Genomic DNA, 144,179 nt, shown 5'->3' with positions numbered 1-144,179 from the left:
TAAAGAAGGATAGAGGGGAGCAGGAGTTATGAGAGTCTTATTGTCTTTTGTTTTAGACAGTCTTGTATCCTCTTGTGTCTTTAATCTTTCATTAGCCTTCTATAATTAATCTTTCAATGTAGCTATTTTGTCATTTTCAGGCTTTGGAACTTTCTGCATGCCAATTAAAAGAGCTAGCCCATTCTGTTTGATTTGGGAAAACTTGTTTCAGATGCACTTCTTAAATGAATGATCTTGTCTAATTAAAATGTTCCTCATAATGGCCATTATAATTCTGGTATTTTTTTCAGTAAAAACCTTTTTTTTACCATTTTTGTAGGTATTTATAACTTCTGGACCATAGTTCTTAGATATAAAATAGGCAAGTGTGCCAAAGGTGCTGTGCTCAGCTCTCTGGAATTTAAAGGTCCCATTTACTTACTTGTTTGTTTGTTTGTCTGTTTAGCTAAGACTTTGAGTCTTGCAGAGCCAAACTAATACCTAAAAGGGATGTGCTGCTGGGTTGGGAATAGTGTGATGTTTTACAGTGCATCTCATTGCATGGAAATTTTCTTGAGGTTGTTGAGTGACCTAGTGTCAATCTAACTCATTTTCCATGAACAACTTATCCTAATGTGAGAGTCTTTGGGTTAGGTGGCAAGCACTCTAACAGCTTTTCAATGCTCGACCCATGCTCACCAATTTTTGCAGCTTTTTGGCTTCCAAGATTCCCACTAGAAATAGCCTTTACCTACCAAAACCCATTGGACCCAGTACAGCTGAACTCAGTAGAATTTTTAAGTCAGAACCACTATGACACTTACATTTTTTTTAAGTCAGACTCAGTTCAACTGGCCAGTAACCACCAACAGTTCCCAATGTGAAATCTGGGGACTGGGGAAACCAGCAGACCCCAACGAATAGAGAATCCATCATGAAATATAGAGAATCCAAACAAATGGGGAACTGTGATTGCCACCAGTTCCCACTGTGGAATCTGGGGAAGCATTCCAAACCAATGGGGAGCTTCAGACTAAACTGCCAGCAGCTCCCAACATGGAATCTGGGGACAGAACCAAGAGCTTGGTTTTCCAATTAAATGCGGAACATTGGAAAGACAGATCAGGAGCTTGACTCAAAAAAGAGCATAGCTCAGAACCAAGAGGAACTTACCCATGGTCCTCAGAAACAGTGAAAAAGACAGAGTACTCAAAGGGTTCATGGGTACCACACATGCATTTCTCATTGTCCCCAAAGCAATCAGAAATCTCCTTCAATCCCACTGCTGCCACCAAAACTGTTAAAAAAACAAAATTCAACAGAGTAAATTTAAAGATCTAATTGGCTTTATTTAATGATTTACCAATTGGACAGCATCCTATCTAGCAAATAGAATGGTACTCTAAGGAGCTGTAGAAGATGGAAGGTTTTTATAGGAAGAAGAGGACAGAAAAAGGAAGTTTCTAGCAAAGAGTAGATTGTTTTAGTCAAGGTTACCTTCCTATGGAGGATAGCAAGGGGCTATCAGGCGGATTACCTCATTAATACTGACAAGATAATTCCAGACTGACTGGTTAAAGCTTACATTCCTGGGAGAAGCTGAAACTGCAATTAGGTTAGATATTAAGTCTTGGTTTGCTGACCTGGGACTTAGCACAAGTGACTCCACTTTAGGCCTGTTGTTTTTTCTTTTTCTTTTTCTTTTTTTTTAACAATGTTAATAAATTTCTGTTTGTTTTTCTCTTATTAATCTGTCTTTTGTTATAGGGGCCCCAGCTGGAATTTAGGAGACTAGAATAGAATTATTTTCCTCCCCTACAAAATAAATGAATAAGTTTAAGCTCTCTTCCCTAACACTGGATACTTTGATGGTGTCTTATGGAGGGTAGGGACTGAGTTTTATTTCTCTCTGCAGCAGAAGCACTGGCATGATGCCAACAGGCAATAAATGTTGTCAAAACATCCATTTGATGTTGCTGATTCATGGACCCTGTCTGATCTTCACAGTTCCTCAGGCTTTCTGTGGATCATTGTGTTGTGCACATGCATTCAGGATCTGGGGGCTTAAGCCTTTCACTAGGAGGCAACTGACATTCTCTGTGCTGCTGTTCACCTGCTTATTGCCACCACAATCTGATGCTTCCATTGCTTCTACTTCTTCCCATATAGCATCTTTTCCTACAGCTCCCAATGTCTAAACTCTTTCCTTTAGATGCTTTCTCTGGGCGGCTCCTCACTCTCTTACTCCCAGAACTGACTCCTCTCCACCACCCCAGTTTATCTAAATCCTTTATTAACCACTAGGGCCAAACTGACAGTGGAGGTTCCACTTTTAAACTCATTGCTTTTACAGTCTGAGCCCCACGGTTTAGCCCTTTAGTCAGTGGTGTGTTCTCTTTTGTTACTTATGTTCCATAAAAACTAGATGAACTTCCTTGTCCTCTATCCCTCCCTCCAGCAGGGAGAACAGAAACTGTGCTCAATTAATAGTAACATTCATTTATTTTCATGCATTGGGCCTACAAATGAGAAGGAAGTGTATACTGTCATGAACTATTTCTCAAAGATGGGTCTCAAATCACCTAAGTCATATTCTCTTCTGCAGGGAGTAGATGGGATCTTGGTAAAAATTCTTATTCCTGGGTCTTGGCTCAAGCCCATCAGGACCTTTGAGGCTGAGTCCAGGATCTGAGTTTTAACAAACTACTCCAGGTGATTCGTATGTTTACCAATCTGAGAGCTACAGGAATGCTGGTTCAAGGCTGGGACTTGGGACTGACTGGGTCTGATTCTTGACCTATTTCTTTATTTCTCTGTGCTTCATTATATTATGCATAAACTGAAGGCAGAAATAGTCCCTCCCCACCAAAGGATTGTTGTGAGGATAACTTAAAAAAAGTACTTAGCATGGGGTTTGACATAGAGTAAGTGCTCAGTGAACAAGAGCTTTTGAAGAGGGAAGTGGCTCTTTACAACATTTGAAGTTTCCTTCTGTGTGAGGGAGCTCCATTAACATTCCCAGCACATCTCCACCCCATCAATCAGGGTGGAGAGGAATGATACCACAGTGATCAATGTGGCAAGAGCAAAATGGCCATGCCTGACTCAGTTGCTTCTTTTTCCTCTTAGGAATGAACTAGCCCAAAAGAGCACAAACCCTCCTTGTTCCTCCAGAGACAGACTGTCCTTGAAGGAGAATGGGAGTGGGGTGTCAGGGGAGGAGGTGAGGGTGGAGAGGAAGAAGTAGCCTGTGCAACCATGATCCATCCTGATTCACTTTTCCCAGCTATAGCTCTGCTAAATCTGGGGTTCAATAGTAGGAAGCTATAGTGGCATGTCTCCAGTTACTGTCACTGCCAGTGACCCATTGGAGACTGTGTGTTTCCCATCTCCTTGACTCTGAGCTTTTCAGGTTTAGAAGTCCAGGTTCAGGGGCAGGGGGTTCCATTCCCACCAGAGAATGGCTACTGCCCTGGCACTTGGGGCTTGTTATGCCGAGGGACTTGGCAAGAAATAGAGTTACCATCTTGGCAGGAAAAATTGACCCTGACCAGTAGGAAGAGGAAGGGCTGCTGTACACAGTGGGAGTACAAAGAATCTGGTACCGAGGTCATTCCTTTTGCATCTCTTGGCAACCCCTTGATGAATTTTAATGGTAAATGGACAAGTTTAGTAACCATAGCCTGAGGAAGGCATGCTGTCCAGAGACTAATGTCAACAGGGATGAAAGTCTGAGTCACACCACCTGGCCACCCACTTAGACCAGCAGTGGTATTTTCTGAGGATGAGGGAGACAGTGAATACCAGTTGTGGCCTCAAGACCAGCTTCTATGATGGGGGCTGCAGTTTGTCCCATTAATATTTTTCTTATATGCCTCTGCCAGGAAAAGAGGCCTGCAAGCATCCTGGAGGAGCTGCTTCCAGAAACTGAATAAAGAAGTAGATTCATGTAGTGGATACTCTCATGAGCTGCCAGGATCTAAATACTTTGAGGACCAAATGACTCCTGCCCCTCTGCTGTGGGTGCTGTTGGCTGACAGCCCACAACCAATAGCCCTCTCTGGGGATTGTCCTTGACTGAATATCACTGTCTTCCAAGGTCATGCCCCTTGACAGAGGCAGCCTGAACACTGTGACTGGCCTCTATAAAAGTATAAAGACCCAGCATGCTCCAAGGAGTTGGCTGAGACCTCTGATGAGACCGCATCATTGCTGCTTTCCTCTCTGCCAATCCCTCTTTCTTTCCATTTTCTTCTATGGTTGTAGATCCCAAAAGAACTTCCTAATAGACCTCCAGCAATCTAATCTCCAGCTCAGATGTTGCTTCCCACCATCTTGCAACAGAAACCCATTTTGCTTTCACTAAACAATGTTCTCCAATCTAGCCCTTATACACAACTAAGATGATATTTGGCCTACACCTACCTTATTCTCTGCCTTATTTCTGATTCAGAATCTGGACAGGATTGGGGGCACTATTTATTGGACTGCTTCAAAATCCCAAAAATCATTATTATCAGAAATTCCAGGAAAGGCCAATGAACAGAGGCAAGCAGAGCACCAATGATGTCACTGTCATGTGGACCATCATTTATGAAACAAGAACCAGGCCATGAGCCCAAGGTTCAGGGAAGCCAGGAATGGACTCAATCACAGTGAGGAGGAATTTAATTTTAGGCTTTATCCTTCATAAGCAGCCTCACTGTAGAGCACCTTTCAGCCAAGGATCAGGCCAAGAACTTTCTGACAATAATGAAGGACAAGGTCTTCAAATGCACCTGATACTCTCATCCTCTGGCCAGTCACTAGCAGTGGAGTCTAGTGAAAATAACACGGGCTTGGGACGAGAGTGACCAATGTATGACTCCCGGTTTTCCTATCATGACCTGCATGACCCTAAACAAGCTGCTTAAATTTGCCGAGCCTCCTTTCCTCATCTGTTAGATAAAATAAGAAGAACCTCGCAGAGTTGGTGGGAGGATTAAATAAGATAATGTATGTAAAGCCCCTAGCACAGAGCCTGGCTTTCAGCAACTGATCAGCATTAGAATTTTTCCATAAAGAGTTTTTAAGCTTTTCAATGTGATGAGTTATGACTGGTTTCTCCTAGCCAATTCATTTACCTCCCACTGTGCCATTTCTAAATAGGGAGACTATTTACACTTGGGCAGAACAAGACATGAGTTTTTGGGCAGCTATGTAGGGCAGGGAGTCATCTAATGAGCATGGCTTATTTTTATCCACCACTTCTACATTTTGGACGTCACTATTTTGATACAGGTCAACCCTTCCGGTAAAATATTTCCTGCTCACCTGCAAAGGATGAGTTATATAATGCCACTTGGTCTCAAAGGACAGAAAGCAATCAGCTCCTAACAGAGCAAGGTGTTGAAGCACAACTTAAGGATGTATGAGATCGGGAGACCAGAAGGCCAGGGCTGGAATGGACAAGATGGTGACATGGCTAGGATCAGCATCTCTACTGGGACAAGGCCACCCTAGAAATGAAGCATCCTTGGTTCAGCTGCAATTCTTGAGTCATTTACTCAGAATCCATCGCAAGAAAGCAATGCCAGTAATTCAGGGAAATGCTTTACCACAGGAAGAGGAAATGCAGGAAGAAAATATCAAAGGGATTAGACAAATCGAAGTTCAAGGCTGCCACCAGGGAAGACTCACCCCTCTGCCCAGCCCGTTGGCACCATATCCTTCAGGATTCCATTGGCAACTGAATCTTTGGTTGGATAGCATATTGGCAGACCCAGTGTGTCCCTACATCGCTGGGCTCCAGCTTTGGAAAAACAAGAAAATGGGCCTGACCAAGGGAGGGAGCAAGACAAACAAGGAAGCCTCCTAGGGAATCCCAGACCCCTAGCCCCACCTGAGCTGGCTCCTTGGTGAGTCTGTGGGGCCTTCAGACCAGATCTGATTGGTACCTGGAAGGACAAACCCATCCAATCACCCAGGGAGTGGCCTTGCCAGCTGCTGTGGTCTGGTTTTCTCTCGAGCACTCTGCACACCAAGCTTTCACCTGAACAAATCCAAGATGCCCCTGAGTTTTGATTCTGTCCCCAACTTCCTTTCCCCTCACCCCTTCACCGTCTCTCCACCTTCTACCACAGAAATTGCTCTGAGGAAAGAAGCTTGAAGCGAATTTTCTTCTCTGAAATCTCCTCCTCTGGAATGGTCTACTGGTTAACACTCATCTGATTGCCCAATGGAAGGTTTTGCCCTGTGTTGAAGGTATTCCCATGCCCCGGGAGTGGAGAGGGGCTCGGCATGCTCCAGGGGGCTCTGGTGACCCTAACGCTCTTGCAATCACAGCCCTGGCCACCCACACCTGGGACTGACTCCTCCGCTGCCCTCGCAGCCCTTTCCCTCCTGATTACATCAGTGGATGCATCAGATGGGGCCCTTGGGCAAAACTACTTATGACAATAATAATAATAATGCCATCAACTGAACACCATGACGCAAAGGACTTCTCATCCATTATTTTACTTAATCATCACAACAACCCTGGGAAAGTAGGTATTATTGTTTTTCCACTTTACAGAGAATGAAACCAAGATTTGGAAAGGATAAATAACTTGCCCAATTTGTGTAGTTAGTGAGTAGCAGGGCCAAGATTCACGCTCAGTTCCAGCCGACTGCAGACCCTAAGCTCTTAACCACACTTAACTGTGTGGAGCTCCAGATGCTTCTGAATAAGAGGAGCCAGGTGGGTAGTTCAGCTCCAGTGCCCCTTCCTCCAGAGAGCTCTCCTTAATCCCACCCCTCCCACCCTCCAGCTCCCCAGTTCCCAGGCCTCATCTTGCTCACAGCTGCACTGCTTCAGTGCAGAGAGTGAGGCTCTTGAGAGCAAGGACTATGTCTTACTCCTTCTTGTACCCTTATGCCCTGTGTAGAACCTGGCCCATAGTGGTGCTGAACCTAAAGTCTTCGAGGCTTTCCCAGAGACCGGAGCCTCCACATAGGCCCTTGAGGGGTGCAGGGTTGAGGAGGCAAGTGGGAGATGAAATGGGCCTGAAACTCAGCCTACCTGGAGCTTCATCCACCCAGAGGGGGTGACTTTTTTTAATGCTCACCAAAGGCCCCATGGGATAACTCAGCCACTCTGAACTGGGAATTAAGTTTGACAGCTTGAGTTCACATCATACAGCCCAGATGCTTCCAATCTAGTTTGCTTTAGGAAATCCAGTTGTTAAGTTTCATCAATGGGGATGCTATAGACTGAATGTGTGTCCCCCCAAATTCATATGTTGAAACCCTCTCCCTCAATGTGACAGTATTAGGAGGCAGAGTCTTTGGGAGGTAATTAGGGTTAGATGAGGTCATGAAGGTGGAGCCCCCACAAATGGGATTAGTGTCCTTTTAAGAGTCGCAAGAGAATTTATGGTTCTCTGCTCACCACCCTATGAAGATACCACAAATCAGCAGTCTGAAACCCAGAAATGGGCCCTCTCCAGGACTCAGCCTTGCTGGCAACCTAATATCAGACTTCCACCACCCCAGAATGGTAAGAAATAAGTGTGTTTGTTTATAAGTCACTCAGTCTATGGTACTTTGTTATAACAGCCCAAACAGACTAAGACAGGGTGTGATCTGAGGTGTTTGATTTGGCTCAAACCACTTAAAATTTTCAAGAATAGGTCCCGAATAGGTCAAGTTTATTCTCCCCTATCCTATCTGTGAACTTGAAGTCCCAACAAGGAACATGTAGCTGTGAGTTTCCTGAAGCAAGACTCTCTGGCCCGAGTTGCTCTCTCATCTCCCCTGACAGTCCAAGCTTAGTTCCTTTCAATTATATGCATAAAAAATATCATTTAAACTAGTAAACCCTCATTCCAGCATAGTCTTACATTATTCAAAACCAGAGTAATGATCCTTTAAATAGAATTCTCGATTTGCCTCCCTGCCACCATGTCCTTACCTTTAAAAATGAAAACCAACATCACCAATGACGGAGACTATTTTTAGGTATTCCAGTAGTTTCTGATGAAATCAGCTAAATATAAAAGGTGTTGGTTATTCACCTGATTACTTGTGCCAAGTAGGAGTGGCAGGTGTCTCCTGGACACCAAGATAAAATTCAGTCTCTAAAGCTCATTTCAGCTGCAGGTTAGCCAGGCACCTGGCACAGCAGAACACAGGCTCTAGGGCCAAACTCATCAACCGGGCACCCAGTTTACCACTGTGTGACCTCACTTCCCTGACCTCAGTTTCCTCACCTCGCCTGTAGGATTATGGTGAGGGTTTAGCAAAATAATCCCAGTGAAATACTTAGCATGGTGCCAAGCATGTAGAAATGCTTACGTGTAATTAAAACCACTCCATTTTTGAAAAACGATTTCTGTCTGAAATACAACTAAAATTATTCCAGAGAGATTCGGCCTTTTAAAAACACTGTCAGTAGAGAGTTGGTCTTGTGAACTGTCAGAAATTGTGCCTGACACATCTTGCAGGAGCTGAGAGACTGTAAATAAATTCACTGCGTGAGCCTGAGAAAAACAGAGGGAAGTTGTGGCCCCACCCATTTTGTTACCCATTTGTTTTCCCAACTGGGACAACTGCACAGAAGAATCGATCCATTTATCGTCATCTTTTCCTTCCCAACACTTGCTCACTCTCCTGTTTTTGTTCCCCACGGTGACCTCCAGGCCTGCTAAGTGGAACTGCTTCCAGCTGTGCCTGGGATGCTCTGAGCAACCAGACCACGAGATCTTGGGTAAACTCCCTCTCAGCTCAACTCACCCCTGGGACTGAGGGTCATGGGGGTCATCGTGGGGGTCCTGGCCCCCCATGAGCAGTGTGGAGGGGAGCACACCTGAGCCTGGACCAGGTGAGCTGCTGAGTCAAAACGTAAGTACCAAGAGGAGGTACTCTTGGCCCTGGTTTGCCCAGGAAAGTCCCAGTTTTAGGACTGAAAGTCCTGGACAAACTGGGGTGGCTGGCCACCCGAGGAGAACCCTGGAGGTCCCCTCATAGGTGGTGTCTGTCCAAAGGTGTCGGTCATGTCAGGGTAGACAGTAGTTCAATGGCACTGACCCCAAACTTTTCGATGGTGTTGTCAACAGCCCTTCAGAGAAATCGGCTCTTGTCACCAGCCTCTGGCTGTGTAAGACCTTTGGTGTACTTAAGGATCATTTTTTATTTATTTATTGGCTGCACTGAGTCTTCCTTACTGCGGGGGTGCTTTCTCTAGTTGCGGAGAGCAGGCGCTACCCTTCCTTGAGGTGCATGGGTTTCTCATTGCAGTGGCTTCTCTTGTTTCACAGCATAGCTCTAGGTGCGTGGGCTTCAGTAGTTGTGGTGCATGGGCTTAGTTGCTCTGCGGCATGTGGGATCTTCCCAGACCAGGGATCAAACCCATATCCCCTGCGTTGGAAGGCAGATTCTTAAGCACTGCACCACCAGGGAAGTCCCAAGGATCATTTTTTATTTCATCCTTCTGTTTTCTCCTGATTGAATAATACCTGTCCCTTCAGGCTGTGCACTTCTGTCATAGTCCCCTTGTCACTCTCCTCTGAGGTCTCTCCACGATGGCCCCTAACCTTTCTGTTTGGAACCAGAGAAGGTCCAAAGGCTCCGGGAGTAGGGTCCCTCCTCTAGGTTGAATTTTTCATCTTTAGAATCCAGAGGGTGGCATGGGTTGCAGGTTCAGAACCCATGAAATTCTAACCTGGCCTCTTCCAAACCTGAGTGTTCAGCATGGCATCCAGTTTAGCTCTGGATGTTCTCAGGGGTGTTAGAGGGTGAGATGTGAGGCATAAAATTGTCTGACCCAGGGTGAAACCAAGTCAGAGTGGTGGGACTTTCTCCAGAGCACCCCCTTCTTCTCTTCCTTACCATCCCTCCCCCACCCCACTCTCCAGGGCTCTTAGCAGCCCTCTGTGAGGGCATCTGCCCCCATGACACCTCCTCTGAGAAGCCTCCCCAACCCTTCCCTCCAGCTCTTCAGCCGCTTCTATAAACTCCTGGTGATCTCAGAGATTGCACCACAAAAATTCGCACTTAATGACTATCTTAAGACTATAGCTTCAGGGATCATTCCTATAGTTTGTTACCAGAGAAGTTTCTTTGAACATGTAGAGCACAGAAGAATCCATAAAGTCCCATAATTTAGGAGGGGAAAGAGACTTTCTTGTTTTGTTTTTTGATCATTTCATGTTAATTTTGTTTTCTCGATGCTATTTCAAGGTCTTTTAGTAATAAGAAACTTATTTATCTTACTCCCTTTTCCTCTTTTTCAAAAAATTTTCACAGCATCTATCAAGGTGTCAGGAAGCCAAAAACACTCCGTAAATACAATCAGAGGATGATGAATGAATCCTGAATACACCATCACCAAGCATGACACCTCACACACCAAAGCTCAATAAGTGTTTGTTGAATGAATGAATGAACACTCCCCTGTCTCAGAAATAGATTCTACCTATCCACACTCCTCTATTCACTGGCTTGGTGAATAAGAATTCACCAGAAACAATACAAATATAAAAAGATGGAATGAGACAAAAATATAATACAGTGGGATGTAGTGCTTGGTAAGTGATTACTTTCTATGGGGAAATCTGGCTCCTTATCCTCTCATTTATTGGCAGAGGGAGCTGAATGTATATTTGAAATACACATCCACTCCTCCCTCTGGGAGTTTTACTTGTATTGCCTTTCAAAAAAACCCCTGCTTCTTCAGTAGCTGTAAGGCAAGCCACAAAATGGCAAAATTTAATATGAAAAAAGTCGCATACATTTAAACTGCTGATATTCTGAGAAAATATCTTTTATAGTAGTTTTAATGCTTTTAGCTGCTGTCTGCACATTGCACAAGTAGATTTCTATTTACTAATAGTGGCAATTAAGGCAAAGTCTTAAGTTTAACAAAACGATTGCTTACTCCAGCAGATATGCAAATCAATTTTCCTGCCATGCTTAATTTCTCCATCTAGTTTGGTATGTGGTTCCCACAGCCTCGAAAGGAACATGTTCTGTACTATACTTTCCATCTTCCTGGTCACATATGATAACTTAACTGGCAGTGACCAGAGAGATTTTGCTTTAAAAAAAAAGTGAAATGAATGACACAGAAATTCTAGCCAGGTAACCTTCAGTATCACTGTTTTCAGTCTCTTCATTTATAAAATAGGCATATGACTTTGCAAATAAATGTAATCTTTTGCAATGCACTTAACCTTGAACAAAGACTATAACTGCTCAAGAAATGTTAGCCATTGCAATAATGATAACTGTAAAATATATTAAGAAAGTATACTTTGCTGTTATTATTGTTGTTGCTAATGCTAAATTGAAGAGTATGTGGGGTCGGAGCCTGAGGTGACAATATTAGGCCACAAACACTTATTGAGGGAAAGGGACTAAAAAGAAACAGAGATGAAAGTGACCACAGCTTCCTACTTCCCCATTTCTGCTTCCACTGGTTTCTTGCTCTCAGATGTGCATGGAATTGAATCTGGTGCCCCATGGAAGCCAGCCTCCAAGATGGCCCTTGAAGATCCTCACCCCTACTAGCCACACCGACACGTAGTCCCCTCCACCTCTGAGGCGTGGTCATAAAATGCTTTGTGATTTCCCCTTGTCCTCTAGATCACTCTGGTGGAAACCATGTACCATGTTGTGAGAAGGGGCCCACATTATAAGGAACTGAGGCCTTCTGCTAACAGCCACGTGAGGAGCATCTCAGAAGCAGATCTTCTATCCCAGTCAAGTCTTCCCATGACCATGGCCCTGGACAGCATCTGGACTACAACCTCAAGAGACACCCTAAGCCAGAATGACCCAACTAAGCTGCTCCCAGATTCCTGGCCCTCAGAAACTGAGAGCTAGTGAATGTTTATTATCTCATGCAACTAAGTTTTAGGGTAATTTGTTACCTAGCAATAGATTAATATATGCCTTCTTGTTTAAAGTTGATTAGATGCTTTTTCATATCTTGCAGGACGTGATCTCAGGCCAACACACTTACTTTAAAAACATTAGCTTAAGAAATAGAAGTGCAAACAGAACTGTAATTATTGAAGTTTTTCATTTTCTTTTTCTGAGGTATTTAAAAGCTGACCCTAGTTTTAAGTTATACTACTTGCTTACCTATCTGTCAACCATTTCCCATCACACATTCAGCTATCCATGCCATTCTTAAGACTGGGGTTTTAAGATAGAATGTACATAAGTAAACAATACATAGTAGAGGGGGAAGGCATCCTTCTTCTTTCTAGAACTCCTTTTGGGAAGGTTTCTTTGGAAAACTGTTCTTTGACCAACTGACTTAGGGTAAAAGTTGAGCCCCCAGGGAATGATTTGTTCAGTGTGAGACTGTAGGGTGTGTGTGTGTGTGTGTGTGTGTGTGTGTGTGTGTGTGTGCTGGGGCAGGGAGGGTTGGAAGTCTCATATATTTTTATATTTTTAGATGAAACAAAAGAAGGGTGAGAGAAAGGGAGAAGAAATGTGTGAAAGTCAAAGTCTCCATGATATGACTCCTCCCTTTGCTTTCTCCCCATCTTATGTAAAATTACTAAACTCGTAAAATAACTGAGACACATGAGTTAGAGAGACAGAAACTAGTGATGGGGCAAGGCTTTGTGTTCACACTAAAGTATTACCATAAGGACTGTCCAGGCAGCCCAAAGGCAGAGAGAAGGAGGAAGAGCAAACATCTGGTACACAAACTATGGGAAGGGCTTTTAGAGTTTCAAAGAGCTACAGTAGTGGGGGTTTGAGGCACAGTTGAATTTCTGAGAGCCAGTAAGGACTCATTAGGCATCTCAGATGGATGGATGGATGGATGGGTGGGTGGATGGATGGATATATGGCTGCATGGGTGGAGACAGAGGTAGAGAAATAGACAGGTGTGAGCTCCTTGAATGCTGAGAGCAGCCATTTCATCTTATTCATCTCTATATAGTTAGTGCTGTACATGGCAGATATTTTATAAACTGCTATGGAATAAATGAATGAGTGATATACAAATAAATAAATAGATATATTAACTTGCAAGTACTGGTCTTCTAATATATGCACTCCATCTATCCATTCACTGTTATGGTTATCCTGAAACTTAGGAGTTTATTTCATAAACTTACATGTGTTTCAAGGTTAAAGAAGATACTCCATCAGCCTAAGTATACTTATCATAAAGCAATGATTTAGAGCTTACAGAAGACATAATCTTTCTGTCTAGTCCACCAGACAAACACTTAAGTTCCATCTTCATTTTCTGCCCTCCATCTGGAGGCAGGGGAGTAGGAGTGGAGACTGTAATGGCTGTAATCAGCTAATGCAGCAATACATCGCCAGCCTGAGCAAGGCAGGAGTTACTAGAAAGGAGCTGGCTTGGGCTAATAAATGTATTCTGATTCCTTTTCTCAAGTTTCTCCAGGATCCAGGAACTGAACATACCATTCAGCGCTGCATATCTGAACAGCTCTTGTCATTGGCTAGATGTGAATGTCCTCTGCCTGTGAAGTTCTAAATCAGGCACAGACTCTGCCTTCTCTACACACAGCTCTGTTGGTCTGCACTGGAGCAATAAGGGTCTGCCAGCTGCTGCAGATTAATTTGATTTAGGCATCTTTTTCCTAATCACACAGAGAATTTCAATAGAAAGGAGATCATTGCAATACCAGCTGTCAGTTCCTGTGCAGTCCTGGTAATTATCACCTTGTCAGACCTTGAAATCCTCCTACATGCTATGTCATGGTTCTGAGTTCATCTGAATTTATGAATTATTTGTGGAGATAATGAAACCTATCAGATTACCTTTCGACTTCATTTGAAATGAAATTAACTGGCAAGGAGACCATGATGACTTATGGGAAGACATTCTAAGCCTTAAAATAGACTGATTTCCTCTCTCCTTTACTAACTCTGCCATTCCTTCCTCTTCTCTCCAATTAGCCTGCTCGTTCCTTTTTCTTCTCATTGGAGGCTTAGAAGGGCAGGAGACTGGAGGGGCAGATCATTAAAAAAAAAAAAAAGTGTGTGTGTGCGTATGTGCACGTACGTGTGTGTGTGAGTGTGTGTGTGTGGACAAGCTGCTGATTCTAATTTCAAGGGATAGCATTTCACATCTCGCTGCTTAATTTCTCCCCCTGACAACACCCTACTACTGCCTGCAATATTCCAGGAGGCAATCCTCAAAGATGAAAATCAAACAAAAAGGAAATTATGAATAGAATTACCCACTTTTCCCTTGCTCTGCCTTTTCCCTTTCAATGCCTAGAAATTAGACTCTGGCCCAGAACTTTTTCCTCAGTCCCCTGTATCCTACTACCTTTAAATATCTCACCTCAATGACCAACTGATATTCAAAGTCAATATATCTGTGGTGGGGACTGCTACACATTCACCAAAACCCACCCGGACTACATTTCCCAACGTTCCACGTGGGTAGGTGTGGCTGTATGACCGAGTTCTAAGCAAAGGAAAGTTGGGAAGTGATGTGTACCAGTTTTAAGCCTGATCCCTACTGAAACCTATCACCTGACTCTCCCTGTTCTTTTCCCATCTGTTGACCGAATGGAGAGAATTCTAAAGACCTTAAATAGGTGGAGGAGCCACAGGATGGAAGGAGCCTGGGTCTCTGAATGAGCTCAGGGAAGGCTATCTGACCAGGAACCCCTGCAATGGACTAGGACATGAACCTGAAATAAAATTCTATCATATTCAGAGTTTATCTGTTACCATATGTTTTGGTTGCCCTGGGGTGGGGGCCAGACCAACCCCCAACCCAAAATTTGGTTTGGATGTTGAGACTGATGATGCCACACGTGCCCAAGAGGGCATGAAGAGCTCTATTACTCACAGAATGTGTCTTTCAGGGGAAAGCAGGGCAGGCTCTGAAGCAGATCTAAAGATGGCTTGAGAGAGCAAGGAGGGGTGACTGGCTGGGGCTTATACGGTGGTTAGCGGATGGGACTAGAGAGGGCTCCCAAACAAGCCAGGTTTTGTGTGGCTAGAACTTCCCTTTGGTGTCGAAGGAGGGAGCATGCAGACTTTTTTATCGGCTTGCCCAGATGTGGGAAGAAGAGGAAGGAAACGTGATGAGGCTCGAAAACTGTCAGCAATCAAACACAGGAAACAGAGCCAGACTCTATTGCATCATAGCTGGAATCACCTTGACTTATACAACATCAGAACTGAACACATTACCATCCATGACCCAGCTCAGTCCTGCCCTCTCCCCTGCTTCCCTTGGGACCAGACTGACCAACCACCCAAAAGTTGGACATGAACAAAGGGCAACCACGTAGAAGTGATTGGCACTAAAGCCACTCTCCCTAGCACTTACTCTGCTCCCACCTTCTCCCTTCCCCCCATGGCCCCAGTTGGGAGAATTTCCCAGGGATTGAGGGTAGAGCCGGAGCCATGAAGGCCCTGTTTCTGCCAGAAGCACCGCCCAAGGGCTGAGCCACTGATGGACTTCAGACACCTGCACGGTACCCAGGGGACTGCGTGTGGCTTCCTGTATGTTCCTCCCCACAGCTGCTTCCATGAGCCAGACTCTCCCAAGACAATAAACAACAATCAAAGGAAGATCTGGCTTTTTCTTTTCCCTCCAGGTTTTCTCAACTGTTACGGGTACACAAGGTGATGGAGTTCAGTGCTAGTCACTCTGTGACTCTGGAGACCCAACTGTCTTTGCTCTTTTGAGTCTATGTTTCAGTGATTCAGAGGAGAATAAGCCCAGGGAGGTTTGTAGTGGTAAACAACCTGCAGACACTCTGTCTGAGCCTTTGCCTGTTTTCCTGCTACTGAACCCAGAACGACGTCTCCAGGACGCAGGCTGCATGAGGCCTCCCCGTTGTTTTAACACTCTCCCCTCCTACATTCCTCACAGGACACGGACTCCTACTGACTGTAGGACCTATCTCTGCCTCCTGCTGATTCCAAAAGCAACCCAAAATTCAATTTGCTTCAGCATATATTTACTGTGGTCTATTAAGGACCAAACCCAGCTTTGGAGCTCTTGAAATAAATATCCTTAAAGAGCTCATAGCCGATGGGATCCTGAATTCAACCTACCTTCAAATTATGTGGATTGATTACCATTAGCAGTGTTGTGCAATTTGGAGCAAGCCCAACTTTTTCACATTATTTGCAATGCTTAGTTCTATATCTGGAACCCGCTCCATCCCATGATGCATATTCATCGCTCAGTCAACATCATGCCTCTCCTTGAGTCTCTGTGGCTGCATTTCACCGAGACCATCATCCCTCGTGATGCTCATGACTGCAGAGTCCTGCCCAGGTAGGTTTGGGGAGGTCTGCTGAGGTGCTCAGCCCAGTTCCCATGGGTACGTGACCACAGAACACCCCTTCCACCTGACACCTCTCCAGAACCCTCACCAGGCAGCTACTGTTGCAGCCCCATATGAAGGGGTAGGGGAAGTCTGCTCCCACCCAATTCCTGGCCTCCGCCCTCTCGGAGGCTCTGGTTTTTTTGTCTGATTTTTTGTTTGTTTTGTTTTGGTTTTGGCCGTGACATGTGGCATGTAGGGTCTTAGTTTCCAGGCCAGGGATCGAACCCGTGCCCCCTGCAGTGGACACGCAGAGTCTTAACCACTGGACTCCAGAGACGTCCCTCTTGAGCCTTTGGTTCTTTGAAGAGAGTCTTTGTGAAGCTTCTCTGCCCAGTCCTATGGAATGGATTCTAGATGCCCTGCTCTGGACACACTCATCCCAGAATTGACCCGTTCCTTCATGTGAAGGTCACTGATAACAAATGTCGAACAGGACAGGGTCAAGTGCATAGCCCCACAGCACCCCTTTCAGGACAACCTTCCACCTTCCTGGCTGATGCCGATCTATTTACCAGCACTCTTGGGTTCCCTCTGTTTAGCTCCCTGAAAAGCATCATCATCCAATTGGTACTGAACATCTGTGTCTGGAGGGGACTGGGCTTCCCCAAACTGTAAAACTGAAACCTGCGATGGGGGTTCCCCAGTAACCCAGACCTAGGTGGCATGTATCTCAGATGAGTCATGTGATCAGGCCTCATTTCTCTCATTTTAGCTAGAGCTGCTGTCGGGTCTTTACTGCTAAGTTTTCCACTGCACTTATAACCATGTTAGGTAAGGGCTAGATCTTGTGGCACAGTTATTTCAAACTAATCATGAAATATTAATACAAAGAACTGCTAATTTTAAAGCCTGGTTGTCCAGGGTGCAGGGTTCTGAACCATCCCTCGGGGATGCGGCCCATCTCCTGGGCGCTAGATTATGCTGTGGTCTCCAGCCCACTGAGAGGGATCTCTGTGCCTTGTAGAGTCTAGAAAGTCTCCTTCACATCAAGCTCACTCTCAGTGTGGCTCTGGGAAAATAAGAACATCATCAAAAGGCCTGTCCTCTGATGCTACTAAGTAGCAAAACTTCCCCCATAGCTTTTAGGGCTGCCCTGCTGCTTTCCTTGTTGTAATCAAAACAGACTGTCCCAGCCATGGGGGCCTGATGGGTGTACTCCCATTATAATTTATTGTGGGGACTGGTATTTAACTGGCTTCTCCTTTTCCATACTTCTCCTGCTCTAAAACATCAGAAGTTATTCTTGCCAGAAAGATGATGTTGTTTTCCTCATGTGGCAAGCATTTCTGAAAAGGATGGGGTTTACGACTCAGACTCGTGTTACGATATTTGAACAGAAACACTGCCGTGGCATTTTAGTCTCTCTCTTTGGCCATCAGGTAATCACTCCAAGAAATAAAACAACCTCTTTCAACTGCTGGGTCTCTAAACCAAAAGCTGTGTATGTGTCCAACCTGTCCAACCAGGAGACTGGCTCCTGGAGGAGAGACTGCATGCAGAAGAATGGTTCCTACAGGCTGGCTGGGCGGGGACACCCGTACTGTGAACAGCCTGCAAAGCCAAGCAGAGAAAGGATGAGCAGAGCAAAGGTTACTGAGTTTATATTGTGTTCAAAGCACAGCACCAGGCACTTTACAGGCTTATCTTACTCATCATTAAACCACATTAGGAGGTGGTAACACGGCAGACTGCAATCTGTATTCCCCCAGCATCCAGACTTGAGGCATGGGCCCAGCTGCATGGGGACCTTGGAAGCCTCCTGGGAAGGGAACCATCCTACAGGAAGAATGAGGGTCCCCAGGTTAATTCAAGGCCAGTGGGTCTAGGGTCAAAGTACGAAAGTAGGCTCATGGCCAGCAGTGTGTTGCACTTATATCCTCTCCAAGCCCAAGCCCTCCTGGCCTAGAGTGCACAAAACTCAGTCTCTTTTCCTATCACCTCTAGGGAACAAAAAGAGCTTAAGTGGCAGCACTGCTGGTGTCACTGCTGTGGGTGGGCAGCAGGTCTGGCCATGATGCCAGCAACACCTTCAGGGTCATGATCATTGGGTTCTGGTGCCCAAGCCTCTGGGGGTACTTGTCCCAGCTGCCACTCTGGTCACTGGCTCCCAGTGTAGCCTGACAGTGTGCTAGAGCTGGGAATAGTGTTTACTGGTAAACGGGAACAAAGAGTACTAGTAAATGTTTAACAACTAGCACCAGGAGGGGACGGGGAGGGAGAGGGAGGGACCTCATCGGTAGCATTTGCCAATTTCTGTGGTGTAAATACTCCCAGCATGGCCAATTTCAAGCCATTAATGGGACACCACTGAATACAAAGATGAGAGGAGATGCAGAGTAGTGCACTGTTACACACTGTTTCCACCCTAGATACAATAGACGTAACCACAAGAGCATAGATCACAGCAAAATGTAATAAAATAATTGGAAGGTGATGAGTTTTGACTATACATTATCTTTGCTTTCCTTTAATCGTAAGCTTACATAACTGGTTTTGATAAGAGCTGTGTTTAACAACCATTTAGCAAAATCCCTACAAATTTAACGATTGGTTCTCATAAGCCTGTATGAGCCAGCTCATGTGTACTACCAGCTGGGAAGGAAGAAAATGTGGGTATCACGAAGCGTCCAAGAGGTCAAGTTCACAGCACAGGAAGACACTCCTGGGGTATCCAGAGCTGTCTGGACAGAACATAACAGGAGCAGAGATGATCACAGGGAAGGTGGGGGCAAAGCCGGGAAGATACCATTCTGTGGCTGTATTGACCCTGTATCTATTTCTGAATCATGAGCGGCAACTGAAACCCAACCCGAGGTGTCAGTAATTAAGGTTTTCTCCCTCTGCAAATGCAGCTGTGCAAAATACCTGCATCACACGCAGAGCTCCTGGCAACAAGACTGCTCCCTGCATCTAACCAGGATGAAGCTAAAACCTGTCCCATCTTTCCCTAGAAGCACCTGGCTGTGTCCTGAAGGAGAACTTCTCTGCTCAGCTCATGCTCCCCTCTGCCTGGATGAGGCAAGTCACGGGACACATTCCAGGATGCCTCCTCAAACACCTACAGTGATGACAGCCTTCTGCCTGAGCCTCGGCAGCAGAGGCAGCCCTGAGATCCAAACTTCATTTACAGGAGCACAGTTTGGAATAGAGCAGCCCAAGTCCAAGAAAAGAAAAGGTTATGAAACGGATCTGTGCAATGACACAGCGTGAGCGCAATTAATTGTTGTCAAAGCATTTTGCTGGCTGCACTCGTCTCTTACGTAGGAGAACAAAACTGTCACAACCGTGGCAACTTTATTCAACATTGGTGCAATTACCAAGCCTAAAAATAGGAAGCAGAGGGGAGATTTGCTTGAGAGGGCTGAATTCTGTTACCCACGTCACATGCCTGGGGACAGTCCTCCCCCAGGATGGAGGAAGGAGAGGAAGGAAGCTAAGATTCATTGAATGTTACCATGTGCTACTATGAGAAGCATTTTACCATTTTATGCAACATAATCCTCCCTTCAACTCTGTGAAGGGAGGGGGAGTGCAGCAGAGCTCTGCGGACCAAGATCTGTTGAGCACCCAGTACCAGACAGGCTCTCTGTACAGGCTCTATGTACATAATCACTTTAATGATCACAACCACATTCAAACAGAGGACTTATTACCCCCACTTTACAGATGGGAAAGCTGAGTCTCAGAAAGGTTAAGAAGCTTGCACAAGATCCTGTAGCTCAAATTCTTCTGATTACAAAGTCATTGACAGGGACTTGCTTGGTGAGGTGAGCCACACCCTGGGACAGCACCTCTCATGTTCTCCCTTCTTCATCCCCTTTTCTATTCTTTCTCACATCCCATTGCCCTCCCTTACAGGAATGCAAAAATGGTCAAGGCTAGACTTGGGCTGGAGTCTAGGCTCTATGAATTCCTAGTAATGGTGACATTTGCTCATTTGTTTAACCTCTATAAGCTTTAGTGTTTCAACCATACATTGGGGCCAGGAAGAGTTCCTCTCTCATAGCATTGTTGTGGGGATTAAACGAGACCTTGCACATCAAATGCTTTGCACAGCACCTGGCATAGGGCAAGTACAGCAGTTGTTATCATGATTGCCAGAGAACACGGCACTGAAAAGAGGTGCCAGGTCCCAGCCTGACCTCCACTCAGGACACTATGGATAAAAACATCAGTAGAGTAGCAGGGTCCAGGGCCTTCACTCTCTTCCCACATGGCCAGGTGACTTCCCTCCCATCAGAGGACCTTGCCCTGGGTGGGCACCAGGCAGAATAAGGATGGCAAGGAAGATTCACCTCCTACAAAGAGTTAGTAGTGCTTTCCATGTGTGGGGTGCTCTTCTAAGTTCTCTGCAAATGTGAACTCATTTAATCTTTATAACAAGTCAAAGAAGTGGGTGCCATTGTTCACTTCATTAATGAAGTGAAGAGTAAATTTAGTGACCCACTCTCCAGGTTCTGCTGTGACCCTCTAGGCACAGCCATGCCAAGCCTACAGCTCTGCCTCCCTAAGGCAGTGGGGACCTGGTCACCAATGCCACCCTCACATGATGCGTGCCCCTCTCTCCTTGATGCCCAGACACACGCTTGATAGGAAGAGCTCTCTATCACCCAAGGGTAATATTCACTTTGTGATTTATCCAGGGTGCCGTTTCTCCCACTTCACTCTCCTTCCTCCCTTTGGTGACTTCTGTGGGATAAACAATGAGCAACAAAGATATTCAAGAAGGAAAAATGATGTGAGAAGAGGCAGACCTGGGGTTAAATTCCAACTGCAGCAAACTGAAAACAGAACTACCATATGACCCAGCAATCCCACTACGGGGCATATACCCAGAGAACACCATCATTCAAAAAGACACATGCACACCAATGTTCATTGCAGCACTATCTACAATAGCCAGGACATGGAAGCAACCTAAATGTCCATCAAGAGATGAATGGATAAAGAAGATGTGGTACATACATACAATGGAATATTACTCAGCTGTAAAAAGCAATGAAACTGGGACATTTTTAGAGACATGGATGGACCCAGAGACTGTCATACAGAGTGCAGTGAGAAAGAGAAAAACAAATATTGTATATTAACAGAAAAATGGTACAGATCAACCAGTTTGCAAGGCAGAAATAGAGACACAGATGTAGAGAACAAACATATGGACACCAAGTGGGGAAAGCGGGGAGGGTTTGGGGGTTGAACGAATTGGGAGACTGGGATACCAAATTGTACACTCTAAATATATGCAGCTTACTGTAAAAAATAAAAAAATAAAAAGTTTAAAAAAATAAAAATAAATCATCATTACCTTCATTTTGTAAACAAACAAACAAAAAAATTCCAGCTGCAGCTATATACACACCCCTTACTAGCTCTGGGTCTCTGCAAGTAATCCATCTTCTGGGACCTTCCTCATCTATAAAGCAGAGATAATATCGACTTCCTGGTATTCTTATGAGGATCAGATGAGAGCACACAAAACATATAGAATAATGCCCAACATCTCAATTTATAGCTATTGTTATTCTTTTGGCCATTTATTTATAGCCTTGAGCTCTTGTCTGGCTGGTTCACCCAGGGAAGACTCATCTGCCGGAGCCTCCCTGTTTCCCTGACCTGTAAACTGGGGGTGAGAATATGCAATCTGCCTGGCAGGACCATTGAGAGATTTGGGAGAGGTCCTGGCATAAAGCCTGCTACACCACACGGCTCCACCAACTGTGCCCATCACTCTGACTCTTATGATCATAATTAGCTTCTCCCAGGAACTTGAAAATTGGCTCAAACAACCACCGGAATTATTTCCCAGTCACAACTCATGGGAGAGAAATATTTGGGCGTTCCTTTTATAAACATAAGAACTGCCCAAGGGACACTTGAAGCTTTTAAAGCTTTCAGAGGACCGCTTTAGAGAAAAACCTCCCCCAGTAAAGCAAGTCTGAGACTAGCACATGAAGGAAAAGAAAACCAGGAACTTCCTCTATAGCTCTTTCTAAAATCTTCTCCTTCTCTCAAAAAGTTTATGTTAATCAAACCTTAACAGGACCCTAAGCTACTTTGCGAGCTCTCAAGTATGATGGGAAGTACATGGGGTTTTTAAGGTCAGACAATCTGGGTTCAAAGGCAGGTCTGGGACTGCTGTGTGTCTGTAGGTGAGTCACTTGCCCTCTCTGAACCCCAGCTTCCTCAGAGTATGGGAAAAAGAATAGTATCAAGGTCACGGGATTGAGAGGAAAGTCAAATGAGATGTGAAAGCAATCTGTAAAAGTCCAAGCACTATGTAAATATGAATTGCTATTATTTACTGCTAAGAGATGATATCAAATTTAATGCTCAATCCCAGTAAATAGAGGACCTCTGGAAGTCAATATCTCTGTGTCCTACTCCTTTTTAAGTTTGAATTTCCTATTTCCATTTTAACAGTTTTGCATATTTATGTCTGCTATTATAAGCTACTTCAAGTCTTTTCGGAAGGAGGCAAAGTATAAAAACAAACAACAGCTCCATGGTGAGAAGCAACATGGACCATTTATCCTGGCTTTCAGTTGCATTTGCAAGGTGGCAGTGGGGTTAGATTTACTGTCTGCAGCCTGGAACCCAGGGCTGATTTCTCTGGATGAAGGTAGCTGGTTGTCTCAGGAATGGAGTCAGAGATGGTGCCAACCAACCCTAAAGGAGACTCTCCACCCCAACCACAGTTACTCAGCAGGGACAATGGATGCTGGCCAAGGGGAAGCCTGCTCCCAGAAATAATGCCTTGAATCCTCTGGTTCCATACCGTCAACCTCAAAGCAGAAGTCTGCATTTTGTTTCCTGTAGAATTTTTAGAAGAAAAATGCCTTTTTGAAACTTTGCTTTCTCTACCTACCAGGTTACCATCCATATGGAGATGAAACCAGCCTGTATTGGGTTTAAATGAGACAGCCAGGTAGGTGAGACACTCAAGCAGTCACAGTGTTTTAAACACAGCACATGTGTTACACAAACACCATTCGTTCATAAACCTGAGTCACAGATTTCAGATGGAAGTTGGTACATGTATAAATAGCTTGTGTATGTCGAACAGAAGAAAAGCAGGGAAGTTGGGGAATAAGGTCAAAATCATGGTGCCCAATTTACACATAATAAAAATCTCAGCCTTGTCATTATTTACAACCCCCGAGTACAACTCCTACCCAAGAAGGAGAGAATGTCGAGTGGAAAATTCTAAATGAGCTAATGCCCTCGTGTTGAACCAAACAGCATGAATGATGCAGCATCATAAATGAAGCTGTAATTATGTTGTCTCACTTCTCAGCAGCCAGATGCCCACAGTACAGAGCTGCCACTCCAGCTTTTTCTGGCCTCAGAACTATTTGGGGAGCCTTAAAAGTCGACAGTGTTGACTAGCATTGACCAAGTGATTTGCATTCAACGACCCTGTGATCCTTTGGGATGACAACAGAAGAATACAGTTTGTGTTGGTGAAGAATTAACACTTTGAACATGTCATCAATGCTTAAAAGAAAATCATATTTTGCTATGATTCCCCCTTTCCCACCTCACTGCCCCCCACCCCTGACTTTGGCCATAACTCTTTACCAACACACCGCCCCAAACTTTGCTCAATGTCAAGCACGTCTCTAAGCTGAGCTCTTACAAAGAAGAGCAGGAAAATAGACACCCCGCCGGCTCAGGGCTGGTTACAGCCCAAGGCAAATCTGCACACCTTCCAGGCCCCTCCCATTGAAGTGAAAGGTGTGGCCAGGGCTCGGAAGAAACACGAGAGTCTCAGGTAGCCCATGACATCCTTGAGGCCTTCGATCAGTCCCACAGATGCATCCTTGACTCTGGGTCACGCGGTTCCTTAGCAGGCACCTGCCAGCCATCCAGCCTCCATGCCCGCAGTCCAGGAATGTAGTGTGAACTTCAGGGAGCCATTCAATAAAGTGGATTCAGGAAGCAGCAATTTTCGTTCAGAAGAGGTTTCGTGTTTCATCACCCCTCGTGCCCCCGCTGCTCAGAAGGGATCTACAGCCCGAGTGTGGGGTGTGAACGCCAAAGACTGATACACAGGGCGACAACAAGTGCGCACAGCAGCTGACTCGGCCACGGGCTGCTGCTGCTTCCGGCTCCCAATTCAGAGTGTCTGTCCGTCTCTGTCTGTCATGTCCCCACACTGGTCCCTTCTCCCATCACCAGCAGAAGTGGACTGCGCAGCCTTGGGCCTCTCCCATCCCAGTCTCTGAGGATGTGCGTGGTCTTTGAGTTAAGAGCTCACTAAAGTGTAGATCATGCTGGATGCAGAAAGAAGGGGAAGAGAAGGCATTAGTGGGAGCCCACAAAAGACCTCAGACAGCCCTCAAAAGAGGGACCTTCCAAAAGCCAGGCCCCTTGCTTCTTTCTCATTCCTGTCACGAGAGCATCTTATCCACTCCCCGGACTCTTCCCCCTACTACTTCCCACAACGTTGGACTAAGCATTGTTACGAGAGAGAGCCATGTTCCTTGGATGAGAGATGTGACTGCTGAGTGCCTGTCATTATTCTCATCAGCATGATTATTATGGCTGTTATTCCTCTTTCCTGCAATCGCAGGGCAGGTCCCCAGGGGTGGAGGGTGCAGTGGACTCTTTACGCCACCAGCTGCCACATGCATATGTGATGGCTGTGTCCAGGGGCTCCCCGATTATGCAGCATAATAATCTGTCGGTGCCGGGGAAATGCTCACCATCACTACTGCAAGGACCTATGTGTGCACACAGGCCCTCTGGGCACACAAACTAAACGGATTCTTAATTGGGTAGCTCCCTGGCCCTGCTTTTTTATTTTTAACAGAATCCAGGCATTAAACATGCATTAAGAGCCCGTGTCCTAAGATGGTGCCCGACACTACCAAGGAAGGGGTCATGCATCCCTGTGCTCTTAGGAAGGGCTGCAGGCTAATTCTGCAACCATGAAGAATGTTGCACACCAAAATATATACTCTGTCTATTTGGAAGAAAGAAAAACAATAACCTTTTCACAGTATAGAGAGAAGAGAGCGTAATCTAAGACACAAAACCAAAGGCAAGAAACTGAAAATGTTTTACTTCTAACCCCCTCCAGCTGCGAAGCCCTGACAAGCCCCTCTCAGTAGCTGAAGTTCTGCCTTTGAGAACTTGATACACCTTGTGTGCACAGAGCCTCACTGGTCAGGCCTGGAGCTAGAGGGGTCTTATTCAACATGGGGAAGTACGGGGGTCAGCTGAAAAGTGGATCACTCAAGGTCACACAGCAAGAAGAGGAGCCCCATTCCAACACCAAAGCCAGTGCTCTTTCCATTATAACACGAGCTTCACAGTATTAGCTGTTTTGCTTTCCTTTCCCGCATTCATCCAATAGGTACTGAGCACCTCCTGCATGCCAGGCCCCCTTCTCGGTGCTGAAGAGCAATGGTGAGTGTACAGCCCCAACCCCTGCCTTGAGGGAGGGAGTGTACAGCCAAGCTGAAGCAAAAACTGGGATTTCGTGAGCACCTACTATGTGCTGGGCACTGGCCAGGGCGCTGCAGATACAGAGGAGAAAGAAACAGATGAGGTCTCTGCCATCAAGTAAACCATAAATAACATAATTAGAGTGAGAGAAATAAGCATGAGGAGAGGTAGACGTGATCCAGAGTAACTGGGTTGGGGGGGGTACTCCCCAGGCAGGTAACATCATCCTGGTTTGCACCCTTGATTTGAAAAGATCTTTATATTGAGCAGGCAGAATCCACACTGGACTAAGCAGCTTCTATTAGTTTTAGTTTTAATGTTAGCATTAGTATTCGTATTAAGTAATCCCCACCCCCACGTAGCCTGCAAACGTCTCCTGGTCCACAAGGCAACCTGGGAAGGGGGTGGCGCTGCCTGCTCGGATGGTCCGCACAGCACAGTGGGAAGACAGCCCAGGCTCCGGGGTCAGATATTTTGCTAACTATCAGCTAGGACCTTGGACACACTTCTTAATCTCCATGAGGTCCTTAGGAACCCCTCAAGAACCTCAAACTGTAAAGCGCAAACCCGACCTTTACCGGATTCCCAGCTGCTGTCACTTGAGTCTCTATCGTTGTGTTCGGCTCAAAGGCAGCTTTCCATATACGTGGGTCCCCTTCTGTGCTTGTAAGAGTGGCCTGGGCTGACAGCCCTGGCTCTCCACAAGCCCTGGATCTAAGGGGCTGGAAGCGCCTGAGGTGGGAGAAACAGGGTTTTGGGGACCCCTGAAGAGCTCCAGAGGTGTGGTTCAACAAAGAAGGCAGAACCCTGGTTGCCACCCAGGGTTGCAGAGAGGCAGGAGGAGCAGTTGATTCCCATTTTGTTTTGGAAACAGAGTAATTAACAAATGTAACATAAAGGCAGTGCTACACTGAACTAAAGAACAGTCAAACAGAATGTCTGGAACATAATCAGTTACAGGATGATCACAGCCACCCAACAGGCAGGAGCCCCAGTACCGCGCCCCCAGCCCAGCAGACAGAGAGCAAAGTAGTTCTGTCTGTAAATTCCTATGACTCCTATGTTTTCTTCCCTCCAGTGCCTTGGGCTCCAGCAGTTACTGGAACAAAACCAAAATAAGGGAGCTTGATCTGCTTCAGTCTCCATCCAGACTGAAGAGGATCCCAGGCTAATGGGGCAGGAGCCAGGGAAAGCACTGCCCTTGTTTTGCTGGCTTTGAGAAGGGGCAACGCTGCCTCAGGACAGATCCCTCAGCCTATGACTCAGGAGCAGGGGCTGTCTGCAGCCCCACAAAGAGTCTGCGCACACTCCAGCAAAGATATCTAACCTCCTTGTCAGCCCAAGTTACCAAAATGGCTACGCCTGTGAAGGCTTGAGCCACCCTCTACAGGTTCCTCAAGACAAAAAGGACCCTGAGCCAGCTTTAATTGCTAGAGAGTTCAGAGTTAGATCAGAGAGACTTGGGACAGTCTGCTGGGCACCTCGGAAAGCTCCAGAGAGGCTCCAGAGATCCTCAGGCTCCCTGCAAGTTGAAGTGGGTGATGCCTCAGGACACTTCATTGAGGAAGAGGAGGGAAAGGGTCACCCTAGCCTGAACCAACCCTTGACTCCAACAAGAATGTGGTAGAATATTCTGAATCCCCTCCAGAGCTGAGTTAGTCCAGAGGAAATTATAGCCCTGGGGCTTCTGAGTCTTCTAGGCCCTGGGGATGCGCGGCGGCGGGGGGCAGAAGAGGACCCAAGCAGCATCTTGGTGATGCTGAGCCCTGCAATTCTGAATCGGCAGATCTCAGCTCAGGAATCTGCATTGTTAAGAAGTACACCCTCTCACCCTCGATTCTGATGCAGGAGGTCCAAAGACCACCCTTCGATAAAGACTCTTCTAGAGGATTCCTAAGACAGCCAGCAGTTAAGAGCTCAATCTTTGGGATGGGACTTGAGAGGGACTTCCCGCTGTGTCACGATGAGCTGTGACCATGGGAAAATTATCTAATGTCTCAGATGCGGTTTCCTCATTGTTAATATGCGGATAATGACAGCCTTTAGTTCATACACTGAGCAATACATACGGAGCTCTTTGCTCAAAGCACAGCTCGTTTTTAAATGCTGGATAAATGCAGCTGCTTCCCATCCTGCCCCAGCCTAGCCTGAACCCTGAGGCGGCCTTGGAGTCTAACACCCATCCCTCGTTTTCCTCATCTGGCTACTGGCCACCAGGCCACTTTGGAGACAGTGCCGGGGTACCTGGAGATATGATGGCCTGCTGCAGGTAGTGAAAGGAGAGCAAGGTGACAGGTGAGACACCCCAGAGATGAACCCAAAGAGGAACAGGAAGGAAGAGGAACCGCTTTCAGAAAAGACACTGTCTGGGGTATCAAACCACAAGACAGTCTGTTTATAGCTATCTGCTTAGTTAGGATGTTCTGAGTAAAGAGGTGAAAACAGGGGAGATTCATGAAACAGAATTATAAAGTCAGCATGTTTTATTTCATTAGAAAGGTGTTACATAATATTGGGAGAACTGTAAGTACGAGCAATTAATGACCCAACATGCCCATCTGTGACGCACAACTGCCGCCGGGGGTCTCTGCTGTGGTCCCCAAGAATGGTTTCACACAGACTAGGGGGCAAGGGGTGTTGAGGCTATGCGTCTGGGCCAAAGGTGACCTGACAGGCTGAGCTGCAGAATTGCTGGGGGCAGGGCACCCTGTGGAGAAGGAGTAACCAACTGCACTTCACCAATAACCTCGTAAGAGGGGTTGGTAGAATATGTTTTCACCATGTAGTCCAAAGGATGCACCTGTCAGCCAGAAAGGCCTCCTGCAGGACCTTCTGCCCCTCTCACTCCTTTACACAAAAGCCCTTGCTCTTGAACCAGTTAGATGGCTGGCATCATCCCTGACAGGCTGGAACTTCCACCCTCAAAAGCCTGAAACTCCCTCCGTTTGCTGCAGGAGGCAATCCTATGAGGAGGGGCAGAAACTCACCAGTAAAGGTAGTAGAAGAAGGAGAGGAGATAGAAGGCCAGCTTACACCAGGCCTCCTTCTGACAGTAACTCAAGGTGTCTGCGTTCATGACCACCGGCGGGTCGTAGGCTAGTTCGGAGCTATCTGCCGGACAGTGGAAATACCTGAAGGGAAAGAGCACATGGCATCGTTGGCTCTGAGGCTTGGAAGGGACATCTGAAGTTATCTGGGCCAAGTCTTCCCGTTGCTGGGCTTCCCTCTGAGGAATCTCTGCTAAGCAGCTGTCTGCCTTCTGCCAGAATCACTCCCCAGATCACAGCCCAGGCACTGCTAAAAAGTGGCTCAGCCACTATCTTCTAGCAGGTAGTGATGCCCAAATACTCAGACAGACCAGCATCAGATCCACCCCCCACACAGCTGCTCTGACAGAAGGAAAACGTGTCCCTTGGTGTCCCCTGGGAGGTACCAGGAAGAGCCTCCTTTCTCCAAGGATGTGGGCCTGTGGGGGTGGGGGTGGGGTGTCTGCAACGTGCACGGATCCGGGCATCAGTAGGGGCACAGGTGTGGGCTGACGTCAACTGCATTTCTGCTGCCTAGTGTTGCTGCACCACAAACATTAATCACTTTCAACTAAACATTAATTACTTTTGGATTATCCTCCTCCCAGACCCTCTTTTAAAATCCTGAATACTCTGGGAGGGAGATCATATTCCCACTTGAGTGTGAAGTAGTTTACAGGTAATTTTCTTCTTGATAGAAGGACCCAGAACAGCAAAAAGAACCTTGGCCATCTCGGGGAGAGAGCAGCCCCCGAGGGAAAGTGGGTAAACCAAAGAGCAGTGCGAAGAGAGAGGCAAATGCAGACTTTGCCTCCTTCGAATCATCACCTCTGCTCAATGTTAACTGGCCTTGCTCCCGGAAGAAGAGAAACTCTCCAGCTGGGCTGGGTGAGACCCTGGGAAGTGGTCAGGCAGGAGGCAAGTCCTGCCCCTGAAGCTGTCCCTCTGGTCCTCACCAGGTCTCTGCCCCCAGGGCCTCAGCCAGGGCCTCAGTCAAAGCCGGAGAACAAAGTGCGGCTGAAATCACTCAGCTGGCTGCTTTTTTTGTCAGTCTGGTAAAGGAATCAGAAGGCTGGGTGCAAATTAATGGCTCCTGTGAGGCTCTGGGACAGGCTGTGGTCCTTGAGCAAGAGAGCGAGTACCAGCCGAGTGGTCTGATGGGCGTAATCACACCGGCTTTGAACAGCATCCCTGTAACGTAGCAACTCGAGGAGCTGGTATTTCAGTTCCCTCTTCATCCCCTTCAGAGGATGCACTGACATTATCTGCCATCCACGCTGTGCCAAGAGGAAATCACAAGCCAGGTTCAATGACATCTGCCAGCTCTCAGCCCTCCAGACCACTCACCTCTCCTCTTCCCAAGAGCAGATTTCAAAACCTATTTGCTTTTGCTGTGGCCTTGTTCCCAGGTGGCCTCATTAAGTGGAGGCAGGGGTGGCAGGGTGGTCGAGCTGCTCAGTGGGCAGAGCCAGGGCCTCGTGGCTCACCTATCACCAGACTGAGCTTCCTCAGGTCAATCGTTAACCTTTCTGAGCCTCAACTTTCTCACCTGTAATATGGGGCTGAAATTGCCTACTCCTAAGGGCTGTTGTGATAATTGTGTGAGGTGATGGGTCCAGATAATCTCAAAGAACAGGTACTAAACAAAAGTTCTGCAGTTCTACTTGTATTTAAGCAAACTGAGAGCTAGGGCAGAGGGGGCTTTATCTGCACTAGAATTATCTAAACTAGAAACATCACTGGGCTGGACCTGTGGAAACGAGGCGGGAGCAGAAATGAAAGAGAGGGGGTTCGAGGACTCTAATTTTTTAATTTTTTTTTCTTTCTTTTTTCTTTTTTCCTTTTTTTTTTTTTTTTTTTGTGGCCACACCGCATGGCATGCAGACCAGGGATCGAACACGCACCCCCTGCAATAGAAGCACTGAGTCTTAACCACTGGACCACCAGGGAAGTCAGAAATCTGATTTTTTTAAAGGACACTTCCCCTCCTCACTCCTTTTTCTTTCATTTTCTGAGTACTTAACAAATTGCCAGAAGTAGGCTAGACCCTGTCAGGAATTCAAAAACGTAAGAGAAGCTCCCTACTGGCAAGGAGACTGCAGTCACTCCCTTCTTATACACGGAAACGTTTCAAGTGCAAGGACACGGCTGGCTCTCCTGCCTTCCCTTTTGGAGAAGTGATAGCCCCAAGAAGCAGTGCACCAATCAAAGTTTTGTAAATTAACCACATTTTTGATACCCTGGATTGACAACACACTACTTGAAGGACCTTGGGATAAATTCCTTTTAGAAGAAGAAGAGCCAGCCCCTAGGTGACAAGGACACGGCCTGTGATCCATACAGAGGTGGCCCTGCATGTCCCAGCTGAGTGATTCTGGGCCATGATGTAACTTTTGTGAGTCTTTGTGACCTGTGTGTAAAACAGGGAAAGGCAACCCCAACGCACCCATTTGTTGTGGATACTGGAGGAGGTAGGCATGGATAATGCCATAATATTTCAATTTGACTTCTCTCTAAATGCAGATTTTAGTAGGTTACCTATACATAAAAGGACTTTGTTATGTAATTGAATCATCTTCTTTCCTCCCTAAACCTGCATCCTGCTCTTAGTCACCTCCCAGCCACCCAGCCTAGAGACTCCCTCTCCCTCACCTCCTGCATCCAATTATTGGCCAAGGCATGTCCAGTTTACCCCTCCAGACCCTCTCCTTCTCTCTCCTTTCCAACTCCCACTACCTGGGTCAAGCCTCCATTCTCTCCACCTGGAATTTCACCAGAACCTCCTAATTGGATTTTGTCCTCAAAATGTCACCCTCCTCCCCAGCCTTCCCACTGCTGTCAGGGTCGCCTTCCTAAAAACTGGCACAGGCAATGCCGTTTGCCTCCTTGAAAGCTTCTGAGAGCTATCCATTCCCTACAGAAGAGATTAACTCCAATTTCCTATCAAATCATTTCAGACCCTCCATACCTGATCCGCAGCTGTCACCGCATCTCTGCTCACTTCCGTCTAAGAACTCCACATCCAACCACACTGAACAACCGCTGTTCCCCAAACACACGCCAGGTGCTCTCTCACATCTGAGACTTTGCACAGGCTAATCCCAATGTGCTTTTCCAGGTTTCTCAGTGTCACCCCTCCATTTCTCTACACTCCTACCTATGTTCTTCATAAACCTGTTAAGAATATATTTCCCTCTACCACTAGGGTATATATTCCTTGAGGGCAAAGATTATATTTTACATTCATCTTGGAATCTCCCGCAATGTCTGGCATGTAGTATGTTTGCTAATGAAGGAGTGAATGTTCTAGATGTGACTAAACACAGGCTATATTGTATGGTATCGTGGCAATGATTAAATATTTGGGGGGACCACAGCTCTGGGAGTGAGGGGTAAAGTGTGGTTACGCATCTGCACAATTGTATCCTTTACTACTTTTGCATCCCCCTCCCTGCCTCCTATATCCATATGGTGTCTATTTTACAAAATGCCCAAACCACATGATCTGACGCATGGTCTTAGCACGGAATAGAATATTTAAAACAGAACTGTCTCAGAAAATCCGGTCCATCTGGTAGGAGGTTATTTTTATTAAGATATCATTCATATGCCAAAAAATTCACCTTTAAAAGTATACAATATAAGCAAAGGGAGTCCAACTCAAGGATGGAAGATGCCTTGGAGGACTGGGGCGGGGAGGGTGGGGGGGACTCGAGGGGGGGGAGTCAAGGAAGGGAGGGAATGTGGGGATGTGTGTATAAAAACAGTTGATTGAACTTGGTGTACCCCCAAAAAAAATTAAAAAAAAAAATTAAAAAAAAAAAAAGTACACAATATAGTGGTTTTTAGTATATGCATAGAGTTGTACAACCATCACCGGTATCTAATTTCAGAACATTTTCATCAACTTCAAAAGAAAACCATGTATCCATCAGCAGTCACTCCTCACTCCCCCTCCCTTCCAGCCCCCGGCAATCACCAATCTACTTTCTGTCTTTATAGATTTGCCTATTCTGGACATTTCCTATAAACAGCCTTTGGTGACTGGCTTCTGTCACTTGTAATTTTTTCAAGCTTCATCCATGTTGTAGCATATATCAGTACTTTATTGCTTTTTCTTGCCCAGTAACACTCCACTGAAAGGATATACCACACTGTGTTCATCCATTCATTTTCTGATGAACATTTGGGTTCTTTCTGCTTGGTAGCTATTGTGAATAATTCCATGGCTGCCTTTAACACTGATCTGTGAGGGTTGAGGCTGTGGTTAGTGGAAGCTATAGGAACGGCCTGGACGGTTGTCTGAGAGCAGCTTGGAAAGAAGGCTTTGGGGAAAGGGCCACCAAGGGAAGGAACGAGAGGAAGGCACTAAGTGGCTGGTCCACCTGGGGGACATCGTCTCTGGAAGGCAGGCTGCCCAAGCAGAAGAGGGGAAGGACAGAGCAGTCCCAAGCAGACTTACCTCCAGAAGTGATAGAAAAGTAGAGGGACATTCAGCCCCAGGGTGAGCCACTCCTGAGCACATAGGAACATGATGCAGAAGAGGCTGTGGATGGAGTATTCTGGCAGCACCAGCTGAAGAGGGAGCAGAGACACAGGCCTGAGTTAGAGGGAAGAAAAGTCACTCCTGCATCTATAGCAGCTGACGTCTGCCTGGACACTGCCTCCAACATGCTGGTGGCCCGGAGGCCCTCCCCACAGCATCACAAAGTAACTGCCCCTGGATGATGACCTGTTTCTGGTAAGTTCTCCTCTTTATGGTACCAGAGCCATGCTTTATACTCAACCCCAAGTGGACACAGGCCCTCAGCACCCTGCTTACCAGAATAGGGCACTTGCTTCAGGCAGGTCACCTGTGGATGACCATTGGGAAGACCAGAAGAGGCCGGCTAGCCCCTGTGCTGTCTGACCCAAGGTAGGACCCACTGGAAGAAACACTGGTCCTTCTAGTGATTCTATAACTGCCCTGCTTCTGTTTTCCTAGCCCCTATGTATCCACATATAAAGACTCACAAATCTAAAGCAAATATGTATATTTATTTCAAATACAGGAGGGTTGAGAAAAAAGTGATAAATGGCATTTTTCTTGATGGTGGATGGATCAAGAGGAACCCAAGAGAAAGAACATGTAGTGATAATAAAAGAGGGAAAGTGTGGCCTCTGGAGGGAGGGGAAAGAAACCAGCCCAGACCAAGAAGGCAACCAGCAGGAAGACTAAGCTCCCTGACCCCAATCCACCTGCATAGGTGTAAAAAGAGCTTAACATGATTGTGAATGCCTCCCCGCCCCCACAAGGGTGTCTACATCTTCATAGAAATCAAAGTTATAACAGAAATCAAAACGACTGTAAAGGAGAAATTTCGTCCCCAGACCAGTAACAAGGAAGCCCCCAAATAGAGATATAAATGTACCATCTTTCCCAATCGTTAAACACTTATGAATATATATACTATATATATATATATATATATATATATAAATATATATGGGGGGGTAGCCTCTGTGTGTTGTTTAGACCATGATGAATGCTTTGGTCCATCTAGCGAATTCTAACCATCCTTCAAGGCCCATCTCAAACACCACTTTCTAATGGAAGCTCTGCCCATCCCACCCCACCCCACCTTGCAGCCCTCAGCCCCACAGCATGTTTTCCGACCCTCACCCAGGGGGACTTTCCATAACCTGCTCATGACGGAGTCATTACCCTCCTCCCAGCTCTCAATACACTCAAATCTATTCCAGGACCTACCCCACTAGTCTATAAGCCATCTTGGCCAACCTCTATTCTTTTCTCATCTCCATCTGCAAAGTGTTTTTTGGCACTTAGTAAAGACTTAACAAGTATTTGATAAAATGAATTGAACTGACCAAATGCATCTATTTAGAGCATCGCTGGCTGGCATTAGGGATGCAGCCTGTGGTCACAAACCAAGATTTCTCTGGGTAGGAAACAAATGGCCTCCAACTGTCCCATTTGGGGAAAGAATATGACTTCAGTCTCATTCACCTCTCACTTTAGTCAGATGAGGTAACGGTCCCAGATGGGAAATACAGAAATGCATTTTGTACTAAGCGGCATCTTCTTTCTTCTCAAGTCCAGTGAAGAATGAATTGGAGCTTCCCTGGTGGTGCAGTGGTTAAGAATCTGCCTGCCAGTGCAGGGGACATGGGTTCGAGCCCTGGTCCGGGAAGATCCCACATGCCACGGAGCAACTAAGCCCGTGTGCCACAACTACTGAGCCTGTGCTCTAGAGCCTGTGAGCCACAACTATTGAGCCCACGTGCCACAACTACTGAAGCCCACGAGCCTAGATCCAGTGCTCCGCAACAAGAGAAGCCACTACAGTGAGAAGCCCATGCACTGCAACAAAGAGTAGCCCCTGCTCACTGTAACTAGAGAAAGCCTGAGTGCAGCTATGAAGACCCAAAGCAGCCAATTAAAAAAAAAAAAAAAAAGAATGAATTGCATTGACCCACATCTTAGAAATCTCAGGCAAGAGCCAACGTGCAAGAAATCAACGTGCAAGAGCCAGCAGTCCAGAGGCAGTGACCTCAGTGGGTGAACCGGGCACAGCCAGCCCCTGTGAGCTTCAACCACCCAGTGGGAGAGTAAGTCCTATAATTTCTCCTCACAGCCATCCTTACCAACCCCATCAGCACCCAGCCAAGACACCACCTTATGTCCTCCTATTCAAATAAAAAGCCCTTGTTCTCAGCCCCAGGGGGTGGTGGCTGTGACCTCTACTGTGCACATCTCTACATTTTTTAATCATCAATTTCAGCCACTTATGCCGAGGTAATTAACATGTTAAGAGACAGCCACTCTGGGCCTGGGTCATCCCCAGCTCCAACTCCGGTGACAAATCTCTGACTGATTACAGTTTGGATCTCAGGACCCCCTGTTCATCACCACCGCTTCTTCTCTCTTCAGGGCTTGATTTATAGTGCAAGCCACAACCTTCTGGGCAGGGAGGATTTGTCACTGTCACCACACTGAGGAAAACTGCTTAAGGGAGGCCAGCTGGGTCCAGAGGTGCCCCGCTACTGGGGATGAGATAAAAGCTGCAGAATCCACGCTGCTCTTCAGGATGGGTTCTCCCTAACTGCCTCTTCCTATCACTGAGCAGCATCCCTGCAGGTGGAAGGGCGAGGATGCCCTTCGCAGCCACACACTGTTTCTCTCCCACTTCCCCAGGCTGTCCCTGTTGCGATGGCAGGGGAGACATAGGGAACCTGTTCCTCCTGGACCCAGTGAACCTCAGCCAGGTCATGAGCACCAGGCCTGCCCAGTGGGCATTACTGCTGCCCTCCATGCACTTCCCACATCCACCGTTCGGAACAGTCACTGGGCAAAGGGCTGTGAGCAGAAACAGCTGGAGCATTTACCAGCCAATGCAAAGCACTCCAGGGTCTCTTTCTATCCCCTCTGACACAGCAAAATGCACTTAGCGTGGAGGGTCCTCCAGCATCCTGAAGCCATAAGTGAGGGGACAGGAGCTGGGGCGGCCCGTGACAGACACTGAAAGCATGAATGAGAAAGAAACTCGGGGGAGAAGGGGTTGTTTTATTTGTGTGTTTTGGCTGTACCACGTGGCATGTGGGATTTTAATCCCTGACCAGGGATTGACCCACGCCCCCTGCACACAACACAGAGTGCTAACCACTGGACTGCGTTCCAAGCGACTGAGATTGGGAGTTGTTTCTTACCACAGCGTCATTTAACCCATCTTGTCTGGTACAGAATGAGTAATCAGTGGGAGAAGCGAAGTGGTGATCATCCCTCTTTATCCTCCCCCTGATCAGCTACCCGCCCTTCCTTTCACAAGGGCTGGGCACCTGAGGCAGGGGCTGAATGACCACCAGGCAGGCATAATGCTTACTCATTCATGTGGGCGGTGGATACCAGCTGTCCCTGCCCAACCCTGCTTATCTCACTGCTGCATAAAGACCGTCCCTGAATCTCCCTGGCCAACTACAGAAGGGAGCACTGACTGTCCCCCACCATCCTGAGTCATCCCCGAGCACTGGAGAACACTGTTTTCTTCATAAGACAAGCTGTTGAATGGTGCCAATCTCATTCTTTCATACAAGAAACAGAGGAATTGTTTCACACAGGCCACAGTCTATTGAATTCCTGTGTCTTATTATGCCTTGCTTTACAGAGTTATAAATACTAAATAAGTGGTCTCAATACAGGTATTGTGGGATTGCTGAAAAGACTGCAATTCATTGCAACCAGGAGGCTCACAGAAGGTTTTGCGATCAAGCGAACTTGAGAGGGTGAGTAAAACCTAATCATGCGAGGAAGCCAGAGGTCAGCATTCCAGGAAATGGAACCATGAGAACAAAAGCAGAGAGGTGACAGTCCCCACCTGGGTGGGTTCTGCACAAGCCCGCCTAAAACGGCCACATACTCACCATTTAATGGATTAAGGCCCAGCCTGATGTGAGTCAAGTTCTGGGTAAATGTTCATTTCATTCCCCTCCTGCTGGAACCCAGCCTTCTCATCCCCTGGTGCTGGAGGCTTTGTGTGTCACCATCATAAACTGAGGGGTGGGGGCCTGTCATGAGAGTATGACGACGACACAGCCTCCTCCCACTACCCCCTGCCCTGATGCACGCGGAGGTCAAATGTCAGGTGACGCTCTCAGCGCACACTAGCAAAGCTCAGACCCTTGTCCGTGAGGGCCTCAGAGATTTCACCTCCTCCCCAGCTCCTTCCAACACTTCTAAGAGGATGGATGTGGTGTCTGGGAAGGATGGTCTGCCCTGACTTCCTGCCCAGATTCTCATCCTCACTTTTCATTTCCTGGCAGACATTTCCACCTGGAGAGTCCACAACCACCGTGTGCCAAAAACTCACTCTCCTCCCAACACCTATAACCTTCATCTCCTAAATTTCCAATTTCTGCTGACACCAGCCATCTCTGATTTCTCTGTCTCATCCATTTCCCCACCCATCTCTTTCCAAATCTCACCATTTCTTCTTCACAGCCACTTGGATTTGTTTTTCCTTTTTTATTTCTACTGCCCCTTACTGGTTTGGGCCCCTGCACATCCGCCCAAGGCTGGGAAAGAACCTTCTAGCAGGTTTCTGTCCCTCCGTCCAACAGAGCAGCCACCTCCTCTCCTCTGTATGTGCCACACTCAGCTCAGCTCTAAGCTTTCATCCACAACCTTGTTTTCCCTGAAATTTTATTTTATTTGTGTTCAAAGTTAATGCATCATCTCATTCATTCATGTATCCATTTATTCACTGCTTTAGCCCCCAAGGGATTTGCAGCTGACTATAATGGGAGAATACTGTAGTAATGTATCAGTGTCTTACTTCATTGCTGTGGAGGAGAGGGGCATCAGGGGGCAGGAGGAGAAGCTCTTCTAAACCCCAAAGGGGAAAGGAAAGAGAGAGGGGGTGCTTGGAGTTGAAGCAAAGAAATGAAGTTCCCTGGGGGAGAAAGGGGATTCCCTAAGACTGGGGAGGGGGAGATGGCAAAGGCGGAGAGGCGGTGGTCAGTACCCTAGTGCTGGAGATGTGCTCCTGGCTCCCAACATGCATCCCAGGGTGGGGCAGGATTTCTCAGGGGTTGGTATAAACGTGGCTGGGACCAAACACCCTAAAAGCCAAGTCACAGAAGCCACGGGGAAGGTCCTAGGGCTGAGTGTAGGGAGTGGCAGCTGTGAGACCCAGACTCCACCCATCTCTCAATGAACCCTGTTGACTCAGACAACAAGCCTTTCTGCTGTGATCATATTGGGCTAAACATATGAGCCCACTATCTCAAAATGTTATATAAATCCTTACCAGTTACATAATGACCAACTGTGTGATATTGAGAAAAGCAGCTAACCACGCTGAGCCTTATTTCCCTCATCTGTAAATGCCAACATTTACAACCTACCGACAAGGCTGCTAAAAGGGACACAGGGTGTCCTATGACAGTGCTCTTAAAGGGGAAGAAGCATCAAAGAAAGGAAGATGCCGCCATCGCGATGAATGTGATCATTATTATTGTTAACAATCACATACTAGCTGTTTACCATTCTCAGGACTTGTCCCTCTCACCCTGAGAGTTAGTGAAACGGCCCAGAACCAAATCTGGTTTCCTGATTCTCCACCCGGTCTCCTCTGACCCCACTCTGATTAAACCAAGCTCCCAGCCTCGCCAAGTGAAAAGAAAAGCCAAGGGCTGTTTAACAACCTGCCTCTCCAACTATGAAAACCCCAGTCCTCGCCTGTTTTCAACAACAATAACCCAGTTCCCTGTGTATCTGGCCTAAGATTTATCTGCCCAGGATCCAGTGAATATGAAAAAGATGAAAAGGATAATGTCCCTCTCATTTGATTCCCCAGCCCACATCAAACTGGCCCTGAAACAGAGAAGCCCTTCTGGGATGAGCAGGGTGGAGGCAATCTTCTCACAAATGTCCAGCATGGAGATCCCTTCTCTACTTGTCCCCAGATGAACAATCGTGCACAGGATTCACATCGGGAGGAGGAAACAGCGGGAAGCAGGGACAGGATGGCAGCTTGGGAACCTGGGATTTTGCTAAACTGGAAGGCTATGAGAAAAGCATCCGAGCACCGTCAGGAAACTTTATTCTGTCTGAGTCTCTTTGCTCGAAGGAGGCCACTTTACCTTTAATTGCTCTGGGTAAAGCTCCTAGAGAGGGTGCTGCCCCACAGCAGTCAGGCAAGAGCCAGCACCAGCCTGGGGGTGGGAAGGGCAGCCCAGCCTTGCAGACCTTCTCCCCAGGGGCAAGGCTTCCCTGCAGCCTCTGATCCCTGGGCTGAGGGCTGGCACCCCAACCTCGGATGGCACAATTGAGCAAGAACACCCCAACAGCTAGGACTTGGGTTGGGTCAACTTGAGTGTTGCCTATTTGATGATGCTGGCATGTTAAACTGTTTGACCTCCTGGATTTTGCACCAGTGTTTATCCAGTATTTTTAAGGGGAGAGCGGATGACTCTGGTACATAACACAACTTAGCACAGAATCACCTAGTCTAGAAATACAATGTTAAAAGTCACCATAAAACTGGAGGGGGGAAGGATAAATGAGGAGTTTGAGATTAGCAGATACACACTACTATATACAAAATAAACAACAAGGACCTACTATATATACAGCACAGGGAACTATATTCAATACCTTGTAATAACCTATATGGAAAAGAATCTGAAAAAGAATATATATATATATATCTGAATCACTTTGCTGTACACCTGAAACTAACACAACAGGATAAAAAAAGTCACCATAAAATTAGTCTGACTTATGCTGACTGTATCCACACTGGGAACTGTGGACATGGCTCTGTGCCCTTCACTGCCAGCACTTCTAAATGCCTGGGCCAAGTACTGCTTTGACCTTGTGGCAGTCAGGATCAGACCCTCACATCTGATCCCAGGAGACGGAGCCAGGCCTCAAGGGAAACCAGTCACCGATCATTTTCCCCATGGGTCTGTTCCCCAGGAACACAGGGGAAATTGGGGCAGATGGTAAAAGAAGGAGATTCTCCCTGAGTGACTTAAGACCTGGAGACTGAAGCATTTTCCTTCTGGCCTGCGAAGGGCAGGAGGTCAGCGAGGGCACAGAGGTGGGGCAGGGAGCCACGCAGTGCTGCCTTTAGCCCCAGAGGGGCTTCCTCTGCAGGCCTCCCACTTTCCAACCCCATGGGGCCCTCTGGTTTCTTCCCACCCTCTCCTTCGCCCATCCTCCCTGAGCATGTTTAATCCACGCTGAGGAAGTTTCTGCTGCTTCCTTGGCACCCACTGGGACTCACTCTGCATGGGGAGAAGGCAACAGAAAGAGGAAGAGGCCCAGAGAGAGAAGGCGGGGGGCAAGCCCCTACCCCCGCCGCCCACTGCTCCTGGCCACCCAGAGTGGGAAAGGCCCAGAGGCCCCTGTTGGGACTTGGCTGTGCACTGATGGGCTGCAGACACCAGCCCTGCCACCGTGGACTGCTCTGGCTCCCCCATTGCCTGCCCAGACTCCCAGGAGCTGCCTGATCCTCCCTGTCGTAACTGCTCCTCGGGGACCAGCTTCCACACTGACCGACTCCCACGGGCTCCGGCACCCCTCGTCCCCCTGCCATCTCCCGTGGGCCCCACCACCAGCTGTGCCGTGTGCTGGGCACACGGAGGACAAGTGCATGCACAGCACCATGAGGAAGAGGCTCCCTCCATTCGAATTCACAGGGCACTCAACTTTGCATCTGGAGGAGAAGTAACCTGGGGAAAGAAGTAACACAAGGGGCTTTGTTCAAGGCTCTACCACCCTGACACTCCCACTGGCCCCCTCCTCCAGCCCATGTCTTTAAACTTCACCATTATCCAGCAGTGATTCCCAAAAGTTATGGTACTTCTGAACCACCCGGGGGTTTTGCTAAAACACAGATGGCTGGGCCCCACACCCAGAGTTTCAGATTCAGTGGGTCTGGGTGGGGCCTAAGAATATCTGCCTTTCTAGCCAGTTCCCAGGTGAACCACTGAGAACCTTGGGCCTCACAGTGTGGTCCCAGAAGGGTATCACCAGCATCACCCAGGAGCTTGTTAGAAATACAGAATTTAGGCTCCATCGCAGACCACTGAATCAGAACCTGGTGGGTTTTAACAAGATCCCCAGGTGATGTATATGCACATTAAAGTCTGAGAAGTGGCTGCTCAGCACTAACTCCCCAAATGGGATCCTCCAGCACCTGTAGCAGAATCACCTGGGACAGATTTAAAATGCAGATTTCTGGGCTCTACATCAATCTACTAAGATAGACTCTAGCCAGGACTCTCTAGCCAGGAATCTGCATTTTTCAGAAACATCCCAGGTGACTTTGTTAAATATTTGAGCTGAGATTCATAGATCAAGCACATCGGGGAAAGACTTGCATTCTGAAGACCCAGGGTCCCAGTCCCCTAGCAGGGCTGATGATAGTCCCACACTCACAGAGCAATGCTCACTAACTACTGCTCACAGGCTCGAGTCTGGGCAGGTAACATATGCAGATAAGGGCAGTAGTGTCTGGCTCCCGGCCCTCCAAGCCACCACCGTGTGGAGAACACCCATGAAGCTCCCTTACAACCCATGGCCATGGTCTCTAATCTTGAAGGGTTGGCCTTGGCATCTTCCAGGGATGGAGGTCATCTCTCCAGCATCCTTCCACCTCCAGAACCTCGCAGCCTGTAGCTCCCACCATCGTCCGCCAGTCCCCGGCAGGTGACCTCTGCCCTTCACTGTTACAAGCTCCTTCTGCCCGTCTCTGGCCTTCCTTGTGTCTCAGTGGACTTTCTAGACCTGGGAGGTGACTGGTTTGTTTTAGGACCAAACCTTTGGGGTTCCAGCTCTGCCCTGCCCACACCTCCCAGTCTGCCTTTGTCACCATTTTCATGCAGCTTCAAGACACACTTGAATTTCAAAAGCCTCTCTGCCAGTTTCCTCACATACCTGTAAAATTCCTGAGCTACCTAAGAGCCCACTCAGGGAGGAGGTGAGAATAAAAGCACTCTCTCAAACAATGCCAGATTTTTTAAGGGAGAAAATTCTCCTACAACTAGCTGGCAATTCAAAGACATCTTACGTTAACACTTGTAGCTACCCACTCCTTTCTTCCTTTCTCTAAGCCAGGGATGACAGGAGTAGGAATTGTCGTGTTCAGAATACAGGGAGTGATTAGGCAAAAGTTCAGATTGAGAGGAGAGAGACTCACAGAAGGGAAAGTTCTAGAATAAGAAGGGCAGAGGGATAAGTGATTAACAAGCCTTCCAGTGCTGAAGAGCCCCACTTATGCATTCAGTCAGCAAATATTTGTTATAAACCCTTATTAGGCAGTGAATGCAAAGCAGTCTAGCTGGGGGATACTGCCATGTAAAGAAGCATGGAAACCATGGATTCTACAGCACAGCAAAATGGGAGCTGAGGTACAAACACAGGCAGCACACAAGCAACACAAGGCAGAGAGAAAGGAGAGAAGAAATCATCCACTCTGAATGAGGAAATGACGGAGGGCTCCTTGGAGGAGAATGGCGTCTGAGTTGAGATTTAGAGGATGAGCTGTATGGGGGAAAGCAGAATACCCAGGCTGGGGGCCTCCCCCAGGACACTCGGCAGCATCCCTCATGCAGGTGTTTGAGATAGTCACTTTTTTTGTGTGTCCTAGAAAAACACTGCTTCCAAATCTTCCACAGAAATGACCTTGAGACTGAAAATCCTTTCTACCAGCCTCTTCTTAAGCCTGTAAGATTTCCAGGGAACAGTCATGATGATGTCACCTGACCAGGGAAGGCCCAGTGACAGGAAGCGGGCCAAGGCCAGAAACAAGTCATCTCCTGCCCAAGTGCAAAGCTCTATGCACAGTGGATGATAATTAGTCTCGACATGGAACTCACATTCATAGAGTTCACCAGTGAATTCAGGCACAGCTGCTAGCCCTGCCCCCCCCTCTCCGGCCCATCCCACCTACACCACCCTCCCAGCCCAGCATGAAGGGAAGGAGCCCAACTCTTCTAGGGAACAGAGGGTCCCAAAACCCCACAGCCGCAGCTTCCTAACTCCGTGCCCCGCTAGAGTGGTGTTTTCCACGCAAGCCTTACGTTGCCACATCGTTTATGTAACACGCACCTGCTGTTTTCAGCAAAAGGAGTTTCTCTCATTGCGCCACAGATCGTCCCTTATTAGAGCAAACCTAGCAGCAGCCTGGGTCTTGAGCATCACCATTCCAGGATAAAAACAGCTATTAAGTGGTGTTAATTACCCATTACTTTCAGCAAGTTAGAGAAAATTTACTCGAAACAAGCAAAAAAGGGCGAATTGAGTGAGAGAACCGGTATTGGCATCTGGGGAAAGAGAGCAAACTGTCATCATCACCATCAATTACTCTTTATCGAGGGAGTGGCATCAGATGGTGGAATAGGAAGACCCTGAGCTCACCTCCACGCATGGGCATTCCAAAATTACAACCATTTACAGAGCAGCTATCTGTGAGAACAACCTGATGACTAGCAGGAAACGTTTTCCACAACTAAAGACATAAAGAATGAGCCCCAACAAGACTGGTAGAAGGGCCAGAAACATGGTACGGTCAGGATCCACACCCTCAGGTTGGCAACCAACAAACAGGAAGAATATCACAATGTGAGAGGTCCAAGCCCCACATCAGGCTTCCCAGCCCAGGGGTCTGCACTGGGAAGACAAGCCCCCAGAACATCTGGCTTTGAAAATAAGCCAGGCTTACGTTCAGGAGACCCAGAAGGCTATAGGAAACAGAAACGCCGCTCTTAAAGCTGTGTGCAAAACCTCACAAGCTTCAAATTCCAGAAGAGAGGCAGTAATTTGAAAGCCCCTGGGTCAGGCCCACTTGCTGATCTTAGAGAGCCTCGCAGAGAGGCAGGAGACAACTGGGACTCTCCCTGGGGATAGAGACACTGGCAGCTGCTATTTTGAGGATCTTGTTCTATTGCACTGGTGCCAGCACTGGCAAGTACCATTTTGGGATCCTCCCTCTAGCCTAGTAGCTCTGCAGGCTTGCCCCACGTACCAGCATGCCCACAGCAGTCAGCCTGCCACAACAGAAGGGTGCACACAGCCTACACAGAGCAACACCCTCGAGCATCTAGCTCTGGTGGCCAGAGGGGAGCATGTGATAGGCCCCACAAGACATATCCTACATAAGGCAATGTCTCCAAGACTGGGAGACATAATGACCCTACCTAAAACATGGAAATACAGAGAATCAGGCAAAATGAGGAGACAGAGGAGTATGTTCCAAATGAAGGAATAAAACAAAAGCTCAGAAAAAGAATTAAATGAAATGGAGACAAGCAATCTACCCAGTAAAGAGTTCAAGGTAATGATTATAAAGATGCTCACTGAGCTTGGGAGAAGAATGGATGAGCACAGAGAAAATTTCAACAAAGACTTAGAAAATAATTTAAGAAAAATAACCAATCATGGCTGAAGAATACAATGACTGAAATGAAAAATATACTAGAAGGAACCAACAGTAGATTAGATAATTAAAAGAACAGATCATTGATCTGGAAGACAGTAGTTGAAATCACACAAGCTGAACAGAAAAAAGAAAAAAGAATTTTAAAACATGAGGATAGTTTAAGAGACCTCTGGGACAACATCAAGCATACTACCATTCGCATTATAGGGGGTCCTAGGAGAAGAAGAGAGAGAAAGGCACAGAAAACCTATTCGAAGAAATAATAGCAGAAAACTTTCTGAACCTGGGAAAGAAAACAGACATTCATGTCCAGCAAGCACAGAGAATCCCAAACAAGAAAAACCCAAAGAGGTCTGCACCAATAAACATTATAATTAAAATGGCAAAAATTAAAGATAAAGATAGAATCTTATAAAAGCAACAAGAGAAAAGCAACTAGTTATATAAAAAGAAACTCTCATAAGACTCTCAGCTGACTTTTCAGCAGAAACTTTGCAGGCCAGTAGTACAATATGTTCAAAGTAATGATAGAGAAAAATCCAAAAACAAGAATAATCTACCAGGCAAGGTTTTCACTCCTATTTGAAGGAAAGGTAAGTTGTTTTATAGACAAGCAAAGCTAAAAGAATTCATCACACCAAACCAGCCTTGCAAGCCATGTTAAAGAGACTTCTCTAAGTGGAAAAAAAAAAAGGTCACAACCAGAAATAAGAAAATTTTTAGAAAATAATCTCACTGGTAAAGGCAAACATACAATAAAGGTAGTGAATCATCACTTACAAAGCTAGTAGGAAGGTTAAAAGACAAAAGTAGTAAAATCATGTATATCTATAATAAGTAGTAAAGGGATGCACAAAACAAAAAGATGCAAAATATGATGTCAAAAACATTAAATGTGGGGCACAAGAGTAAAATGCAGGGTAGTTAGAATGCACTTAAACTTAAGTGACCATCAACTTAAAATGAAGTGCTATGAGTTGTTATATATGAATGTCACAGTAGCCACAAACCAAAAACCTAAAAGAGACACACAAAAAATTTAAAAAAAGGAATCCAAACATAACACTGAAGAGACTCATCAAATTATAAGGGAAGAAAGAAAGAGAGGAAAAAAGGAACAGAGAAATGCCAGAAAAAAAAAAAAATTCCAGAAAACAATTAACAAAATGGTGATAAATACATACCTATCAATAATTACTTTAAATGTAAATGGACTAAGTGCTCCAATCAAAAGACAAAGGGTGGCTGAATGGATTAAAAAAGCAAAACCCATACACATGCTGCCTACAAGAGACTCACTTCAGATCTAAAGAGACACACACACACTGAAAGTGAGGTGATGGAAAAGATATTTCACGCAAATGAAAAAAAAAAGAGCTGGGGTAGCAATACTTCCATCAGACAAAATAGACTTTAAAACAAAGACTGTAACAAGAAAAAAATAAGGCATTTTACATAATAATAAAGGGATCAACCCAACAAGAAGATATAACACATAAACATTTATGCACCCAGCATAGGAGCACCTAAATACATAAATTGAATATTAACAAACATAAAGGTAGAAACTGACACTTACACAATAACAGCAGGGGACATTAACACCCCACTTACCTCAATGGACAGATCATCCAGAAAGAAAATCAATAAAGTTATACGAGCCTTAAATGACCCATTAGATTAGATGGCCTTAATAAATACATATAAACACTCCATCCAAAAACAGCAAAATACACACTCTTTTCAAGTGCACATGGAACATTCTCCAATATAGAGCACATGCTAAGCCACAAAAAAAGTCTCAATAAATTTAAGAGGCATCTTTTTCAATCACAAAGACATGAAGATAGAAATTAACTACATAAAACAACTGGAAAAAACACAAACACATGGAGTCTAAATAACATGCTACTAAACAACCAATGGGTCAGCAGAGAAAACAAAGAGGGAATAAAAAAAATACCTTGAGACAATGAAAATGGAAATACAATGTTCCAAAATTTATGAAATGCCACAAAAACAGTTCTAAGAGGGAAGTTTACAGCAGTACAGGCTTACCTCAGGAAACAAAAAAAAAATCTCAAATACACAACCTAGCCATACATTTAAGGAACTAGAAAAAGAAAAAAACAAACTCGAAGTTAGTAGAAGAAAGGAAATAATAAGATCAGTGTGGAAAGAAAGTAGATACTGAAAAAAAAAATAGAAAAGATCAATGAAACTAAAAGCTGGTTCTTTGAAACAATACACAAAATTGATAAACCTTTAGCCAGACTCATCAAGAAAAAAAAGAGAGAGGACCCAAAATAAATAAAATCAGAAATGAAACAGAATTTACAACTGACACCACAGACGTGCAAAAGATCATAAGAGATTGCTGCAAACAACTATACATCAACAAACTGGACAACCCAGAAGAAATGGATAAATTCCAAGAAATATACACTCTTCCAAGACTGAATCAGGGAGAAATAAAAAAATATTAATAGACCATTTAACAGTAATGAAACTGAATCAATAATCAAAAACTCCCAACAAACAGAAGTCCAGGATCAGATGGACTCACAGATAAATTCTACCAAACATTTAGAGAAGAGTTAATGCTTGTCTTTCTCAAACTACTTCCAAAAAATTGCAGAGGAAGGGATGCTTCCAAACTCATTCTATTAGGCCAGCATCACCTTAATACTAAAACCAGACAAAGACCACATAAAAAAAAATTATAAGCCAATATCACTGATAAACATAGATGCAAAAATCCTCAACAACATATTAATAAACCAAATTTAACAATATATTAAAATGATCAGGAGGACTTCCTAGGTGGCACAGTGGTTAAGAATCTGCCTGCCAGTGCAGGGGACATGGGTTCAAGCCCTGCTCTGGGAAGATTCCACATGCCACAGAGCAACTAAGCCCATGCGCCACAACTATTGAGCCTGTGCTCTAGAACCCGTGAGCCACAACTATTGAGCCCATGTGCCACAACTATTGAAGCCCATGTACCTAGAGCCCGTGCTCCACAACAAGAGCAGCCACTACAATGAGGAGCCTGTGCACCACAATGAAGAGTTGCCCCCGCTCACCACAACTAGAGAAAGCCCGTGTGCAGCAAAGAAGACCCAATGCAGCCAATAAATAAATAAAATAAATAAATTTGTAAAACATAAAAAAAATAAAATGATCACACACCATGATCAAGTGGGATTCATCCCAGGAATGCAAGAATAGTTCAGTCTCCACAAATCAATCCATGTGATACACCATATTATCAAATTAAAAGATAAAAATTATATGATTATCTCAATTGATACAGAAAAAAGCTTTTGATAAAATTCAACATCCATTTATGATCAACACTCAACAAAATGGGTATAGAGGGAACATACCTCAGAATAATAAAGGCCATATATGACAAAACTACAGCCAACATCATACTCAATGGTGAAAAACTGAAAGCATTTCCTCTAAGATCAGGAACATGACATGGATGCCCACTCTCATCACTTTTATTCAACATAGTATTGGATGTCCTAACCACAGCAATCAGATAAGGAAAAGAAATAAAAGAAATCCAAATTGGAAAGGAAGAAATAAAACTGTCTCTGTCTGCTGAAGACATGACACTATTTACAGAAGACCCTAAAGACTCCACCAAAAAACTATTAGAACTAATAAATAAATTCAGTAAATTTACAGGACACAAAATTAACATACAGAAATCTTTTGTGTTTCTATACACTAATAATGAGCTATCAGAAAAAGAGGTTAAGAAAACAATCCCATTTACAATTGCATTAAAAAGAATAAAATATCTTGGAATAAATCTAACCAAGGGACTTAAAAGACTTGTACTCTGAAAACTATGACACTGATGAAAAATATTGAAGATGACACAAACAAATGGAAAAATATACCATGCTCATGGATTGGAAGAATTAATACTGTTAAAATGTCCATACTACTAAAGGCAATCTACAGATTAAATGCAATCTCTCTTGAAATACCAGTGGCATTTTTCACAGACCTGGAACAAATAATCCTAAAATTTGTATAGAACCATAAAAGACTCCAATTGGCCAACACAATTTGGTGAAAGAAGAACAAAGCTGGAGGTATCAGGCTCCCTGATTTCAAACTATACTACAAAGCTATAGTAATCGAAACAGTATGGTACTGGCATAAAAACAGACACATAGATCAACAGAACAGAATAAAGAGCCCAGAAATAAACCTATACTCATATGGTCAATTAATTCACAACAAAGAAGCCAAGAATAAATACACACTGGGGAAAGGACAGCCTCTTCAATAAATGGTGTTCGGAAAACTGGACAGCTAAATGCAAAAGAATAAAACTGGACTGCTTTCTCACACCATGTAAAAAATAAATTCAAAACAGATTAAATTCTTAAATGTAAGACCTGAAACCATCAAACTCCTAAAAGAAAATGTAGACAGTTTGCTCCTTGACATCAGTCTTAGCAATATTTTTTTTGGATCTATCTCCTCAGTCAAAGGCAACAAAGACAAAAATAAACAAATGGGACTACATCAAACTAAAAAGCTTTTGTACAGTGAAGGAAATCATCAACAAAACAACAAACTAGCCTACTGAATGGCAGAAGATATTTGCAAATGATATATCTGATAAGGGGTTAATATTTGAAATATATAAAGAACTGATACAACTCAATATCAAGAAAAAACAATCCAGTTAAAATGGGCAGAGGATCTAAATAGACATTTTCCAAAGAATACATACAGACAACCAAGAGACAAATGAAAAGATGCTCAACATGGGAAATGAAAATCAAAACCACAATGAGATATCACCTCACACTTGTCAGAATGACTATTATCAAAAAGACAACAAATAACAAGTCTTAGTGAGGAAGTGAAGAAAATGAAACCCTCCTACACTGTTGGTAGAAATGTAAATTAGTGCAGTCAAAATGGAAAACAGCATGGAGGTTCCTCAAAAAAATTAAAGATAGAACTACCATATAGTTGAGCAATTTCACTTTAGAGTATTTATCAGAACAAACCAAAAACACTAATTGGAAAAGATACATGCACCCTTACGTTCACTGCAGCATTATTTACAATAGCCAAGATATGGAAGCAATCTAAGTGTCCATTAATAGGTGAATGAATAAAGATGATGTGTTTTTTATATATATGTATATATTCACGCATATATGAATATTAGCCATAAAGAATAAAATCTCACTATTTACAACATGGGTGGATCTGGAGGGTATTATGCTAAATGAAATAAATCAAAGACAAATGTTGTAGGATCTCACATGTGGAGTTTAAAAAAACAAAACAAATGAACAAATAAAACAAAATGAAAACAAATTCATGGAAGCAGGGGAAAAAAATGGGTGGTTGCCAGAGGGGAAGAGGGGAGGGGGTTGCACGAAATAGGTGAAGGGTATTAAGAGGTACAAACTTCCCGTTACAAAATAAATGTCAGGGATATAATATACAGCATTCAAGGAATATGGTCAATATATTGTAATAAATTTGTACAGGGACAAATGGTTTCTAGGCTTATCATGGTGATCACTTTCATAATGTATTTACATATCAAATCACTATTTTATACATCCGAAACTAACATAATCTTGTATGTCAACCATATTTCAATATAGCCCTCCAGACTGCCCGGGTAGGTGGTAGTCTGAATAGAAGTATGCACCGATGTGTTTGTTCAAAGTCTGGCTAAGATTAATATTAGCTGGACTGTGCCAAGGTTTATCAGAAGTTAAGCAAATTAACATTTTAAATAAAAGACAAAATAATACAGTGACTTTTGCCTCCAGTAAGGGCTTGAGTGGCAATTTCTTAGTGAAAACAGTATTAGATTAAGGAATAAGAGACTTGGACTCTAGACCTGTCTATTAAGCTACAGAACTTTGGGTGAGGTATTTAATCTCAATGGGCTTAGTTTCCTCAGTTATAAAATGGAAATAAGAATAGTATCTACTTCATAGGACTGTAATGAGTACTAAATGAGTTAATATGTGTGAAGCCCTTAACATAGCATCTGGCACATAGTAACATGCCATAAATAATAACTATGATTTGTAAGAAGGGGTGTTTGACCTGCACAGCCCCTACAGTTCTTTTCAGCTCAAATATTCCATATACTTTGTAAAAAGCAGCAATTAAACTTTCTTGAAAACTTAATCAACATATCTTCCTTCTCCGTCTCAAATCTATTTCTAAGTGTTTGCAAATTTTTAAAATCCTCTTCCTCCGCTAATTCCCAACCCAAGAAACATGTGTTCTGGGGAATCTGATCATTTTGTGTGTCAACAATAATGACTCCTTGGGCTTCCCTGGTGGCACAGTGGTTAAGAATCCACCTGCGAATGCAGGGGACACAGGTTCGAGCCCTGGTCTGGGAAGATCCCACCTGCCATGGAACAACTAAGCCCATGTGCCACAATTACTGAGCCTGTGCTCTAGAGCCCATAATCACAACTATTGAGCCCACATGCCACAACTACTGAAGCCCATGCACCTAGATACAGTGCTCCACAACAAAAGAAGCCACCACAATGAGAAGCCTGTGCACTGCAATGAAGAACAGCCCCTGCTCTCCACAACTAGAGAAAGCCTGCGTGCAGCAATGAAGACCCAACACAGCCAATAAATTAATTAATTAATTAATTAATAAAATAATAATGATAATAATGACTCCTAAGCAATATAGTTATCCTTGCTCCTGAAGAATGATCTCATCTTTCCTGAGTCACCACTGTGCATGTGGATGTCTGTGTCATCGGTTTGTCTGTATGCGTCTTTGTGATCTCTCTCCGTACAATTGTTCTATCAGTACACTGCACAATAAGTGCTCAGCAAACTCACCATTTATTCATTCAACAAACATGCACTGAGAGCCTACTATGAGCTCTTTGACTATGTTTCAGGCATCCCCAGGCTGGTGGGAGAGACTGACAGCTGAACAACAGAATGTGCGGCAGGCTGTACTCAGACAATGGAAAGCAAAGGGGTCCAAAGAAACAGCCTGAACCAGAGGCAGTGGAAGACCAGAGGCAGGCACACAGCCTGGCGGGCAGCCAGAGGGAAGGGGCATCTGCTGCAGGAACATGGAAAACCTAGGGCCAGTCCCAACCTTCACCAGCTCTCACAGGGACAATGGCAGTTTCCTCCTAACCTGTCTCCCCTCTTCCACCCCACCCCTGTTTCCCATCTTATGGAAAGAACCCAAATCGACTTTTTGCCACCCCAATATTTTCACCTAGTAGTCAACAAAATGTTTTTGGGATATAAATGATGTCACTTTTCTGGTCAACCCTCCCATTGCTCCTAGAATAAAACCCAAACTCCTTACAATGACCTCTAAGGCCCTACATGATCTGGCCTCCGTGCCCTTCTGACCCCACACCCCACCACCGTTCCCTTGTTCACTCCACTCCAGCCAGATCTGTCTCTTTGTTGTTCCTGAAACCCAGCCTGCCTGTTCCCACCTCAGGGCCTTAGCATGTGCTGCTGCCTCTGAGTGGAGAGGCCCTCCCCAGGCATTCTCACATCTGTCTCCTCCTCACCATGTAGGAATCTACTCAAGGTCACCTCCTCAAATGAGCCCTCCCTCTCCACCCAACATGGTTCTCCCCTTTCTTGCTTTAGTTTCTTCATGGTGCTTATCATCTTTTCCTTAAAAAAAATCAATTATGCACTTGTTTACTTGTTTATTGTCTGTTTCCCATACTAGAATGTTCCATGAGGGCAGCCTGTCCTATTCACAACTTTATCCACAGTGCCGAGAACAATGGCTGGCACACAGGGCAATTTTTTGTTGAGTTTATAAATAAACTGGTCTTTTCCCCACACAAACATAGCTATCACCAGCATCAAGTTAATTTTTGAGTATGAAAAACCATAAAAGCCACCTCAGTAGACTAAAAAATAGTGTTGGTTCAACACTAATTTAGCAAGTCTCAGGTTCAGTGGGTCTAGCTACAGTTTAGTATCTGTTTGTCCCACATCCACAGACTATAGCCCCAGCCCTGGCTGGTCCCTTAAGATGTGTACAACTGGTCATGAGGGCTCGAGCAAAGAAGAATCAGTGCAAATTCAAACTCAGCTCAACTCTCTGAGCTCTGAGCACCCAAGGTGCTGGATTAAATATGGCAGGAGGCCCAGCAATGAGTAAGACCCAAAGAGCTTACAATAGAGCAAGGAGAGATAAGCTGAACACTAAAATGACTATAAACTCAAAGCAGAATATAGGGACAAGCAAAATGGAAGTATAAATATAGTAGCTTCAAAGGAAGAAGGAAGTAGATTTGCTAACCCCAGCCCTTGCTCAGATAAGCAGTGCTATGGAATGAATGTGCCCCCCAAAATTCACATGTTGAAGCCTAGTCTCCAATGTGATGATATTTGGAGGTGTGGCCTATGGGAAGTAATTAGATCATGAGGGTGGAGCCCTCATGAATTGGATTAGTGCCTTTATAAGAGGAGACATGAGAGAGATGATCTCTCACTCTGCCATGGGAGGATACAGCAAGAAGATGGCCCGAAAACCAGAAAGAGAGCCCTCACTAGAATCCCACAACACTGCCATCCTGATCTCACACTTCCCAGCTGAGAAATAAATCACTGTTGTTTCAGCCACAGTCTATGGAAGTTTTGTTATAGCACCCCACACACACCAAGACACACACGCACACACATATGCACACCTGCACACAGACACACAGACAGTGCCTCAGCAGAGCCTCCCCCTACTTCTCCCCACTGTCAGGGCACAGGTGTGAAGCAGGAGAATGTGCTGGCCAGTGTCATGAGAAAGCAACTAAAAGCCACCCATCCCCAGCTATTGCCCAGAACCCTCCACTGTTCCTGAGGTCCCCACTCCAGGCTCCCAGCAGGGGCTCCCATCAGTACTTTTGACAGAAGTGGGAGCTCCAATGGGGCCCAACAAGAAGCTGCACTGGATTGTTGCAAGAACACAACACTTCCCCACCTTTCTCATCTCCATTTCTCATCACTCCCACCCCTGCACAACCAAGAATAGCAGAGAAGGGCAGGAGAGGATGGGAAGATAGATCCCACTTGGCACCTCACTCCTCACCTCACAGCTCCCTCTGCTCCATGGAGTGCCTCCCAGTTCCCTTCTAGACTCCTCAAAACCTCCTTTTAATGCTCTCAGTCTACTTTATAACCCCCCAAGTCTTCATACTGTACTCCATTCTTTCTCCAAATCTCCATCCCTGCTGCTAGTCCCAAGAATCTTGTCCTCCATGCATCTGCCCCCAACAACCCCACTCCTGGAGCTAACTTGTCCCTGGAGAAGTCAAGGGCTACAGTAGGGACAGTTGGCTTCTGTGATTCCCAAGCGAAACTCAGACACACGTTCAGTGTATTTACTCACTCACTCATTCACTCAACATTCACTATACACCAGGTCCTATGTGCTGCGAGGGTTATACAAAAAGGGATAAGACATCACCCCTGTCTGTATGAAGCTTGTGTCCTAGTATGGAAAACACATACTGTTATGAAGGAAAAGAACATGATACTATAGGAGGCAAAAGAAATGGTCGGAGGTCTGGGGGTCTGGGATCCTGGGATGGCTGCCCGGAAGAGGAAGAGTCACCCTCTGGCCTCATCCTTTCTTTGCAGTGGTCCAGGCAAGAGAGAGTGGTGGTTAGGACAGGATGGATGCAGAGGGAATGGAGTCACATCAACAGATTTAAAAAATACTTAAGATTTAAAAATACTACTATCTGTAAAACTTAGTAATTGATTAGATGAGAGGTGAATGTGAGGGAGAGGAGGAATCAAGGATCACCCTCAGAAATCTTCAAAAGCTAGATGAAAGAGTTGTTGAGATGAGTAGAGTTGGAAGAGGAAGTGTTTTGTGAGGGGTGGGGAGATAAGGGCTCAGTGCTGGCCAGTGTTTGAGGTGTCTGTAGGAGAGTTGTGTGCAGAGGATTGATCCTCAGAAGAGGGATCTGGAGGTTACTGATGGTAAATAAAATTCAGATTGCCTGGTAGGAGAGTGCAGAGTGAGATGAGATCAAGAACAACGTCCAGGATTAAGTCTTTGGGTTCACCAACATTCAAGGGATGAGCAGAGGAAGAAGAGCAGACCAAGAAGGCTAAGAAAGGGCAACCAGACAGGCAGGAGAAGGACCAAGGCGCCCAGGGTCAGGAAAGCCAGGGGATCTCGGTGGTTAAAGATGCAAGGAGAAATGGGCAGCCAAACACTGCTTGGGGAGATGAACATCACAAGAGGGAAAGATGCCCACTGGATTAGGGGACAGGGAAGTGATCACCACATCATTCACTGTTTGGAGAAAAGCAGCTGTGAAAATGAGGCTGGTGAAGGGCAGCTGCTAGACAGACACATGGGATTAAGGGCTTTTTTTGTTTTTTGTTTGTTTTCAGGAAGGCACAATAGATAAAAACAACTTTATGTGGAGACAGTCAAGTTCTGCAGTAACAGTGATCCCATCCCTCACCACACAGGTGACATGAATCTCTAGATTGGCCTAAAGACTGAACAGCAGGTGGGAAAAGGATTTTAAAATCAAACAAGCAACTTTCAGGTGAATCTCTGGAATGCAAACAATCTACTTATAAGGTGGGGGGAGCCTGTGCTTCTCCTGCAGCCCCCGCAGCTCTCGAGGACAGTGTTGTCAGGTGTCCTAGAGCAGGTATTCAATAACAACTCATCAATGAGTGGATGAATGGAATGACCCTGAGGTCACATTAATCACTTCTCCCTGAATTTCAATCGTGGCCAGCTCATTCACTCCATCCACTCATTCAACAGACTTCATTCAGGGCCTAGCATGTACCAGGGCCTGGGCTAGCCAAAACTTACACCACCTCACACAGTAAAGGTGTGGGAGGCACAAGCAAGTCCTTCAAAACACATCCTCCTCCCACCTGGGAAGTGCAAAGCAAGCAGCTCTCCACTCTCCTTTCAAAGGGAGGGTTCACGGTGTGTGTTTACCTCCGTGCAAAGAGCAAAGGAAACGGGCCAGTACACATCTCCTCTTGACTCTTTCACATTTTCCCTGCTGCCATGTAAGAAATCTGTCTCAATAAGATGATTCTCAGTGAGTTTAAGGAGTGAGGGGGTCTTATGAAAGTGTATTTCTGGGGAAGCTGTTCTGATAGGGAACTCTGGAAATGTCTGACTAAAATATAAGGGCTACTGGTGTCATTCTGTCTGTGACTCTCAAGCTGGTTTCTAGAGGCTGCTTTAATTTCAGGGAGCCCAGACCTTGTAGAGGGTGCTTAGAATATCCATAACATTAATGCTATGTGTTTCAGACCAATTAAAAATTACACTGAAACAGGAGGATCAAAGGTCAGATCAAAGTACTAAAATAGACAGATTTCATACTGGGTAGAAAATAGCACATGCTTTTCTCCTTTCTTCCAATAAAGCCAGCTATATGCATATTTATGTTGGTTGATAATAATAATAGCTAATGTTTATTCAGCCCTAACCACTGTTAAGTGTTTACTGCCTTACCTCATTTATCCCTTGCAACAACCTCTAAAGTAGGTGCTTTCATAATCCTTATTTTACAGAGCAGGAAACTGAAGCTCAGAGAAATCAAAGTAACTTGCCCAAGGTCATGTAGCCCTGACTCAATCAGGACTACTGAGTGTGGATTCACAGAAGTAAACCCCTGGACACACACATTCATCACATACATGTGGATGAGGTACTGGAGGAGGTCCTCAAGAGGACATACCTACCAGTTGACCCTCAAGCTGGATTGGGGCAATCAGAGGCTCCTCACCCGTTCCTCTGTCCTTGGAAGATAACAGTCAGCCCACTGTTTCCACACTGGCAGCTGTTCCAAGGACGTAGCCTTGAGAGAGTAAGGTGTTGTTGAGACCATCTGGACTGAATATGTGACTGAACTCCATTAAAGCCTCTATATAAACTCAGATTCTGGTGGTGGGTGCAGAGATCTACTCATTTTATGGCCACCTAAGGCAAGCCTTATAAATAAGTTATTTTGCTTAGTAAACCTGCCACCTACCAATCTGGAGTGATAGACCTCTTTCTTTGGCCTCTCCTTGCCCCTCTGTATACAAAGACTAATTTACAAACCAACAGTTGGTGAGCTAGCCAGGAGACTAAAGAAGTGGGCTTTAGGAAAGAGGCATCTGAGAGGGAAATCCCACATTGGCAATAAACTTCTGTGTGGGGAGAGGTGGCCTATATATTAGATGACTGTGGACCACTGCACGAGTATGGGGACACCCTGAAAATGCCACTGCTTTAATGCATTTTTTTTTTTTGGAAAACTATGCATAGCACACTGTGGCAAAGAAGAGAAATGAATGGTTGCCCCAGTAAATGGCCTTTACCATGGGGAGGTCAGTGGCCACCAATGCCAAACTACAGGCTAAAGCTCAGGTTGGAGAGTTGGAAGAAGAGCAGAAATTAGAGAAAAAAAAAAAAAAAAAACTTGCAGTTGTCCACTACTGTGCTAGCTTTGGGGCTGGCAGATAAGGTAGGAGGAAGAAATAGCAAATTGGAGATGAGACCTTAGTATGCCATTTTGCAAAGCTAGGAGGGCACAAGCTGTGGCAGACTGAGAGCCCAGCACCTGTGACAAAGCTTGGTTGGGACATTAGAGGTAGAATCCCTGGGAAAGTGAGGATAATGAAGGGGAGGATATTATGGTAATTAACAATGTAACAGACAGTGCTCCATGTCATCCAATCCCTAATACAAAGGAAAATTTTAAATAGGATTACCCTAGACTTCTGGTAATAGATAAGTATACCCCAAAACTCATAGGAGAAAAGTTGCATTCTTTCTCTGGCCCTTGAAATTGTAAATCTTATCATGTCTTTGAAATGTAAACACCGAAAGAGATAACTAAGTCACTGCCCACAAAGACTGAAGGAAAAATGGGGGAGAAAGAGGCTTTTTAAAATACAGACTACTACAGAAGCTCCCTTGCCCAAAATCTAGTCCAAAGTCTCCTTCACAGTATACATTAAGGGCAAATATAAATCTTAAAACTCTTCCTCACAAATACTGATAAACAGCTTTAGCCATGTGAATGAGAACCTAATTCATGTTTTGGAAATGAAAGCCATGGGGTCTCTGCTTGTGTCCATCTGTATGTTCAGGTATGTGTGTGTATATATGTTATGTATATGTGATGCTTGTCTACTTCTGGAAAGTATTACCAAAGTTATTTCATAAAAGAGCTCTAGTCAATTGGCTTAAAGAAAAAAATAACCTTTAGCATCAGTAATGTACTTATATAAAGCTGAAACAGTTTTCTTCCATCTGCTAAAAGGAAAAAGTTTTCTTAGACATTGGTCTGTTCTTGATAAGATTATAAAAGGTTTTTCTTTACCTTTTAAGTAATTTGCCTAGAAAACAAAGATTCTTTGTTTTAGGAAAACAATTTTGTGTGCTTAATGTTGTTTTCATCAGTAAGGTCTTGAGAAAACTGAATCTTCTCTATTAAAAGAGCTAAGTTTTGTTTCGTTTTCTTGGCCACGCCACAGGGCAGGTAGGATCTTAGTTCCCCAACCAGGGATCGAACCTGTGCCCCTTGCTTTGGAAGCATGGAGTCAACCACTGGGCCACCAGGGAAGTCCCTAAGATTTTTTTAATAACTATGTAATTCTGCATTTGCCTTTGAAGTCTTTAGCTGTCACTTTGGTTAAATGGATAAGTGATCTATGACTCTATTTAATTAAGTGTTTTAAATATTTTGACATTTTTGACAAACTTAAATTTTGGACAAAATTTTTTAAATCCCCAAAATCAAGTTCTAAATGAAGTCTTGTTGGTTTTGAACTAACTTTGGGGTTTTCCAGAGGGTCCCTGGAACATCTCAAAAGATGTGTTTTCTCTCCTTATAGAAGAGAGATATTAAACGAATTACGCTTATTCGATATGTTAAGTTACATGGGAAATGTTATCAAGTAAGAAATGATGCTAAACTTTCTTTAGGTTATTTTAAATAAATATATGTCATTATATAAATGCTCCTGATTTAAAAGTACTTCATCTTCAAGGATATTCACAGAAAAGACTCTGATAAGTGCAGGTTTCTGATGACTAAGATCAATTTCCCTTCACTTAGGAGGGACAGCAATGAACCTTTCAAGTACTCCTGCAAGTCTACCTGCACAGATTCATAATATATCATGGGACAGTAGCCTGAGATCTGTCCCTGTTTTTCTTCCCCACATCAGGAAAGGGGGCCTGTTACACTGATGATATAATATTAACACATGAAGACTTGCCTCTGCTGCAGGACACTGCAGGCTTTGCTGGCATATCTGTGAGGGAGAGATAAGTGGTAAATATGCAGAAAATTGAAGGTCCAGGCACCACCATAAAGTTTGGGGGAATCATTTGGTCAGGTAAGATGTATGGTGTCCCAGAAGCTATGATTGACAAGATACAAGCCTATCCAGACCCCTAAGAACATGAAAACGATGCAAGCCTTTGCAGGAATTTGGAGTTTGGAGGACTTTTACTCCCTATCTGGCACAGTGCCTCCATCCTTGATCTGCCTGGGAAAGAGAAGGCACACGTGGGACTGTGGAATCACAGCAACAAGCTGCCTTTGAGAAGGCAAATACACTAGTGAAGCAGATTAAAGCTCTGTGCATCTCCCCAGCAGGGCTACCATTTGAGTTAGATATATCTATGACTCTGGAAGGTCATAGTGCCCAATTCATACTGGGCAGAGACAAGAAAAGGAGAGAGTACCCCAAGGATTTTGGTCCCAGCTCTAAAAGGGGGCACAAACTTGATATCTGAAACTATGCCCAAGGCAACTGCCAAAGGAGTCGGGGGCCATCCACAGAGTTCCCAACCCATGAGGGATTGGCGCATTGATAATACTGGCCACCTCCCTCTGAGCGAGCATTCTAAATATGCTTTGGTTTGTGTGGACACTGTGTCTGGCTTAACGCAAGCTTCTCCCTGTTGCCATGCAAACCAGGCTACCACCGATAAGGAATTAAAGAAACTGAGTAGCATGCATAGATACCCTCATCGATCAGACAATGATCGGGGTCACATTTCAAAGGACATGATATGCAAGACTGCACAAAAGAATATGACATTGAATGGAGGTTCCATCTCCCCTATAACCCACAAGCAGCAGGATTAATAGAAAGAAAATAAGAAATATTAAAGCAGCAGATAAAATTCCTAATAAGCAAAAGGATCTTGGCCCAGCAGACTAAAGTACTGTTCCAGAATTTAACAGATTTGAATGATCAACCAGTAGAGCCTGTTACCCCGTATGCCAGATTGGGAACACCTACAGATGCACCCAATACTGTAAAGGTGTGGAAACTGTAAGAAACAACCACTGCCCCGACTCTCACAGGCTGTGCTGCTGAGAACACCAAGCCCCATCACATCTGAGAAAGAAGTTACCTACTGGAATTTGCAATGGGATATACCACCAGGATGGGTGAGTTACCTGGCACCCCGCGGTAAGGGGTAACGACTCAGTCTCTAGTGGGATCCCATTGTCTTGCTGCAAGCTGGATCTGCTAAAACACACTATAAGCTGGAATGGAACATGCACCATTGAGAGGGGAGAAGGTGGGGGTCCTACCCTGGCATATCCTGGCCTGCAATCCCTCTTCTCACACCTAACAGTGTTGCCTCCTCTAGCCAGCGTGTATGATACAGACAACCCAGTCAAGTCCTAAAACTGCCAGCCTCCCTCGCCTTAAGGCCAGATGGACACACTCTGTTTTCCACTGTTACAATCATTTGGCCACCATCTTTGTCCCCTCCATTGGTCTAGAGGACATTTTAACGTACACAGAAGCCCTTACAAAATTCACCCCACAAACTTCAAATGATTTACGCCAACAAAGCCTGCCCTTACTGAACACTGAAATGTCTCTAATGAGAAAAGCTGCCCTCCAAAACAGAAGGGCCTTGGACATTCTATCATAAGGAGGCACCTGTGCCATTATCCTGAATGTAGTATATTCATACCTGATGAGCCTGCCAATGTATCGTCTTTATTAAATCACATAAAGGCACAAATGAATGCCCCAAGTGACCCAACCCCCAGCCTAGGGGACTTCATAAATCAATGATTCAGATCATAGGGCTGTCGGGAAGGGGGTCAAATTTCCCCCTCTACCTTTCTTGAGTTCTTGTGGCTGGACTAATAACAAAATTGACACAAAACAGATTAACAGGAGAAAAAGAAACAAATTTTAATTCATCTGCATGCTGCATGGAGGTCTTATAGGAATGGGACCTAAGACATGGCCAGAGCAGGCAGTTTTTATACTTTTTACACAAAGAAACAATAAATTTGTGAGGAACTTACAGGACAAAGAAATTAAGCTTTGGGTACTCAATCAGTGTAGAATCTAAACAGTTTGGGCTTGAGGTAGTAAATAAAAGCAATAACAAGGTATGTTTACCAGGCTTCTCAGCCCTGAATTTCTATCTCTGATGAGAACGGTGTCCTTCTACTTCCTGATGCAGGGAGCACATCTCTCACATGAGAGGCTATTTCCTGCTTTTCAGGGAAACAGAGAGGAGGGTGAAATTGTCCCCTTTGCATCAACTGTTTCTTAAGTAACTTCAATTCAAAATAATTAATATGCCATAGAGGCATAGTCTGGGGTAGCCTGCCCTAAGCTCCAACAGGGCTTTTGATGAAAAAAAAATTGTTACTTATTTTAGGAATCATTACCTTAATCTGTGCTTTCTCTTGCATGTCTCTAGACTGTGGCATCTGTTTTCAATGCAGCCAGACAGTCTCCAAACAAGCCGCTTCCATGCTGAGGAAACCCCTTGTTGATCATTCAGGGCACATCACAGAAGGGGGACACATAACACTGTAAGAGCCAGTCACGAACGATGAAGTGTTGGAGGAGATGATCTGGAGGATATAAACACCAGCTGCCCCTCAAGCGAGGCCCAAGGAATCAAAAGCTCCTAATGCCCCCTCCCCTGTCCTTGGAATATACGCTCTGCCTACTGTTCTCACAGTAGGGGTACCTGTTCCAAGGACAAAGCCTTGAGAGACTGGGATGTTATTGAGACCATGTGGCCTGAATACATGACAAACTCACTTAAGGCCTCTATATAAACTTTTACAATTCCGGGGGACGGGTATGGAGATTTGTTCATCTTGCGGCCATACAAGACAAGCCTCGTAAGTAAGCTCCCTTGCTACTGAACCTGCCACCTACCAACCTGGAGTGGGCTGCCTTTTTCTTTGGTCTCTCCGTGCCCTCCATATACAGGGGCCAGTGTTTGAACCAACACACACTGTACAAACAAAACAAGACGAGAGCTGTAATGTCCACACTACTGCTTGGAACTATGCAAAGACTTTGTCATGACAATTAAAACCACGCGTGCTTCTCAGCAGTGACCTGTTTTTTCCCTCCATTTCACTTTTCAGTAAAACCAGAGACACGTCTGGAAGCCATAGGTGCAGTGATTATGTTTTAAATAAACTACCAGGCTGCAGAGGGAGGTCTCCAGGGCAATGCGCGTTTGATGCCTGGTTAACAAACTGCTGAAGATCATATTTCCCTGAAGATCCAGGGTTTAACACCAGTACAGTCAAGAACATATGACAACGAAGCTACTCAGGATGCTGGAGGGGTGGGTAGGACATGAGCGGAAGGAGGGTAGGTTGCAGGAGTTTTAAGAGATTTACTTTAAGATTATTTAATGTTAATCTTTCAGTCAAGGCAACTACTAAAATACGATGTGGCAGCTGGAAAGTCTGAGAAGTTTGGAAACTTAGGATAAAGCTTTCTGGAGTTTTCAAGGTGGTTGCCAGAGCAACCTCAGGGACCAGATCAGAAGAGCTGAAACATTCTATTTTAAAAACACCCAGTTGATCATCAGAAAGCCAGAAATGAAACAACCAAATAATAGGATACACACTGGAAATTCTTATAAAGATAAGCATTTTCTCAAAACTGGAAATAATTCCATTTATAAGCAATATTTTGACCCTGGAAGCAAACAGATTTCAAAGTGACTCTCCAGAGTTCTGATTATCACCTGCCTTTTGCACAAAATATTGAAATTTAAAGCTCTTCTCTCCACTTGAATTCCTTCTCAATTTCAGGCTGCATTACAGGTTCCTTCTACCCATCAAGTCTCATCTCTTTGAAAAAGCCTCTCATACATGCATGCAATCATTCATTCATTCAACAAACACTTGTTGAATAATTTATTATATTACTGTGAGCAAAATATCCTGCCAGGTGACCCAAAGGTGTGATAACTCAATGACACGGTCCCAACTTTCGGAAGTGTCCTTTAGGAAGGAGAGATTATAAATACTCACCACACAAGGCAATGTGAGATCCTATCATGAAAGTGTAAAGTCCTGAAAGTCACTGGTTCCCAAAACTGTTGCACATCAGAATCCTTTGGTAAAGCTTTACAGAAATGCAAAGTTCCAAACCTGACTACAGAATTTGGATCTGGATTTGAAATGCTGTGCATCTGACTGATGAGCAACCAGGTTTGGAAACAGCTGCTAACAGTGAGAAGAAAAAAAACACTTACCCTTAGCTGAAATGATAAAGATTTCATGGAAGTGGGTGGGCTTTAGGTGAACCTTTAGAGTCTAGGGAAAATAAGGGCATGCAAGTGGAGGGGTGCCATTACCTGGCTGGTCTGGGTTCAAGCTGGGGAGAGAAGCAGGACAACAGCCTGAGAAAGGCCCTTGGGAGGGCTAGGAAGGTCAAGGGAAGTTGGGACTGGACACAACAGACAATGAGAAACAATCAAAGGCCTCTAAGCAAAGGAGGGACACACAGCAGTTTTAGCAGAAATAATTTGGCAGAGTTACAATGGATGGGTAAGCAAAAGTTGGCACTTTGTTTTAGAGAAGTTTATAAGGAAACCTCTGGTTCTTTAGAGTAGAGAGATAAAAACCTAAGTTGGTTGCAGTAGGAATGAAAAGGAAGAGATGAGGAAACATTATTTAACGTCTTAACACACTGCTTTATTTCAAAACTGATTGTAAGTGGCTCACAAATGTGTTGTTAATTTGTCATGACATATTTGCCTCTGTACAGCTATATTTAGTAATACCTAGGATCATGCTTAATTTATTTGTGTTTTTAAACACTTTTCTCTGGGTTTGTTCTATTTCCTGCTCTGGAGAAAATGCAATTTTATAAACTCCTCAATAGAGTGCCTCCTATGTGCTAGGACAACACAGGCATCACAGAGAACCCAAGGTTGAAGAAGAAGTAGCATTAGTCCTCAGAAAGATTACAGCCAAGTAAGCAATCAAACATGTAAATAAGACATCACTATGTAGGAAGACCAGTTAAAAAGCCAGTTAGACAGAGAAGACAGATAGTATTTCTCCTTTAGTGGATTATAAAAGATTTCATGAAAGAGGTTACATTTGAGTTGAAACTAAAAGATAATATTTTAGCCCACAGAGAAGAACATTCTGAGTGATGAAACAGTGTAAAAAAGGCACAAAGAAAGGAAATCACAGTCTCATATCTCTACCCACAGTACTTGGCACAATCCCTGGCACATAGTAGGTGCTCCATAAATGTTGGGCAAGCAAATGAGTGTTTGAAAGGAAGTAGATTTCAGCAAGGTTAAAAGAGAGGTTAGGAAATCAAAGAGGGCCTCAGAAGCAATGCTAATTATTGGTCATTTATCCTCCAAATGTGGGATCCCGAGGAGGCTTTCCAATAAGCAAGTCATATATAATAAGGCTTTGCTTAGATCACTCCAACAATGATGTGCAGGGTGAACGGAGGAGGAGGACCAGGGAGCAGACCAAAGGCCAGAGGGAAAAACCTACCTAGGAAGCTACTGCAATAATCCAGGCAAAAGAAATGAGAGTCGGAGCGCTGGAGGAAGTGGCTTGGGGGAGGAGAGTTGCAATTCATGAAGCACGTCACAGCCCAACAACAGACGTGGTGTTAAACCTGAGTGGCATGAAGGACAGTGTCTCAATTAACCAACAAGAGTTAACTAAAAGAGCAGGCTGTAAAGCTATAATAAGTTTAGGACAGGTAAATGAAGGGAGAACTCTGAGCCCTTCAATTCCTTTCTCTGCATTCCTGCCCTAGCACATTCCATAAAATAGAAATTCCAACCAACAGTTTCCATATCTTGGGGAAGTATTAGGGAGGAAGCTTGTGGCCTGGCTTCTGTTGCTTTGGGGCCTGCTTGTCCCTAAACTGCATGCATTCTTCTGCAAGCATGTGGGCAGTTTAGGTGGTCAGGGTTCAAAGCCTGTCTCCGTGGAAACACAAGCCTGGAGCCCACCTCTCTTTGGCACTCACTCTTGAAGGTGCTGGAGTCCTACCGTGACCATTCATGGGGCTGGGTGGATTTTAACTGTATTTCGCTGTATTTCAACCCTCTTCTAGATTCATGTCTGTACTCAACTGATGCAACTCAAAGAGGTAAAGAAGTGTGATTCATCAGCACTCCTAACCCCAAAACTGAGTTTGAGATACAAGGAGTAGAACCAGGTAAAGGTGCTCAATAGAAGGCTTCAAATGCTTGCCTGGATTTAGAGAGAGAGAGAGAGAGCAGGAGGGAAGGTGTAGATTTGGGGGCCACTCCAAGATGAATGATGATGGAAGCTCCAGCATTGGAGGGGATGAGCTCAGAGAGAGCAGAATCTTACACTCAACTGCAGACAGTGCTAGGCAGGTGAAGGAGTGGTCAGAGTGGAGGTGATCTGAAGAACGCACCTCCCATCTGGAGGGGTTGTCCACTACCGAACTCCAGCTGATGGCTGCCTTGACAGATAGGATTCCAATATTGCCAGATCCCTTGCAATTTTTTCCCAAAAGAAGCTGAAAGTCTAGATTTCTGTATGAAATTTTCAGATTCTTAAAATATTAAACGCGTCAAGCAAAGCAAACTTGCAGGCCGTTTATGACCACGGACTGCCGATTGCAACTCCCAGAACAAAATAAGAAGATAGCAAGGTCAAGGGCAGAACATGAATGAATGCCTGCATTTTGGGTGTGAAATAAGAGGAGTCAAAAAGGAGACAGAAATGAGTGGGTACAGAACAGAAGGAAAACTAAGATGGTCTTACGCCAGGAAGTCAAAAAAGAAGGAGGTGACGAGTAATGTCACACTACAGAAAAGTCAAGGAGGCAGGAATGAAGACGTTGATCTATTGGACTCAGGAACTGGGACATTTGGTGACCTTCAAGATATCAGTTTCAATAGAATGAAAGAAGCATTTGGCACATTGCAAGGGATTCTGCGATGAGTAGGAGTAAGGAAATGCAGGCAAGGCGTGTTGATGACTCTTCCCAGAATTCGGCAAAATAAGAAAGAAGAAATGTGTGGGTTGGTAGTTTCATGGGTTACCAAGATTAATGAAATTTTTTAGAACAAGCAAGACTAGATGTGTTTAAAGATGGGGGGAAAAAAGAGCTGGATAGCAGTGGGAGAGAGAAAGTACTCCGGAAAGAGGGAGCTAGTTTGGATATGTTCCAGACTGAGTCAGAAGGAGACTGAATCAAGGGAACCCATGGAAGGGACAGAGAGGGGCCCAGAGGTAGGAGGGAAGGCTCTGAGAGATGAGGATGTAAAGCAGAGTAGGAAAGAGACAGGGAACCCAGCACCGGTGGCCTCCACTTACTCACTGTTGAGAAATAGCAGAGTAGTTTGGACACTTAAGGAAAGTAAAGAACGTCTCCAGCAACCAATGAGGCAGCGTGACAGGCGTGGGGTAGGGATGAGTCAGAGGCCAGCTGCAAGCAGTGAGGGTCCCACTGCAGGGAGAGGGCAGGAATCGGGGGGACAGTGCCTTATACTGACTCAGAGTGGAAGTGACGAGGTGGGAAATGCAGGTCAACCGGACAAGGTGTTCACTCCTGCTGTTCCTTCCTACAAGGCTACATGGTGGGCACTCGGTAAATACTGAAGAACAGTGTAGCCAGTCAGCTCTGTATTTGACAGTCAGGGGCCTCAGCCATGCTGCTCAAAACAATGTGCACGTGGATCTCCTGGAGATCTTGTTAAAATGCAGACCAGGATCCCATAGGTCTGGGTGGCGCCTGAGAGTCTGCATTTATCACGAGCTCCCAGGTGATGCCAGTGCTGCTGGACTCCCATTGCTAGTGGGCCAATTCCACACGGAGGAGAGAGAATAGAAAAACTGCTTCTGTGACTTTGATGGTAAACTCTCAGCTGTCCACACCAACAGAGGGGGTCTTGTGATGTTCCAAAGCAGTACAGAAGCCTTTATTCAAGACTGGGGGGTGGTTTTGCAATTGTTGGTTTTCATTCAACAAACTTGCTCTCCTGATGACATCGTGTTTACACTCTCATTAAAATGGATTTCTTTCTCCCGGGGTCAGAAAGGAGAGATGGCCAACCAGAGGTTGGATATTGCAGTAGACAATATGAAAGATTATCCACCTGTGAATGATGGAAAGTCAACAGGATTTAGAAACATGAAATAAATAAATAGCCCAAGGCAGGAAAGATGAATCGGAGGGAAAGGGCTCAGGGTAAAGAGGAGACAGTTAGATTTCACTCTGCCATTTTGGGGGCATTAAATCTCTGTCTTTCTGCACTTTCATTTATCTTCAATGAAGGAGCTGGATCAGAATTCACAAAGGCCCTTCCCAGCTCTAATATTCTAGGATTCTCACCTTGAAGACTCTGACTATAGGAATCTCAGACTCGGACGAAACTCCCCTTCCACTGCCTTCCATTCACTCACTGAACGCTGACTCAGCTCCCACAGGGTACAGGCACCAGGCTAAGGTCTGGGGAATTCGACTTACAACAGACTCAGTCCCTGTCCTTCAGCAGCTCATGGTCTAGTTGGGAAGAAGAAAATGCAATGTTGCCTGGTAAGTGCTAGGGTGGACATCAGCCCAAGGGCTAGGGGAGCTCACAGGAGGCCCCAGACCCCAACCCGAGGAAGGAGGCAAAAGGCTTCCCAGAAGTGATGACATGAGCTGGGTTTTAAAGAATGGGTAGATTTTGGGGGGGGGGGGGGGGAGTCAAGGAAGAATGAGAGAGAAGGGGGAGAGTGAATAGAGCTTAATGGGGTGTGGCTAGAGCAGGGGGAGGAGGGGCAGAGCCTTCTCTACCACCCGCCACAGCGGCACAGTCCTCTGATGCAGGGCTTCTCAACCCTGCTGCTGCCCACTGGAAATACCCAGGGAACTTTAGAAAACTACCCACATTCAGAGACTCTTCCAAAACCTCAGTGTCATGAAAAAAAAAAAAGTGGAGAGACTGTTCTAGATGAAAGGAGAAAGTGGGAACCATGGGAACCATGGCAGCTAAATGCAATGTGTGATACTTGACTGGGTCCTGGATGTTTTTTTAAAAACCATAAAGAACATTATTGGGGAAACAGGGGAAACTATGCAGGACAGTTAGATAACATTATTATGACAATGTCCTTGGGTGTGATCATGGTAGTGCGGTGATGTTGGAGAGTATATTTAGGGCTGAAGAATCACAACATGTGCAACTAAATGTTCCAGCAAAAAAAGAGAGTGTGCTCTATGCACCTGGGGGGATGGGGAGAAGAGATAGAGCAGACGTGGCAAGGGATCACTGTTGGTGAAGGTATAGAGATATTCATTATACTCCTCTTAAAACATTCCCTTACATCTGACATTTCTCCCTCTCCCCCCGCAAAAAAGATTTTTTTTAAGTTCCCATGTGCAAACCTCACCACTGCACTGGAAACTCAGAGGGTGGGGCCAGGGCCTCAGCATTTTACAAACACTGCCAAGAGGGTGCTTGTTCAGGCAGGAATGAAAACTGCTGCCCTGTTTCTTGTCAGAGCTGGAAACACTTTAGACCCCTAAAAGCCTACCATCCCAGCTACTCAAAGGCTTTTCCAGCTGTTGGAGATGCCATGAGATTTGGGGGGAGCTAATGACCAGCTGTCTGTGCATCCCACCCGGCCCTGCCCTAGGGAGGGGAGGGGCAGGGCCAAGGCAGAAGCCCCCCCCAGCCCCCCCACCCCCCAGCCCCGCTGAGCCACAGCAGTCAGGCCACACAGGGCACCTACACGCAGTAATCAACCCGAATGCTGAACCCTGGCTGGCAAAGGGTCTCAAACTTGGCTGCACATTACAGTCACCCAGGGGAAGCTTTAAAAATCCTGACGCCCAGGATTTATTCCAAACCAATTAAAGTCAGAATCTCTTGAGATGGGACCCAGGCATCAAAATTTCTTAAAACTCCCCAAGTGATTCCAGCGTGCAGCCAAGTTTAAAAAACAGCGCCTTAAAGAGCACTTTGCAAATGTTAGATATCACGGTTAATAATTATGTGGGCCTGACAATGGGGATGGCGGGCTACGTACTTCCTATCACCACGGGTGTCTCTACCTGCCTACCTGCCTCTTTCAAGTATCCTAACCAGTTCTTGAGCTAAGAATTGAGTTTCTGAAGGAATCTGTTTCCTGAAAGATAGAAGCTCATCCTTTTTCACGAAGCAAAACCATTCCTAGTATTTTCATACATGTGAGCTATCTCCTGGCTCTGTAGGACTCTGCTGGCCCCATCTCCAGCCATGGGCTGGGTCAGCACCCAGTAGGTATTTCGGCAGAACAAGGTAAGCACCAGCACACACACACACCCACCACCAAACACACACACACACACACACACACACACACACATCCCTCGTGTATAAAACACCTGAGTCGCTGCTAGTCTGCAGACTGCCCACAGCAGCCCGTGGGGCATTCAAACTGTTCTGTCTCAGGACGAGCATTGGATGGCAGTGAAGAGCTGTGTACCAATCATGCCACGAAAAAGACTGAAGTTACAGTGCATTGGACTGTGCAGGTGGTCCGTCTACCTCCAGTGGAGTGAGGGCTTCGGCTGCTATTCTGGAGGCAGCCGTGTGGGTCACACCAGTGCATACATTGCAGAGAACAAGAGGTGAGGTGCCAGGTGGAAGAACGGAAGGTCCGTAGACTGCGGGATGAAAATGACATCACTAGTGCAGCAGAAGGACAGCACTTCCATGCTTCTCTGGTCCTGAAGGAAGAGTGAGGCATGCCCCCTTCTCTCCCGGAGACAGTGCTCCAAATCGGCAGGAGTGAGAAGGCTCACTCAAGGGCATGAATGCTCTCCAGCAGGGGACGTGCTGCCAGGACTAAAAGTCAGCCCTTCCGCACAGTGTGTTTCCATGACCAGGACAGTGAGTGTGGCTGCTGGAGGAAGGATAGTACCTGCCGCTTCCAGGAATGACTCCACTGACCTGCAAGGAGAGGGCCCGAGGAGGGAGGAAGGGATGAGGGGAAGAGAGAGGGAAGTGAGGAAGGACCCTGCTGTCTGCAGGATCGCTCTCAAAAGCTCTCCACCCTGACGGACCATTAGAATCCCCTGGGCAGCTCTGGCAAACACCACCGCCCATGCCCCCGTGGCCAATTAAGAGAGGCTCTCTGAGACCTAAATAGACATTTCTCCAAAGAAGACATGCAGATGGCCAACAAACACATGAAAAGATGCTCAACATCACTCATCATCAGAGAAATGCAAGTCAAAGCCACAATGAGGTATCACCTCACACCAATCAGAATGGCCATCATCACAAAGTCTGGAAACAACAAATGTTGGAGAGGGTGTGGAGAAAAGGGAACTCTCCTGCACTGTTGGTGGGACTGTAAGTTGGTACAGCCACTATGGAAAACAATTTGGAAGTTCCTTAAAAAACTACACATAGAACTACCATATGATCCAGTAATCCCACTCCTGGGCATATACCCAAAGAAAACCATAATCCCAAAAGAAACTTGTACCATAATGTTTATTGCAGCACTCTTTACAATAGCCAGGACATGGAAGCAACCGAAATGCCCATCAACAAATGAATGGATACAGAAGATGTGGCATATATATACAATGGAATATTACTCAGCTATAAAAAGGGATGAGATGGAGCTATATGTAATGAGGTGGATAGAACTACAATCTGTCATACAGAGTGAAGTAAGTCAGAAAGAGAAAGACAAATATTGTATGCTAACTCACATATACGGAATCTAAAAATGGTACTGATGAACTCAGTGACAAGAACAGGGAAGCAGATACAGGGAATGGACTGGAGAACTCGAGGTATGGGAGGGGGCGGGGGGTGAAGGGGAAACTGAGAAGAAGCGGGAGAGTAGTACAGACATATATATACTACCAACTGTAAAATAGTCAGTGGGAAGTTGTTGTATAACAAAGGGAGTCCAACTCGAGGATGGAAGATGCCTTAGAGGACTGGGGCAGGGAGGGTGGGGGGGAATCGAGGGGGGGGCGTCAAGGAAGGGAGGGAATATGGGGATATGTGTATAAAAACAGTTGATTGAACCTGGTGTACCCCCCAAAAAAATAAAATAAAATAAAAAAAAAAAAACAAAAAAAAAACAAAAAAAAAAAAAACAGATGATTGAACCTGGTGTACCCCCCAAAAAAAAAAAATATATATATATATATAAGACCAGTTGAAAAAAAAAAAAAAAGAGAGGCTCTCTGTAGGTGGGGCCCCTGCATCGGATTTTAAAAGCCCCCCAGGAGATTCAAATGTGCTGCCAAGACTGAGAAAATTGGGTGTGAGAAGAACTTTCTGATCTGTGAGTTCTGCATTTGCCCTGGGGCTGTACCTGGGCTGCACACAGCGAGCGGGGAGGGCTCCCCAGTAACACTCCGCCATGATGAGGACAATGTCAGAAACAGACATCCTCTTACACCACCGGTGGGAATACAAATTGCTGCAACCTTTTTGGGAAAGTAGTCCAGCAAATTTTTAAGAAGTACAAATTCATATATTCTTTCACCCAATAATCCCACTCCTGTGATATAAAAACACAAAGGTGTTTATTGCAGAGTTACTGATAGGGGCCAAATAAACAAAACTGAAAACAGACAGAATGTCCATAAATATGGATATGACTGAATAAGCTGTGTGTCCTATGGAATATTATGAGAGTTTGTGCAATTATTTTTTAAAAAGTTAGATCTCTAGTACTGTATTGATCTGGAGGGGTGTCCATAACGAAGTGGTATATGGGGGGGGCGAGGGGGAGGGGGTTGTAGGAAAGTTTTTTTTTCAATCATTGGGAAAAAAAAAAGGCCAGTTCTGAGTGTATGTACATCTACGTGTGTGTACATTTGTCTCTGCCTGTGCATGGAGAGAGGAGCAGGGCAGAGACCCAAGGTTTTCACAGTAGTTACGTCAGACAGTCAGGAATAGGGAGGGGATGGGAGCTTATTAATATCTTCTTCATATTAACTGAGCATCATTTTCTAGTTAAAACAAGGACATACTACTTCTACAATTAAAATAATTAATGAAGAAAGCCCAAAGAGCAAGCTCTGGGGTAAGACGACCTAGATTCAAATCCTGGCCTTCCATGTACTAGCTTCAGTTCCTTAACCCCTCTGCCTCCAACCTGCTCATTTGTGAAAGGGGACCACAGTGAAGCCCACATCATAGTGGCAGCCACATCAGAGATGAGCATTAAGTGAGATGACCCCTTCAAGCTCTTTGCCCAGCATCTGGCATATTCTAGGCCACTCACAGTAACAATAAACGTTACTGTTGTGGAAAAAACTTTCCCTAAGCCACAAAAGACTACTCCTCTAAGTCTTGGTGAGCTTACTCCTCCAGCAAAGAAAAAGAACCCGAGCCCCCTTGTCACTGTCTGCACTGCAGAGGGAGCCTCGTGTTGACCTTCCCCGGAGCCATGCATGTGATGACGTTTTGTGCAGCCTGCAGGGCGCTATGGGCGGGCAGTGTTCTTTATTACGTCCTCCAGCCCCGGAATGGGTCATGCTGTCCCGCTACCGAGTGACAACTTCTGGGCAGGTAAGTGGCTAAGACCTCCTGGGAAGGGACGTCCTATAAACAAAAATAGTTATGATAATTATATAACTTCAGCCCACCTCAGCAATTGGTCCTTCTGCAAAAGCTCACAATGCATACATGGATTTGGTTCTGACCCTGGGCCTGCTGGGGAGACAGGAGCCAGAGCTAATTAGAATGATGAATGACCCAGGCTCATCCAACATGCGCTGAGTCAACTGTCTGTGCTTGGGTGGCTGGCCTGGCGCCCTACTCCCTGCAAGGGGTGTGACCGCATGAAAAGGCCGGGCCCTGTCCCTTTTGTTTAGATCATCTCTCCTGGAGAATGATGGGAGCAATTCTTCACAGGCTTTGCTCAGAATAAGTTTGCTTTTTATTCTAATAAACAGGGAATAAAATCCATCAGAAAGGATCAGAGTCTTGCCTTCTCTTTCACTGGATTACACCTGTGGATGACAAGAAAATGCTAGTAAAATCAAAACCCAGGGGCTCCCTTTTCACTCTGTGTGGTATTCACCAAGGAGCAGAATTCAAGGTAAGACGAGTTGCTTACCTTGCTCCTAACCAAGGAGATATTGTTTCCACAAAAACTCTTCTCTGGGGACTTCCTAGGTGGTGCAGTGGTTAAGAATCTGCCTGCCAATGCAGGGGACATGGGTTCGATCCCTGCCCCAGGTAGATCCCACATGCCTCGGAGCAACTAAGCCCGTGTGTCACAACTATTGAGCCCGTGTGCTGCAACTATCGAAGCCCACGCACCTAGAGCCCAAGCTCTGCAACAAGAGAAGCCACCACAACGAGAAGTCTGCACACTGCAATGAAGAGTAGCCCCCGCTTACCACAACTAGAGAAAGCCCGTGTGCAGCAACGAAGACCCAAAGCAGCCAATAAATAAATAAATAAATTTATAAAAAAGGGGAAAAAAACTCTTCTCTTGTGCATGGATCCTGTGATGGGTTGAATTGTCCCCCTCCCCTCCCCCCCAATTCATATGCTGAAGTCCTAACTGCCAGTAAATCAGATGTGACTGTATTTGGACAGAGGGTCTTTAAAGCAGTAATTAAAGTTTTATCAGGTCATTAGAATGGGCCCTGATCCAATATGACTGGATCCTTATAAGAGGAGGACATTAGGACACAGACACACAGAAGGATGACCATGTGAGGACACAAAAAGAAGGTGCCATCTGCCAGCCAAGGAGAGAGGCCTCAGAAGAAGCCCACCCTGCCAACGCCTTAATCTTGGACTTCCAGCCTCCAGACTGTGGGAAAATACATCTCTGTTGTCTAAGCCACCCAACCTGTGACTCCTATGTTACAGCAGCCCTAGCAGACTAACACAGATCCCAAGGGGACCGGCACTAGAGGGTACAGTGTCTTCAACAGGTTCTTTCTCCCAAGCCATCCGTTCCCCAACAGTCTCTTAAGATTGGGAAGATGCCGTTAGCCAAAACTCTCAGCCTCTTTCTGGTAGTCAGACTGGAGAAGGGCAAGGCACACATATGCATGTGGCGGACAGGGGATCATCTGAATGGATAAATGCCGGTGTGTCAGACGGTGATGTCCAAGTGTGCACTGCAAGACTCAAAGTATGGAACTTCCCTGGGAAATGCAGAGAAACAGGCTTTTAACCCCTAGTGCACAGAGACATAAGGACTGCTAGAAAGGGCAGGAGTTTGGGAGTCAGAGCTCACTACCTGAGTGACGTGGGCAAGTGATGTAAGCCCTCAGGTCTCAGTTCCCCATCTTCATCTCACAGAGTTGGTGTAAGAATAAATCAAAGACTGTGGGTAAAGTGCAGAGCACATTCAGCCACTCTGCCAGCGAGAAATTACTGAATAGGTGCTATTTTCTAGGTAAAGTGGTAAGCAGTGAAGAAGATACACAGCCCCTGCCCTCACTGACTTTACAGTCGACTAAGGAAAACAAACATTTTACCAAGAATCATACCTCTGACTTTCCCCTCCCACACTGCCTTCCTTTTAATGTCCAGAATATTTGGGCTTGAGGTACTTGATCAATAACTTGAATAACTCAAATGTCAAGTGTTCACAAACAACCCAATATCCATCCCTTTTGGTCTCTATTAACAGCTGGCATCACCTCTATCAAAAAGCATTTGAAGTGCCACAGTCATGTGTGTATTAAAGTCTGGTTTATACCAAGGGGGTTATACAGACCCTTGCAGAAAATGCACTGTTGGTCACTTCATCAGTCCGTCCTGCTGACGGCATCTGAACAGTGTAGATGTTCCCGAAGGCAGGACCCTTGCCTAAGTGGCTCCCCTATTTAGTTCCTACCAAGACACTGGTACCACTTTATAAAGCTGATGCATTGAGTGCTAACAGCAGTGATGTCACCACTAAAAAGGCCACAATAGCAGAGCTGTTCTTGCTGTGTGTTGCCCGCCCACCTCCCTGTGCTATAATCGGGGATCATTGTCTTCCAGAATTTCATCACTGCTTTGACCATTTGGCAGACACAGAAAGGGAACAGTATGGCTTTTCTGTCCCTTTATAATAATGGCACTTTGCATTTGTATAGCACATTTAACGTATTCAGTGCATTTTCTTGTCTATTGCCTGGTCTTATCCTAATGAAACAAAACCCCATGTGTTTTGTAATTGTCTGTGCCATACAGACAGCTTAGGAATCAGAGCCAGTGAAACTCTGTGCTGGAGGAGGCCCGGTGTCCCAAATTGCTTAAAGAATAACAAATCCCATGTAAGTTGCGAGTGGAGCCAGCATGATAACGCAGCAATACAGCTATTCCATGGGGAGAAGATACATCTGGAGCATCGGAATCAATTCAGCACAAGCCGGGGGCCCATAGGAGTTCTCATCTGAGTCGCAGGGTTCTCCCTGTTGGCCCTGCCTTGGTAGAGGCTGGTACCTGGTTCTAACTGTAGGGAGAGACAGAGACTGGGCAGTGTTACAGGGAATAAGAGGCCATTAGGATTTGGTAATATTGGCACATTCTGTGGCCTAGAAACGTGACCCAGAAATGTTTCTTGCTTTTTAGCAATTTGGAAAGGGCAAGAATGAGTACCTGAAAGGGTGAGCATTTGGGGGGTTGAAAAACAGAATTTTTACTTCTTATCACATTTTGGAAAGGGAAACATCTAGAAGCAAAGCTCCCACCTAGAAAAGCACGCTGTCTGCAAATTACTTGCAATGAGTCGCCCGCTGGGTTGACCATCTCCTGGGAAGCATGAAGTGAGGCACTCACGCCTTCAGTCCACTTGGGCACCCGTTGGTAAATTATTGCTTTTACTCTGGTACCATTTAGAAAATTACGGCTCTCTAAATCATACTCTGGGGGACCGAGAAAAGGAAAAAGCCTCCCCACCTACAATGCTGAAGCCTGGCCTACCCTCAAACTCAGCGATTTGCAGCCTCACTACACATTAAAATCACCCAGGGAGCTTTTCAAACCCCCCTCTCCACCACTCCGCCAATGCCCAGGCTGCATTCCAGACCAGCCAAACAGAAACTCTGGGGGTGGGATCCAGGAACAATGCTTTTTAAGCTCCCCAGGTGATTCCAATGTGCAGCCCTCTAACTACATCCATTCCCATGCTCACCCCCTGGGCAGTGAAGGATGCTCCGATAAGACAAAGCACATCACACCTGCCACGCCCTTTCTTTGGTCTCCTTCACTTGCCTTAATCCCATGCTCAGCAGTGATCATTCTGCCACATACATTATGAAAATAATAACGCAAGCCATTGTGTGGTTGCCAGGTTCACTAATCCACTTAGCTAATTAACATGAATCAGACACCACGTTAGGCAAAGCAGCAGATACAAAAATTAAGAGGACGTGATCCCTGCCTTCAAGAATACAACTGTGGAAGATAATGTATACAAATGAGTGTCATACAAGGTATTGTGTGATCAGAGTTTTGAGAATCTCCGGCAGGAAATCAGAGGGAAAAAAAATGAGATCTCTTTTAGCTGGACCGATATCTTCACAGCTGACACATCTCACACATACGCACACACACACACACGCCCATCAGCACATAATACAGGACTATGTACATAGCAGGTCTAAATGAATTCCAGTTGAACGAAGAAATTCAGATTGGCTCCCACTGGAACCCACCAAGACCAACACCCAGGCCTCCCCAGCTCCTTTCTCTGCCCGCTCCATGCCCAGGCTCCTCCAGGTACCATCAGACATGACCTCAACCGCTAACGCCTAGTCTCTCTGGCCCCCCACCGCGACCCCTCACCTCATACTACCCTCGGAGTTCCAGGGTGCCCATCAGTGGCTAAGTGCCCTGCGCTGGCTGCTCTGCTGACCGAATTCCTCCCAAGACCAAGGCCTGCAGCTGTCCTCCAGCATCCACTCCCCCTTCTCTCTGGAACCAAATCCCTGATTTGGAGCTGAGCGCAGAGACCCCCCAGAAGACCAGATGTGAGACTTCCCTGGTGGCACAGTGGTAAAGAATCCGCCTGCCAGTGTAGGAGACATGGGTTCGATCCCTGGTCCGGGAAGATCCCACAGGCTGCAGAGCCACTAAGCCCATGGGCCACAACTACTAAGGCCCTTGTGCCTACAGCCCATGCTCCGCAACAGGAGAAGCCACCGCAATGAGAAGCTTGCGCACCTCTACAGAGTAGCCCCCAGTTGCTGAAACTCGAGAAAAGCCTGCGTGTAGCAACGAAGACCCAACACAGCCAAAAATAAATAAGTCAGTAAGTAAATAAATAAATAAATAAATACCAGACCATATGTGGCCATTTGCCTATGACCTGGCCACGATTTAAGTGGAAGTGATGTGCGCAGCTTCTGGGCCACATCTTTCACAGAAGCGGCCCTTTTCCTCTTCCCCCTCCATCCTGCTGCTTGAAAGGACATCATGGTGTGACGCCCTCATGGACCACGTGCACAAGCAAATGCCCTAATGACAGCAGAGCTCTGAAGGCAGGAGGAGCCTGGGATGCCAGATGACCCTGGGAGGCAGGGTCCCCCTCCCACCCCACCCTCAGCCTGGACAGGCTTCCCCAGACACAGCAGGCTTCCTCACAGCGTGAACCCCTATCCCAATACGTTTCCTGCCTCCATCACATTCTACGATACCTGGAGTTCCTTTGTATATTAAGGAGAGGAGAAAGGTGTGACAGAAATCCAAATGATTTCCGTCAGAACAGTCTATGATTTGGTGACCTGTCATAGCAAAACTACTGAGAGTCCATAAATCTGCTTAGGTCAGGCTGCTTTGCTGATGAATGTGGTTAATCAGCCTTTCTCTGGTCCACACAGTCTGTGGAGACTACAGGGAAACTGGGTGTTTGTCACTCTCTTGGTTAGTGGCCTGTAGAGGTTGACCCTAGGGTCAACAGAAGCTCTATAAAAGGTGTGCAAAGTTACCAGCTCCTACGGATGGAGGCAGCAAGAGAGAGAGGGAGCAAGCATGGGCTCTGGAACTAGACCCATCAGCTGGGCGACCTTAACCAAACACTCACCATTTGGTGAAGGCAGATCATTTTAGCCAACTCACAGGAGATTCAGCTACATAGCAGGCCCAGGGCCCCTCCACAAACCTACTGAACCTGAACTTCCCAGGATTAGAGGAGTGGGCTATGTTAGTCAGGGTTCTCCAGAGAAACAGAACCAACAGGATACATGTATGTGTGTGTTTATAGATAGAAAGAGACATAGACATACATAGAGAGGTAGATATATATGGAGAGAAAGAGGTTTAAAGGAATTAGCTCATGCAATTGTGGTGGTTTGGTAAATCCAAATTCTGCAGGGGGCTAACAGGCTGAGACCAGGAAGAGCCAACTTTGCAGCTGAAGCCTGAAGGCCATCTGCCTTTCTTCTTGCTTGGGGAAATCAGTTTTTGTTCCACTGAGGCCTCCAACTGATTGGATGAGGCCCACCCACATTATGGAGGGCAGTCTGCTTTATTCAAAGTCCACCAATTTAAATGTCAATCTCATCCAAAAAACACCCTCAAACAAACATCTAGAATAATGTCCAGCCACATACCTGGGCACCGTGGCCCAGCCAATTTGATACATAAAATTAAGTATCACAGGGGGTGGGCATTTATGAATCTGTACTTTTTTTAAGCTCTTTATTGGAATATAATTGCTTTACACTCTTGTACCAGCTTATGAGGTACATCAAAGTGAATCAGCTGTATTTATACAAATATCCCCATATCCCCTCCCTCCCACAACTCCCCCCCCCCACTCTCCCCATCCCAGCCCTCCAAGGCATCACCCATCATCGAGTTGATCTCCCTTTGTTATACAGCAACTTCCCACTAGCTATCTATTTTACAGTTGGTAGTATATATATGTCTATGCTACTCTCTCACTTCATCCAAGCTTCCCCTTCACCCCACGCCCCCCCAGCCCCTTGTCCTCTAGTCCATTCTCTGCATCTGCATCCTTATTCTTGCCCTGTCACTGGGTTCGTCAGTACCATTTTTTTATTTTTTAATTCCATATATATGAGTTAGCATACAATATTTGTTTTTCTGGCTTACTTCACTCTGTATGACAGACTCTAGGTCTATCCACCTCATTACATATAGCTCCATTACATTCCTTTTTATGGCTGAGTGATATTCCATTGTATATATATGCCACATCTTCTGTATCCATTCATTGATGGGCATTTCAGTTGCTTCCATGTCCTGGCTGTTGTAAATAGTGCTGCAATGAACATTATGGTACATGTTTCTTTTTGGATTATGGTTTTCTCTGGGTATATGCCCAGTAGTGGGATTACTGGATCATATGGTAGTTCTATTTTTAGTTTTTTAAGGAACCTCCAAACTGTTTTCCATTGTGGCTGTATCAACTTACATTCCCACCAATAGTGTAGGAGAGTTCCCTTTTCTCCACACCCTCTCCAACATTTATTGTCTCTAGATTTTTAACACTTCCTAACACCATACACAAAAATAAACTCAAAATGGATTAAAGACCTAAATGTAAGGCCAGACACTATAAAACTCCTTGAGGAAAACATAAGCACAACACTCTATGCCATACAACAAAGCAAGATCCTTTTTGACCCACCTCCTAGAATCATGGAAATAAAATCAAGAATAAACAAATGGGACCTCATGAAACGTAAAAGCTTTTGCACAGTAAAAGAAACCATAAACAAGACAAGAAGGTAACTCTCAGAATGGGAGAAAATACTTGACAATGAAGCAACAGACAAAGGATTAATCTCCAAAATATACAAGCAGCTCATGCAGCTTAATACCAAAAAAGCAAATAATCCAATCCACAAATGGGCGGAAGACCTAAATAGACATTTCTCCAAAGAAGACATCCAGATGGCCAACAAACACATGAAAAGATGCTCAACATCACTCATCATCAGAGAAATGCAAGTCAAAGCCACAATGAGGTATCACCTCACACCAGTCTGAATCTGTATTTTTAATAACCTGTCCAGATGTGATGTGAGGCAAAGCCAAGTTTGGGGACCACTCTCAACGATGCACCCCAAGGTCACTGATGGTTTTGGGGTTTCTCTGTTTACCACCACAAGGGCCTCTGGACCTCCTCTGTGAAGCTGGTTGTGCCAGCCCCACATTTAACTCAGATCCAACCTTCTGTCATGCCATGAGACACAAAGATGCTCCCGCCACACACTGCGAGGATGGAGCAGGCTGGGGAGATGCTCCTCGAGCCCAGGGCTCAGTACATCCTGGGCAATCTACAAAGGAGTCGGATCTTATTTATCGTTCATTTCTTTCCCTGGATCGTTGAGTCTTTCAGTTGTTACAAAGGAGTCGGCAGCTGGCCGTATTTGCCTGCCTACTGCCAGCCTCTCTGGGTTGAAGTTCTGCTCCTTTCCCCCTCTCCCTCAGCAGATTCAATTCTCCAGATCCTGGGGAGTCTTTTAGGGAGCTGCTTATGAATAACTAGCACATCCACCAACCACCCAACTCACCAAATATTTCCCACAGTGTTCCCCCACCTTGGCCACTCATGAGAAGCACATATGGGGTATTTTCAAAACACAGATGACTGGACCTTCCCAAAGCCTACTAGAGCAGAATGTCTGGACGTGGTTCTTAAGCAGATGTACGCTGGAAAATCTCCATGGTATATTTTGAAATGCACAATGATCAGAAACCACCAGTGCCACTAACGACAAACACAACAGAACAGTGAACTCTACCATTTGCCGCTTCCTGATACTATCCTAGCGTATGATTTTTCACAATAAAGGCAGCAAAGTTTCATGGAAATTTCTAAGTGCTCTCTCTGGGCAATTGGTGAGAATACCTGGGTGTAGAATAATGGGTGAAGAACAACTGAAGCATGTTAAGATGAGGGTTCTGGGCAGCTGACTAGGCTCATTCATTAGCTAAGTAACAGGTTCATCCCACTAGCCTCAAGGCACGCAGGGTTCAAATTTAGGGTGCCGATTTTCTGCAGATTAGTACATGTGGTTGACCTTCAGAGCTGCTCACAGATAGTCAGAATTATGAAAATAAAGTCCTTGAATACTTACACCACTAATAAGACCATCTCTGACGAGGGGAAGGAACTAAAATTTCTGTATGGTTGTCATGACAGGAGGATATGTAGAGTATTCACTGGAGGACTGTTTACAGAACTATCCCCCCACTTGGAATTCTGCTGCAAGTGGTAATATTGCCCAAGCAGGGCCTGCCCCACCCCCACCATGAATCTACCTAGAAGAGACCATTTTGCACTAGAGAACTGCTTATTCACTTGTATCGTTTTTAAAATTTTTTATTTTATATTGGAGTATAGTTGAGGAACAATGCTGTGTTTCAGATGTACAGCAAAGTGATTCAGTTATACATATACATGAATCTATTCTTTTTCGAATTCTTTTCCCATTTAGGTTATTATAGCATATTAAGCAGAGTTCCCTGTGCTATACAGTAGGTCCTTCTTGGTTATCTATTTTAAATATAGCAGTGTGTACATGTCAGTCCCAACTCCCAATCTATCCCTTTCCCCTGGTAACCATAAGTTTGTTCTCTAAGTCTGTGAGTCTGTTTCTGTTTTGTAAACAAGTTCACTTGTATCTTTTTTTCTAGATTCCGCATTTAAGCAATATCGTATGATATTTGTCTTTATCTGTCCATCTTTTCCACAACTTTTGCCTGGAACTCCAGAATATAAAGCTGTGCAGCCTTATTCCCAGGCCTATCAGATGCCAAATGGATGTGGGGTTGTATCCAGGGAGGAAAGACAGAATTCACGCATAGTAAATGCTATTCATGTGAAATGGCCACTGATATGGGGTAGGGATCAGGGAAATGTTATTTATTTATTAAAGACACTGCACTTGGCCCTATAGACACAATAGTGAACAACGAAGGGATGGTCCTTGCCCCCAGAGAGCTTGCAGTTGAGTCAAGCCTCTGTCCAGCTTCGGTGACCCCAGTCTCTGAGAAGGGCACTGTGGTCCAGCCCAGGACACACTGGTTCTGATGTCATCTCACCATTACCTCTCTGGTCTCAATTTCTCATCTGAAAAGGAGAGGTCTTGCCAGATGACCTGCAAGTTCTGTTCCAGTTCTAGCATTTCATCTCCTGATCATATACTGAACATCAACTTTGTGTCCCACTATGTGCTGAACTCTGGGAATTCAAAGATGAATAAGACATCGGGTTCCTTCTTCGCAGAACCCACAAACTAATGGGAGAGGCAGGCGTCCAAAGAGATAATGATACAGTGTTGCAAGTACCATGATAGAGGTGTAGACCCCTATCTATATCTAAGAGGCTATGTAACCATCCTAGAGAAAATCTGCAAAATTTCCAACCCCTACACCTTTTGTTTTCCCAGTTTCATTGAGATATAGTTGACATACAGCACTGTGTAAGTTTAAGGCATATAGCACAATGATTTGACTTACATATACTGTGACATGATTACCATAATAAGTTTAGTTAACATCCATCATTTCATATAGATACAAAAAAAGAAAAAATGGTTTTTTTTCCTTGTGAGGAGAACTCCTAGGATTTGCTCAACTTTCAAATATAGCATATACAGTATTAATTATAATCATCATGTTGTGCATTACATCCCTAGTACCTAATTATCACATAAACAAAGTTTGTACCTTCTGATCACCTTCCTCAAATTCCCTCTCCCCCTTCGGATAACCAAAAACCTGATCTCTTTTTTGTGAGTTTTGTTTTGTTGTTCTTATTGTTTTTAGATTCCACGTGAAAGTGAGATCATACAGCATTTGTCTTTCTCTATCTGACTTATTTCACTTAGCACAATGCCCTCAAGGTCCATCCATGTTGTCACAAATGGCAGGATTTCCTTCTTTTTTATGGCTGAATAATATTCCACTGTAAATGTATACACCACAACTGCTTTACCCCTTCATCTGCCAGTGGATACTCAGGTTGTTTCCCTGTCTTGGCTATTGTAAAGAATACTGCTATGAGCATGGAGGTGCAGATATCTCTTCAACACAGTGTTTCTATTTCCTTTGGATAAATACCAAGAAGTGGAATTGCTGGATCGTGTGGTAGTTCTATGTTTAACTTTTTGAGGAACCTCCAAACTATTTTTCATAGTGGGCTGTACCAGGTTATGGTCCACCAACAGTGTACAAGGGCTCCCTTTTCTCCACATCCTCACTAGCATCTGCTATCTCATCTTTTTGCCATTCTAACAGGAGTAAGGTGATATCTCATCCCTTTCCTACAGATATATGGTAAACTGATGGCATTTATCACACCAATTAATGGCCTCCTTGTATCCACACCCTTTGCCCTGTAACTCTGTAGTCCCTCCCACCGTGATGCTGGGCTTGGCCATGTGACTCGCTTCAGCCAATAATAGGACACTAGTAGATTTGATGCGAACCAAAGCTTGAAAAGGTGCTTATGTATTTCCACTTCTTCTCTTGCTTCTCTACGACACCATGAGAACAAGCCTGGATTAGTCTCTGGAGGATGAGATGTAGAGCAGAACCAGCCATCCCAGTGGAGGCCATCATAGATTAGCTTACGGTCTACTGCCTGCAAGACATATGAATAGACCCCAGCCAAGACCAGAGGAACACCCCCTTCTCTGCACAAGCCCAGCCAAGACCAGTGGAACCACAGGTGACCCACAGACTCATAGAAATATAAGTCTTGGTTGTCATGAGTTGCTATTGTCATGGCAATGGAGATCTAATACGGATAAGGCCAACCAGCTCCCCAGATCTGAGTGAGAAGCCAGAGCCCATACATAAAGCAGCTGCCGTGAAGTCCTCTGCCTCTCCTGCTGTGGCCTTGGGAGTGGAGTGAGGTGAGGACAGGGCTCTTCCTCCAGCTTCTGGTTCAGCAACCCCGTGACAGCACCACTATTTACACAGTGAGTAAAATGTCCCATCTTTCCCTTTGACTGACAAGAAGTTTGCCACAGAAAGCATCTGAAAATAAATTATACATGAGACACAGTTTCTGAACCAGTTGCAAGTTTTGTTCCAGGATATTTTTACTTTCCTTCAAACATTCCCTCTAGGGGTGAATGATCCCACCAAGAAATTAAACAGAATTAGAAAAGAGCCTTAAAGGAATCCACTTGGCCCCATCATGGTGAGCCAAGTATATTAAAGTATATCCCTGAGGCCCTCTGTAGCTTTGGTATTTATATCTTCCCTTTAATATAGCTGAGCAATATTGCTGTAGTGGTGGTCCTTAAGGAGCGTGTTTCAAAGAGAACCAATAATTTCCTCTTTAAAGTGGCGATTGAAAATATGGACTCTGTTCAAACAGACTTGCCTTCAAATCCCAGCTCTACCAACCTATGAAATATGACACTCTGGGATACATAAATACTTAACCTCTCTAAGCCTTGATTTCCTCATCTGTTAAGTGGGGCTATTAACCACGACTACTTCATAGAATTGTTGTGAGGATTAAAAGAATTAATCCTTTTCTAGGTATACAGTAGTCACTCAAGAAAGCTAAGCAGCACTGTCACACCTTAGAAATTGCCCAAGCCACAGAGAATTCTGATCTGGAAAACTTCTGCGTCAAGCATGGTCTCTCAAAGGCATTCCATACAACTGCCTCTGAGTTTGTGTCCCTTTTCCCTGTATCATGTCTCTCCATGAAAAAACACCACTCCCTCCAGAGCCCTGCAGGAAGAACTGCATTAATAGCTAAAAAGACTGGAAATAAAGCCAATCCCTTGTGGCAGGGAGTGCCAGTAATTAGAGAAAAGGCACCATCTTCACCATTCTTCCAAGTAGTTAATGCATGACAAATTGTATGCTCCAAAGTGACATGAGTCTCTCTCTAGAGTCTGGTATATAAATGTATTTAGTACCTTCCACTTAGGTCAAAGAAATTGGGACAGAGTTTGAAACACTCTATTTATAAATTTGTAAAGTCAGCAAATGGCTGATCTCTGGCACAAAATAAAAATCTCTTAAAAAAAAGAACAAAACATTTTCCCCCTTATAAAAGTGGCAGATGCTTATAGTATCAGTTAGCTATTGCCATAATAATGCTGCATAACAAATCACTCCAAAAATCCAGTGCTCTAAAACAATCATCATTTATACTTGCTCATGCATCTAGAGGTTGACTGGGAGGTCACCTGATCTAGTGGGCTCGGCTCTGAGCTACAAGTGGGCTCAGGTCTGGATCCCCTGCTTCTCATGCTCCTGGAACCAGTGGGGTGACCTTGATGATATCAGAAGTGTAAGAAAGGGAGCAGAAACACCCAGTAACTCTTAAGGCCTCCAAACACACTCACAAGCCGCCCATGTTCCAGTCGACACATCCCATCACATGGCAGAGCCCTACATCAGCAGGAAGGGGAAATGTACTCTGATTCTAGCAGGAGAAAGTACAAAATCGTATTCAAAGGTCATGGTTATAAGCAGGGCCAGCTTCAGGGACATGTCACCCGTGCAGATGCACCTGGGCCCTACACTCAGAAGGGCCCCACCTTTGGTTGAATGCCGTCAGCTTTATAAGCTTCCTAATAACTTTTTGTCATGCAGCCTCACATTTTCTTTTTTTTACTGGGCTCTGCTAATTATATAGCCAGTCCTGGGTATGGGGGAGGGTGAAGAATTGGGAACAGTAATGAAATCTTCCTACTTAACAAACTGACTTTGCACTACAGAACCATCATATTCACTCTCCAGCTCCCCCAGCCCCTGCTTTCAGAACCACATCACAGAATTTCTGCAGCGGATCCAGGTTCACACCGTTAGGCTTTACTTCACACCATGATGCCCCCCCCAGGACAGAGGTGTGATTCTGCTAAGCATGAAATGGGGAGGGGCATGGGTGGTCATCAGAGGTTACCCTTGTGGCCTTACCACCACCTTGTTCTTTCCAGAATTGAAATTGGAGCACCTGGCCCCCTGCCACCAGACTGGTTATACCTCCCCAATGAGCTCAACACCCCCACCCGCCCCCAACCCCCACCCACTCATCCTTCTCTTTCATATCCCACTGCAACTGCTCAACGGAGAGAGTGAAAATTATCCATCTAGTAGAGCTTTTTACATCCACCAAGAAAACCTGCAGTGAGACTGGACACACTCTTGAGGAAATCAGGGGGTGAAATGGAGAATCACAGATGTGTCAAACCAAAGGGACATCCCAAGCTATCCAATTAAGGAATCCCTCTCAAGCAGGTTCAGTCTAACTCAAAACCATCTCAGACATCAGGCTGTCTAACTCTGCCTAAGGGCGGTGAACATTTCTCAGCCTCCAGGACAACCAACCCCAAGGTTAGATGTCAGCTGCTTATGAAGAAAGTTTCTCTTTATTCTCATGCCAATCTTAGGCTCTTGCTTAAGTTCATTTCCTCTAACCATTGTCTGAACTTGGAGATGCAACAGGAGGCCCCTAGTCAGTCTCCTCCCCACGAGGACCCTTCATGTGCCCGAGAGCAGCCATCTAACCAACGTCTGCTCTCCACGCTCTCCCCGCTCCCAAACCCACACTTAAGAGTGACCCTCAGGGTGACAGCGTGCCCGGTGGGCAGGGCAGCACAGGCGGCAAGTGACTCTTGCCATGAAAAAATGAATCATAAGCACAAATCGACACAAGAATCCTGCAGTTCAGACAATTACCCAAAGAACACATTTTCTGATAATTATAGAGCTAAAGATGGATCCACTTTGAAAATCCCTTCCTTTCTCCCGAGAAAGCTGAGGAGGTGGTTTAACAACAATCAACTGCTGAGATGCATCACATTCTGGGGTGTTTAGGCGATGAGTTCCAAGAAATTTCTTGGAAGGTGCAGTTCCCAGAAGGTGGTGATGCTCAGGAAGCCCATCAACCCTCCCCACCGCCCCCAGCATGTGCGCACAGCTTGGGACCCTGAACTCAGAAGCCCATTCAGAATGAGCCAGGACGGAGAAGGCCCAGGCCTCCAGGCCCTGTGACTCTGCTCAAGCATCAAATGACACCCAAGAAGACAGGAGGGGGCGCTAAGGGGGCTGCCACCAGCCAGGAATCACCTCAGCTGGCTTCAGCACCACAAGTGTGCTGGGAGACGTTATGAGAAGTTTTAGGTATCGGCTAAGTGTCAGGATAATAATAACACGAGCATTTAGTACGTGCTGAGCATTTACGAGCTAGACGCACACCTATTATCTCGTTTAATTCTCCCAGCTCCACAAGGAGGGTGCTGTACTCATCACCCCCACTTCAGAGTCACACTGAGGGTTACACAGATAATCAGGGCACAGGCAGGAAGCAGCAGAAGCCTGTGGACTCCACCACCACCCTCCACCACTTTTCCAGTGGAAGGAACCAGAACTGGCCGAGAGAATTTATTCGTAAGGTTAAAATAGAGACTACAAAGAAGGGAGAGGGCATAAATATAGAGGAAAGGAACAGAATAGAAACTGTAGGTTAGAGACCTTCTGTGTCAGTAATGAATACAATAGTTAAATTTGAATTTAAAATACAAATCTGATGTAAGTAGTGCATGTGGTAAAAAATAAGTTTGGTGCTATGTCATGGACATCGCTGAAATGAAGAAATGAAAAGACTATTATGGGACCTAATCAAACTTAAAAGCTTTTGCACAGCAAAGGAAACCATCAACAAAAGGAAAAGACAACCTACGGAATGGGAGGAAATATGTGCAAATGATGCAACCAAAAAAGGGTTAATATCCAAAATATGCAAACAGCTCACACAACTCAATAGCAAAAAAACAAACAAACAAACAAACAAAAAAAACAAAAAACAGGCCAAAGACCTCAACAGACATTTTTCCAAAGAAGACATATAGACGGCCAATAGGCACATAAAAAGATGCTCAACATAACTGATAACTAGAGAAATACAAATCAAAGCCACAATGAGTTATCACCTCACACCTGTAAAACAGCCATCATCAAAAAATCTAAAAAATGATAAATGCTGGAGAGGGTATGGAAAAATGGAAACCCTCCTACACTGTTGGTGGGAATGTAAATTGGTACTGCCACCATGGAGAACAGTATAGTTTCCTTAAAAACACTAAAAATAGAGCTACCATGTGATCCAGCAATCCCAATCCCGGGCATATATCCAGAGAAAACCATAATATGAAAAGATACATGCACCCAATGTTCATTGCAGAGCTATTTACAATAGCCAAGACATGAGAGCAACCTAATATTGCCATTTGCAGCAACATGGATGGACCTAGAGGATATTATACTTTGTTGAGTAAGTCAGAGAAGGAGATACTAGATGATATCACTTCTACGTGGAATCCAAAACATAAGACAAATGAATCTACATACAAAACAGAAACAGACTCACAGACACAGAAAACAAATGTATGGTTTCCAAAAGGGGAGAGGGAGGAGGGGTAAGACAAATTAGAAGCATGGGATTAGCAGCATGGGATTTTATACATACAATAGGTAAGTAACAGGATTTACCGTATAAGCACAGGACTGTAAGGTAGGACCTTGGCAGTGGCAGCCACAGGCCATTGTCTGCTATCTGGCTAGAGTCAATGGTCAAGCAACATAGAAAAATGAGCAAGGCTCAAATGTGATGGATGTAGGTATTGCTCTGCCAGAGAATTCAGGATGGTACATTCAAAATGGGGAAAAAGGGGCAACTTGGAGTGTGAAAGAGTTGGGTGTCATTCTTAAAGAACAAACTAGAGACTATGGAAGTGACAGCTAGAGTGGGTTATTGGTGTCTGAGACATTATCTGGGAAAATAATTTACAAATTCATGAATTACCCTTAATACCAAATGTCATATGCTGTTTTCTTAATCATTCTTTACTCCTTGGATCGCTAGTATTCTCATTATCTGAGCTTACTTCCCCGCTGTGACATAGATGCGGAACTCTGACATACTGAGCTTCTTAGAAAATATTACAGGACAAGTAATTAGCTAGAAAAAAAATTGACTTCTTGATTAAGCTCTCTCTCCCAAGAAAAGGTATCATTAATTGAAATATAGAAAAAATTTCAAAAGCTTACAAAATTGTTTCCCTTCCATCAATTTTTGGCATGGCATTTGGTTTCTCTCCTATTCCCATTAGGCTCAAAAACTCCTTGTGGGTTGACAGGTGGCTTTCCTATGGTGTACAGCCCCTCCACTCTGAACAGAGATCAGGGATGTCCTTTGGCTCAAGGCAATGGACACTGTTATTACATGCAAGTTGCTGTTCTGCACACTTTGCTGCAAAAAAGTACTCACTTTCCCTACTGGAGAGTGGCAAACTGGTCTCTCTGCCACAGGGGTCCCCCAGCTACGTCACAGAGTCCTGCTACATACGAAGCCTGAGCTGCACTGTGCACACATGAATACGCGTGTGCACGTGTGCCTCCTGGATGCATTGAGGGCAGCTGTGATCTACTGCCCATCCATTCAGAGCAACTCTCAGTGCTTGGCTCCCCCTTTAATAACATCTCCCATCCCACCCCTCCGACACTCCTGATGATGCTGTCAATCAAACTGCAAAGTTGAGTGGCAGACTGAAACCTCAAAGGAAACCCAACAACCAGTTAAAAACTTGGCCGAGCCAGGCAGGAGCGTTTCTAAGCCCCACATCAGACAGGAACAAAGGCTGTGAGAAAACATCAGCTGTAAATGCCATTCATCATCATGCAAAGATAAAGAACCTCTAAATCCAACCAGAGGGCACTTGTAAATATCCAGTGCTGTCCTGACACTTTGATTGATGGCCATCCCTTTTAATTAGCTCCTCTTGTCTCTGGAGGTTTCCAGAGAACTGATCACTTACTCCCACCTCCTCCTCCCCCACCACCATTTGCCTTTGTGGGGAGACAGGACCAAAGCCAGCCCCTCTCACTACGTGACCACCCGTGACCATGTGACCATCCACCCTCCAGCACCAGGCGCTTGCACTGACCTTTCGTAGAAGGAAGCAGATGCGCTCAATGTTCCTCAGCCGTTCCCTCTATCAGGATACAGGAGAAAGAAAAGAGAGAGGAGGTTAGATTTTCTGCTGAAAGAGCATGAGAAGCCCCACATTCAGCCCCTAGTGGAGGAGGAAGAACCCACCACAGATCCCTCCCAGTCATGATCTGCATGCTCCCACCCAAGTGGCTTTTCTTAACAAGAGTTTCTGCTCATACAACTGAATAGCAAAGAAACAAATAATCCAATGAAAAAGTGGGCAGAGAAAAATACACATTTTTCTAAAGACGACATACAGATGGCCACCAGGTACATGAAAACGTGCTCAATAACACTAATCGCCAGGGAAGTGCAAATTAAAACCACAATGAGATATCACCTCACACCTATTAAAATGACTAACCTCAAAAAGAAAACAGATAACAAGTGCTGGTGAGGCTGTGGAAAAAAGGGAACCCTGGTGCACCCTTGGTGGAGGTGTAAATTGGTAGAGCCACTGTGGAAAACAGTGTGGAGGTTCCTCAAAAAGTTAAAAATAGAAGTACCACAAGATCCATCATTCCACTTCCGGATATATCCAAAGGAAATGAAATCATTATGTTGAAGAGATATCTGCAACCCCATGTGCATAACACATTGTTTACAATAGCCAAGACATGGAAACAATCTAAGTGTCCACTGATGAATGGATAAAGCAGCTGAGGTACACACATGTATAACAGAATATTATTCAGCCATAAGAAAGAGGTAAATCTTGCCTTTTGCAGCAACATAGATGGAGCTCGAGGGCACTGTGCAAAGTGAAATAAGTCAAACAGAGAAAGACAAATACCATATGATGTCACTTATATGTGGAATCTAAAAACAAAACAAACTCATAGAAAAAGAGATCTGATTTGTGGTTATCAGAGGTGGAGAGGGAATTGGATGACGGTGATCAAAAGGTACAATCTTCCAGTCATAAGATGTAATTCCTGGGGATGTTTTGTACAATATGATGACTATAGCTAACACTGCTGTGTGGCATATTTGAAAGTTGCTAAGTGAATAAATCCCAAAAGTTTTATCACAAAGAAAAAATTTTTTTTTCTTTTTTTCTTTTGTATCTATATGAAATGATGGATGTTAGCCAATTATTTTGCAATACATGTAAGTCAAGTTGTTACGCTGTACACCTTAAACTAAATACACTGTCTATATGTCAGTTATATTGCAATAAAATTAAAAGAAAAAAAGAGTTCCGAACTTTTCTCCATCTACCTTGTCATAGTTATTTGCTCTTAACTGAACTTTCCCAGCAAACAGCATGGGCTCAGCTTCCCGCTCAGCCCAGCACGGGTTTCCTGTACTTTTTCGTACAGGCTCTGTGTCCCTATGAGACAGCCAAACCACAGAACAAGCACCACGTGCTCATGAATGTCCCGAAGCCTGCGGTCAGGTCCCCAGGAGGGCTTCCCATTCGAGTCATGAAGAGCATATGTGCCTGATTAGTGTGTAAGGTGGGGAAGTTCTCTGCCCGTTGGTTTTACTTTTCTAAAGTGACTGTATTTAGAGGAAGCAATCTTCCCACTCAATTAGACACCAGCAGTGCCCCGGGCTAAGATTTTTCAAGACGTCCAAGTCCATGTCCGGAGTCTGGCTCGCTGCCAAGGGAAGATGCCCTGGGGCTGGGCAGGTGATGATGCTTGTCTCAGACACTAAGTGCTGCCTCCCCTTCCCCGCAGTGACTTTCATGATTTCTGAAGCCACTCTGAACACAGCTGGGCTTCATTACTGAGTCAATTTGGTTGCAGTAGATAGGATGATAATGAGATTCCTCATGTTTGGGAGAAGACAGGTGGCTGGGACACTTCAATTTCTCTAATTAAATCATAAATATAGTGATTTCTGTGCATCCTTTAAGCCCAGAGGAAAGAGTCCACATCAGGACAAATTAACGTCCACGTGGCTAGGAAGACAGACCACATCCTCCTCAACACAAGTGTGCGCTCGTGCACACACACACACACACACACACACACACACACACACGGAGCTGGGCATCAAGGATGCCTAAATGGAGAATAATGGGAAAAGGTGGCAGATACCAGGCATGTAAGAGGGAGGTTCAGGACACACACCAGGTCCTTCCCCAGCAAGTCAGATCCTCTGAAAGACAACATTTCTCATGACTTCACAGTGATATTAAATGCCCAGCTGGTAAAAAGAAGCGGACAGGGTTAATACGAGAAACTAGAAGTAAAAACAAAGCATTCCTCCTCTTCCCACCACCTGGAAGGGGGGTCCACCCAGAAGGTCCAACAATACGCTTTGGACCTTAAATCCAAAGAACCAGTGGGCATCATGCATGGTCATTTAGAAATGCATCACACCAATTAGCAAGTGTTTGTAACACAAGTCCATCCAAGGCTGGAGTTAGCAACCAGTGGAGCAGCTGTGTCAAGCCACCTGAGTCCAAGATGCTACTTCAGAGGCTCTACAGGGGCCCAAAGAGCTTAAAGGTGAGTTAAATGAGGCATCCAAAGTGTTAAGTTTCTGCCAGGGGAATGTGTCTAATACTCTTCCATTTAGGGTTTTTATAGAATTTTAAAAATCTCAGACAGGAGTTCTTTACCTAAGGGCTTCAGTCTGTCCATGAGATGTCTGGCCTTCGGGGCCCAGACTCCTGAAGCAATTCATTAACTAATTAGAAGTGTGGCTTTATTTTTTTTTAATTTTTATTGGAGTATAGTTGATTTACAATGTTGTGTTGGTTTCAGCTGCACAGTAAAGTGAATCAGTTATATATATACATATATCCACTCTTTTTAAGATTTTTTTTTTCCCCACATAGGTCATTACAGAGTATTGAGTAGAGTTCCCTGTGCTATATGTAGATCCTTATTAGCTATATATTTTATATATAGTAGTGTGTATATGTCAATCCCAATCTCCCAATTTATCCCCCCCTTCCCCCGATAACCATAAGTTTTTTTCCCTACATCTGCAAAGAAGTGTGGCTTTAATAATAGGAATAAAAAGCTGAGATCCAGCTTGTCAGCTATGCAACCTTGCCCTTCAACAGTCATTCATTCTCTCATCAACATATAGTTATTGAGAGCCTACTATATGCATGTTCTGTCCTTGCACTGACCTTGCACAGAAGCTCCCTGTGGGACTTGCACTGGTCCTAATTTTCTTTGTTCTGCCTGAACTAAGGAAACTGCCAAGGTGAGATGGATTCCATGAACCCCTCTCATGGTTTCACCAACCCCCTGTACCACAGTGTTGAATTCACATGATGGAAGTGAGGGGCAGGACACATTTCTTCACTAGCATTTACCCTGGGGTCACACAAGAAACTCTAGATGTTCTAAGTGAGCCACTATTTAATTTGAGCCCAAGCCACCAGGAGGAAGGAAAGCAAGCTCTTGACTCCCTGGCATTCCAAACAGAAGGGCCCTCTCAGACTAGAGCAGCTCCACGCACCTGGTCGATATTGACAGGCCAGGTGGGTGAGGCTGGTGCCAGAATCAAAAACATCCAGAAAGTCATGAGGACCTAGGTGCAACCCTTTCAGGTCTGGAAGAGCCAAGTTATCACTGGTGAGTGGTGAGACTGGCAGATGGAACAAAATGGATTTTAATAATGACAAGTTTCACAAGATACAGTTAAGTTTTCGAGTGAATCTTAGGGATTCTTCCAACTTGCCACAAAATTCTATTTCACACAGTTGACTTGGAAAGGGTTAGGCTCTATTTCATAGAATCAAAGAATCTGATGCCAAAGGGATTATAAAAACAGGCATTTAAAAAATCAAATCTCTTACTCTACAATATAGAGTAGGCAGTAAGAACACAGGCAGACCTGGGTTCCAATCCTGACTTCACCACTTATGAGTTTTGAGTCCTTGAATAAGAGTCTATCAATTGGGTAAATGATGCTTGTCTGGCAGAGTTGTGAGGATTACAGGTTACATATATATAGTTCCTAGCATGTAGTAAAAACCCCAAAATACTTACAACTCCAATAATAACCCTGTACTTTACAGAGGGGGACACCAAAGGCTGCTCCCCTGGTCTTTTGGTACTTCCATAAGAGCATAGCCCTCTTCAGGGGGCCTGCAGCTAAAGTGAACAGACCTCTCTGTCCCTGTCACTGAAGAATGATGTCATAAGCCTTCCAGGTTAATATTCACACTAATATAGATTATACATATATATAATAAATATATATGTATATATGTTATATATATATACACACAAGCTAAACACAGGCCCAACAAGCTTAGACTGAGAGACAGACTCACATGAACTGTGAGCTCCATCCTTTACGCCAGTGGTCCTGGCCTGGAAAGTGTCTGGGAAAGGCTTTGTCCACAGGCATGGCTGGTGCCTGGCTCTGGGATGTGGGCTGCACTGAGCAGACACGCACACAAGCAGACAGCCAACATCCATCCCACTCAATAGAAGTGAGGTCCTTCTCCTCTGCCCACATCGAGGTCTCTTTCTACATCCATTTCAGGGCATGTGGGAGGACAGCAGGCACAGCCTGATGAGCCAGACAGAGCAGCAAGACTCTGGGAGCAGCAGGTCTCTCACGTGCTGAACCCAGACCAGACAACCAGACTGCATCAGGTTCCCTGCGGGTGGCAAGGGCCTCTCCTCAGGCCCACAGAGCCTCCCAAGATGAATGCTTCCTGGGTGATGGATATGGGGCAAGGAGCTGCGTACGTCAGTCCCCTCTGCAAGTCTCCCTCTGCGAAACGGGGCAAAGTACAGAGCAGGGATGACCTCGGTGATGCTCTCACACCCGACAATATGGTGGCCAGCCTGGAGCCTCTCTCCTTGTTCAAGGATGCACAGCCAAAACCCACTAACACAGGGCCTTGAGGACTCCACAGCCACAGCATGCAGACCTTTCCCACCAGGGTATTGGGACTGCTATACTTGACTTTGCAGGATAAATTGAGGCCTCAGTGGCCTCAGGAATGACTGCCCTGAGCCAGGCATGGAGGTGCAGCCAGGGCCAAGCCTCTGCTTCACTCACCCTACGCATCGAAACCTCGCCCTCCTTCATAGGCCCTAAGTGGCCACCAGCACCCACTACTTACCGCGTGAACAGGGTTGCACTGGTCGATGGGGCTCTTAAAATCTGTCCTTAACTCATCAAAGGCAATTATCTGAAACAGAAAACACCGAATCGAGATGTTAATGTCAACGCACCACGTCAGAAGCTTCCTGTAGATTTGATCCAAAATAACTCAGGAGGCAGGAGGAGGATATCAATGACACAAGACTGGCCAGGAGTCAGTTGCTGTCAAAGCTGGTGATGGGCACCTAGGGTTGACTGTATTCTCCTGTCTACCTGTGTGTATGCTTAAAAATCCCCAAAACAGGGAATGAGAGGGATGTTGTTTAAGGGTAGATACTTACAACTAGCAGATAAATAAGTCCTGGAGACCTAATACACAGCACAGTGATTATGGACAACAAAATCATAAACATTAAACTTGCTAAGAGACTAGATCTTAATTGTTCCCAGTACTAGAAAAAATAACTATGTGATGGAATAGAGGTGTTAGCTAACGCTACAGTGGCAAGCATATTGCAACATAAATGTAGCAAATCTACATGCTGTATACCTTAAATATACTCAAGGTTGTAAGTCAAATATATCTCAATTTTTTAAATCCCCAAAACAAGTTTTAAGTTTCCTGTGCTTCACAAAAATGTAGAGAAAACTCTGTTATGGTGAAGGCAGGTTAGGGTTTGGATAAAGGCATCAAAAAATTTAAACCTTCAAACCAGCGCTTTCCATTTTTTCTGTCAGAAAAAGTGCTGTTTACTTTTTATTTTTGTTTATTTTGGCAGAGATGCTGATTAGAAGTTAAATAGACAGAAGTCAGGCAAAAGGGAGAAGAGAAAATCAAGAAAGCAGAGTTGACAGGAATAGAAATAACCCAATCTGTACCCATCCACAGGCTGGACGATCAGCTCCTGGACAGTCAAGGTGTCACAGCTTGGTCCATTAGACTTGGGTTCTCAAGGTCATTCTGGACAGAGACTCAGAGATCCCCAGAGAGCAATGGTTTCCCTCTTTGCCTAGAGGGGAGAATGTTGGAAGTGACCTTCTTTAAGTCACAGAATGAGGCATGACCCAGCCACAGAAAGAACTAACTAGAGGTGAAGTTTCTTAACCCTGGCCATCTTGTCCCCCTAGTGTCTCCAGGGAGACTCAATGGCAGAAGAAGGTGGTATTCAGACACTAGAGTGTCCTCTTTTAGGGTGTGGAGATCTTAGGTCCTTTCCTGGGCTGTACACACAAAGAGACAAACCAACTCCCCCAGGAAGGCACATGCCAGCGGTCCCTGAACACTTGGTAGAATTGCTGAAGCAATGAAGCTGGTACACCACCCCCAACAGTCCCTGTTCCTGCAGCATGGGGCTGAAAGTAAGCACCAAGTGAGGGAAAACAACTTGCTTCCCTCAAAAACGCAGGTATGATTTGAAAGCAGTCACATGTCATTCTGATTTCACTACTCCTACAGAATCAGGGGGAAATTCTAGTACAAGTTGTATTAAACAGACACATCTCTATATCATCCCTTGCCAGATAGTTCATTATCCAGCCTATACCTGAACGCTTTAGTAACAAGAAACTCACCACTTACTGAAGATGCTCCTTCCATCCCTGGCTAGCTCTAATTAACCATTATCTTCCTTTACTGAACTTACATATAACTCCCTAAGGTTTCCACCCACATGCTAAGCCAGGGTTAGCAAACTACAGCCTGCAGGCCAAATCCAGCCAGCCACCCATTTCTGTACAAACTGTGAGCTAAGAATGGTTTTTATACCTTTAAAATAGTAGAAAAAAAATCAAAAGAAGAAGAATATTTTGTAGCATGTAAAAATTATATCATATTCAAATTTCAGTTTCCATCAGTAGTTTCATTGGAACACAGATACAATGATTCTTTTATATATGGTCTATATTCTTTCACTATGATGGTAGAGCTGAGTAGTTGCACAGACACCATATGGCCAGCAAAGCCCAAAATAGTTAGGATCTCACCCTTCACAGAAAAAAATTTGCAAATCCCTATTCTATTATTTTATTTCTCCTCTAGAGCGTCACTGTCCAATATGGTAGCCACATTTGGCTATTTTAATTTTAACTAGTTAAAATTAAATGTAAAATTCAGTTGCCTCATTTTAATTGCTCAAAATCACATCTCTCTAGTAGCTATTAAACAGAACAGATACAAAACATTTCCATCATCACAGAAAGTTCTATTGTACAGCACTGCTTGAGAGGCACAGAGGATCATTGAATTGCTCTTCTACAAGGAACGCTTTTAAGTATTGCCAGCTATGGGGAACCCAGCAAATCTTTCTTCTTCAGGCTAAATCTCTCCAACTTTTATTTAGATTAACTGGCACTAAATTACCTCATCATTCTGATGGCTCTTCACTGACATTACAGGTTGTAAATGTCTTTACTAAAACGTCACTGTCAGAACTAAACACCATACTCAAGGTGACGTCAGCTGACTCAGAGAGTAAAAGTATCACTCACCTCCTCTGTTCTGTAAACTATGCCTCTGTTAATGTAACCTGATAGCATTAGCCTTTTTATAGCCAAATCACATTCCTGGTTTCATACTGAACTTGCATGGCCTAAACGCCCAGGTCTTTTTTATGTGCTTCAGTTTAACTAAGCCCACCTCATTCCAACACGCCCATTATTGGATTTGGGCACCTAAGAGCAGAAACTGACATTTATCCCTTTTAATTCCTTCCTATTCGTCCAATCTGTTGAGATATGATCTATCTCCCAGTTACAAATCTTAATGAAAATAATGTGCTCAACATCCACATTCACCCTGATATAAATGCAAACCAAGCAGGACCAAAGGCAGAACCCAAAGCTCGCCAGTCCTAGCTCCCAGGAGGCTGACATAAGCAATCTTTCAGCTCTTTATTAAGTAATTATAAAGACAATTCATCATATTTTGATCCAATTAACTAAAAGTAAGTCTCTGGATACCGTTAGAACCCTATAACTGTTGGTACAGCACATATAAGCTCCCCAAAGAGGTCGGGAGCACATATGGAAAAAAGGAGTCGAGTCCCATGTCACAGCCATAACTGGAGACATACCTGTGTAATTCCAGGCTCCAGCCCCGACCTGGGTCCATGTTCCTGTCTAAGTGCCAGGACGCAGGTCTGGGCTGAAGGGAGCAAAGGCAGCTGGTGCTTGAAGCAGCAGGAAAGGAGCCTGGAGGATTTCGAGCTGCTAAGTGCATCTGAGAGCAAGCAACAGCTGCCCACCTCAGGTCCTGACCTGAAGGAAGGTGTGAAGAAAGGAAGGCCAGAGTGCAGCTTACACCTTCAAGCTCCATGAGATAACAGGTCCTTCAAGAATGCTTTCTGATGATGGTGATGGTGCTGGGCTCAATGAGGACAAAGGCTTTCAGCATCCCCACCTCCGGTAACTACTCACTACATGATCCATTCATTCACTTGAAAAACATTCAGTGAGCATTTTTTACCCACAGGCACTGGACTAGCCCCTGCAGGTACAAAAATCAACAAGATACAGCTCCTGTCCTCATCAAGTTCCTGGTCTAGAAAAAATGACAAGCATGTAAACTGATCATTACGCTACAATGTGATAAGTGCTATAACTAAGATGACTATAATAGTATCTACCACTTAGTGCATGCTCACTATGTTGGGCGCTGGGCTTCACACTGTAGCGCTTTCAATCATTTAATTCTTCAGCCACTCCATGAGATAGGTACTATTATTGTCCCCATTTCAGAGATTAAAAAACTGAGACCAAAAGTGATTAAATTACTTGCCCAAGATCACCGCTTTGGTGCCAGGATTCAAACCAAAGCCTCTCTGATGCTAAAACCTATGCAGTTACCATTACATCATCCTGCCTCCTGGTACATACAGAAAGAAGGAAATACAGACTCCAAGGATGTGCCGGATGAGCACCTGTCTCTGTGGAACAGAAGGAAAGCTTCACAGAAGCGGTGAGGTTCGGGTTACCCTCTTCTTAAGCACTAACTCATAGTCTCCCAATCTCAGCCTCCTGACCAGTATCTGAGAACAGAAGACACAGGCAGTACAGTGTAGCAGAGCCCTTTGGGGACTGCAGATTTCTATCTGGATCCCAGCCACTAGCATCAGAGATGGACTGTGCATGTGACAAGCATAATGACGATGCTAAGATCAAAGGACGGCCAGTTTAATTCAGCCGTACCCACAGACCAGCTGATCTGAGCCTCTGCTCCGTCATACAGCCCAGCCCCTGACAGTACTAGGTGAACTTGAACTGCTGATCCAGTGATAAGATCACTTCAAATATCAATTGCTGGGACTTTTCTGGTGGCACAGCGGTTGGGAATCCGCCTGCCAGTGCAGGGGACACGAGTTCGATCCCTGCTCCCAGAAGATCCCACATGCCGCGGAGCATCTAAGCCCATGCACCACAACAATTGAGCCTGCGCTTTAGAGCCTGCGAGACAGAACTATTGAGCCCATGTGCTGCAACTACTGACGCCCGTGTGCCTAGAACCCGTGCTCTGCAACAAGAGAAGCCACAGCAATGAAGAGCCCGCGCACCACAACAAGACAAAGCCTGCGAGCAGCAACAATGACCCAACACAGCCAATAAATAAATAAATAAAGTTGATAAAAAAAAAAAAGTTCTACGACTCTTGACAAATGCATAGAGTCCTGTAAACACCTCCACAATCAAGACACAGAACAGTTCTATCACCCTCCCTCCCAAATTCTCTCCTGTTGTTCCTTTGGAGCCAACCCTTCCCCCATCCCTAACCACCTCACCCCCCCCCACCTCCCACCCCCACATGGCAACCATGAATGTCTTCTCCATCCCTATAGTTTTGTCTTTTCCAGAAAGTAATTTAAGTGTAATAGTACAGTATCTTGGCTTTTGAGTCTGGATTCTTTCACTCAATTAATGCATTTAAGATTCAGCCACATTGTTGCCTATATCATTAGGTTGTTCCTTTTTGTTGCTGAGTAGTATTCCATTACAGAGATAAACCACAGTTTGTTTATTCATTCACCTGTTAAAGAACATGTGGGTTGTTTTCATTTTTTTACAGTTATGAATAAAGCTGCTAGAGACATTTGCATAGCAGTTTTCATCTAAATGTAAGTTTTCAATTTTCTTGGGCAAATAGGAAATGGATCACTGATTCATGTGGTAAGTGTATATTTATATAAGAAATGGAGACTCTTTTCCAAAATGATTGTATCATTCTGTATTCCCACCAGCAACATATGAGAGTTCCAATCATTCCACAACCTCACCAAAACTTAGTATTGTCAGTTTGGGTTTCTTTTTTAGCCATTTCAATGGGGTGTAGAGGTATCTCGTTATAATTTTAATTTGCATTTCTCCAACTCTCCAGTGACTAATGATGTTGAGCATCTTTTCATGGGCTTAGTGGCCATCTGTTTGTCTTCTTTTATGAAACGTGTGTTCAAATCATTTGCCCGCTTTTTTTTTTTATTTAGCTGTTTTCTTATTGATGATGTTTGCGAATTCTTAATACATTCTGGATGGAAGTCCTTTGTCAGTTATGCAAATAGAAAATTTTAAATTTTTTTATTGAAGAATAGTTGATTTACAATATTGTGTTAGTTTCTGGTGTACAGCAAAGTGATTCAGTTGTACATACATATATATTTTTTCATATTCTTTTCCATTATGGTTTATTACAAGACATTGAGTATAGTTCCCTATGCTATACAGTAGGACCTTGTTGTTTATCTATTTTATATATAGTAGTTTGTATGTGCTAATCCCAAACTCCTAATTTATCCCCGCCCCCCACTTTCCCCTTTGGTAACCATAAGTTTGTTTTCTATGTCTGTGTGTCTACTTCTGTTTTGTAAATAAGTTCATTTGTGTCATATACAAATATTTTCTTCCATTCTGTATCATGTTAAGAACAGGATGTTTCTCAGAGCAAAAGTTTTTCATTTTAACATTTATCAGTTTATCCAATTTATCAGTTTTTCTTTTACTGATCACCCCTTAGGTGTTGGATCTAAGAACTCTTAAGGCCACAAAGACTTTCTCCTAGGCTTTTTTTTCCCTAAAACCTAGAGTCTTCTTCATGGGAAGGTTTAAACTAAAAATTCAATTTCTTTAATAGATTTAGGACTATCAGGTTATTTATTTCTTATTACATGAGCTTGGATAGTTTATGATTTTAAGGAACTTGCCGATTCCATCAACGTTGTCAAATTTATAGGTTGAATTTATATTCAGAGCCACCCTCACTGCTTGTTTCACTTTCTCTCATAGGGTATCTGCTCTCCTTGTTTTCTTGCTAAACTTTTGAGATGGAGGCTTGAGTGAGCACAGAAAAGGCTAGAAAAGTCAGCAGCAGAACAGTGGAGACAAAGCAAGAGAAACAGTTCTTCCACAAGCTGCATAAGGAAGATTCTAGCTAATCAGGTTGTCAATCACCTTGCCTGGGGCTGGGCTGTACAGGAGATGCTGCTCAAGAGGGAGAGAATGTCAGATGCCAGGACCTAGTTGTGTGCAGAACTGGAGGCTCCAGGAGAGGCAGAGCCAAGGGCCCAAGGGGTCCACAGAGAAGTCCAGAAAGGAAGGGAGCTCCAGGCAGAGAAACACACTCCATGTGAAGCTGTTTCTATGAAGCTTAAGCCCTGTCCCGGCCACCACTAGGCTTAGGCTAACTTGTTCCTAAAGGTGCTGACCCAAATCCTCCAGGTGCTTCCCAGCACCCTGGCCCCAAGATCATGAGTCAACAATTTACTGGGCTTTGGAAGAATTAATATTGTTAAAATGGCCATACTACCCAAAGCAATCTACAGATTTAATGTGATCCCTATCAAAGTACCAATGATGTTTTTCACAGAACTAGAACAAATGATCCTAAAATTTATATGGAAGCACAAAAAACCCAGAAATGCCAAAGCAATCCTGAGGAAAAAGAACAAAGCTGGAGGCATAACCCTCCCAGACTTCAGACAATACTATAAAGCTACAGTCATCAAAACAGCATGGAATTGGCACAAAAACAGACATATGGATCAATGGAACAGAATAGAGAGACCAGAAATAAATCTTCACACCTGTGGTCAATTAATCTTCAGCAAAGGAGGCAAGAATATACAATGGAGAAAAGACAGTCTCTTCAGCAAGTGGTTTTGGGAAAGGTGGACAACTGCATACAAATCAATGAAGTTAGAACACTGCCTCATACCACACACAAAAATGAACTCAAAATGGCTTAAAAACTTAAATACAAGACATGACACCATAAAGTTCCTAAGAAGAGAACATAGGCAAAACATTCTTTGATGTAAATCATAGCAATGTTTTCTTAGGTCAGTCTCCTGAGACAAAAGAAATAAAAGCAAAAAAAAAAAGGCAAAAAAAAACAGAGAGAGAGACCTAATCAAGTCAACCTTACAAGCTTTTGTACAGCAAAAGAAACCATAAGCACAACGAAAAGACAACCTACTGACTGGGAGAAAAATATCTGCAAATGATGTGACCAACAGGGGATTAATTTCCAAAATATACAGAGTTGATATAGCTTAATATCAAAAAATAAATAAATAAATTTTTAAAAATGGGCAGAAGACCTAAATAGACATTTCTCCAAAAAAGACATACAGATGGCCAATAGGCACATGAAAAGATGCTCAACATTGCTAATTATCAGAGAAATGCAAATCAAAACTACAACAAGATATTACCTCACGGCAGTCAGAATGGCCATTTTTAAAAAGTCTACAAATAATAACTGCTGGAGAGGGTGTGAAGAAAAGGGAACCCTCAGACACTGTTGGTGGGAATGTAAATTGGTGCAGCCACTAAGGAGAACAGTATGGAGGTTCCTTAAAAAATTGAACATAGAGTTATATGATCTAGCAATTCCACTCATGGGCATGTATCTGGAAAAGATAAAAACTCCAATTTGAAAAGATGCATGGGGGACTTCCCTCGTGGCGCAGTAGTTAAGAATCTGCCTGCCAATGCAGGGGACACAGGTTCAAGCCCTGGTCTGGGAAAGATCCCACATGCTGCAGAGCAACTAAGCCTGTGCACCACAACTACTGAACCTGTGCTCTAAGGCCTGTGAGCCACAACTACTGAAGCCCAAATGCCAAGAGCCCATGCTCTGCAATAAGAGAAGCCACCGTAATGAGAGAAGCCACCACAATGAGAAGCCCACACACCACAACGAAGAGTAGTCCCTGCTCACTGCAACTAGAGAAAGCCTGCATGCAGCAACGAAGACCTGACATAGCCAAAAAAAAAAAAAGGAATCTGTCTTCCAGTGCAGGGAACGTAGGTTCGACCCCTGGTCAGGGAACTAAGATCCCACATGCCAAGGGGCAACTAAGCCCACACATACTCTAGAGCCCACGCCACTAGAGAGAAGCACATGCACCACAATGAAAGATCCCACATGTCACAACTAAGACCTGATACAGTCAAATAAATAAATAAATTTTTTAAAAGATACATGGGCCTCAATGTTCATAACAGCACTATTTACAGTAGCCAAGACATGAAAGCAACCTAAATGTCCATTGACAGATGAATGGATAAAGAGGATGTGGTATACACATACAATGGACTATTACTTAGCCATAAAGAAAGAATGAAATTTTGCCATTTGCAACAGCATGGATGGACCTAGTGATTATCATACTAAGTGAAATAAGTTAGAGAAAAACAAATAGCATATATCACTTATATATGGAATCTTAAAAAAATGATACAAATAGACTTATTTACAAAACTGAAATAAACTCACAGACATAGAAAACAAATTTATGGTTACCAAAGAGGAAAGGGGGGAGAGATAAATTAGGAGCTTGGGATTAACAGATACACACTACTATATATAAAATAGGTAAACAACAAGGTCCTACTGTATAGCACAGAGAACTATATTCAATATCTTGTAATAATCTATAATGGAAATGAATCTGAAAAAATATATATGTGTATAAAACGGAATCACTTTGCTATATACCAGAAACCCACACAACATTGTAAACTAACTATACTTCAAAAAAGAAATTCACTGGCTAAATGAGGCCCCCGTGAAGGGCCTCACCAGGGACCAGAGCCCCTTCTGTAGCAATGTCAGCTGGACGTGGGTCAGCCCTAACTCTAGACAGCCTCCGTCCCATTGGGCCTCATCCCCAGGTGGGGAGCAGCCCGGCCCCACCTCAAGGGACAGGGAATTACAGAAAACTTCCACAAAGCATCTCAAGGAGCCTTCTTTCTTTAGGCCCACAGCATTTATAATTAGGAGATTAAAAGTCACCTTACTTGTCTGAAACAGTTATTTTGCTAAAAATAACTATACTATGGCAAAAACTTTCCTGGAAGGGTAAGAATGAGAAAAAAATTCAACCTCCATTAGCTAATGAGTCCCCAGGGCTGCCCCATCAGAGAATTTACCATTCAGAGAAGGCTGTTTTGTCTGAAACATTCTCTCCCCTGTGTTCATTCCGCAGTGTCCTTTGGTTTCTGGAAGATCTTTACTGGTTGAAGCCTCACAATCTTGGATTTGCATCACATTATCTCACTGCAACATTTCATCTGCACAAGGACTCCGTGCACTGGACGGGGATGTCCCCCTAGTGTACAGTTCGGGAAACCAAGCCCCAGGCAGAGCATTTGAATGAAGTACTGGCTGCGGCACAGTGGGTGAGTAACAGCCCACACCAGGACCGGGGTCTCTGAATCCTAATCAGCTGATGTTTCATGTAGCACCGTGTGTTGCCTCTCTGTGAATTAAAATTGAAAAAAGAAAGTCCTGAGTTATTGAAGATGCCCAAAATATTCTTTACTAGGCACCTATGATGTACCTGGCACTGCTCTTGGCTCTGGGATACAGCTGTGAGCCAGGAGATAAGGTCCCTGTCCTCACAGATAGGGCCAAGGGACAGAATCAACAAATAAACAGGAAAAATATCTGAAAATGCTAGGCTGCATGATCAAAGTATAATACAACAGGGTGATATGAAGACATAGAGGTGGGGGGTGGTCAAGGAAGGCCTCTTGGAGGAGGTGCCATTTCAGCTGAGAGACTGAATGACCAGGTACAGAAAGGCCATGGCAGCTGAAGCCCCGTGACCAAGGGAGACAGTGGGAGGGGATGAGTCTGAGAGCAGGACTGGCCAAGAATCCCACCTGCATGCGACTCATGTAACCGGCTCGGGGAAGCAGACCTGCAAGGTGAGACCCCGTTTAACCCAACTGCTCCGTTGGTGATGCAACCTCTACGTGAGTCGCAGAAGTGAATGCGACTTACTGCTTGTGGTCTCACAATCCAACAAAGGGGTGTGACCAAGAGGAACATTGATGAGACAGGTTAGTGTGTATGAAAGTAGTGTCAGGTGTGCACACCAGGAATCGGTGGCAGGCTGATGATCTTCGGGTCCTTTCTGCAAGGCCACTAATTCACCCAAACAACAAGTCAGTGGTCAGAGGAATTATGAGAAAAGATCAGCAATCCTGGATTATCAGACCCAGGAAGCCAGAGGATGAATTTGGGTTAACCCACCCTAGAGAGCAAGTGGACACTGGGAAAAGTTGTCCTAAGTTTTCTAACTGGAGGGCATGTGGCCTGAGCCCCCCAGAATTTCTGCCTACCAAACCGTCTACTGACAGGGATAACTCCCTCGTCCAGGCATGTGCTCAGACTCCAATCTGCAGTGGACCACCTGGGCAGACCTTCTCTCTTGATTTCTTCATGTTGTGGATTAAACAGTGCTCCTCCTACCCAAAAAAATTCAGCTAGAACCTCAGAATGTGGCCTTATTTGGAAACAGGGTCTCTGCAGATATAATCAGTTAAAATGAGGTCATACTAGATTAGGGACCCTAAATCCAGTGATGGCATCCTTATAAGACACAGAAAAGGACACACAGAAATGGGAATGGTGCAGCTACAAACCAGGGAGCACCAAGGATTGTGGAGAGCCACCAGAAGCTGGAAGATGCAGGGAAGGATCTTCCCTAGAGCTGTCAGAGGGAGCAGGGCCCTGCCTTGACGTCACACTTCCAGCCTCCAGAACTGTAAAAGAATAAATTCCTACTAAGTCACCTAGTTTGTGGTAATTAGTTAAGGCAACCCTGAGAAACAAATACACTCCACTTGCAAAATATCTGAAACTGTTGCTGCTGTGACCTAAGATGTTATCAGGAAAGAATGGCTTTCGGTGCCACCAGTGAATGTTAGTGTGAAAGAAGCAAACAGGAGCATTTCCAACCCGAAATAAATACCTCCCCGGGGAAGAGGCTTTTTATAATTAATTAATTAATTAATTAATTATGGTTGTGTTGGGTCTTCATTGCTACACGTGGGCTTTCTCTAGTTGTGGCGAGCAGGGGCTACTCTTCATTGTGGTGTGTGGGCTTCCCAGTGCAGGGGCTTCTCTTGTTGTGCAGCACGGGTTTTAGGCACTCAGGCTTCAGCAGTTGTGGCAAATGGCCTCAGTAGTTGTGGCTCGAAGGCTGTAGAGCACAGGCTCAGTAGTTGTGGTGCACAGGCTTAGTTGCTCTGCAGCATGTAACATCCTCCTGGCCCAGGGATCGAACCTGGGTCCCCTGCATTGGCAGGTGGATTTCCAACCACTGTGCCACCAGGGAAGCCCCAAGCAGGCTTTTGTACTCACCACAAGCCTTCCTGTAAGTTCCCTAAAGCCAGGCTCAGAATACACTTCTAATTTAGAAAGAAGTCAGTTTTTTACTTCCTCTCCATGCCTTGTCCCAACAAGAGCAATTCCTTCAAACCACTGCCCAAGCCTTAGAGCCATTTTTGAATGAGGAGCTCCACCGGATGGGAAAGAGACGGGAGGTGGGAACAGATTTATTGGCTGTAACGCATATGGCTTAGGTTTATTTTTTTTAAGATTTCTTTATTTATGTATTTATTTTTATTTTGGGCTGCCTTGGGTCTTCATTGCTGTGCACAGGCTTTTCTCTAGTTGTGGCAAGTGGGGGCTACTCTTTGGTGTGGTGCACGGGCTTCTCATTGCATGGCTTCTGTTGCTGCAGAGCACGGGCTCTAGGTGCACGGGCTTCAGTAGTTGCAGCACACAGGCTTAGTTGCTCCAAGGGATGTGGGTTCTTCCCAGACCAAGGATGGAACCCGTGTCCCCTGCACTGGCAGGTGGATTCTTAACTACTGCACCACCGGGGAAGTCCCATGGCTTAGGTTTAGTGTTGGTTTCATGTCTGACACTGGAGCAGCTGAAGAGTCCTAAAAGTTCTGTTCACTAATCCTAAGCTGCTACAGGCAACTGTTTGCTAAGCCACACCTGAGCTCCCCAGAAGAAAGTAGCATTGGCTCCACACTCATGAGTACCACGCACACAGGCCCCACATCCCCCTCCTCTCACCATCACAAAATTAGCCACCATGCAGATGTTTGGGCCTCACCTCTCTGGTCTTGAGCACAGTCACTAGTGTCACACAGTCTGGATCCAGGAGAACCGAGGCACTTTAGGGGAGGAGGATGTAGGTAGGAGCCAATGGCAGAGCCGCTCTGAGGACACAAGTGGGTGAGAAAGTGCCAGGGCCCATCCTGTCACAGGTGGGAGGCTGAGCACTGGGATGCTGGGAAGGAGGCTGGGATCAGCAGGTGAGCTGGGAAAGGAGGTATCAGCTGCCCCCAGACTAGCCCCTAGACCTGAATGATGAGTACAAATTGGGGACCACAGGACATGGCCTATTTACCACTGCCTGTGCCAGAATTTGCAGACACAGCTGGTTCTGACATTGCTTCCCTGGTCCCCGTCTAGTTAACAGAAAACAAGGACACCCCAGAGCCAGGCACATCTGGGATGGGAGCCAAGAGAGCAGGAGACCAGGCAGGCCCAGCCGACTTGCTCCTGCCAATACTCAGCAGGGCAGTCCCCAGCTCGAGCCATCAGCCATCCCAGTCAGAGGGGGGGAGGTGATGAGAAGGCCCCCACATCCTGCTGACTTGTGGTGGGTGAGACAGCCCCTCTGAAGAAGACATGCAGTAAGGGAAGGGTGGGAGTGTAATAGGGAAAAACAAATCTAACTCCTTATTGGATTTGTTTCTTTTACTTTAACCTTTGTATTCTATTGCTTTTGCTACAAAAATATTTCCTATAGCCTGAAATATACAGGCTAGCCCATTCTCAAGGCTCTGAACTTTAAAGGTATAACACTTTTCCATTCACACAGAGTTAAAAAGTTGCAGAACAGAGAATAACATTTGTCTTGTTGGAGGTTTATAGGAACATCATGACCTTAGACACCTAGAGGGACCCCTGCAAGAACAAAGCATTCTGACACCAAGATGTTTGCAGCAACCAACCACACCCCCTCCCCTTTCAGTATAAAAGAAGACTGAATTCTAAATTGGGTAAGATGATTCTTTGGGATTCTAGTCCACCATCTTCTTGGACTGCTGGCTTTCCAAATAAAGTCACTATTCCTTGTCCCAACAACTCATCTCTTCATCTATTGGCCTGTCATGTGGTGAGCAGTATGAGCTTAGATGAGCTTGGACTTGGTAAAAGGAGGAGGGCAGCAGTGGTCAGCATTCTGGGGTCTTCCTGGTGTCAGTGAGGCCATAGCCCCCTGCTCCACCCAGCCCCCAACTCAGCCAGTGCCCACAGCACCAAAGCTCACCACGTGAAGCAAGTGGGAACCACAGAGTCTGCTCTATGTAACTGTTGCACGCCCCAGGTTCCCCCTTCCTCCTACCAAGCTTGTGCTGGCTCTGGCATCCTTGGTTCTCAAACATGAGACTTCAGGAGCAACGTCTGGCTTGAAGGGTTTGGTGACCCTCCGGACACTCTTTGGGGTCCTGGCTGTCAGCCTCCCACATGGCTCTTGGAATTGCTCTTCCTTCTGGTTCCAATGTCCTCTGCTCCTTGGGGCAAGCAAGAGCCTCCTCCAGCCCACAGGCCTTCAGCGCCCCACAGCCAGAGGGCCCAGGCTCTAGGGGGAGTGCACACCCAAGGGTGAGTGTGAACATGTATCAGGGAGGCCCCCACATCCCAAAGTATCTCCCAGGAAGATCCATCATTATTCATTCTTAAAAAAATACTTACTAGGATCTACCATTTGCCAGGCACTGTGGTAGAACCTGGAGATACTACAAAAAGAAAGGCAGACAAGGCACCAGGCTCTACCAGTGACCAAGGCTCTCCCCTTCACCAAACTTTAGACAGGCTCTTCTGAGCCCTCTTCTCAACTAGGCTTCAGCCCTGGGCTGTGTCCATCCTTGCAGTGTCCAGTTTTAGCAAGACTCCTGCTAAGTTGGTTTAGAGAGAATCTCCGCTCTTGATATCTGGTCACCTGGGCCTGCCTTCAGCAAGAATCCTATTACATCAGTTGAGTATAAAGCTCCCCCACCCTTGATGTCTCCTCTTAGTGATTTTCTTTCACCAACCCCTTGACCCCGCTACTTGTCCACAAATCCACAGTCCCTGTATTCAGAATTAAGCCCAATCTCTCTCCCGTCGCAACACCCCTGAATAAAGGCTTCCTTACCACTTTAACAAGTGCCAGAAAAATTCTTCCTTCAACACCAACTTCTATTCACTCTCTTATGTTAACTCTGCAAAAGCAACAGCGTCTAGGAGCAGCAGCCTATTAAGCAAGACACTGATTTTTCCAAACGTGAATGTGAACTCTTTAATCAAATTGAAGGTGGAATGTGTATTAAGGGAGGCAGAACTCCAAGCTCTGGGTCAGAACTTAAATTTTTTAAAGTTGTTGTTGGTGAGTTGCTTCTTTTGGTTTGAGATCCTCAGCAGCAGAGGGTGAATTAACCGTATTCCTTGGTTCATGACACATTATCATCACAGGTCTGAGCAAGGCCCTCTCTTACTTTATTTACTCATCTATTCATTTCCTTTTCTCCCATTAGCCCTTTCCCTCCATCATAGGCAATTACTGGCTTATGCTTAATGTGTATCTTTCTCTTTGTTATGTTCTTACAAAATGTGCATATGTTTGTGTGCATACATCTTTAATTTAACCTAAATGTATCTCATTCTCTTTCTTACCTTTTGCACTCAGTAGCATAGCTACAGGGCTCCATAGGTGTAGCCACTACAGTTTGTCTATCTGTGCTTCTGGTGAGAGACGCTGATTTGAACTTTGCACATCAAATAATGCTTCAAAATCCCTATGTATGTTTCCTTAAGGATTGGTCTGGCAATTTTTTTTTGGATTTATACCTAGGAATGGAATTGCTGGGTCATATGATATTTTTTTTTAAATTGAACTAAGTACTCCCCCACTACTGTCCTAAGTGGCTGCACTCCCCCAGCGGTGCTGAGGGCTCTGCATCCCACATCCCTGCCAACACTTGGCAGCATCCAGCTTTCTACCTTTTGAAGTCTAATAGGTTTTAAGTGATCTTTTTGTTGTTTTAACTTGCATTTCTCCAGATACAGCCTCTCTCCATATCATGGAGAGCCTTTTAGATTTCTTTTTCCGTAAATTGCCTGCTTAGCTGCTTGGCCCATTTTTCTCTGCAGTTGCTGCCATTTTTCTTTTTGATTTGCACTTGTTGCTAGTAGGCTGTAGATGTGAATCCTCTTTCCGTTTTAGACATATTGAATACCTTCTCTCATCTGTCACCTATTAATTAATTGTAGTATCCTTCATTGAGTAGAAATCAGTTTTTGCCTTCTGCTTTATATTTTTTGAAGTTTTTTTTAAGAAGTCCTTCCTTGCCCTTAAGACACAAAGATAGACTCAGGTTATTTTCCATTTTCCTCATGAGACTGTAGAACTCTAGTTAGTTCTTTCCTGTCCTCCAACACCAGTGACTTGGCTATGGAGAGTCAACTTAAGGGATCAGAGTTACTTTATTCACTAAATATTTAATGAGCACCTACTATGTGAGGCATTGTGCTTGGAGCTGCAGACAGAAGATAGGACATGGTCCTTGGACTCAATGACAGGAGTGAAGTAAGAACTCCACATGAAGTGACAGGAAATGAGGAGTCAGGAAAGGGCACCCTAAATTGAAGGAATGAAATTTCAACTTGAAAACTGCCTGGAAGAGACTTGTCTCAGTAGGCATATGTAAATCATATGCAAGTTAGATGAAAATGATTATGCAAATATTTGTATATCCCAAGAATAGCCCAGAGGAACATCCTTGGGGCTTTAAAGTTCCTTTCTCAGTCTAATGTAAATTGGTACAGCAACTATGGAGAACAGTATGGAGGTTCCTTAAAAAACTAAAAACAGAGCTACCATATGATTGTGCAATCCCACTCCTGGGTATATATCTGGAGAAAACCATAATTTGAAAAGATACATGCACCCCAATGTTCGCTGCAGCACTATTTACAATAGCCAAGACATGGACGCAACCTAAATGTCCATCGACAGATGAATGGATAAAGAAGATGTGCCAGATATAGATATAGGTATGGATAGATAGATAATGGAATATTACTCATCTGTAAAACAGAAAGAATGAAATCATGCCATTTGCAACAACATGGATGGACCTAGAGATTATCATACCAAGTGAAGTAAGCCAAAGAAAATACCATATGATATTGCTTATATGCAGAATCTTAAAAAAAAAAAAGATACAAATGAACTTACATACAAAACAGAAATGGACCCACAGATATAGAAAACAAACTTATGGTTACCAAAGGGGAAAGGAAGCAGGAGGGATTAAATTGGGAATTTGGGATTAACATATACATACTACTATATATAAAATAACCAACAAGGATCTACTGTACAGCACAGGGAACTATACTCAATATATTATAACAACCTATAAGGGAAAAGAATCTGAAAAAGAATATAAACATAAATATATATGTATATATATAACTGAATCACTTTGCTGTAACCTGAAACTAACACAACATTGTAAATCAACTTTACTTCAATAAAAATTTAAAAAATTTGAAAAACAAAAACAGAACGCCTTTCCCAGTCTAGAAGGATTTGTACCAGGACTGGAATGCTAGGCTTTAACATTCAAGTCCTCAAAACCAAATGTGGAATCAGTCACTGAGAAAAAGTTGATCAGATGCACTCAACTCAGCCTCCACGGTGCACCTAATGGGCAGAATCCTTCCTCGTAAAGCCATTTTCTGGGAGTCATTTCCTCCAAACCCACACACGCCCACGAACGAGTTTGGTGAAGGAAGGCTGAGCCTTAACTCTCTGTGGAAAACTACATGGGCTGCTATGACACTTCTGGTAGCAAATGCTGGAATGCTGGAATGATCTCCTGCAGAGTGACTCACCCACCAGGGGAATACCTAAACACTTCGTTTATTAAGGTTTTTAAAGCAGCACCATCTGCTTTGAGAAGTGTTAAGAGTCAAGCACTATAAATTTAATAATTGAAATACTTCAATGGAAGAACAGAAACTACAGTATCAAGAGAGAATAAAATCAAAATGCCCAGGCCATGCCCTTGCTGGCACTCCTTCCAGAGCAGGGGAGAAAATGGGGTGGATAACTTCACAGCAAGAGTGTACCAACACCCCCATCTCCCTACCCTCACTACCTGCATGCTCACAGAAGGTAAACAGCCTGGCCTCACGGAAAGGGCACTTCCTGCATGGGAGTCGGGAACTTGAATTTGGGTCCTGGCTTTGCTCTTGACTGTGTGATGTTGGGCAATCTCTTTGCCCCCTTGTGCCTCAGTTTCCTTGTGTGCCAAATTAGCACGTGGCAGCAGATCAGCATTTCTGAACTTGGCACAGGAATGATAAGCATTTCAGCTTTCTTAGGGAAGTTTTCAAAACACAAGGAGGCAGGAGCCCTGCCCTGGACCAGCTCAATCAAAACTGGAGGATAGCATTGCCAGAGTCACTTGAAAACTACCTATGTCTTCACTCTAATGCGCTGTGTAAGACTTGGAGAATGTTATCATATCATATCACCTATAGCAGCCCTCAGACAGTAAAAGCCCAGCATATTAGTCTCCTCAGGGACAGTCCTCAGGTTTATCACAAAGTCCTTAGCTCTTACCTGGAGATGCCATTCCATGGTGTTGGGAGAATGGGGAAAAGCTAGAAATCTCTTTGCAAATACGAACATCTTTAACACAGTAATTTAGATATATAAACCCTAATCCAAAAACATAGCTTTGATCTCAACAGTGAGTCCTGGTACATACCCCATATGCAAAGAACGCATGCAAAGAATCCCATTAGGTTATGAGTGCCTCCGGGATTTCAGGATGCAATGCTCTGTGAGAGGAGACACTGTTTTGTTCATCGCTGCTGTGAGATAATAGACAATACGTAATAATACCTAAATAATATGTAATAATACCTAAATAATACGTAATAATACCTAAAACTCTTATAAATTCCTAAGTGACTAGGAGCATCTCTCATTCTATTGAGGCAACTCTGAGTGGTCTCCTGGATGGGGACTGGTCACAAGAAAGACCAAGCCATGGTTAGAAGCTTGGAACTTTCAGCTCCCTGTTCTCCAGTGGTAAGTAAGGGGCTGGAAATGAGTAAATGATTGATGATGCCTATGTGAGGAAGCTTCCATAAGATCCCAAGAGTACAGGGTTTGAAGAACCCTCAGGTTAGTGAAGAAAGACATCCACACTGGGAGGGTGACACAACTCCACAGAAGCCCTCCCAGACCTCACCTTATGTATCCCTTCATCTGGCTGTTCATCTGTACCCTTTTATCGTTTCCTTTAATAACCTAGTAAACGTAAGAAGTGTTTCCCTGAGTTCTGAGAGCCACTGGGGCAAATTAATCAAAACTGAGGAGGGGGTCACGGGAACCTCCAGTTTGTAGCCAAGCAGGATAGAAGTTGCATGTAAAGTGGGGACCTACTACTTGCAGTTGGCATCTGAAACGGACAGCTGTCTTGTGGGACTGAGCCCTTAACCTATGGGATCTGACAACATCTCCATGCAGACAGTGTTAGAATTGAGTTAAATTGTAGGACACTCAGCTGATTTCTTGGTGTGGGGAAAAAACCTCCACACACTCAGTGACAGAAATGAAGCAGTAAAGGAACACAACAGAAGGGAAAAACCCTCAGTTTTTCCTTATATGTCTGCAACCTCAGCTCTTGGATCAGGGCCAGGCATACAGTAGTTGCTCAATAAATATCTATTAAAAGGATGAATGAACGAGTTTACCCATCTTTGTATCCTTGGCCCAGTGCTTGAATAAACGTTAAATGAGTGCATGAACAAATATGAAACATTTTAAACTTCTCAAAACACTTGTATAAATACTTCATTAGTCGGTCACACCACCCACCCAATGCTTCTTGCAGACAAAGTGGGGGACGTCCTTCTCCTACCCCACGCTTGTCTTCCTAGGTGGGTATGTTTATGCTTAAAGACAAATTATCTCTGCACCAAAGGCGGAGCCCTGGGGGACTCCAGCATTCAGGAGGGCAGTTCCCTGAGGGCAGTCACATGTCCACCAGTCATGAGGCAGGTCCCAGTATTTGGAACCTCCATCCAGACCATTCTCCAGACCCCCTAAGTGATTAACTAAATTTACCCATATTCAGAAGTGTGTAAGGATACTCTATCTTATAAAAAGTTATTTCAGGTGGCTTATCAGAACTATATAAAATAGTAATAATAATAATAATTGAGAATAAAAGTTAGATCCAGGAAAAAATTCAAACCTGAATAAAAGGTAAAAGTTGAGAGAAGAAAATGCACACACACACACATACACACACACACACATGCACTAGAATCCCAAAGGAAGCCAAATTAGTTGGCTTGAAATTTTGGATCTAAGCTTCCCAGAAGCTAAGTAGGAAGAGAAATCAGATATATATGTCTCAATGTCCAGAAAGTAAAAGGGTTCCTCGGGGGAAACAAATTATCCCCAACACTCACAACTAAAAATTATCTACTGCGATGTTTTAACCACAATAGAGGACACACACAAGCAACACAGCAATAGGTATTAGACTTTTCATTGGCGCCACCCTCGATGACAACTGAGAAGTCAACACAAAATGTGACTCAGTAAAAATATTTTATGTAGGCAAGACAGTAGCACCCAGATTTTGAACATGCTGCAAATAATCTTCCACTAATCTATTTCCCAACGAGGCATCTGAACAGATGGAGAACATGCAAGAGGAGGCTGGGTTTCCCAGCAGAGACCTCAACCGCAGGTGGTCTGTGCTTCTCCTACCACATGGAGCTCCAGTGGTCGCCAGTGACATGGACAATGATTTGTGAAAACTGAGAAGTCTAACCAGGTTCCTCTCTCCCGCCTGGATGTCCATTTTCCTCCTACCCGAAGGTGAGCTGTGCTGAAAAGTCTCCACTTACCCCTCCAGATCCTGTTCCACCCTCCTCCACCCTATACTCAGTCTCTAAGAAATGTACCACCTGGCTTTCCTTGCCCTTTGACTCCCCCTTTTGTCAGGTCAATAGGAGGCACCAGTAGGGCTTATTCCCTAGGTCCCTTCCTGCTGGACCTTGGCTTGGCAGTGTGTCTGCTCCTCTACCTGAGGCCACAGGCCCGTCAGGAGGCACCCACCCCCATAACTCTCACGAAGTTCTGATAACTGCCCCCCTCTTGCCTCTCCAGACCTAGGGTGGTCACAGCTTCCCCTTCTGCTAGATCCTGGTGCTTCACCATCCCTGTTGGTTTCTTATCCCAGCCCCTCCTCTATAAATAGTCCTTTCATTAAACCCTCCTCAATCACCCCCTCTGAATGTGTCATTTGTCTTCTACTGGGACCCTGACCAATACAGAACCAACAAGAGGAATGAAGGTTAGGTCAGGTCTAACTAAAAATTAAAAAAATAGTCTAGTATCAAAATATCTACTTAAGTTCTTTCCTTAGTACCATTCCTTCAAATAAAATAATTTGGTACCAAAACAAACACTCTAGATATATTCCAGCATGTGAACAGATGATTGATCAAGTCCTCAGCATTCTATATACCATACAGAATGGAACATTTTGGCCTGGAGAAATTTCAAAGCAAGTACTACTAGTTACTAGTTGTTCAGCAGAGGGGTTTGCTTTTTGTTTGTTTGCTTGTTTGAGCTCAGTAACACTCCTGTGAAATAGCTGGCTTTGAACAATACAGCTTCCTAATGAATTCTCCAGGATGAGTTATATGCAAAGTATGTCCCAAACTAACTAAAGGAAGTGACCTGCTATATGGAGTTATCGCATGTAACCAATTAAATTTTGCAGGACATCTGCTGATGCTGGTTTTAGAACTAGGCTTCACACAATGGCTAAAATTAGCGTCTATTGAGGCCACTCTTAGCTTATGACCAAAGTTAAAAAAGAAAAAACTGTATCATCAGCATATAGAAAATCCTATTAAAAAAAAAAAAAAAGACAAGCTCCATAGCAAGGAGACATTCACCTAGATTATCCAAAAGCAACTTCAAATCTTTAAGCTTAGGTTAAAAAAGGAAGAGGCGCTGGTACATAGCTGCCTTACTTTGTTCAAAACAGATATCTGACCTACTAGAGGCCTCTGGAGTCCATACCGACTTGTGCAATAGTGTTAAAAAGCAACAGTGACAGAGTTTACGTTGAGCTCATACGGCTTCAACATCCACAGAGTGAAAGCCTAAGACAGGCTCATATTTTCTTCCTGAGAGACGTGTGTAAAAATGGTCAATAAAAAGGTAGAAATACCTGAAACCCAATTGCTCCTCATGTAAAATACTGAGAAATGCAGACCCACAACTTAAGGAAGAAAAACATGAATTGTAGATGAAGTGTCTAAGAAACTGCAGCTGCTTCTAATGATGAAGTCTTCCCAGTTTGAAACATGCTTAGCCAAAAAAAGATGATTTGGAAGGAAAATGTAACCTAATCGATAACTGATTTTAGCTATTAAAATATGGCTGGTCATTCAGCTGGGCTGGCACAAAATGTTTTCCTTTCTTCGTGTTGGCCCTCCCCATTAGCAAAGGAAATTTCTGGTGACTCCTGCTTCTGCCTCATTTCCACGACCACTCCACTCCTGCACAGCCAGAGCGGCTGAGACCTGCCAGGATAGGTCTGGGTGGAGAACAGAAGCCCACGTTCTAGGCTACCCTCACCGGGGGCAGGAAGCACAACAGCAGCCCCAGCCCCACCAGTTACTGCAACCTGAACTTAGTTTTGCTTTCCTCGGTTTGGTTTCTAAAGAAAGTCCAGAGATAACCCCGCAGGGCATCTCTGCTGTCTGCCCTGCTCTTTCTATGTGGGTGTAGTTTATATAACCAGGAGCCTTCCTCAGCCACCCTGCGCAGTCTAGGACGTGCTTGCTGTAACAGGAATGTACTTGTCAGGGCCCAGCACTGCTTAGCCTTAGTCTACCCCTCTCCTAGGGGCCTTGAGTCCACTCCCCTTACCCCACGTCCTTTCCTCCTATACCAAGGAACTGGCTAGAGTCCAGCTGATGGCAAAAAGATTGATTATCTCGAATGGACACTTGTGCCAACCCGACTTTCAGCAGCGCCTCCCTACTGCTGCTACACTCATCAAACCTGTTGGCTCTTGCGCACAGACCATCCAGAATCTCCTCGGGAACTGGAGCCACATTATTCCCACCACCCCATGCCGAGTCCCAGTCCAGGCATTAAAGTTACCCCAGTTCCCCTTGTGGATCTGCTTCAACACAGACACCATCTGCTTGCTCCCATCTGATCAAGTCTCTAGCCCACGGGGAAGAAAGGTCTGAGTGAGGTCACAGCCCAATGATTTTCCATCCCCCAAAATCCAGAAATTACAGGTCAAACTTCCACATAATACTTCTTTGCAGGAATAGCCAGCAGGTCAATAACATTATGTAAGTTTCTCAACCTCACTGATAGGCGAAGGAATGCAAATGAAGGTAACAATGAGATATTACTATCAGATAGATACCTATCAGACTGAAAAAGAAAGTTAACTGCGATAAGTAAATTGCTGCCGGGGAAGCAGAGAAAAAGGACCCCCCATCCACTACTAGTGAAAATGTGAACTGACACAGCCTTTGGAAAGCTATCTGATAACAGCTATTGTTAATGAGAATATACACACCCTTCACCCAGCAACCTTCCTTCTCGGGCTCTGGCTTATTGAAATAAAGGCACCATTAGGTAAGACTAGATGTCCAAGCACTGTTTGAGATGGAAAAAAACAAAAAACAAAAAACTGGAAACAGTAAATGCCCATCAATAAGAGAATGACTGCATAAGCAGGATGCCTCCAATCCATGGCTTCTGGTGCAGCCCTGAGCTGGATCTACACTGGTGAACAGAGGGACTTCCTTGAGCTGTTATCTGGTGAAAAAAACCAGGTGTGGGAAATGAAAACCAGGACACACCCTTCAAGAGTATTTGTGTTTGTATATGATTACATGACCATGAAGAAGTATATGAAGGATGTACACCAGGCTGGTGTACACTGGTGACCTTGAGTGTGGGAGGTGACAGTGGTGGGAGGGGAAGGCAGGTGGCCTGCAGGTGGAGGGAATAGTTGAGAAAGAACAGCAACAAAAAGCAGAACTTTTTAAAGTGGTGGTTGAAAAAAAAAATAGAATGTATGATATAATTCCATATAATCCCATTTATGTAAAATTATGCTATGCATAGCCATAAAAAGACACATGAAAGTACAGTCACCAGAACGCTAATAGAGATTATCACTGGGTGGTTTCCTTATGCCATTCCTGTATTATTTATATTTTTATAAGTATGAATTATTCATATAATCAGAAAAATACACTTCAAAGCTATCTTACTGTTAATTTTTTTATTGTTTTTATTTTTTATTTTTTTTTACTCCCCTGCTTTTCTAACTCTATTGTCATTCCAACTCCCCTACTTCCAACCAAATAAACCAGATCATAGAGGCAGCTGCCACTGCACTGGACTCATGGTTGACCTGTGTGTGTGTGTGTGTGTGTGTGTGTGTGCGCGCGCGTGTGTGTGTGCACATGTATGATATACCCCTCTCTTCTCTCTCTCTCTCTCTCTCTGACTTGGGCCAGAAGACCCCATCAAGCCAGTGTCTCTGTTGAACACAGGCAGGCAGGTCCATCCCTACCTCCTCACCTTTGTGGGAAGAGGGAGCCCAGATCTTAAACCAGGCTTGAGGAAGCCCTGCCCGAGTTCCGGCAGCAACAATGGCAGCTCCACCAGAGAGCTGAGGACCCTTCTCCTCAATCACCATCTCAGGAGCTGGGTTCTGACAAATCTTCTCCTAACTTCTTACTTCCAAGAGAGTTTATAAGGCCTCTAAAACCTCACATGAATAGAAAGCTGTTTAGGAACAGCTCGCCAATGCGCTAAAAGAATTTTCGTTGTTGTGGCTGTTGGAACAGTCCTTCCTTCCACCACCCACCACCACCCACTACCACCCACATTTTGCCAACACAACAGCCTAGAGTCCCAGAGGCAAAAACAAAGCTACACACAGGGCCGCAGGGTCAGGTCTCAATGTCTGAAGCAAGGGAGCTGGGCCAGGCCATGCGGCTCTGGCGCTTATTTGCACAAATTTATACATGGGTCTCAAGAGGCCTAATTCCAAGTTTTTAAAATCAAATTGCAGGGCTTCCTAGGTGGCGCAGTGGTTAAGAATCCGCCTGCCAATGCAGAGGTCATGGGTTCGATCCCAGCTCCAGGAAGATCCCACATGCCGCGGAGCAACTAAGCCCATGTGCCAAAAAAGAAAAAAAAAAAAAAAAAAAAAAAACAATAAAATCAAATTGCATAGTTTGTGCAACTTCTTGGGAGTATGTGTCCAATTAGCCGCCAGGCTTGGTCTGGGTCCAGGGACACAGCTATCCTGTTGAAAAGCGCTGCTTAGGCAGGGAGTGCCTGTTCCACACTCCAGGAAGTCCTCCCAGGGAGGTTCCCCCACCCTTCCCAGCTCCCCATCCTCAGCCCAGTCCAGAATAGCTCCTCCAGCCTCAGAAGCTGGTTGAGGGTGTGGCCTGCGTGGCCCCAGGCCCAGTGTTGGGGAATTCACGTCTTTCAGGACACGTAGGTTGTGTGCAAAGGAGAGCTTCAGCTGTCACCCCAGCACAAGAGCACTTCTGTAGATGACTACACACAGCAGCCACTGGCCTGTAAGAGCACCTTGAGCACAGGAAGCACACCTGTCCAACAAGCCCTTCCATGCTGTTCCTCTCTCCTGAACCAAATGCCCATCGGACTCCGTTCTCCATCACACCTTGCTCACTCTAGATTCCTGCCAATTCCAAGACCTCTAAGGTTCTGTTAAGGACAACGTCCATTTGCAGCTATCATTCCACCTGGCTCTCTGAACTCATCAGGAATCTCCTGGATTTGGATTTGTGATGGAGACAGTGTGGAAGCAGTAAAGGGCAAGACAGAGCCAAGGCAATCAAATCAGCCCTTGCAGGGTCACCAGCAGACACTCCACTGGGTGGCCTGGACTGGAGAACTGAGCATTTTGTAATTAACAAAGGAGCAGCCCCTGGGGATTTCCTTGCTTGGACAGCTTCCCCCACGTTTCTACCTACCCAAATGAAGCCAAGGAGATTTGGGAAAACACTGCTGAGAACACTACCTTGGGGGTTAGATTTAAATTACTCATCCAATAAATTAAATTGAGCACCTGTATGTAGGTATATATTGGAAATTAGGTATATACTGGTGTACTGGTTTCCTATAGCTGTAGTGTTTTAAAACAACAAAGCATAGTGGTTTAAAAAAACAAATATTTATTATTTTACAGTCCTGCAGTTCTGGTCACCAGGGGCTAAAATCAAGGGTCAACAGTCCTGCAGGCTCTAGGGGAGAATCTGTTTCCTTCTCTCTCCCAGTTTCTAGAGCCGCATGCATTCCCTGGCTGTGGCCCTCAGCCAGCGATGGCATCCCTCTGATCTCGCTTCTATCATCACATCCCCTTCTCTGACTCTGACCCTCCCGCCTCCCTCTTAAAAGGACCTCTGTGATTACACTGGGCCTACCTGGATATCCCCCCATTTCGGCATCCTTAATTTAACTACATCTGCAAGGTTCCTTTTGCTACGTGAGGTAACACAGTCACAAGTTCTGAGATTGGGGCATGGACCTCTTTCTGCCACAATCTGTGAGCACAATGATTAAGGGAAGCCCCGCCACTTACGGACTGGCTGCAGACACCAGCGATTCCAAAAGGAAGAAACTCAAGGAACTAGGGACAGTGGGTTAGTCACAACTCAGGACAAATCACAATTCTGGGCCTACTCCTTCCCACTCCAACGTAGGGCATTTTGTAGTGGTGGTTGGAGCTCATGCACATAGAAGGGCTGAGAACCTCCACGCTCCTCCCACCCAGGAAGGAACAATTACCAACGTGACTGCAGAACCTGAGTAGGCCCTGCTTACTGGTGGGCAAGGTCACTGTGCACAAAAAGCTCAATAAGCCCTCACACGATGCTCCTCTCTCCTGAGCCAAAGGCCCTGCCATCTTACTCAGGTCTCCATCACACCCTCTGGGTGTGGACGCTAGCTGGTAATCAAATCTGGATTTGAGCTAAGAGGAGATGGAGATTCCCAGTTCAGCGTTAAAAACAGGAGCCGTGGGCCCCCATGCAGCTTTGCTGGAGCTCTCCGCGCTCGGGAGTCCTGAGCACTGGCTGCACTGCGATGAAATGAATCCTCCTTCCCCAGGGTACTCTATTGTTCCTTATATCCACATCTCCTCCATAAACATCCCAGGGAGAAGTGACAAAAAATTCAGATATTCCTGTGTCACTAGCTCCAACATCACCTTAATAAGCAAACGTCTCCCCGAGCCTGAACAGTGCTCCCGGCTCCTAGATGACTCTGAAGAGGGAGCATCGCCTATTACAGTTCCTGGTGCTACACAAACATTGGATGAATGAGTAAAGGAATGGAAAACATCCTCTCTCCATGCTCTTTCCTTACCACAAGTTCCACTACCATGGCTAGACTGATAACTCCTAGCAGGACATCTTCACTCCCTCCCCAGCTGCAGACTTGAAGTTTCCTCCCTAGGGTCCTCCAAAACCTCAAACACAACATGCCCAGAAAAGAACTCATCAATACACTCCTCCAAAAGCTCCTCCCATTTCTGTGGCTCAAAGACTCCAGCTATTTTTAAGTCTTTTCTCATCCACCTGCCACTGGTCCCTTAAGCCAGCCTGACCCACCCAGACCCTGTACCTGCTCATTACATTGATCTGGGTTCACCAGCTGATGCTCTGACCATCTCCTAGGATGTTTCCTCCTCTCCCTACTGGCCAGCTTGCATCCAACCTGCATTCTCTTTGACCACTCTGCCACCAAGCCACAAACTCTTGGCTCTGGGGGTCTCAGCCCCGTCTCAGCCTCTGTCTTCTCCAGAATTGAGGTTAACCCATATTCTCCCAAGTTGTTTAAGACTCTACTTTTAGACTACTTTTTAGAGCCGTTTTATGTTCACAGCAAAACTGAGTGGAAGACACAGAGGTTTCCCCTTTACCCTCTACCCCTACTCTGCACAGCTTCCCCCGTTAACAACACACCCCACCGGAGTGGTACATTTGTCACAGGTGATAACCTACACTGATACATCATAATCACCCGGGGTCTACAGTTACATTAAGGTTCACACTTGGTGTTGTACACTCCATGGGTTTACACAAATGTATGATGGCACGTATCCATATTAGAGTATCCTACAGAGAGTTTCTCTGCCCTAAAAATCCTCTGTGTTCTGCCTATTCATCTCTCTCCCCCACAACCCTGGGCAACCACTGACATTTTTATGTCTCCATAGTTTTGCCTTTCCCAGGACGTTACAGAGTTGGAATCACACAGTACGTAGTCTTTTCAGGTTGGCTTCTTCCACACAGTAATATGCAGTAAAGTTTCCTCCAAACTTTTTAATGGCTTAATAGTGCATTTCTTTTAGGTCTCCCAAGTTTCTGAGCTCCACTTTCTCCTAGGGGTTCTGACCCAGCTCACTGGTTTGGCTCTTATCATCATCTTCAGTCTTGGGTGAGAACTTCCTGCCACAGCCTTGGCCACATAGAACCAAGCCTCTGCCAACAAATGCTTAGCCAGCTTTTGCCCACTCCTAGTCCCCAGGCCCAGGCACTCCTGTTCCACCTCAACATTCCCTCCTCGAAGTTCACACTCCATGGACAAGCCAAGCCAGACTACTTAAAGAGCTCCCCCAAATGTGTCCCAACCATTTGAACTAATCCCTCCATCTTTCTCCTCTTCTTTCCATCAAAGTGCTCAATCCCATATAAATGTCACCTCTCCGTGATGCCCCAAATCAGAGGGGACCTTGCTTTGAACCTCCATCACAGACTTGGCTGCCTTATCTTATGGTTATTATTTAGACTCCAAGATCCCTGAGGACTGGGCCTTTATCTTACGCTTTATGTCTCTTTTAAGTCCAAACACAGAGACTGACAAACAAGCGCTCAATAAACATGAACAGAATTAAATACAACTGGTTTCCCTACAGTGCTGCCCAGCTCAGGGCTGAAAATATCCTGTGCATTGCCAAGGGCAAGAGATTATCTGACCCATGAATTAAACATGGTCCATCCTTTCTTCGCATCTCCCCGCTGCTTCCTGCCCGTTAGTCATTTTGGTCCTTATTAATTCCTTCAGGGAAGGATGGCTGGGGAAAGAGAATATATACCTACAACATAAACTCCTCCATCTGGGGGTGGGGGCAGTGGGGAGTGGCAGAAATGACTGGATTTTGGATGTGCTTTTCCTTAGATTTTCAGGCTAAGATAGATGTAAACATTTGGTGGCCATAATGGTTGCTGTACGAGCCACAACAGCAGGGCCTTTCGGACTCAGACCACTCCATGTGCCAACATCCCTAACTGGACCAGGGCCTAAACCTCACTACCCTCCATACTCTGGAAACGGGCACATCAGGAGCACGGAGCCCGTGTCACACACACGTTTCTGGGGGAGCAGCACAGCCCTGAGTGCACAGCAGGTTGAAGACGCTCTGCACTGCTGGCTTTGCATCCTCCATGGCGACTTCTGTCACAGGCATGGAGCTGGGGCTGGGAGGCCACGCCAAGCCTCTTGGTCACTCCTCTTTGAATTTCCCTTCTGGAGCTGGGCCTGAGTACCCACAGCAGCACCCAGCGACGACCAGACACCAAAGAAGGCAAAACTCAAGAGAGTAACGCAGGAGAGAAGAGGAGAGGCAGGAGCAAAAGCAGCAAAAGGGAGGCAGGGCAGGGGGAGAGGGGATGAGAGAAGAAAAAGTGAGAAGGATCAAACACAGCAGGGAGGCAGACAGAGTAATCACACCGTTCCCCACGGTGAAGACCACGTCCTTCCAAGTATTTCTGCCCCTTTAAAATAAAAGAAGCCCAGCACTCAAAGAAAAAGAGAGCAGTTTCACACTGCTCACAGCTCAAAGTGGCGAGGCAGCTGCTGCCACACCGTGGGCACTGCCCACACAGAGTCTAACACAGTCCCATTTCCCTGAGCCACACGGAGGCCTCAGCCACCGCCGCACAGGGGCTGTTGGCACACGAGCCATCGCCTTCCCCCTGCGCCCCCAGCTCAGATGTGCAGGCACTTGGCCGCTTACGCATCTATTGCTTACTGGCGTTTTCAGGACTGGCCTCTGCCTACTGTCCAGATTTCCCAGACCCTTGAATTGAAGGCTGCTCTGGAAAACCTCAACCCTCTAGCGGCAGCAGGTGAACATTACAGCGTATTAGAGAAAAAACTGGGTCTCAAATTGAAGATGAGGCTGTTTGGAACAGCCAGGTATCTGCGGGATAAAGGATAGTCATCTGCTTGCAGCAGCCAGGAGAAACTTAACGAAGGATGGATGAGAACAAAGAGAAATGGGGAAGGGTTATGTGGATGCTTTTTCCCTCCAGAGAATTGTAGAATTCGTTTCAACAAATGCATGCTGCTCTATGCCAGGCAGCATGTTAGAGCTGAAAGACCCCTCAGACACCATCTAGTCCAACCCCACTCTCTCTGATATGCCGTAATCTATCTCCATAGCTACCACTTTAGATGCAAAATTACCCAGTAGAGAGATTTACAGTCTCTTCTACACATTCAGTCACCAAGCACATGTTGAGTGCCTGCTACATGCAGGCTCTGGGGCAATGGTTAAAGCAAGGCAGACTCAGAATCACCTTCAGGGAGAAAGTCCAGCCTAAGAGGCCCCCAGGTTCACTCAGCCTCTACCCCGGTTCAAATGCTCCACCAGATTCACCAGGGTTGCATCAGTACCCACCTCCCAGCTCTGGAGACACTGGAGCTGCCTCGCCTGGGCTGGATTCTCACCCCAGGTGCCCCCCATGTCAGGACCCCAGCGAGGAGGCTGCCTGGCCTCCTGCCTCCCCTGGTGTTGCTTCCTTGACTCAGCATCCTGCCTGAATCACTCCCATCAAGCTGACAGGCCTTCAGGGGCCAAAGCAGGACTGCTGTTGTTATATTTAACATCTTACAGCATCCTCTCCAGTTTCCTTAAGTGTGAATGAGCCTCCACGTAGATGTGGCTGGAACCAGTGTCCCAAAGACACTGCAGATAAGATGCTCTGTGGAGGCAGGAGCCAGCACACTGGCGTGCAACTGCTCACACCATATGCATTTTCTCCTATAGACTGCTATCTCCTTCAGGGCCGGCCGTGCTTCGTTCCTCCCTTATTCCTGAGGCCCAGGATCCTTGGTAGGTATTTGATCATTGTGGAATAACTAAATGCATTTGAGGACAGGAATATAAGTGTTAACACCAAAATGCAGACTCTCCAAATGCCTGCCTACAGTCACCAAGACCACGGAAGGCCTGCAGATGTGTCCAAGCTGCCAGGTCGTAGCTGGCTGACACAGGCAGAAATAGGGATCCTTCAGGGGCCTTGGAGAAGGGCTGCATCTTCACTTTTATGTCCAGATGCATTGACAAGAACTCTACCAGGAGAGTTTATGACTCAGAGCAGCATCTGTTAACAATGTCCCGACTTCTCCTTCTGTCTAACCCCAACCCTGTACCTCGTAGGATCAGGCTTTCTATCCCGAGATGGAGGATTAACCATCTTTGTATTTTCTTTCATCAGAGCTACTCACATGTATGTGCAGTTCTAGGACTATGAGAAATCAGAAATACCAACCATTCTCCTTTAAAAAAAAAAAAAAACAAAACTCTACCTAAAGCAGACAGACCGCTTGAAACAGTTACTCAAAAGCTCCAGCAGAGCAAAGAGGTGGGGTACCACGTGGAAAGGAGCCGTACTCTGGGGTCAGACTGCCTGGAATCACTCCCAGCTTGGCCACGTACCACCTGTGTGACCACGGGCACATTTTCTATGCTTCCATTTCCTCCTCGGGAAAAATAGAGCTAACAAGAGGATCTGCGTGAGAGGACATTGTAAGGATTAAATGAGTCACTACAGTTAGGACAGGGCCTGGTGGAGTAAGTATTCAATCATTATGAGCTATCATCACAGCTAATATCCGCCCATCCTTGCACAAAATAGCAATCCAGGTAAAAGATCATTTTCTAACCAGTCTCTATGTCCAAACTGAGCGTGACCAGTCCTCCCACCCAAACCAGAATCCCCAAGGGCAGGAATGAATCTCAACTTTGTGAAAGTTTCCTGGTGATTCACGTGCATGCTCAAGTTTGAGCTCACCTGTAAGGGATACCCTAAGTGGAACTACAGCAAGATGCAGCAGGAACGGAATCTCTAGCTTTCACTGGTTTTACAAAGACAACTCAATGTTCCATTCTCATCAATTAACCATCCGAGGAGGAGGAGACAGAGCAGGGGGAAGAGAGCCGACAAGACGGGATGGTTCACGGTCCAAATCTCAGGTGACGTGCAGGTGATTTAGATGTGACCACGTCTTCAACTTTCTTGACAAATTGGAAACCACTGCCCCAGGAGTCTCACAAACGACAACCCTTTTATTTTCCATTAACTACTGACGGGAAAGGAAAGCGGGAGCCTGGCAGCTTCAGGAACTGGAGGTGGGGACAGGCCAGTATTCCCCCCCATAAGACAGATGCTAGAACGTGATAAAGAGAACTTGACAGGGGAAAAAGGAAGTGTGTTTGTAGGGAGAGGCCCGTAGCCTCTGAGAGCTGGCTGTCCTCCGTTTGAGATATGCACCACTGCTGAGATAGACCCTGGAATCCAGCTCGATCTGCAGGAGCAGACGCCACGCCTTTGGACACCCTACTCTCGGCAGCGTTCCACTCAGACACCATGATATTGATTAGTCACAGGGATGGTGGTTCTCGGCTTCCTTTGGGGCCTGAGCAATTGGGGTCCTGGGCTGCGCTGGTGTCTGGAAGGGGAAGCAAAGGCCGGAAGGCACCACAAGTCCCTGCTTCTCTGCACATGGGTGTGGGAGATGGAGAGGCAAGGAAGAGCTCTCTCGGGGTCTCCAGGGTACCTGGAAAGAGGACAGCATCACTGAATAAAAGCAGGACTCCAGAGAGGCCAGCTGGGGACGGATGGAGGGGATTCCCAGCTGGGTCATACATGGTCCTGTTGGGCACATCCCCGGGAAATGACTGGTGAGCAGGGAGGCGTGTTCCCTGGGAAGGGAACCCTCTGTGCTCATTCCCTCTTTCTCCCTCAGGTGCTGCAGGCCTGCCCTGCAGGTGGGGCTAAACCCCATTCCATGCAGCAGGTGCCACCCTTCATGGCAGCACGAGGTGGTGCCTGGGTCTGCAGGGGAGGCTGAGCCCAGGCTGTTCTTCGCAGTGGCTCTGTCACCACCATGCTGTGCCTCAAAGACTCTAACTGCAGCATCTTCATATCCCAATTGCACTGAAGATAAGCCTGGGAGGCCCTGGGGAACTGCACTTGCCTGCTCAAGGAAGAAAATATAGCACATGCAAAGTAAAATAATTCAGTGTAATCTTTGTGGAACGTCAACTATTTCAAGGGAAACGTGTCACCTCCAACTCCTCTTCACAATTGAGTGTTCCTTCTTTCTTCACCTTCGGATCGCTGCTTAGGAAACGACCAGCAGCGGCCTTCAGCCCGCTCCTAACCCCCACCTCTTAATGACCACTCACCATCCCTCGCGTGACGACACACACAGGACATCGTGGCAGATGCTGGCAGAGGTCTTCCATCATCAGCCAAACCTCTTGTCCTGGGCTCAGTGCTGCCCCTGCTCCACCAATTCATCCTCATTTCCCTTGCTCCTCCGGCCCCTGCCCACTCAGGGCACAGACACTAATGAGCAGAGAAGAGCTGGAAAAGGCAGTGGGGACGCTGAGGGGTAAATAAATTATTCAGACGATCACAGGAACTGAGAGACACAAAGGGCTCCGAGAGTCTGAATCACCAGAGCACACACGTGGCTTCCCCAGACAGACTTGACACCAACATCCTTTGCAAAGAAAGGGCTTTTCTAAGCAGCTCTCATCAACCATTTCTGCAGGCACCTGTTGTTCATGGCACCAAGCAGTGAGTGGGGCCTCTCTTAAGAGCAGAAAGGGGCTTCAACTGTCACGGTTCCCACCCCTTCCCTTTACAGATGGGAAAACCACGGCCCAGAGAGGTGGGCTGAGGCTGGGGAGGTAGGAAGGCCGTGGTCACAAAGTAGAGGTGTTCCAGCCTGCACTCACACACGATGGAGAGCCAGAGGAAACTGCAGGTCACAAGGCAGGCAGCCGATGTCACTCCTTTTCTGCCGTGTCCCCCTCCTATTCAAGCCAGCTGGGCAGGGGATGGGGCGGGGGGGGGGGGCGGGGGGGAGCGGGGGGGAGTGGACTCCACCGAGGTCTGAAACAAAAGCATCAGATAATGGGACTTCTTGTATTTGAAAGTCCGCTACAAGGAGAGAGCAAAGCAGCACTGTCAATGTCCTGTAGGAGACAGAGGTCAAAGATCAACAGTGTTCACTGGGCCTCTGACTACTGACACCCAGGCCCCCTGCAGGGAGGGGAGAACAGTCAGGAGTTCACCTCGTTATGGGGGAAAGAAAATGCACACACCAAACAACTAAGAGAACACATTTCCTCATCAAAACAGCAAGGACTGCTGTCTGTTGTGTGATAGATACACACACCACCTTGAAAGCCTTGAGTCAAAAGAGAAACCAGTGGGAGAAGCAAACCCTGGGACACTTCCTGGAAAAGGAAAAAAATGAAAATATGGACAAATAGAAAACAGAAGTGCAAATAAAAGGATTACATGCTAGAAGCACACGGGTGGGACCAAACTGAGAGTAAAGGAATGACAAGGTGATTAACTTCATTTAATGGGGCTCCTGGAAAGGAATCATTCGAGAATAAGATTCAAAAGCACCATGGACCAGGGCTTCCCTGGTGGTGCAGTGGTTAAGAATCCTCCTGCCAATGCAGGGGACACAGATTCAATCCCTGGTCCGGGAAGATCCCACATGCCACAGAGCTACTAAGCCCGTGCGCCACAACTACTGAGCCTGCACTTTGGAGCCCATAAGCCACAACTATTGAGCCCATGTGCTGCAACTACTGAAGCCCCTGCGCCTAGAGCCCATGCTCTGCAACAAGAGAAGCCACCACAATAAGAAGCCTGTGCACTGCAACGGAGAGTAGCCCGTGCTCTCCACAACTACAGAAAGCCCAGGCGGCAACAAAGACCCAATGTAGCCAATAAATTAAAAATAAATAAGTAAATTTTTTTAAAAAAAAGAGCCGTGGACCGTCAGGGAGATCCCCGGTCCAGTGCCCACTGTGGTTTCCTAGTGCTGCGTGCATGTCCAAACCACCTGGGAGCTTTCTACAAATTCAGAGTCCTGGCCCCTACCTTTCTGAGAAATAAGGTCTCAGGGTAAGGCAGCTGTGGAAACCACTAACCTGGCCACATCCTTTCATAGAGCAGGAAAGTGAGACCCAGAGCAGTGGAACAAGGTTGGTAAAGTCAGGAAAGGCAAATGGGGGTGAGGTTTAAAGCCCAGATTCAGAAGGTCAGGACCAACATGACACAGGGAAGAAGGGTCCACAACAGGCGAAGAGAATCTACCTGATGTCAGGACGAGCAGCCTAGTGGGCAGAGTGCAGAGCAGGGCTGCAGAGCCTCCGGAGGCTCCACAAAAGGCTGACCCTGTCCAGCCTGGAGGCAGGGGCTGGGCTGAAGCCCCACCACCATCCCATGCCCCGCCAGCATCTCCCTGTGGTTTTCAATTCTCCGCCTGCATCCTCTGCAGACACCACCCGCCTCCCCCAGGCCATTCAGCATCAGCCAGACTGTAAAGCCTCATGAAGCAGGGCCGACGCTCTTGAGTCCCAGGTCTAAGGCGCAGGTTAGCCTGACCTCATCCACCGGTATGTTAGCTCCTCTCCAGACATGGCTGCAAAGCATTCTTCCCATCTCACTCCAAGCAGGGTTTCTATCCTGCAGACACTATACTAAACAGGAAATGCCACTTGCTTTGTATGTCTTTCTTATTCATCCATTTGAAAAGCATTGAAATCACAAGCAAATCTGACTGTCCTCTGCAAGGCAAGGGTCACAGGTGCTGTTGGCAGGGAGGGGCGCTCCAGGGAGGGACTGGGAGTGGGGGTGCGGATGGAAGGTAGCAACTGGCCGAAGGGATTACCTGAAAATCTAGGAGAGCAAAGGGCCTCGGAGGGCCCACCCTCCCCTCAAGACACACCACCATAGCGCTGCCCACACCCAGCTAAGAGGATGGCGGGTACATGGTCACAGTGTGAGCAACAAGCCAGCTGTCACCTTGCTCGTGACCTTGTGTCCTTTAAGACGGAGTCAGAGGACAGACAAAGGGAGGAAGCGTATGGCTTCGCTGATGGTTTACAAAGACCTTTTCAAGGCAAGGGAGGGGGCAGTACTAAACCCCACCCTGAAAATGTATGACCAAAACGCTGTGCTCAAACGCTGCAGGAGAGAGGATGACCCCCAACTCAGGACACCAGGAAGAAGAAAAGACCCCCTTCTTTGATGATTAAAGAGACTACAACCCAAAGAGGTGAACTAACATGTCATGTGGCTTGGGGACGGGCACCAGATGCAGCACACATTCTGAATCAGGACCCTGAATTAGGACTGCACACGTGGCTGGGCCTCTCAGACGGAAACCTCTGTCCACCAGGGGAGAAGGCACCTCTCAAGGATAAAGTATTTTCAATAAATGAGGATTTCAAAACAATCCTCTCACTCACACCTTCCTCAGAGCTACGCAACATCTTAAAAATGGGGATTGGCAGATTATGTGTCCCTCAATTCAATCAACACGGTTCTCTTCAGCCCCATCTAGAAAACAACCCAATGTCACAAAATTCAATAATGAGTTGTGGGGGAAGTATGAAGATTTAGTCTGCACAGCTGTGAAGGTCAAGGAGACACACTGTTATTCTTTATTTCATGAAATCTCTCTGGACTGGAGGAAGTGACTGGCCCCGGAATTCGGAATTCGGAAACCTAGAGGTTTGCTCTGGGCTCGGCCATGACCTCGCCTCTCCAGGTTAAAGTACCTCATTCTAAACATGAAGACAGACCAGACGATCTTAGGGTGCCTTACATGTCAGGATTCCAGGACCATACGATTATATGACTCCGTCCCCTGTCATCAATATAAGTGGAATAAAAAGAAAACAAATCAACAAACCGTAAACCAAACCCACCCAACTCAGCCCCATTTCCAGAAGTGGAGTGCAGGGCCGCCACCCAGCAACCCACGCTCCCTAACAGCTGGCTGAGCCTGGACCCCAGGCCCTTTCCTGGCTTGGGTTTTCATTTGCTTTATTGATTTTTTTTTTTTCTTGAATAAGGTATTTCATTTAGTGTTCTGATATAAGAAAGGAAAAACTGGAAAACTAATGGAATAATACATGGACAGCTCCAGCAACCAAATTCTCCACGTGGTGCTGCTGGCAATCTCTCTCCAAGGTCAATTTCCCTGTCCCAGGGCCAGCACGTCGCTTGCCTCCCCGTGGCGCAGTGGGACTGACCTCTTGAAAACACCATGCTGGTCCTAGAGTCATTTTCCCCTTGGCTTTAATAATCCTGCCACACCAAACTTCACTTTGTTCCTTTATGACAACCCTGGAATGATGGGGAGGAGCTAATTTTAACAGAGGTGCCAGCATAGCTCTGGGCCATAACATTACCTCTCCCCTCGGGAGACAAATGATACTGCCTCCCATTTACAGAGCAAAATCACTTACAGTGGTGGAAGCTGCCAACTTTGCTACTTATAAGACAGTGACTCCTCGTAGGAATGTAGAGGGGAGCATATTAAGTGGTTCGGACAGGGCTTGGGAAGGAGCTCCCTGGTCCTGGCTCTGTAGGAATCACGGAATAGAAATTGAGCACATCGGCTCAGCTCCGTCTAGGTGAGGGACAGTGGGGGACTTTCTTAGAAAGAGGAGGGAATTGGAGGGTAAGGGCTCGCTTTTCCAAGAGGAAAAGGAAGAGCTGGGTTTCACTTTACCATGCATGCTCTAGAATTGGGAGCTAAATAGCCTGGAAGACACCAAACTGGCAAGACACCATTTTTCTTATTCTTGATTCACACAACTACTGCTCCTCCTAGGTGAGCATGTGCTTTGCTAAATTCCTGCAAAGCTGTCGTCCAAGTGGTCTCTGTAAAAGCTGCAGGCTCCATCACCTTGCCTCCATGGAATGTTTTAATGATGAGAAGATGGAGACTTTATTAAGAGGCAGTGGGCATTCATCACACTGGGGGAATGGGGGAAACATGTTCAGGGCCATGAGTCCAGTAAGTCCATCCTCCTGGCCAAAACACAGCTGCTCCTTATCAGGCTGAGAATGAAGATACATAAGATTAAGATCGTTTTCGGTAACTCCCTTGGGATAACACATTACAAGGCCTATAGCAAGAAGTTAACCTTTAGAGAAAATTTTGCTTTCTCTGATTACAGGGGAGGTGACAGTTAAACTGAAGAGCTCAAGTAGTGAACATCTGTCATTTTTTGGTCACTCAATATCCATGCGCCCTTCCTACACCAGTCTGATTTCCTCTGGAGAATTACTTCTCTCTCGGAGCACAGTCTGGGTGGGAGGGTAAGCCCAGGTGCCTGTCCTTTCACTGGGGAGGCCTGGAGATCTCTGTCTTACTTCTATTCACCACTAGGTACAGCCCACAGGGGGTACCGACCCAGGCTCAGCCTGTAAGATTCCCCATCCTTATAAGGAGAATCAGGGACAGAAGAAAGGCAGCAATCGAAATCAAGGTTATTCTGTTGCTTCAAGTCTTAGTTCCCAGGCTTTCCATCCATTCTAGGAGTACCCCAATTCCACTGTCATAAATTCCTTCTTTGATTAAGGTGGCCTGCACTGATTTCTAAGATCCTTAACCAATACATTCCCTATATAAGAAATCTGACACTGAACGCCCAGGAAGGCCACTGGAAAAGACAAACCATGACAAGAGAAAAGGAAAAGAAATACAAGATGCGCGTAGCAAGCACTGTATGAGATGCACGTAGCAGGCAATGGAAGAACCACAGAATTTTGGAGCTGGGCCGGAGCTTAGGGACCACTTTGCTCAGCATCTTCATTTTACACACATGAAAACAAAAGACCCAGGGAGATGCAGGGACGCATCTAAAGCCCAGAGCAGCTTGCTGAGAGCACCACTCAGCAGCAGCATCGGCCCCATTAGCTGCCAGTCCCTTTCTAGGGCAGGCCTTTTGGTTCTAAAACTGCCAACCAATGAGCAAAAAGGATGTCAAGCCCAAACACATTTTTCTCCAGTCATTTTTCTCCAGTCAGCACTTGTGCTTGGTTGGCCTCAGCTCAATTTTCTCATCACTCTCCAGAACCTCCAAGAAAAATTATCCCAGGATAAGTCACGGTCCCGTAATGACAAAGTGGCTTTAGGTTCCTCGGCATCTGGTCCCGATTCCCAACTCCAGATAATGACTCCACGTGCTCTAAGAGGCTGGCTCTCCTCACCCACCACCTCACACACTCCAGCTCAGTGACTGTTACTAATCACCTCCCCCTCTGTCCTCCAAAGTGGCCAGCATCAGCTTGATGCCACTGCAATTCAGAATGCCTCTCAAGGATCTCCAAGCCCCACCCAATGGCCGGCTTAGGATGTATGACAATGAGAATAAAAGTTCCATAAAGATTTCAGGCAGGGCCCCGGGACTCACTGGGCCTGCACCATCTCCCAGTGAACAGAGGAAGGAAGAAGGGAAGCAGAATCTGTACAACAATGTAGAATTTAGCGACAGTTGGCACAAATTCATTCTCTTTGGCCCTGGTCTGCCTACAGCTGCTGTGAAGCCACCCCAGCGGGCAGGACCCCTGCGTGGACACAGACCAGATGTGTAGCTCCACCTTCACACACACATGACCAGGTTGGACCCCTACTCCCCTGACATACCCCAGGGTGGGTTACCCCACCCCGACAGACAGAGCAGTGCCATGCCCACAGAACCCATCTCCCATCACTGGATTCCTCGTATCTGAGCTTTACACCTCCCAGCTTCCATTTCTTAATCTTTGCGTTTTGGAGCGGGGACTAGAATCTTTTGGCTATTTCCATACCCACAACCCTTGAATGCAGTTGCTGTTAACTCCTTTTCTCAATAAGGTTCACAGAACACATTTAAATACTTTTTTATCCAAGATACAAATGTCTCTATTATATAGGGGACCATCTGGGCTGCTATTGCTAGCTGGCTATGTTGCTATCAACTCTTTTTTTAGGGTTCATGAATCAGTTGCCAGTAAGGGAAAAAAAAAAGGAAGTCAGCTCCAAGACTCTGCTCTCCTCCCCTACATTTCTCCCCAGCAGGAGAGCTATATCCCATCGTCAAAAAGGACCATGTGAACACAAAAAAACAGAAAAGATACCCAAAACTAATGTTCTGGAAATATCAGCCCACGGTTCTAGACGCCTTAGGGGAGGGAGGTGGTGTCAGCTAACTTCCCAGTGCTTAGGCCCTCCAGCTGGGCTGAGTAATACTGTGCCCCTCTGGCAGAGCTAAAATATATGCAAAGGAAAAGGAAGAAAAGGAGGCAGTAGAGGAAGGAAAGAGGGAAGGAGGGGGAGACAGCAGTTCAAGGCCTGGGATCCTTAATGCCAGGGACTCACCAACAGCCATAGACTCCAGCCAGCCCAGAGCACCTGCCGGGCAGCCCGGGAGCTGGGCTCTGGGTGTCAGGCCACTGGCCAGGGAAGGAAACAATATAAATGAGAAGCCAAAACTGGAAAAGGACATGAATGGGAAAGCTGAGGAACAGAAGGAGGAGGACAAACCGTGGATTCACAGTGGTCTGCAGTTTCTTCCTCGCTAGGAGGAATGGCATCCAGAGAAAGGAAATCAGTGTGTCATTCAGTTGGAAACGTGTCCTGAGTACATACCTACTGTTTTTACAGACATGGCAAAGGACCAGAGGTCATGGCTCCCTCTGGCCAGACAGTATCACAGAAACCCGACCTCGCCCCACGGGCAGTCCCAGGTGTTTACTGTACTGAAGGGCAGACAATGCAAACAAGGGTGAGTGTCCTCGGCCCTGAGCCTCTGGGCGGTGAGACGCAGACACTGGCTGGGTACATGTATGTGGTTATCTGCTCCCACTAAAGCATTCAACCCCAACTGTGTGGACTGCAAATGGACACACAGGGATGCCCCATCTCCCACACCCACCCTTATCCCTGAGAGACGAGGAAGAACAAATTCCATCCTCTCAAAATTTATGGCCAGGAAAGTGTGGGATTTGCACTGCCATAGAGTTTTTTTGGTTGGGTGGTAATTGCATGCAGGTGTGTGTGTGTGTGTGTGTGTGTGTGTTACATTTTTACACATTTGGTTTGTCATTTAAAACCACTTTTGTGACACAAGGCAGCTTAAAGAAACTAGGAAATGAAGTCATCCTCCAAACTGTCTCCCAGTGAGCTGAAACCTGCTTCATTTCCATGCCCCAGCAGTGCCCAGCTTAGGGGCAAAACTGAACTTGAGTCTCTATGGCCCAGGTAAGGTCTCCTGGTCCCTCTCCCTGGCAGCCACCAAAAGAAGTGGTAGACCTTTGGGCCTCCCATTGATCTTAGAGCAGAAATGCAAAGGTTTAAATGAACAACCACAAAAATATTTTTGTACAAGATCCCTTTGTTCTCAATGCCAGGTGCATTTCTCAGTTCTCACACACCCAAAACATTCTCAGGCCTAAAATCTTAGAAAACACTGCTAGCTCTTCCTGATGAAATCCCTTGGAAGAAATGACTATGGTCATGGTGTGACGGCAAAGCCCAAGAGCTGTCTCCGGTAAAATCTGTTTAAGAAGCATTTATAACTTCTGACAACTAGGACCCAATGCTAAGGCTTGAAGAAAGATTCTGTAACTATGCTATTCACCTAAAAGACTTGAGGATTCCAGTGATGTAGCAAAACAGACCAGGTCTTAAGCAAGCAAATAAACCTGGAACGTTTGGGGTACTGCTATTGGTCCATCCTAGAGGAAGGCAGAGAGCAGCAACACACAGAGGCCAGAGGGTCAAGAAAGGGCAGAGTTGGTGCAGCAAAGACTGAGGACCAAGAGAGTTCCTGCTTATACAGTCAGAGGAGCCACACAAAAAAATTAAACACAGAATTACTATTTGATCCTGCATTTCTACCTGTGGATCTATATACCAAAAAAATGAAAACCAGTGTATCAAAGAGAGATTTTCACATCCATGTTCACAGCAGCCCTATTCACAATAACAGCCAAAATGTGGAACCAACAGATGAATGGATAAACAAAATGTGGTACATACATACAATGGAATATTTTCAACCTTAAAAAGTAACAACCTGCTGTCATGTTACAACATGGATGGACACTGAGGACATTATGCTAAGTGAAATACACCAGACACAAAGGACAAACACTGCATGATTCCACTTACATAAGGTACATAGAATAGTCAAACTCCTAAAGACAGAAAGTAGAAAGGTGATTGCCAGGGGCCGAGAGGAAGGGGGAATGAGGAGTTCTTGTTTAATGGGCGTGGAGTTTTAGTTTGGAATGAGAAAGTTCTGGAGATGGATGGTGGCGACGGTTGCACAACCATGTGAATGTACTCAATGCCACTGAACTGTACACTTAAAAATGAGTTAAAATGGTCAATTTTATGTTATGCCCATTTTATCACCATTTTTTTTTTAAAATGTAATCAATTTGAAAAACTAGAGGAGACAGAGAGAGCCCAAGTAGAAACTGTGGGGCTAGGTGAAATCCCTTTCTCTCAGGTAACCAGGGAAACACCAAGAAGGTTTAGCAAAAGGTAGCAACAGGATAGAACTAGAGAAAACAGACTGCTTAACCAGGCAGCCTGAGTCTAGACCTGGGCTAGAGTAATTAAATGATGGAGACTGTACAGGAATACCCAGTCCAATTCAACACACACTTAATTAGTATTTACACAAGCTCTGGTAAGACAGAGCTCTCTGTCTCTCCATGCCTGTATATAACTGCTGCCCTTACAAACACTTCAGCAATGGAATTATTCATTTATGACAATAGTCTCAGAGTCAGGTGGTGATGGAAGGTTCTGTTCTCAGCACCCTATCACAGACAGGAGTGGCAAGGCCTGTGGTGGCGGCCGGCCTCTGGAATTGGAAGCCATCCTCTCTGACAGTGGTACCCGGCCCTCACGCTGGCTGCTGCATCCCAGAGGCGGTACTCTGCCGACTCTCCCTCCTGAGTCGAGTCTCAGAGCAGATGGTGGGAGCAGCTGCCAGTGCATGCAGCACCCACAGCACCAGCCAGACAGCCCCCGGCCAGGCCAGTTCCCAGGCACGGCTCCTCAGCCGGCCACCGCAGTCCCCAGAGCCACAGGCGCCCTGTTTTCTTGGAAGGAAGAGGTATGCGTTCACAAGCCAAACAAGGCTACCAAAGATGCAACTTCCATTCCTCCTTTCACGGCCGATCTGAGAACCACTCACCACCAGCCATGAACTCCCCACATGGTCACTGTGTCTTCCTAAGTCCTGCAAATGCCTAACGTGGACAGAGAAGGGCCCTGCCCTCCATCCGCTTCTGCTGCACTTAAGAGAGCCCAGGCACACACATGTGAAAGTGTGTATTCACATCAGGTCGTACATGCACAAGAGCAAGTGAGCCACACAAGCTTCCTTAGGAGTCTGTGGTAAGCTGGCGTGAGCAGAGCTGACAATGCTGAGATTTGAGTGAGACGGTGAAAAAAATGTGCAGAATTTAGATCCAAGAGGGTAGAAGTCTTTCATTTTGGAAAGAGGAATAAACTGTATATTTCAAGGAGGCAACAGAGTCTACCTGTGGAGTTGGGGCCATGAGATGGGAAGGTGGGGGCCTGACTGCAAGGGTAGGTAGACACTACACTGTGACAGGCCCCCAGCACCAAACTGATGTGGACATTGTCCCATGAGATCTCCTGAGATTCCATCCTTAGTCTGCAATCCCCATGCCCTATAGCAGGGATCATCCTAACCAAGATTCTCGAGTCTTTTAATGCCTCCAGCACTGTACACGGAAATGCTGGTGGCTCTGTTAGCATTTAAAAGCTTAATCTTGGTTTAGATATCTTTTAGTGTTTTAAATTTTGGCTGTATTTTAGCATATATAAGAATGTCTCCTGTTTGCCTCTCTTTCCACGCCAAATTAAAAATATTTGCCAGCCTCATGATTAAGTTGTATGAGGAATTATGGAGCCCCTTCTACACGGCAGGCACTGTCTCAGGCTCCGGAGAAACCACGGTAAGCAGAAAGGGTCCCTGCTCTCGTGGAGCATCCTCCCATGCTAGTTGTGAAGCAGTGGAGAATGAGGTGGGGTGACGAGAGAGGAGGGGAGTCGGGGAGGCAGGATGTGCAAATATCACATCTAAAACTGAGATACCAGCGGGGATGGGGATGCCTCAAACAGAACAGGAAGTGGAGACCGGGTAAGACTAAGAGCTAAGTGGTGAAGAGCTCAGCACCGTCACCTGAATAGGCCAAAGCAGGGTCTTCAAGGGACAGGCTATCGTCAACCCCAGGCATCCTACCACTTTACATAAGCCCACTTTTTGTTTCTAGACGGATAATCTGAGAAACTGAGAGGTTTTCTTGGTTCCCTGTGGCTGAATCTGTGACAGGCTGGAACTGGCTGAAAGGCTCCACCATAAAGACATATCACCTAGCGAAACTACCCTTGGTACATATTATTTGTTCTCGTCTGTCGGGACCCTCTCCAATAACAAATGCTGCCGGGAATCCAATAAAATATTATTGGGAATTCATTTTATTTGTATGTTGTCAAAAGTCAAGAGTTTTTAAAAGTGACTCTAGATATTAAAAAAATTTAAGCTAAAAAACTTGAAATAATTGGTATGAATTTTTTATCTTTTCAAAGAATGGTTTCATCTGTGTTTATATAAATGAGAATCTGCAAACAGGCTCAACCAAGCTGGAGCTGAGAGGGCTCTTGTGGGTAAACATTGTTCATTTTATACTGGCTGGAACCAGACATCACTTCATATCTGAAACCCTTTAGAACACTTTTTTTTTTCCTCCTAAACATCCAACATGCAATTTTTTAAGATACACACATACACAACATTTGGAAGAAGAGACACTCAAAACTCTTTTGGATGATAAGATTAGTAGTGATTTTGTTCCATTATTACATCCCTGTAGTTTCAAATTTGGGGACAATGAACCTGTATAATTTTTTAAGCAGAAAAAACTTTTTTAAATGAAATAGAATTTCCTCTTTTTGAAAAGGATATATAGTATGTTTGGTGTCATCATCTTGTTGTTATAACTCCAAACAGAAATTCCAACTCCAAATATTTCATTTATACAGAGAAAGGTAATGAATCCTTTGGATAGAAACGTTATTCACTATAGGAAAGTTAAACAAGCCAAAGACAGTGACTAGAATTAGAAAAAGGACATGGGCATAAGAGTCTCAGACTCAGGTAAAACCTCAGCTCTAATACATACCAGCTGTGCAAACTTGGGCACGTTTCATCACCCCTCTGATACAGTTTCCTCATCTGTAAGATGTCAGTTGTGAGAATGAAAAGGTTGCCTGGCCAGTAAGAGGCCATGTGCCTGATGGTATGAAAGCCACACACAAAAAAAAACCCAAAAACCTCAGTTTTATTCTGCACCTTCCAAATGTGACAAATGTACTCAAAGACAGTGGCTCATATCAAATAAACTGGTGATTTGAAATCTTTTCATTTGAAAACAAATGCAGATAAATTTTCAAAGTAAAAAACAAGACTTGAAAGAAATGTTGTGCTATAGCCGGCCGCATCCACCAAGTGGGAAGAAGAGGCAGGTAAACAATTGGAGGTACATCTGAGGGGTCCTCTGTAAGTGCCTAAGACTGGCCTACCACAGAACTCAATAAATAGTGACTACTCTTACCATCCCAAAGTACCTACAATTAAATAAGAAAAATGTGCCATCTTCTTCTTATACAGCCCAGACACAGCAGTGGGGCAGGTCCTCTTTTTTTTTTTTTTTTTTAAGAACTTTTATCAAGATACAGTTAACAGGCAATAAACTGCATATATTTAGAGTGTACAATTTGGTATCCCAATCTCCCAATTCATTCCCCCCAACCCTCCCCACTTTCCCCACTTGGTGTCCATATGTTTGTTCTCTGCATCTGGGTCTCTATTTCTGCCTTGCAAACTGGCTGATCTGTACCATTTTTCTACAGTCTGCATATATGTGTTAATATACGATATCTGTTTTTCTTTCTGACTCACTTCACTCTGTATGACAGTCTCTAGGTCCATCCATGTCTCTACAAATGTCCCAGTTTCATTGCTTTTTACAGCTGAGTAATATTCCATTGTATATATGTACCATATCTTTTTATCCATTCATCTGTTGATGGACATTTAGGTTGCTTCCATGTCCTGGGTATTGTAAATAGTGCGGCAATGAACACTGGAGTGCATGTGTCTTTTTGAATTATGGTTTTCTCTGGGTAGATGCCCAGCAGTGGGATTGCTTTTAACTGCTATATACTGTTAAGTGCCCAATTCATTATTTGGGATGTCAGTATAGGGTAAGCAATCAATATGGTTCATCAAATTAAGAAGTATACAAGGAGTATAAGAAGCTGAAAGGAAAACAAACACAGAACACTGCTAAATTTTGAAATAATTACCACCATATAACCAACACCCACACATACAATGTGTACACAGACTGTGTCGATGTGTCTCAGATTTCCTCTTTCAATGTTCTGAAACCAAAGCAATGCAGTGGCGCTTTGGGTTGCTGATTTGGACAGAGGGAGAAGGAAAAGACTAGGAAAGGAAAGGGGGCTGAGGCTTAGGAGTTGTTATGGTAATTTGAGTTCCAAGAGCACAAATTCTTTTTACCATTAGAAACTGGAATCTTGCCAGGTCAGGAATGAGGTCCGGACCTGACCCAGACTTGGAATCTGACTGCATTCACCTACCCCTAAACAAGGGGGTCAGTGTTGGAAACCTGAAGAGGAGAGACCAACGCGGGATCACAGCAATGCCTGATTTTGAGTCAAATGTCTATTAGTCAACCAGCTGCACAAACCATCCATTTAATTAACATGCTCTTGAATTATTTATTAGCTTCCCAAGTGAGAGAAAATTATTCTTTCTGGTTACCTGCTTTGCTTCAGGGACTAATTCAGAGAACTCCAAGCCTGGCAGTTTGATGGAGCTCTCTGTTGCCTGCCACCCTCTGGCCAAGGCAAAAACATAAAGAAACAGCAAATGAAGTATTTCTGAAAAAGAGGGGAAGTTAGCCTTCTAGAATACAAACACCTCCCCAAATCCAAAGAAGCACAGAAAGCTCCTTTAAAACACATTAGTAGAGGTCTGCTGCACTGTTTGGGCACGATCCTAAGTTAGGTAAAGTTCTGCTTTCCCTTAACAACTGTCAACAACTTCAAGGCTCAGTTCTCCACTGTAGGCTAGACCCAGCCTTTACAGGCAGAGGAAGAAAGGGTACAAAATCCCATCACTTCTCATCAGCCTCGAAATTCCCGTGTCTGAATTCCTTCTCTCACACCCCTAGATTTCTAAGTCAATAGATTCATGGACTTACACCACCTTAGACAGAAGGGGAAGCTTGGAGATCACCCAGGTCAACTTTCTCACTTTTGAGAGGCAGAAGGAAGCCCAGCAAGCATCTTTCCTAAGGTGACATGGTTAGAAGTCTTCTTCCTTCCGGAGTTCCCACTCCTCCCTGTCAGAGAGCCTTGTAACAGGAGCTGCTCTAGCTGCTTAGTTCTATTTTAAGATAAACCCTCTCACTCTAGAAACCATTTGTACAAAACACCTGCATCTCACCCACCACGCAATTTTCTTCTGGTCTTCATTCTAGGTCATCGCCCACTGCATGTGTGCTCTCTGAGGCTCAGCAGAACAATGCCTCCAGGAATTCATTTCAGGATCCTTCCCTGCCACCTGGACTTGCTGGGCAGGAAGACACACTGAGGTGCTCCTTCTAAAACGTGTGACCTTGGCCATTTTTCCCACCAGCTTTGTGATGGTGAGGCCAGGGAGCTTAAACAACCTCAGATGACCAAGTTCAGAGAGTTCAACTGACTTGTCCAATGTTGTGCTGTCTTCATGAGGGGACCATCGTTCCTCACTCCTGCTCTCTCCCTCTCTTCCTCCTTCTATTCAGAAGCACTCTGTCCCCTATCCCCACGCCACACCTGCAGAATCGGGACTCGCCACGACTGCCCTCAACCTGGTGTAGCCCCAGGAAGGGCAGCAGGCAAGTTTGTGCCTGTTGGGGATGCAGAGAACCTGGCCAAAAGATGTGCCACCTGCAAAGTCGTTCAGGTGTTGGATGGCTCGGACCCCAGGAGGGCAAAGGAGGAAATCCGCTCTCCTCCGCCTCGCTCTGCGGGACTTTCCCCCACAGCCTCATCCCCGCCGGTCCTTCCCCAGTCTCCCTTACCGACCCCCATCGCCTGGCTCCCTACCACTCTCCTCCCGGCGCCCGGCCTCTCCCTACTTCCTCTTACAAGGAGCTCCCGTCGTGTTTCCACTTTGTCTCCAATTATGTCTAAATGCAACCCACCACAGATGCTGACATTTTAAATGTTTAGTTGTTATAGTTACTTGACTAATTGCCGGACCGACGGTGGCGCTTCCCGTTCGCCTCCCGCGGGCAGAAGAGGGAGCAGGGGAAGTAAGGGGGTAGATAGGGCTGTAGACGCTAATCCCCAGGGTCCGAGACACAAGGCCAAGCCCTGGCAAGGGTGCCCTGCCCAGGGAACCGGCGGTCCCTCCGCCTACAACCAGTAGCCAGGGCGCCAAAGGCGCGCCCGGCCTCAGGATGCAGCGAGCCGTCTCCCACCCCGGGACAACCGAGCCGCAGAGGGTCTAACATCGGGTGCGCCGCGGCCGGCCGCCCATCCGCCCACACTCGCAATGTGGAGAAAGTGAGGTGGCATTTTAGTGAACCTGGGGAAAGAGGTGGCCAGGGCCGCGTTTGGGGCGAAAGAAAAGAGTTAGAAGCCGCTGCCGGTTACTCACGTGCCAGATGGCGAAGAAGATGAGCGCAGCGCACAGCACCAGCGAGAGCATGTAGCAGAAAGCAGCGAAAGTGAAGGCCATGGCCGGTGGCCTGGGGCCGCCCGCAAAACGACCCCACCACACACAAAGCTGCGCCTAGCAGGCCGATGTCACCCTTCGAGGACCGCACTCCCTCGGGGGGGGGGGGGGCAAAAAGGAGCCAGGTCTGCACCCTCCCCTGGAGGCCAGTGGCTAGGAGGAAGCTCGCCAAGCGGAGAGAGCCTGGAGAGTCAGTGAAGAGGAACAGGATTTCCGCAGGCTCCGGCGAAACGGGACGCCAGCTTGTCCGCGAAGACAGGTGCGTCGGGCGTCGTTGGCGGGAACTGTCCCCAAACCGAGGAAGAAACCAAATCAGTAGAGAAGTCCTGCAGATTGGTGCCAACCAGCGAGCTTCTCGAGACAACACGGCGAGGAGTGCGAGGACTCCACGGAGGACCGCGTGGGCAGCCTCCGTGCCCCCGGAATCCCAGGGAAGAGCCCTCTGCTTTCTGCACCTAAGCCGCACAGGAGAGACGAGCGCGCCGCTCGGGAGCCTCCCGCGCCAGCCGGGAGCCAACCGAGAGCGTCCAGCGAGGGGCTGGGGTGGACTACGAGCTCCTCCCAAATCCCAGAGCCGGCAGCGGCTCCTTCCCGGGAGAACAGGTCTTTAGGTAGCCGGGAAGAGCCACGTCCCCTTGGTGCTGCGCCCCGGACGCGGCTTCCAGAGCTGCCATGCGCTCCTAGGCGCGCCCGGTCCCGGTCCCGGTCCCGGCCCCAGCTGCGCCCCACGGCCCACTGGCCTCGGTAATC

General features: G+C 45.5%; 1 protein-coding gene across 1 annotated transcript; it reads right to left on the bottom strand.

Moving 5' to 3' along the window:
• Nucleotides 1–23,245: 23,245 nt before the first annotated feature.
• Nucleotides 23,246–143,708, bottom strand: CNIH3 (cornichon family AMPA receptor auxiliary protein 3). Its single transcript, XM_057730076.1, has 6 exons — nt 143,352–143,708; nt 95,017–95,085; nt 89,917–89,964; nt 33,237–33,349; nt 28,736–28,879; nt 23,246–24,571 (listed from the first exon to the last, which is right to left on the bottom strand). The coding sequence occupies exons 1-6, from the start codon at nt 143,430–143,432 to the stop codon at nt 24,544–24,546; spliced, it is 483 nt and encodes a 160-aa protein (XP_057586059.1). The 5' UTR covers nt 143,433–143,708; the 3' UTR covers nt 23,246–24,543.
• Between the last annotated feature and the right edge of the window lie 471 nt (nt 143,709–144,179).

This window comes from Hippopotamus amphibius, chromosome 3, assembly GCF_030028045.1.
Source record: "Hippopotamus amphibius kiboko isolate mHipAmp2 chromosome 3, mHipAmp2.hap2, whole genome shotgun sequence".
In the NCBI taxonomy this organism is placed as follows: domain Eukaryota; kingdom Metazoa; phylum Chordata; class Mammalia; order Artiodactyla; family Hippopotamidae; genus Hippopotamus; species Hippopotamus amphibius.
The sequence above is the reverse complement of the archived record's forward strand: the minus strand, read 5'-3'. Positions and strand labels throughout refer to the sequence as shown.

Coding starts and splice junctions, on each gene's coding strand:
- CNIH3 (XM_057730076.1), bottom strand. CDS start 143,432: ATGGCCTTCACTTTCGCTGCTTTCTGCTACATGCTCTCGCTGGTGCTG. Junction 28,880..33,236: donor CTTTTCTATCACTTCTGGAG/GTAAGTCTGCTT, acceptor CTTTCCCTTCAG/GTATTTCCACTGTCCGGCAG. Junction 24,572..28,735: donor TTCTTCTACTACCTTTACTG/GTGAGTTTCTGC, acceptor TTCTGCATCCAG/CATGATCTACACTTTAGTGA.